At 38.2% G+C, this 144,179-nt stretch overlaps 1 protein-coding gene and 1 non-coding gene across 2 annotated transcripts; one reads left to right on the top strand and one right to left on the bottom strand.

Annotated features, from left to right (window-relative positions):
* Positions 1 to 14,769: 14,769 nt before the first annotated feature.
* On the bottom strand, positions 14,770 to 111,216 carry DKK2 (dickkopf WNT signaling pathway inhibitor 2). The gene is made up of 4 exons (XM_026499138.4): positions 110,241 to 111,216; positions 20,681 to 20,831; positions 19,345 to 19,500; positions 14,770 to 17,145 (listed from the first exon to the last, which is right to left on the bottom strand). The coding sequence occupies exons 1-4, from the start codon at positions 110,460 to 110,462 to the stop codon at positions 16,895 to 16,897; spliced, it is 780 nt and encodes a 259-aa protein (XP_026354923.1). The 5' UTR covers positions 110,463 to 111,216; the 3' UTR covers positions 14,770 to 16,894.
* LOC113255827 (U5 spliceosomal RNA) lies at positions 63,055 to 63,169 on the top strand. The gene has a single exon (XR_003316450.1). It is a non-coding gene; the product is annotated as a U5 spliceosomal RNA (small nuclear RNA).
* Positions 111,217 to 144,179: the final 32,963 nt, after the last annotated feature.

The raw sequence follows: 144,179 nt of genomic DNA on the forward strand, positions 1-144,179 counted from the left end.
GGTGGGGTTGTGCATGTTCTCTCACTCTGCCTGGGAGCCTTCAGGTGCACAATTTCTAATAAAGATGGCCGTGGCTCACTCTCTCTTCTACGCAAGGGAATAGTTCTGCTGAATAAAATCTCTCAGCTTATTCATCACCTCTCCTTGAGGACTCTGATATGAAGGCTGCACATGAAATCATTCTTTCTTTCCAAGTGATAAATTTTATGTTTCTGTATGTTCCCCAAAGACAGCATTAGGTTTTGGGAAGCACTCCTTCAAAACCCGAGTCCCCTGGAATCACAGGTCAGACTGAAAATGGGGTCCTGGCCACTACTCCTGAGGTGACCACCAGAGTTCCTTCCACTCATTCAGAGATGAGGCCTGTCAGTAGGAAGGAAAAGATGTGTCCCAATAGCCCTGAGGCTTTTTTGACACAACAAAGACTGCCAGTTGGACCAAAGTTGTCCTTCAGTTACATACTGGGAACTCGGTCTCTGGGAATATTGCCAAGACCACCAGACTCATTGAACTCACAACTTTCTACCATCACATCATCAGAATGAATTCCCATCCCTCTGGTCAATACTGGATTCTGACCAGTGTGAGTCAGGTGAAAGGTTACTAACTTAAACATTTTTTTGATTTGTTTTCTCTCCCTCCGACCCCTTCCCATCGTTCTAGTAATTAACACGTATTTATCACTTCCTAATGCACATTTGTGTATCACTGTATACTACAGGATTCCAAGCTGCTGGTTGACAAGTGTCTGCTTATCTCTATATGGTTATAATGATTTAAGTTGAAAAAATTTTAAACTATTTAAGAGAGGTTTATAGGAAAAAGTTCATAGGAAGCATTATTAAAGTTTATAAGAAAACTTTACAAATAAAAAGAAAAAGTAACTTTAAAATCTGACTCTCCTGCTGCATGTATCTAAGTAAAAATTACTGACTCCTCCTATGGGTCTTGCCTTCCTGAAAAATTAAAATCTAAATAGACACTGTGGTTTCATTGCCTTGACTAATTAGAGTCATGCCAACGGAGAATAACTGTGCAAGATGAGAGAGTAAAATCAAGTTCAAGTTCAAAATTAAATTCAATATAAGTCACCTATGCCTGCATGAGTAATGATATATCTCAAAATAGTTTTGCAGCAAAATATTTTCAAATTATTCTGCCATATCCCATAAACTACCCCCTTCTCCCTAAAAACATATCTCCCCCTTCCATAAATCCAGCATAGAAAATGTACATCTTTCACAGGCAGGGGTTTTGACAGTAATTTTCATTATTATAGTCAATAAGTACTTACTGAGAACCTATTTTGTGTTGGAAATACAGATAAAAAGCAACTTCTGTTTTCCTTTTAACTGAATCCTTTCCCCCCAATGATGCTGAACTAAACCTTGGAAGGCATAGAGAAGACACAATGGGGTAGGGGTGTACTGATGCTTCCAGATTTTAAGGTCCGAATAAATTCAGAATATCCCATTTTTAAGAGTACTCCCTATAGTAGCTGCCCAAAATACCTAAGTCAACCCACAGCAACAAAAATGTGTTAATTCACGGAAAGAAAAGTGAATATATATTTTTTTGCCTGATGTTTATGGAAGTTCACATGGGTTTTTTGGTTATTTGCTTGTTTAGATTTGTCTTACAGTTCAAGGAAAGTGTTTGAGATTTTCCAGACAGATCGGCACGTCTCCTCCAGTCTTTGACCTCTGTTTTTTGAAATAAGATTGCCTCCATATTACTCTCAGACGTGGAGCAGAATCATCTCTGTGCCAATAGAAATAGTTGCTCAGCAAAGGTCACACCCACCCGTCTAAGAGCCACTGTGATGGTATCTGGAAGGGTGCTCACTCGGGGCTGGGGAAGTCCTGACCCATCCTCCCCTTAGCCAAATCTTTGGCCTGTTCCCAGAGTGTGCTTTCTTACCTGAAGAAACAGGCCTGGTGTTTTGTAAGCAGAACACTTCACAGGAAGCTGGGATTTCTGGCTTCTATTCCTACCTACACCATCAGATGTTACATGGAGTGACCTCCATGTGAGCTTCTCTGTGATGATGTGTAGATGGTTACCCATGCTTGGGGAAGTGGTAGGATGCATGTTTAATGTTTGCTCCAAGCATCTGGCCTGAAAGGGGTTATGTGCTCTTTGAGAGAGGAAGGTTAGTACATGATGTCATTGCTTCCAACATATGCTCAGATGTTTAAAAAAAGGGGAGGGGGAGGATAACTAAAGTGATACCATTTTCTTGGAGGATGTTGTCAAGGATTGAAGGAACGGTGCACAGATAAGTAGGTGGCAGGTTGTTTTCCTTCCATAAAGCACAACTTTTGCATCATATCACTCTGACAAGTGGAATTTAAAGGATATTTCCAGCAAGGTGTGATGCACACTGGAAATGTTTGATGAAAGAACACCGGGAAGTGATTGGGGACCTGGAAATATGGACTTGATTTGAACCCTTGGATGAAAATCCTCTTTTCTGGGTTGTTTCCATGACTTGTAATATTACAGTGATGACATTTGCATTCTCCAGCCCAGGATTAGCTAGAGAGGAAGCAAGGGCTCAGTTCAGTTGCTTTAGTGAGCACATAAACCATGACATCTCCTGGAAGATAAATCTAATTATAGGATAGTAAACCCTAAGTCCATTTGCCTCTCAACATGGGTAACAGAATTATACACAATTGTGACATTTGCCTGAATATAGAAGAAATTTTTCTTCATCGTCATCTGCATCCTGGTTTTTGAGTTGAAAGAAGTCATAATTTTCAGATGGCGATGTCAGATCCGTTCCCACAACAGAGATTAGACAATACCACAAACACAGATTTATGGTTTCATGGGAGAAATCTCCTGTTTTCAAACATTTATCTTTAACAATGGGCTACTGGCAGGAAGAGAGAGCCACCAGTTGCACGCAAAAGATACGGTATTTTGTTGTCAATGATGAACAATACACAGACACAGATTTTGTTGCTTCTGTTACACCCGCTCCCACTCAGGACCCCCCATTCCTCCGCCATAGTGAATATTAGCCGTTAAATGTCAAACACAAGCGAGATAACTGATATCACTGCCCATTTGTATAAGAGCATTATCAAATATTCATCACAGTGAACAATAAAAATATGTTACTTTGTATTTCTATCAAGGTAATTTCTATATTCAAGGATTAAAGAACTTTTTAAAATCCATATTTAAGTGAGGGAAATGGAAGCAAAAGCATTACTTCACTTTCCTCCCCTGTAAAAAGGTGAGATTTGAGTAAAACATCAAAACCCCTTCTAGCTTTAAAATTATGCCATTACACGATTTTTTTTAACTTGGTAAAAGTCACAGGTTTTCCAGGAGTGTCGTCACACTGAACTTAGTAATTTCAGAATAAATTACTTTAAAAAAATTATTGCTCCCATCTCAGCCTTTTACGGTGATTCAGTGCGTTTCTGTGTGTGTGTTTCTTTAAATACGCTCCTGGTCCAAAAGGACGTGAGGGCATTTGTAACATGTGCACAGCGTAGGAAGACGGAACAAATGTCTGATAAGACGTCAGGCAAAGAGGAATAAGGGATGAAGTCAGAGTGAGGAGAGCACTAACACTTTCATGCAAGTTCCCTTGTTTCCCAGAGATGAATCTCATATTTGGACCTCTTTCCAAAAAGCCAAAATGAAATGGGAAAACGATACCAGTTGCAAGATTTTGGTTTCTCTAAAGCAGCAGTTCTCACAATGTTGCCTGAATATACTTGAGGACCCTTTAGACCCTCCAGCGATCTGCGAAGTGAAACTGTTTTCATAATGGGACAAAAACATCATTTGCTTTTCCAGTTTCCTTCTTTCCTGATCACGCGGTAGAGTTTTCCAGAGGCTGCATGACGGTGACTCGGACGCGCGATCGCTCCGAAGGTTAACGGAATGTGCGCTTGCGTATGCTTACAGAAATTTCGTCTTACTTCCTAATGTGCTGAGTATTAACGATACAGCCCACGTAAACCAGAGCACTTGGAGGGTCCTCAGTCATTTTTCCAAGTATGAAAGTATCCTGAGAACTGCTGTTGTAAAATTCTATTCGGTATTCTTTGTTTTCACTTTCCCTATATTAAAACCTGAAAATTCTCTTTCATAGAAGTTTGATTTTATTTATTCTTCTTCATTATAGACGAACAACTTTCAGGTTTTGTAGGCTGTACTATGGTCATCAGGAGAGCAGCAGATCTTGCTGTTCAAAGCTCCTTTGAGGAGCTGACAAACACTGCGAGCGCTCAGCCACACGTAACAGACACACGGCGTTTTACAAAGAATTGCATAACATTTTGAACGCCCTGAAGCGTGTCTGTTCATACCGTGGGGCTCTAAAGAGCCCTACACAGGGACAGAGAAAGAAACCAGGTTACATTGGTTTCCCATGATTGACTTTAAATTGTTTTACAATACAGTTTTAAGGTAAATTTGGGTAATAAGATAAAGAGAAGCTTAATGAATAGTGGTTCCTTTTTCTCCTCTATGTCTTGTCATCTCTGCTTTCCCCCACAGCATAAATTAAGATGAAGTATTTCTAGTTATACTCAAACTCAGTCCACACAGAAAAGAATATTGTTTCTGGTCATGTTGGTGGATGGGAAGTTTTGCAGGCTTACCTTTTCTTCCTTATATCCTAAAAATGATAACCTTCATTACATAACATACATCCGTTTCCTTCAAATATTCTGATGATCTCGAAATAGAAATGGTAAAGTCTCATAGCTTTTAAAAGCTTGGCTACATGCAGATAGGTGAACCGACATGGAGACGCTCATGAGGACCGCTTAGTTACGAATACAGCCTCTGAATTCACTAAGATGTACCTATCGAGCTCCTATAAGACAGAGCTGGGCACTGCAGGGGCTGTTTGAATACAGTATGACACTTGGCTGAGACCCAACTAATGTATAGGACATAATTCATAAACGAATAGGCAGTATATATGTGGGAGATAGTGTAACGTGATCAAGCAGAATGGTTAAAAAGAATGTTCTAAGTGCAGAAAACTTGGTGGGTACAGCGTTTACTAGTTGTATGGCTTGTCCAAATATCTTAATCTGGTCTGTTGAACTGGCATAAAGAATAGTACCTGATGCATAAGGTTATTATGAGAATTAAATTTAGTAATGCATTTAAAGTACAGAGAAAAGTGTGTGTCATATAACAAGTGCTCAGTACATGTTATTACAGAAAGTGCTGTGGGATGTGATGCAATGAAAAATGCAATATGATTTTGGAGAAGGATAGGATCACCAGGGGTCAGGAAGGTCTAAGGGAGAGTTCATGAAAGAGGTAAGACTTCAGCTGTGGGGCTACTAAGTGAAGTGGGGAGTTATAAAGTTCTTGGTGCACAATAAATTTAAAATCTAACGGAGGGGAGAGGACCAGCCGCAATACGTATAAGCACAAGTGTCAGAAACATGGAAAGAATGCTGGGGTCTCTAGAGATCTACATAGAAGTGCTAAAACACAGGCGAGTGAAAGGGATAAGAGTGGGCGTGAGTTATTAAAATGATTGGAATGGAGCTAAGTATATTGTATTACTTATGGGACCAGATTGTTCCATTCATCCCTCCCAAATTAAATTTCACTTTTCTCGCAGGAATCTTTTGTGGTTAATGGTTCCAAAGGGAGGATTTGTCTTTTATTTTATTTATTTTTGAGGAGAACACACCTTAGGCACACAGAAATACACACACATACACACCCACACCCCCAAATGAAGCATGTTTATGTGCCCTTTAAGATATTTGTGGTTTTGTCTTTTCATTGAAAGAGTTAAAAAAATAAATAAAAGCTTCCTAAGCTTTTGGAAAAGGCTCACAAATACATGTTAATGGAAACAGAGATACTTCTACAGAAAAATTTCGGGGATATTCTAAAGCAATGACTTTGCAATTGTTTGCCGATTTTTTCAAATGGTCATGATGATATATGCTGGCTTTGTTAGTGCACTTTTCCTGATTAAGAACCCCCATTACTCTAATTAAAATAACACCATCTGGTATTAATACTGCACAATAAGTCTTCTACCCCTTATTCCCAGGACTGAAGCAACATTCACAGTCTAGACCATGGCGAGGTCACGTGGTATTAGTTCACTTGCAGCTACAGTTTATGGATTTGCTGGTGGAGGCACTTGAGACGCAGTGGTGCTGGAGATTAAGAAAAAAAAATAGGTAGAGCACCCAGAAGGAAGAATAAGATACTGGAGTTGTGGGCATACATGCTAGATCCTCTCAAAGTGGAGACCTTCATGTTCGAAAGAGAAGGCGTTTTTGAAGAGATAACATTTGATGGACCTCTATGACTCAAGTTCGGGTGGGAGGTGTTTGTGAAAACTATATTAGGACAAAAGGACTGAAGGAAAGGTGACTTTGATGGAGGCAACCTTGGTGAGCTCAAGGAACAGAAAGAAAATAAAACTCATCTAAAGTGGAGTGACAGAGGGAGAGAGGAGACAGGTCAAGAAGGTAAGCAGGGTCCAGATCACGTTGATTTAGAGACTGTTCTGAGGTAACAGGAGACTGGGTATTTGTAGCAGAGGAACATGTGACATTTCTCTTTTTTCTAAATGTACAAGAAAAAAAGCCTAACCACAATAAAAAATAGATATAGATAGATGATAGATGATAGACAGATATAGCAATGGATGCTCAAATCACAAGAGAGAGGTGGGAATCAAAAAGAGTTAGAGGTTAGAGAACTCCAGCCCCACTTAGCTCTAGTCAAACACTGATGCCAGAAATGCAGGCCCAGCATTTTCCTATAGTTCATGCTGTTCTGTTTTGTTTTGTTTTTCAGGAGACTCCAGAAATCCAGATTTTCATGTAAGAACTTTCCATTTTTTCAATGTTAGTGAATAATACAAATTCTCCTAAAATTAGGATACAAGCCATCACATTAAATTTCAGTGTTCAGTAGACAACACTAAACACGTATGGAAGCCAAAGGCCTGGACTTGATAATTTGCCATCTTTATGATGTTACATCTTGACTTTCAGAGACTGTGAAGGACAATAGTGAAAAGGAAAAGCAGATTAACATTTATACCTAGGTCAGGTATCAGTCAGGGTCCTGGCAGGAAACAGATGGCAGACAGAGACAGGTTACTGGGGAGAGATCGATGACGGTGTAGGCAGTGTTCAGGAAAAGCAACAACGGGTGTTGATGCACTCAGGGCTGGGATCAATGGGAGTCAGCATTTCTAGGCCTGAAGGATTCATCCCTGAAACCTGGACAGGAGTCAGAAAAAGGCTCTCATCCCCATTATGGCTTTGGTGGAGGAATACAGCCACTACCAGACTCTGCCATATCAAGGGAAGAGCCAAGAACCCTGTATTCTCACTGTCAGATCCTCTTCAAGTGTCTTCCTTAGCCAAACCCAGCAAGGAGTTACAGATTTAGGGATCTTCCTCATGCAGTTGATATCAGTCAGTCTCCTGGGACACAAGAGGGCAAAGGAAAATCATCGGGTACCTTTTGTTTTTAACGTGATTTAAAATATATTACAACTTAATAATTATATCAATCCAATAAGCAATGAAGATCTTTCCAACTTAGGACATTTTTATGGAAACCATTTACAAACTAAAAGTTGTGGGTTTTTTTTTTTTTTAAGATGTATTTATTTATTTTTTAAAATGTATTTATTTATTTATTTTGGGAAAGTTCACATGGGGGAGGGCAGAGGGAGAGAATCTTCAAGCAGACTCTCTGTTGAGCAGGGCTGGATCTCACGACCCTCAGACCATGACCTGAGCCAAAATCAAGAGTCAGATGTTTGACTGAGCCACCCAGGCGCCCCTGTGGCTTTCTTTTTTAAACAGCGAATTATGGTCGTTATACAAAGTCTTCTCTTACCTCACTCTGATATAGTATTTATTTGTAAACTTTATAAACTGTTATATACATACAAGCTGTTCTTGTTAGCATTGTCCAAAATACTAACTGGGCAAGTTGTCCCCTGGGAAGAAATCAGTAAGGAGAAATATTTGCTGGAGAGCGATGTGTTTTTAGCCCGAACTCCAGCACTAACGACTGTGTTTTCAGGGAAATAAGGGAATTGCTTTCGGAAGTACTCAGTAAATCTTAGGGTGAAGAAAGGGTTACGAAAGCTAGACTAGCCTCAGCTCTGACGCTCATGAGCGCTGGGTCAGTAAGCCGGCCACAGGATCCCCGTGATCACGGGAGGGGCGGGTGGTTCTTCCCGACGGAGCCGGCATAAGCTAATCAATACGAGCGCCGCCTCCCGCCTCACAGGGAGTCAGGGTCTCAAATGCCGACTCCAGCCCTCTTGGCTGGAGAGGGGTTGCTCGGAAGAATGACTTGAGATGAAGTAGAGGCACCGCGAAGCCAGCACCTGGTCCATCGTAAACACTCAAGAGAGACAAGAGTTGTAAGGAATAAAGTGTCACACTTCATGGCATTCTGAAGCAACGTAAATGTGCCAATTATTATCATTACTATTGTCTATATCCTATAGGAGAGTCCCTATGAACATTCTTCTTTGCCAATGGATGATGAGATAAGAGCTGGGTTCTTGGTAGATGGCCTGAAGAATACGAGAGGGATGTTGAACTAGCATAATAGTCTGTTTGGATAGTCCCTAAGCCATCGGCTTTTCTGTGAAGCTCCCATCCCTAACAGCCAGTTTTCACCCAGTGAATCCTTCTCTTAATGCTTCTCAGCCATCAGAAAGGATGAGGTCTTACCGTTTACATCAACATGGGTGGAACTGGAGGGTATTATGCTGAGTGAAATAAGCCAATCAGAGAAAGACAATTATCATATGGTTTCACTCATATATGAAATATAAGAAACAGCGCAAAGGATCATGGAGGAAGGGAGGGAAACTGAATGGGAAGAAATCAGAGAGGGGGACAAACCATGAAAGACTTTTAACTACAGGAAATAAACTGAGGGGTGCTGGAGGGGAGGTGGGTGGGGATATGGGGTAACTGGCTGATGGGCTGAAGGAGGCATGTGATGTGATGAGCACTGGGTGTTATATGCGACGGATGAATTATTGAACACTCCGTCTGAAATTAATGATGTGCTATATGTTGGCTAATTGAATTTAAGTTAAAAAATAAAAAATAAAATGAATAAAAGCTTCCTTTGACTTATTTCAAGGCTACCAAAACAAAAGTTTCTTCAAAGAAAGTTCACATTCTCCTGCTCCCTGAACATTTTCTTGAATTGTCTCTGCCTGTCCTTTTCCCAGATGGTCAACCTCTTCAATCTATTGCCCTCCTAATACTAGCAGGTTCTTCTTGAGATTGTTCTTCCCTGTTTAATAAGAGATGCCCGTTCTCTTCCAAAGCTCTAAAACTGTTTTTGAGCAACTTCACACTCATTAAAGAAATAAATCCTAAATACTTCTAAGCTGTATTTACTGCTTTTATTTTAAGGGAAGTTTTCCTTAGCCTCCTCACATTTCTCCACAGCTAAGAATGATTTTTAAAAGTTCCAAACTGAAGCCAAATGGTGTACTGGGGAGTGTACTCTCCATAGAGAATTCAAGGTCCCTTGATACACGTAAAAATGAGTTTTGCTGTGTATTCCTCTCAGGCATTGTAACAGGTAGCATCGCTATATTTGGATCTTGGAAAGTTATAAGATGTGGATGTGTGTTAAATAGTTTGAACGTTACCGTGAAATTTCCACAGAGATTGCTTGGTTTTCCTGTTCTCTACTAAGCTTTAAGTCTGGCATGCAATCGGAGAAAGAATGAACGGGCATTGCAACAGACAAGAGCATAGTGGTAAGGAGAGGTCGGCAAGGTAGGAAAAGAAATGGAGGATAAAATGATCTCAATTTCATAGTCTGCCTGAAAAGCTTAAGTGGGACTTAGAGTATTTTATATGCATTAGCTGATCTGATGTTCTCCATCTGTTACTAGCCCCTGGAGGCTGACTGGCCATTAAACACAGAATGATGACTGGTGTAGCAGGTGCAGTGAAGTGGGAAGGTGTGGAGCAAATAAAACAAGTCCATGGCATCTATAAGAAATGTTGACCCCCAGGAAATTTTAAAAGGTTGCGCACTGTGGTATTCATGACGTATGTGTGAGAGGTATGATGGCAAGTGTATTTCTCATGAAAGTACTTCAATTACTTGCATATTGTTATTTCTTTAGAATTCCCAGGTCCTACACTATACAATTACTTAAGACTCAAAGAGAACTATGACTTGCTTTGACAAATTACCTTTTACTGCAACTCATTGGCCCAAAGTCAATGGGAGTGTTGCCTGGGCTACACCCTTTGCTTAAATAATTTTCTAACCCTACTGTTGTGAGTCAGCCATTCTCTTCCCGTAAGTTTTCCTTGACACTGTTGACATCTGTATCAAATAGAAGTTTCTTATTAGCACCTTTTAGGATTTCTGGCATTCCACATGATGCATCTCTCTCCTACATTCTAGCTTAAAACTCTCTCTGCTCAGTCTCTGTGCTCTGGCCCCTGTTTATTTTCTGTGCTGTCTTCCTGCCACTTTCTCATTCTTGTTTGTCTGCAACTGCTTTTCTTAGTGCATCCGACAAGTTCTCTATTTTTGTTGACTCAGTCTCTCCTTTATATGATTTTTTTCTCAAGCTCTCAAGATAGCTGGTGAGAAAATTGCAAAGGGCAACTTTCTAAAGAGTTTTCAACTTTCATTTCAACATGTGAAGGCAATGCTTCCTTTAGATATTAAATACAAAGGTGCTGTACAAGGAAGAGGTTTTTTTAACTTTTTCTTTCTTACCAACAATTTCTCAATGATCTTCATCCTTGGGCTAGGCTAGAGAGGCTCTGCCGTTCACACAACCTGCATCCAGTCCAACAGCAAACCCAGTTGGCTCTACCTCCAACATACCCTAAATCCAACCGTCTCTCATGACTTCCACCTTACCTCTCAAATCTAAGCCACCAGTTTTCTTGCCTGGATGCCCTCATCTCTTCTCTACACGGAAGTCTGTGTGACCTTTGAAAACCTGTTAGCTCATGCTACTCCTCTGCTCGAAAGTTCTCGCAGGCTCCATCTCTCTTTCAAAATAAAAGTACTTAGGAAAGTCAGTAAGGCTCTACACAATCTGACCCAACGCCTTCTCTGACCTCATCTTCCATCTCTCTCCCCTTACCCATCACATCCGAGACTCCCGCTCAACTTCTTCCCAATGTCAAATGTTTTCCCTTGTTCTTCTTCCTGTGCTGCTGTTTCTCCAGACATTCCCATTCCCAGCCCCTCACTTCACCCAGGTTCCTACTCATATTTTCCTCCTCTAAGAGATCTCCCCTAGCCACAGAATCTGTTTCTTTACCCTGCTTCAATTTTCTTCATAGGGTTCATCCTCTGTCTCCTAGAGTATTAATATAATTTTTATTTAATTATTTTCTGCCTCCCAGCTTTGCCCTAAAAGATAACTGGAATGTGAAAACAATGAAAGGATGAACTTTTTTGGTTTGGTTGTCTGCTTCTAGCCACTGTGCCTACAAAGCCGCCCGGCATGTAGAAGGCATTCTCGGTGAATATGTGTTGAGTGAAGGAAGGTAAGTTGAGAGTGTCTGCTGTGCCTCGGGGCACCATTTGCGAAAATAATTTTCAGGAGTGTCAATATCAGTCTTATTTCAGGAATGTGTTGATGCGCCTCTACAGCTGGAATAAGTGCACGGATGGGAAAATAAGTAATGCGTGAAGCAGTGGGAGCTGCCGTTACGCACACCCCTGAAATAGATCAACTTACAAGACACTATGGAGGCCGTGTCACCAGACCCAACGTATTCTCAAGCCCTGGTGACACTTTGAATATGTTAGGTGTGTAAAAAAGAAGCCCCAATGAGGCTAACCTAATGGCGAGTTTCTAAATTTGACCAGTTGTGCAGGAAAGCAGTAATGCCTCAAATACCACTCAGTCTCTAAAAGTAGATGGAATACACAGGTGGATTCTCCTCCCATCTGCCATTTAGTAAAACATAGTGCTGTATCTAAAACTTGGTGGGATGTCTTTCCCACGTAAGTTTAAGTACATAGGTCGTGGGTTCCAAAACTGATTTGGATTAGCTGACATTTTTAACAAAGCAAAAACAAAGAAATTCCTTTTTTTTTTCCACGTATCTTCTTTCACTCAGATTCCAAGCATGTTTGCTATGGTTTTTGACAACACCACGTCCTAGATTTGTTAACAGTGTATTGCCTGGTATATCTGTTCTAAGAGCCGGAGATTGCCTTATTTTCTAAATGTGGTGACATCTTTGACTTAGTCATATGTATCCAAAAATTAATTGGACATTATTAAAAAATTAAGTCTCCCGGAGGCGACTGGTTGGCTTAGTCAGTTGACTCTTGATTCAGGTCAACGTCTGAGGGTCCTGGAATCTAGCCTGAGGTGGGCTTGGCGCTCAGCAGGGAGTCTGTTTCTCCCTCTGCCCCTCCCCCCACTCATGCTAGCACGCTGTCTCTCTCTCTCTCTCTCCTTCTTCCTCTCAAATAAATAAAAAGTTTAAGTCTCTCATTCCAGTGAGATACTGTTCTGGCCATAGCTGCTGAAAGAGTCCCACTCTACACAAGCATCAATAAACCCCCCAGCTAAGACAGAGCAGAATACGACCCGGATGAGGAAAGAAAACTTAGGCATTAACTTGAAGATTTTGAATTTCAGTTTCTCTGGGCTCCTTATTCTAAAGAGGAAGATAACAAATATAGACTTTCGATTCTTTGGGCTTCAACTTATTTTGATTTTAACATGCAAGAGGATTTAAATTTCATGCATTAATTTCTTTAGGGACTTCTTATTGGAACAGGATTTATATTCAAAAGTCTTTGGGTTATTGGAACTTTATGATTGCAGTGCTTTTTTACTTTTTTATTATCAGATACCCAATGTGTCATTTAATCTCACTGCAGAACCACTGATAGATTGTGGTGGATAGTCTGATGGACATAACTTGAGATGCTAAGAAGAATGAGGAGTTATTTTCCAACCCTGAGTATAGTGTGGTCTTGGAGTCAATTGAATTAATGAATTATTTTCATCCATCTTGCCATCTTCTGAGGATAAAAATCTAAACTTTCCATCCCTGGTCCTGGGAGTATCCACAAAGGAGTGACTGACATTGGGGGGAAGACCTCACCAGGCGCTGCTTTAGTAGATGGCTGATCTACGGTGTTACGTTCACCATAGACAAATGGCTATGTCCAATGTGTTAAGAATATAAAGATCTGATCGGAAACCAGGGATGTACTGTATGGTGACTAACATAATATAATAAAAAATTATTAAAAAAAAAAAAAGAATATAAAGATCTGGGGAAGGATGGAGGGGAGGGGTTTATTCTTTTCCAGTTCTTAACACCAGTTGAATGTGAAGAGTATAATAATCTTTGTCTCTATCCCTCACTCACTCCTTTCATGTGCTGTGAATTATCCAATTTTGTAGAATTTCAAATGAGATTCTTGAAGGAGAAATGCATAATTCTGTTCCTTCCCCACCCTTCTTTGCCACAAATTGCCAGAAGAAAGTCTGTCAATCTGTTCTGCCCATTCATGCAGTAAATTTTACAGGGGAAGCTCCCACAGATAGAAATGATATTGTCTGGTGTTGTCTGAGAATGGAACTTTCTAGTATCTTGCTCTGGAACCTGGCTCTTTCTAGTATCCTCAGGCCTGCACTACACACCATACTCTCCCGATAACTTTATCAGCCTAGGGTAATCTGTCATTTGCTTTTCTTTCTTAACTCTTTTTCTCAAATGGCCTGAATTCGGGGCGTGGAGAAAAGTGTAATTGATTGCTTCCCCCCTCAAATCCTAGGGCTGTGATAAGACATTGTATTTCTTGGCTAAAAGGGAAGTCAAAATGATTTGTCAGTTTTCAGAGCATCTCCCTGAGCTCGGTGGAAAAGAAAAATATCACCCATTTGACTGTTATAGTCTAAAAATACACTGTAGCTAGGAAATACAAATGTTCTCAATTTGAGGAAATGGATAACTGTTTAAGAATAACTTTAAGTGACTAATTAGAATAATGTGGGAGTTATTTCAGCAATGCTTGAGGTATCTTCAACTCTGACCTCTAGCTACGGGACTGTTTCCGCTTCATTATGCTGCCATTGCTACACTTAATCCATTCCACTGTCACAGAATGTTTATCGCCCACATTTCCACCCCATTAACGTCTCCAATACAACATGGGCTTCTACAACCACTCCCAGTCTCAAAATTGGTGAGTTCTGTTTATCAAACACTCCTGACATCTCTGGGTTTAGGAAGCAAAGACTTTCCCAGGACGTGGCTTTGAGTTCACTCAGGGCCAGGTAACTCAGTCGTATCCATATAGGGATAAAGATGGTTTGTAGCTGCTTTGTGCCACTGGGGAATGATCCAATATGCTTAGCATGGTGGCATCTCTATTTGGGGAAATTTTAATCGGATAGAAGATTATAGGAAATAGGCCAGGTGGCTTCAAGTGTTTTGAAGTTTTGTGGAGAGCCCTTGTTCCAAGATGTTCCAGAACACAAAGTAAGAATAAATGGGTAGCATGCACAAGCTGGGATATTTTAGTTTAATGAAAAAATAACTTTCTAACAATTACATCTGTCCTGCCGTGAATAAGCTGCCTTTAGTAATAGTAAACTGCCTTGGATCCTCTCATGGTGATGTCATCCGAAGGATTCCTACCCCAAGTGTCAAATCAGATCGTCCATTTGAACTCTGAGAATCTGTGATTCTGTGAAAGTTTTTCTCACAAGCAAAACACAAGGAAATTTGAATTCCATTTTTGAAGGAGAAAAATTTAATATATTTTATCTTATTATACATTTTCCCTAAATTACAAAGTCAATAGCTGCAAATATATTCTGCTACAAAGCTTTCTGTAAGAAATATCTCTATAAGAAAATACATCTCATTAACATTTCCTGTAAATAAATTACTTCAAATAATAATTTTGGGATGTACATAAGGGAAATAATGCAAAAACCAGATTGTAAATGTGATTGCTACATAGGAAATGTTTGACTGAAATGTTCCATGTTCATGTTGCCAAGCTTATAGAAACCTGTTTGCACAGACTTTGGTTCTTGGATAGATTAGCTTATAATTTTTGTTTTAGCAGACATGTGGAAAAATGTAAATCTTAATCACCCTAGTAAAGCGTATGGGAAGCTGAGATTCTTAATAGACATGCAGGCTCAGGTTCAATTTCTACTGGGAAAACTTGAATTTGAAACTGCAGAAGGGGTTTAAGTAAAAGAAAATTAAGGAGTGACTTGCAGTCTATAAAAGAAAAGGTCAAAAGTAACAGCTATAAGATAACTTTTTTGCTTTATGCTCTAGACATAAATATTTAGAACTGAGTACAGTAAAAAAAAAGTAATAAAATGGTTTCAAAGAATTTGGAAACTGTGGTTTCTATAGGTTAGCAATATGTAGATTTTACAAGTTATTCCATTTCTATTTTTTACTTTCAATGGCTGCAGAAAACAGAAACGATATCTTTGGCAAGAAACAGCTGTTGCAGAGAGATTGGTACAGAACTTTCGGACGGTGCCGTCGGCAAGCTGGGAGTTTGTGGAGGACAACGGAACCTTACTGTATGCCACCTGCCTCGAGAGTCCGTTTCATGAGACCTCCTCATGTTATTTTAGGGCCTCAAAAATATAAAATAAATATTTTGAGGTCAACTAGTGACCTACACAGAACTCATCTGCACAGTAAATATTGTGATAGCAAATCCCATGGAAAACTTCCATTTAGGTTGTGCTGCCTTGGGCTTCCAATGGGAATAGTCAGTTTGTGCTTCAGACATACGATCGACATGGTGCCAAAACCTGGGCACTGGATGAAGTTTTGTCCCTTTGTGTCCCTCAGTGCAGCACAAATGCAGATCAAGTCCCTGTGCTCAGCTTTTCCTGGCTGTGCTGCTGTGTCTGTAAAGAATAAATGTGTTTGCCAATCTAATTCTGTCGAACACGGGGAATGCCCAAGCTTCAACAAGTAACAGTCTATTAGCGCTGATGCTGTATCTTGGACACCTTAAAAATTTTTTCAGTCTGTGAAATTCTGCTCTGTACTATTCACAAGGAATTGGGATAGTTTGGAAAATAAAATATATTCAAGGTAGGAATCACATACAATCAAGAAAAGGTGCAATGCCATTCTAGAATGTAAATGGACAGTTTTTGTCTTATACTGGTCCTGGGGAATTACCGTGAAAATACATTTTCAAAAAATGTAAATAAACAGTTTAAAGCAAAACAAGTTTGTTTTTTTCCTAAAGGCGTTCAGAGGAGACTTGCAATTATTTTGAACATATTTGGAAAACACTGACTGCTTTTTTTCTTGTCTACCAAGGCCTTTCATTGAGCCATAGCAGTAGTGCTGCAAACCCAAAGGTGATTCTGTGTGGCGAATTAATTATGTGCCATGCTTTCATTTCCTATGTAACAACTCATTTTATGTTAGAGCCTGTTGTATGCCAAGGGACTATTGTGTTCAAGTATAACCTTGAGTGAGAACCATGGTTTTCAGGTAATTTCTACAGGCAATCACCAATCCGAAGGAAACTGATCGTCCAGCACAACCTAAACTCTTGGGAAGTCACATGGTATTCGTCAGGAATTTTCACTGTGTGGTTTTGTCAGTAATGGCATTTTCACAAATGTGCACATTATTTACATGAACGAGCTGCATCATGGAAATGCATCGGTTGTACTACACATGTTACCTCTTTCTAATCTGCTTATTCTCTTTCCCTTTTTCTCTCTCTGTGATCTCTATATGCTTACAACATTCCTTATTTTAGCCATTCTTCTGAGCTCCAAATCGTCTTTTCCACCATGCTGTAATGCATTAAATACACAGATGCACAGTCTGCTAGTGATGGGCTTCCTCGGAGGAGATCATATTTTCTGACACACGTGGAGTCTGGCTTTGGAGGAATAGGTGGCATCTTTCCACACTTTGCACGACAGGCCCTTCGCACAGTCACACCGCTGGAAAATTTCCAGCCCGTGAGAGCCCTTCTTGCGCTGTTTGGTACAGACTTCCCCCTGATGGAGCACTGGCTTGCAGATTTTGGTCCAGAAGTGGCGAGCACAGCAAAACCCTTCGATGCAGTCTGCTGATCGCAGGCAGGGGTCTCCTTCATGCCCTGTGGAGATGGTGACCAAATGACATTACCATGACACTTTAGAAAAAAATCCTACTTTGCACACAGACGCACATACAGTACTTTTACTTGGACCGTCTTCCACGAAGTTATCACGTACGATGGAAAGTCTTGGATGCCTATCGATCGGCTCTCCCTCTAATCACGTCAGGCAATTATCGTCTCTTTTGACTATTCGCTGAGTATCAAGTCTTACGAAGAGCTAGGACTGCGCTCCATCTTGTCTTTATTTTGGCACGGTCTGCTCTTAGATATTTCTCTGATCATTTGTTCTTTTAATGAGGTGAGTGAAAAATAAGTAAATAAAGAGAATTGCTTTCAAAGTAATTAATTTGATACGTTCTTGGGAGGCGTAAATAAACTCTGACTCGAGGAGAAAGCTGAAATTCTCAGGGACTCTTAAACCCCTGCGTCAGTGTCTAGCCAGGAATACAGAAACTTAAGACCGAAGATGTTTAATGCCGAGAACGAGGCACGCAGGCGGTGGCAGGGCTAAGAAGGGCCAGAGGATGGTAAAGCAGCAGAGCAGGAAGCCGCTACCACTTTAGGCTGGAGGCCCCAGAGGAGAAGGTCATGTCAGAATCCGGGGCTGGAATTGCTAGCTGGGGCTGGAATCCCAACAGGCCCACCTGACAGGGAGCCTAGGACGTACAGTCTCTAAGGAGCTGTGATTCAGAACAGAGTAGAGAAAGGGCAGACAGCCCCAGGGTCAACCAAGAACCCATCATTAAAAACATGTGGAAGAACAAATCTGGATATTTAATTCAGAAAAAAGTGACTAAGTCAGCAAAAGAGCAAACACACATCACAGCTGGGTTGATGTGTAACCTATATAAAGAAAGGTCAATAAACTTCTCTGCATTTTTGCCAGAATGTAAATATCCAGGCTTTTTAGACCGGATGACCTGTCACTCCTCACTTCTGCTGTCACAAAAGCAGACATAAGTAGTGCCTACACGAATAGGCCACCCTGTGTTCCAGTAAAACATTATTTTGCAAAATCAGGCAGTAGGACAGGCCATAATGTGCCAATCCTGAGGTAAGGGGTGACCCGTCATCCCAGATGTAACCAGTCCCTGTGTGATACGGACATGCCCCACTAGGCATTGTCATAAGAGTGCTTCCTAGTTGCCATCAGAAAATTACACATAAAACTGTATAAAAATATGAGTAAATTTGAAACTGTACTGTGACATAGCTAGCTATTGGGTAGGGAGGGATACTCACGTAATGACAAATGCATGTGAATTTGATAGAATAGAAATAGGAGATTGGGTAAAGACATAGGTCTTCAGGGAGCATAGATAGGGGACAATTGAAGAGGAACTGTCAATCTTTTTAGTGCCATCCATGTCAACATGAATATTCCAGGTCAGACTAATAGGTCAGTCAGATATTCCATAGGATACCAGCTCTGCAGAACATGAAAATGTGGGGAAATGTTTTTGTGGTCAAGAAATATGGGGACCTACAGTGTTTAAAAAACTTAACCAGTTTTCCTCATTGCTGGGCTTCTCAGAGCCCTCAATATACCAATTATATAAAGTTCCCAAAGTGGGAGAGGCATTATTACAGCACACTTTTATTCACAGGATGTCTTAAAGAGTAACGCTCCACAGAACACGCTTGAAAGAAGCCTCCTTTAAAGATGGACGTGTTTCATGCCTTCAACATTTTACTGTTAGTAATAAAGTTCAATAATTTCATGCTTTTAAATTTTACTGTTAGTGATTAGGCTTCCCAAATATTTTGATATGGGTAAGGGGATTTTATGACCATATATAATCCTAGTAGAAACCAATTATTTTTGATAAGTTGGTCTATGAATAGCATATTGTGTGGTTGTTTAGTGAAATAAAATTTCTGTAAAGGGGAGAAAAAGATTCAAAAGCTTAGGGATTTAATCATATGACTACAAACATTTAAAGGCAGCACCGTTTAGAAAATAGCATGATTGTTCAGGGGTGCTGCAATTCTCACAATACATATTTCCTAACAATTTAAGATCTCTTAGAAATCTCCAGCATCCTCAAAATTAAGAATTAATAAATTCAGTTAAAATCTTGCCAACAAAGTATCTTCTCTGTATTTTTTCTAAAACCAATGCAATGAATTCTCAATATTTTAATTTTTCTTCTTTTAAAACAAGAAAAAGTAAGCAAAGAACTACAGACCGCCTACCTTTTATATGTGACATCTTAGTGTGCGGTCTTCCTAGATTCTGCCATCCCAGGTCGTGGTTTGAGTAGTGGCCATGGCTTCGATCTCTGTGTCGAGTGCCGTCCAGAGCTGGGATGTGGGGGGTTAAGATGCTCTCAGTGACAGGGATGCAGATGCCTGGAGATGGCAAGTAAGTGGTTAGACTTATCCGATTCTGTAAAGTGTGATTCTTGTCCAAGTATCGTGCCGATGTGAGGTGTGAGGCTATCTCCTACCTATCATCTATCATCATCTGTTTTTCCTCTATTCATTCAACCATTCATTTATTTACATAAATAATATTCAACGATATGACTTAATATTAAATAGAATTAAATAGTTTGGCCTAAGTCAGGCTTCCTTAATTTGAATCTCGTCTCTCTCAAGACCAAGTAACCATGGGCAAAAATAGGAATAAAAACATTTCATCAAGTTGTGAACACATGTGAAATGTTTAGAATAGTGACTTAGTAAGTATTAAATTAGTGTTAGCTATTCCTACTTTTAAAACGTCTGCCCAGACATCCATCTTCAGGATCCAGGTTCCTATTTTCAATCAACAATATAACCCCAGTCTACATCGTAAACATCTCTAATGGTATGAGGCCTTCTTCCGTTCACCTGTCCCAGGTACTTCTGATAAGACTCTGCCTAGGGGTTGGGAGCATGTATACGGATAGGAGCCTGATTATCTTGTTTTATATGAGTAAGTTTATGTTTCAGATCACCTTCTGTAATTATTTAATGGTTTTTTCTTGTGTTGTCAGTGATTCTTCATTTCATCATTAGTGCTGAATTGTCTGGCGATAAATTCACTGAGATTGGGTGAAGTCATGCTTATGGATAGGCTGGGGAATAGACTCCTGGGTCTCCGTTTGGAGGAACCAATCACTCCCTCACTCTGAGTGTGGTGCAGGGTGGGGCCTTTCAAAGAAGACACCCTGAATATAAGAATCGAGGCATGAAACTGGGAGAGGGACTCACCTCCGTATTCCCAAACCGCAGCAGGTGCCTTGTTTGGTCTTCTGCATGTATCACTTATGTGTTTACAGCTATGCATATACAACGCTTCGGTACGGCAAATCCTAGATTGCCATAGAACATAAAGGATAGAAATAGAGGCCGGAGCCCAGGAAAACTAGGATTTGGGAGGTAATCCACGTAATCGTGCACATAGCTAAACCACGATCCAATCCCTGCCAGTTTTGAAAGGTTCCTTGCGTTTCAGAGGTCTGGCTAAGGAGGAGGTCGTCGAATTTGCTAGACACACGTCCTACATTAACACGAAGGAGGCCCGTCACACCGAACTAGAGCTCACCATTATTGCAGCGGGTACCCGGACAGCACATGCCGTCTCTGTGGCAGCGCTTCTTTTTCCTCCGGCACACCGTGCAGGCCGATGAGCCCTGGTGGGGGCTGTGGCAATACCTCCCAACTTCACACTCCTTGTCACTGCTGCAAGGGTAGGCCTGCCAAAAAGCACACCACCACCGAACAGAAGGCCGATTAGACTGCACACGCATGAAAAGTTACCGCGGCAAATCACGATGGGCAATCAATCACAGCAGGTTTCTCGTCAAAGGAGATACACCAGTGAAATCGTGTTCTGGGCGCAGATCCTACATAGTGACGCTTCCTTCATCAAGGACCCTATAAATACCGATTGTTGATGGGGACAGAGGTAAAGTTGATGCTGTTCCTGTAGTTTTGTTGACACAACTTTGGAGATGGGATTCACATTTTGTGTGGCTCAGTAGAACTCTTAAAGGTACATTTGGGGGCTCAGAAATAGTTGTAATTGTTATACCGTCACTGATTTACCGTGTAAATGAAACAGTCAGCCTCGCTATTCGGTTTTTCATCTACTAAACTGGAGGAGACGAAGTTTAAACAAAACAACAAAGGGCTGTGCTAGAAGCTAAAACATACCTCCTGCCCAGTTAGGGAGCAAATACAGTGAGCGACTCCCCACAATTCTTGCCCGTGAGGAGCACAGCAGAGAACCACTTCCAGAACCGTTAGAGGTTCTGAGCTGTTTGGCACAAAGAAATCAAGGAGCAGCGTCCTCATTCCAAACTCAGGCGGTGAGCAGCCATGGGTTCTAAGCGGTCTAAGCGAAATGCTCAACTCCGATTACATCCTGTTCTCAGCAAACAGAGAGGCAGGCTATTTACATACAAATACGGCCCTAGGGGCTACGGCGCCTTCAATTTATACAGAAAGGACCTGATGGTCTCCATTTCTCACTGCGGGAGGCTACTTAATCAGGGCCCTAGATGATCTCCCAAAATAAAAATACATTCTCCTGTTATGTACTCCTTGCCTCTTGGAAATTTTTAGGACACTTAGAACATCCGTGTTTGCACAGAGTTGAGAAACTGAACGGCCACACCACACATTAAACTTCCTCATATTTTGAAGCATGTAGACAGGGAAATTTATTTATTAGTTGTTTTTCTTTTCTTTTTGCAGTTCTTTCCTGTTTTCAGAGTAATGCATGGGTTTTTATTTTAATTAAAAAATACAAAAGTAAGAAGAAGCTACGTGGTTGTTTTTAAGCACGCATAAATGGTCTGAATGTAAACCTATGGGTCAAGTTTCTGTGACTCTCCAGTCATTAGTGGGATTTGAGTGCTTTGCTTATGAACTGAGGTCTGGTGGCGTAGGTCTGCGTGCACGCTCTGTTTTCCCTTCTCTTTCTTTCTCCCGCTCTTACACTGTCTTCCCCCCACCCCACGCCCTCGCCCTTCTGCTACGTGTGGCTACATTCAGTGTCCCCATATTTTCTGTTTAGATCTGATCCTGTTCAGTTCGACAGAGGAAATAAATGAGGAGCCGACAATGTGAGGCTGAAAACTACATATTGTGTGGGGAAAAAACACACTTTCAGCATCATTACAATAGGAAAATCATGAATTTTGAGTAGCAAGTGCTTTTGAAGGATTGCATAGTGGCCATGTCTGATGCCTACATTATAATCGGAGCCAGATAAAGCTATAAAATGAATTTGCATATTATCGTCCCATTCTGGATCTCCATCATTAGACTTAAGACAGAATCTGAATGAGGCTACATTCAGAGTATTAGGCCATTTTTCAAGAGTCCAAGACTGATGAAAACAAAACAAATGTCACTTCCCGCCTTGCCACACTCTTTCCCCCAAGCACTTTACTCCCTTCACATTTAAACCCATTAATTTTAATTGAAATACAATTCACATGTTTCTGATTCATTTACATTTATTTCATCAAATTGTTTTGCAAGAAACATTTGATGTCTTACAAGTTTTTTTTTCTTCCTCAAAAATAGGACATGTTCTTTCAATGGAAATACTTGTTCTAGCTAAAACGTCACGTGCAATGTGCAACACAAACAACAAATCTTCAAGGGATTCTGAATATAGAATAACACTTGATTCCATTCCTTAAAAAAACGCAATAGTCTATAAGGTAAAAAACAAGCTGTTTGCTAAAAGTAGCAGTTCATTTTGCAGAAAATTGTGGAAGACACAACATTAACTTCCCATTCTCAGTTTGTGGGAAATGGCAAATGCTTGAAATGGAAACTATTTGATGTATGGGACGCCTGGGGGGCTCAGTCGGTTGAGCATCCGACTCTTGGTTTCAGCTCAGGTCATGGTCTCAGGGTCCTGGGATTGAGGCCCACTATGTGCTCCACACTCAGCGGGGAGTCTGCTTGAGATTCTCTTCCTCTCGCTCTTCCTCTGCCCCTCCCCCCACTTGCACTCTCTCTCTCTCTCCCTCTAAAATAAATAACATCTTTTTTAAAAAAAATATCTGATGCAGATGCTATTGCAAAATGTGGTATGTATAGTAGTCCTCTATTTGAATGGGGTCACCGTAAAATTCTCACCAGTTTTTCAGAGGAAATCTCAGTAGGTGCAAGAGATAACATATATTAGAGGACAGGCAGTTTCATTGTGCTATTTCTGTACTTTTATTTAAAGCCAATTTTAAATAAAAATGACACAGGCAGAAAAAATATGCAGAATTTTTTGTAATGAAAGATTATTCTTAATGCGATCTTGCACTTGAAATGCAATCCCAGAACATAACATTAAGAGCAATTCTTTGACAATTAAAATAAAATTTTAATAATTGAAATGCAAGGTTATATTATATAGCTTCTACTATGCTTAGGAAACTCCTTGCTCCAATAAACAGCCTTCAAATATGAATAAAATTTGAAAATGATAAGACAAATTGATTGCAGCAGGTTTTCAGGGAAGCAAAGAAGATGGGAGCATGCCTTCCCTTCTGAAATCAATGTCTCCCTCCCCAGATCTACTCAGCCATATAGTTTCCTTTGGCATAACCATTAGCAACAAAACACAGAACAGGAGAAAATATGGATCTGAACCATTAATATCAATTCTCATGTTTTCAGCCTACAACATTATTTTTCAATAAACAGCTTTAAATAGGACATTTTCATCTCAAGGATGCGGTCTCAGGGATGAGCTTGCTATTGTTTCTTCCCACATTTCCCCCTTTAAATGTCTGGAAATGCTATCATAGTAGGTAAGAGAGGGAGGGAGGGAGGGAGAGGGAGAGGGGAGCACATGGTTAGAGTAGTTATGAGGGTCCTGAGGAAGTGATGACTGTGGCATTAATAGGCCACTGAAGGAAATTACATAGATTAATAAAAGCACCATTCAGAAACTTTCCCATAGGAAAATCTTTATTTTCCACTTACTTTGGCCTCAAAAGGCTATTGCTGTTCCCGTCTGACGATGGTTTTATGGCAAACAAATATTGAATTTGAATCTTAGTCTAACTTTCCACTAAACAAAAACAATAATATGCTTCCCCTGCTACTTATTTGTATAAATTAATAAGAGGACTGATTTTTTTTTTACCTGCTATGGAAATTATTAATAATGAATTTGCACGGTTCGTTGTTGACTCGTCTAGGTCAAGTCTGAGGAACAGTGACATGTGGCCGCATGAGCACCCAGAAATACTTGCCTTCATGCAAAAATCATTCATGACTTCGCCTCAGTCACAATGAGGACATGGATTCATTTGAGATACCTAATAATAGCGGATGATGGGCCATGAATTAAGAATATATGAGAGCTGTCCATGATCAGGCCAAAAAAACACAGAAGTTTTGCCCAACCCCCTTTCTAGGCTAAAAATAGAGTGGTTTCTGTAAATAGCAGCACTAGTTATCATTACAACCATGACATGAACTGAAAAAAGAGTGAACACATTGGACACAGTTTGAAAATAAAGTCCATCAAAAATGAGCATTTCTTTTTAGTATAAAAGATTTTTTTACATCCATTTACTCCATGCTAATTTGGAATCATTCTTTAAAATTTTAGCAATGAAATAAAGAGAGGTTAAGTCACTTCGGCAGATAAGTTCCATGTGCTCAGTAGCAGGGAATTTGGGGATTCGGGGTGCCCTGGCTTGTAGGCCTCCCTGCAAGGTACGGTGACTAAAAGCATTAACTAGTGATGGTTTGATGCACACAGAGATTAGGGGTTTTCAGTGCTGACCTGTGTGCCGAATTTAGAGATTAGAAAAGTAAACTTGGCCACCTCTCTCTCTAGAAGCCTCCAAATACCAACAGCATGTCCTGGTGCAGCTGTTGGACAGACAGAACACTGGCGGACAGCGTGGGCAATACTGTAAACAACATTTTCTCATTTCATTTCTTGACAACAGTTTTATGTCCACTTAAACTCAATGTAATCAGAGTTACAAGTAAAAGCCCATCATGCTATTAATGATAATTAAATAATATTCTAATGAATGAAATAAAATAAAATGTTACTACATCTTATTTGAACTAATTGAGCCTTTTTTTTTTTTTCAATTATTCTCAAAACCGCAGGGAGAAAAAGACCTGCTAATTCGAGATTAAGATTCAGGGTGGGACTTATTCTTATTTTTCAGGGCTTCCCATCCCTTAAAACACGCAAATGTGACAACGACAGAATCAGACCTCTAAGAATAACGACATAGAAAAAAAGTGTTCTAGGGACTTCAGCAACACCGGCTACTGAACAAACCTTGGGCCACAACTAAAACCTTAGTGTAACTCCTGAGTTTTCAGAATAATGACATTGTTCCTGTTTAATGATGGGGAGAAAACAAAAGAAGACGGAAACATCACATAGTGTTCATGTGGGCTGGCCACCCATCCGGATTCTTGCAAGACCGTCCTAGTCTTGTTGTTGTCGTTTTAATGGGGACAATCCTTTGTCCCCTCAAGCACTGTTTGTAACAATCGGAAGTTTTCTGGAGCCAGAAAAACATCATCAGCTGGGCAGGCAGAAGACAGCCTGCAGGGGGATGACCCAGCTGTGGGAATGAAAAACATTTGGGGCGAGTGGATAGAAGGAGGTAGAGCAAAGGGTTGGGGACCAGAACGTCTGGGGTCTCAAAGAGAACATAGCAGAAGGTTGGCAATCACATTTGGGGAATTGGCGCCATCAGACTGGCTCCCCCAGGTCCTTAAAGAAAAGATTAATTTCCCTTGCCCTGAAGGTCCATATGCTAGTTCTGTTTCAATGTATATGCAAGTATGCTGTCCTTTAAGGTGGTAATTTCAAAGTCAAACCTTAAGGTTGCAACTTCAGGACGTGCAGGGACATACAACTCAAGCTGGCTGTGCAACCGGATCTTTCCCTTTGTCCACAGTTACCTCTAGGGGATAAGGGTGTATCTCTGAGGATTCCCGAATTTAAGGCCAGGAGAATTCAGCTACATTAAATTGGAGGGGAGAAGTTCAGATATCTCACGATGTTCTGGATCTGTGCCATAGGTTCATAAGGCAGCTGTTTGGGTATTCATTCAGTATCCAATAATTGTTTACTCCGCATCCATTTCTTGAACACCAGACACAACCAGTTCTGTGATCTACAGATGTTTTCCCTGCACCATCCCTAAGATAATTTTGAAATGTATATATCCTCTCACGCGTTTGACATATAAAATTTTTCAGTATAAATTTAGTTTGTTTTATGAATATGGCATATAATGTTAAGCATTTTATAAGACGAAACTCACAGTAATTTGACATGATTCAATAAAATAGCTTTTACCTACCTGATTGATCAATGCATACTGACCCTAAAATAAAGTCACAACATAGTCATGGATATTTTTCTTTGAGAAAATTAGTTTTAGAAAACGTCCAGTTAAATTTTAAAATATACAAGTCATCACAGCTATTTTAGATGTTCTGTATCCAGAATTTTCCAGCCAGCGCCAAGCTTCGCTTTTAAAGAATGACAGACAAGGATGCCCTAATCAACCATTAAGACCATCTTTGTTAAAACCAATACTCCAAATTTGACTTTAGTCTGTCATCCATAAAAAGTTTTATACTGCTGGTTAGTGCAGTATATCAAGATTTGGAATGCATGACGATTCTGCCTTTCTTTCCACATAAAATGGCAAAAGACTTACTGTAAACACAGGCACATTCCCAGGCAATTTTAAGAAAAGAAATCATGGGAGTTAAGGATATGGAAATTGATTTCCTGAGAACAATTCATGCTGTGCATACCGTGGAAAACCTTTGACTACCTTTTCCACATATCCATTTTAGGGCTGGGGTTGCTAGATATTTGGTTTTTGACACAGAAGTTCAGAGCTGAGAGAATTCTGCTAATGCTGCCTGGATCAGAGGTTAGGAAAGATGGATCTCTGCCAGTGGTCCATTAACTTCCCCAATGTGTTCAGAGAGCTTCACTGAAATCCTAAGAAACAGTAATTCTATGAAATCAAGGCAAGGTCCTCCCTAACTTGGGTTGCTCCACCCTGTTCTCTGTATCGCATTAAGCAGAAAGGAGATTCCAGGGAATTCTCTACTTTGAACACAGAACACATGCTCAACTGTAACATGTACATTGCTGCGATTGATCGTGGGCAAATGGGCAAAGCTAACCCTTTCCATACAGTCTCGGCACCTACAGAAATTGACACCTTGTAGTTTACCTGATTTTTTTTTCCTGGTTTTGACCCATTTTCCCTTTATTTGGGATAGATAGGACAAAAACACTTCTGTTCTATACTCAAAAAGCAGCATCTCGGGAGTATTTCTGCAGCAATGGTTGGAGCCCTTTACACGCCATATATAATTATAAAGCCCTTTGTAATTTGGCGATTGGTGGAATATAATTGTTCTAACCAAAACAGGAAGAAACCACACAATTTTTTCTTCCAAATCCAGGATCGAATGTCTACAATATAAAATTTTCAATGTAGCCTTTCACGTTTTCCTGACCTCATGACCTTCAGAAAGGTAACGTGGTAGAGAGGATTTTGGAATCATCCTGCAGTTTGAATTATGCCTCCACAATTAATTCATTGTTGTAAGTTACTTAGAGAGTCTCAGTTTCCTCCTTAATAAGATGGATATCATTCCTACCTTCAGCAGCTCTTCCCTACTTACCCAATCTTTAAAATCTCATGGGGTTTCTTTAAAAACTACTTACTTACAGACTCTTTCTCACAGAGACTCTAATTTTGTAGAACTGGATATGGTCCAGGAGTCTGTATGATTATAGATCATATGATCTGGAGATCATAGATAAGGTAAGATAGGGAAACACTGCTCTGTAGGACTGTGGCATAGGTTAAGGATGTCTCTTGTATACACATCATACAGAAAACATCTGGTCCATATGAGACACGGACTCAATATTACCTCTCAGATAGACGCAGGTCTAATTGGGAAATTGATTCCCTGACACATGAGTCTAAGTAAGAGATTCACTGACAACTATTTCCAGAGAGCTTCCTCCTTACTTCTACTACTTAGCCACTGTGCTTAGGGGTAGGCTTGAGAATTTCTGAAACTATATGAAAAAATAAAGTAACACATAACAAACACACCAGCGCACTTTGGGAGAAACACAGTGTAGACTCAGAGCTGTCAACGTACCCATCGTGGCTGGATTATTTCATATCCCCATGTGGTGCACACCCGTGTCTTGTTGGCAATGCATAGCTTTGGAGTTTTCTTTGCATCTTGTATCCTATGGGTCTTTACAAAACAAGTACTTTTCCTCCCCGTACCAAGTATGATAAATAGGTGACATGTGTTTTTATTATTTCCTATTTCTTGTAGAGCATCAAATTCCCTTCCCAGTGAAAAATCTCATTCAAAATTCAAATACTGATGTCCGGGTAGATATGAAAACTTAACATACTCTCAAATTGGCCGTTTATGAAAAACCTTCCTTACGATTACAGAATAGGTCAGTGTTGGTGACTATCTGAGCCCAAGTGTAAACACTTGTGAATTTTAAATGTTACATGAGTTTGAGCCATTTTTCACTTGTAATGTCATGGTTTATAAATGAGGATAAAAAAATCCAGTGAAGATATAGGTTAATGTGTATGTATATATATGTTTGTGTGTGTGTGTGTGCATAAGTTATCCAATGTATTATTTCAGGAGGTACACCCAGGAAATGTGTAGCAGAATTTACCCACGGGAAGGTAGGACAGAGTTATTGAGAATGGAGAAAAGAGGAAAATTTTTGTTTCCATGTAAAGCCCTTAAACATTTTCTAATTTGCACTAGGTACGTGAATTATCTATTAAAATTAATACAATTTTTTAAAGAACTAATCTTATGAGATTCAAGGTGAAGTTTCTAATTCTTTGCTAATTTACGCTTCATAATTTTTGGCTTAGAAGACTTAGAAGAACTTAGGTTTCCTAGAGCCAGTACTTCTTGCAAGAGTATCAAGAATCCAGACTGAAGTTGCTTAATTAAAAATTTTCTGTTTTGTTTTATTGATGTCACCTTATTAGCCGAATCAAACTATTAATACATTTAAATTATATATAAACAATCCATTGTTCCGACAACTACTTAATTGAAGTAATGTTTATTGTCTTATTCATTTGGTATAGAACATGCAAACTTTACACTGCTCCAATCTCATTTAATTCTCTTCCATCTCCTCTAGGAATTAGGGTAGAATAATAATCAAATGGCCATTTGCCACATTCTATTCAGATTTTGAGGAAACAGTTGATAGAAGCCAATAAAATCAAAAAGCTCATTCTTTTATGGCTGGTAAGATGAAAAAATCACAGCAATATATAATCCTCAATATTCGTTTGCAGTGAAAAGACTCAATTACTATTTAAGAACTATTTTAAGCCCTGTATAAATATTGCTTGAAAATATAAAATGTAATCATTCAAATTTAGAGTCATAAACAAGAAGGCAGGCAGCATTTTATCCCTCCAGGTGTGCTGGGAGGAGAAGCAAGGACTTGAGAAGAAGCGTGGACCAACGTGATTCCCCAGAGGGTTGGAGCAAGAGATTTACTTAATCATGATAGACACAAAGATTGACTTGACTAAAAACCTTTTGATTAAAAAAGTAGGATGCAGGGGCTCAGTTGGTTAAGTGTCTGCCTTCGGCTCAGGTCATGATCCCAGGGTCCTCGGATCACCCCACATCAGACCCCTTGCTCAGCTGGGAGTCTGCTTTTCCCTCTCCCTCTGCCCCTCCCCCCAACTCGTTTGCCCACTCGTGCTCTATCTCACGAATAAATGAATAAAATTAAAAAAAAAAACTATTGAAAAAGAAAGGAAAAAAAAGTAGGATGCAGAGGTTGTTCACAATTCTAACAAGAATCCTGCCTAAATAACTCATCTATTTCTGCTTCTGCCATTTGGAAGGAAATAAATAGTGTGTGTGTGAAGACTCTTGGACCCGAGTCATTAGGACCCGATACACTGCTGACATATGAGAGACTAAAGCGCAAGCTACGTGTGCCGCAGGGTGGAGGACTTCAACTCCTGAGCTTTGGATAAGCCAACTTGTCTGTTACTAGGAGAAAGGAATGGAAGCCATTTAATCTGTTATTTTGCCATCCCAGCTCTTTCCCATTTCCCAGCTTGAGTCCTTCTCTAGTTATCTCAAGCTAATATTTATATAGCCTATAAAAGAGGTTAAGAATCTGTGCCCCATGCCCAGGCTTCATTTTTATTTTTATGGAACGTTCAGTTGATGGGACAGGTCTCACACAGAAATTCCCACAAGGAGCACTCTAAATAGACTCATATCACCATTTCTGGGTTCCAAAGATCAGGGCAAACTGTGGAGAGAGTTGGAGCCAGTCTCAGAGTCTCTAACGTTAACAGAAGGGTTAAAGAAAGCATCTGGGTAGAATAGTTGCCTGACTTCCTGATGGATGAAATTACAATAGCTAAGGCTACTCATTTATTTCAGACATTTGCTAGATGATTGGGTTCAAAAGCCCCAGCTTGGAGAGTATTTTTATTTTTAGGGTCTGATAATCGCAATTATGTGACCACATGTTGTTTATTAAAATAAAATGCTTTTCCAAAAAACAATCGATATCTCAATACACACGTGGTCTTACTTACCAGCCTTCTACCCCCATGAACCAATTTAAATTCTTATTGTGTGGAAGGAGGAAGAGAAGGTCAGCACACAAGGACAAAGGAACTTATTCAAGCAAACAGCGTGGCATAAAGACAAAACTCATTGGCTTATAATCTACTTCTAATAAAAAATTCTATTTAAATGCTTTGTTACAGGGTTGGAAAGGGAGGAAATTATAAGCCAGATGACAGATTCTTTGGTTTGTGTGACCCCAGTGTTCAAATCTCAGCCTCAGAAATGTGGTGCATCTTGTGATGACATACTCAATGTGTTAGTAATCCCAGAGAAAACACATTGAAGACGTTGGTCCCCCACGCCACCCACATCCCATACATCTGCTTTGGTGTGGTGACCAGCACATTCTCCATAGTGCAAGGGAGGTCAGATGATTTGTAACTAGATGAAAAAAATGAAATCCTGTCTTCAGGCTTAAGTCACTTCCCCTCCATCCCTTGGTCCTTCTAGCCCGTGCAAAGAGTATGCTCCTCTGTATTTCTGCTGCTTCCTTTGTTGTCCCTTATTCATTACTAAGAACCCCCAGATGTACTGGCATTGGACTCTTTGTAACACCTCTGTGTCTGGCTCACATTCCACACTCTGTAGAAAATATGGGGCTTTAAAATGTGAGATGGGGAAGGGTGGGTGGGAAAGAGAAGTGGAGCGCAACTAGGAAAGGGAGGAGCACCCACCCCACACACCTGCCCCCGGGGACCGGGGTAGAGCTGTCCCACCTCGGCACAACCCCGGGGCTGCTGGCTAGTCAGAAGTCTAGGCGAACAAATGGAATAGAATTCATTAGCCAAATGGCTAATTGAGTTTTTATACAATTTTGCTAGGGTTGATATGTAATCCCTACTTTTTTCAAATTTTTTTCCCTCCCATGCAATGCTAAAATGTTTCTAGAACTAGGTTTGGAATGCTATCTGAAATGTGTCCTGTTTGTTTGTTTGAACTGAAGGAGGCAGCTGTGTCACAACAAAGATTACCAGAAAACATTTTTGTTCTTAGCATGACATATGATCTCCATCCCCCTCCCCAGCACTTGCATTACACATGCCAGTATATGGGGCTCCTTGCACATCCGTTAGCCACACCCCCTCAGGACCAGGCATTTGTACACATTTTTCTTCAGCCACATTTACTTCACCATCGGAATAAATCTAACTCACCGTTCAGAGACTATATCAAGTAACTCTACTTTGGGGAACCCTTCTGGGCTGGTTCCTCCCTTCCAGCTGATTGGGATGTCCCATTTCACCTACGCCCTGTCCATGCCTCCTGCTTATCTCTACCACGATACAGATCATGCTCTGTCACGTTCTTCCTCTGCTTTCTTCATGCTCTTTGATTACAGAAATAATCTTTCAGCTCTGTATCCCCAGTGGTCACATTGTTCCTGGAATAACAAATAGCATTCTGCATTTTGTCCAGTAATGAATTAACGAACGAGGTTTTGTTGTAAAAGAGTTTGGAAATTTGTACCGTGAACTGACAAAAATGCTCACATAAGTACCCATTGGGAGATGGTTTAAAAAAAAAAAACTTGCGGGGCGCCTGCGTGGCACAGCGGTTAAGCGTCTGCCTTCGGCTCAGGGCGTGATCCCGGTGTTATGGGATCGAGCCCCACATCAGGCTCTTCTGCTATGAGCCTGCTTCTTCCTCTCCCACTCCCCCTGCTTGTGTTTCCTCTCTCGATGGCTGTCTCTGTCTCTGTCTCTGTCGAATAAATAAATAAAATCTTAAAAAAAAAAAACTTGAAAACTAAATGGTGATTTTTTTAAATATATTTTGAAATGGATTTTTAAAAATCAGCTAAGTTCTACATAACCATTTATAACCCAGCACTATATCGCTAGGACATCATTTGTGTTTCAGAAGAAAGGAGATTGGTTGATGAGTAATTTTCCAGCCAGCAACTTGGCTTCGTGTTTCATGTGGAGCCTCAAATTCACATTTTCAAGTACGATCACCAGTTTCTTTATATCACATTCCCGTGGCTGATGATATTTTTCACATGCAAATTATCTAAAGTGAAAAGTAGGCTCTTTCATTTCTAAGTGGTATCCCTGACCTCTGCCAGAACCATCATGCTATCCTCGTGGCCCTTCACAGCAGTGACTCTGGATCTCACCTCTTTCCTAATTGTCCTCAGGCAATTGTTGAAGCCTATTGGGGGGTTAGAAACTATGACTCAGTACTTCTGGGGATCAGACGAAGCTGGTGACACTCCACCCTAAACTCTTCTAACTTTTGTTTGCCTTTAGCTCTTACTATTTTTCTCCTCGGGGGATCATGTCTGATAGGGTTCATAGTTCACTCCACCACTGTGGCACATTATTGCAAAGAAGCAAGAAGGGGAGTGAGTAGATCGTGATGGCTTCCTTTAAACATCTTGGAGGTACACGGATGGAATACTAAGGGGGTCCAGTCTCTTGATACATCTTAGTCACAGCAATATAACAACCAGTACATAATAACAAAAGCAATTTTTCCAAATGTGTGCCTCGTGGAATGCCCCACCAAAGCATTCACTGGATTTCGGACTTGTTTATGCTCCTAAACAAACCGAGCTGAACAAGGTTCTCACCAGCCATGTTAAACTAGCTAAGTCTCACGGCCATGTCAATTTTTACCAGAAAACGGGGAGAGTGCTTCTAGATTTTGAATCATATTGATTTCAAGTCACGTCTATGTTTCTTGTACGTGCGTATCCAACGCCCTTCATTATGCCCACACATCAGAATTTTGGAGATATCTGTACACTTTTCGCACCCACTTCCAACTTTAAAAACTTAAAGAAATTTACGAAGGACTTTATTCAGCCTAAGATAGGTACATATTTGATATTGGTAAAACAATGAGATGGGCCTATTGTCTGGGCAAAGAGGTAAGAAATAAGAACTCTGCTTTCTAGGTTAAATTTTCTAAGTTATACGTTTGCTACATGTTTTGAGTCCAGGCAGGGATGTCACGGTGTGTTTTAAAGAGTTGATTTGCTATATGACTCCTGCGCAGTTTAGCTTCCCAGCCTGGAGACTAGAGTGATTGGATCCCCTTGTTCTATAGAAAGAGGAAAGACACAGCCACACCTGGGCACAGCAGGTATCAGACAGGATGGATTACGGTCTGACTATAACATTTCCTGGGTTTAAATGAGATCACCAGAACTTCATTCACACAAGCAAGTCAAGTTGTTTCCACATTAACATTGGATGAAGTGATTTTTATTACAAAACCCAGCACTAGCCAGGCTCTTTCTGAGGGCAGATCAAAAGCATAAGGATCTGGTCATGTGCTGCTTTTCATCTCCCCTTCTCGAGCACAGCACTGCCTAATGCACGCTGATCAAATTCTGCCTGGGATTTTAAACAAGATGGTCTGGAAAAGCCAAGAATCAGCTCTTGAAATAAGACTGCTCATCCCATAGTAACGAGAGTTGGAGCTGTAATTTTGTACATGGGACATTGAAAACTGTTTACAACTTGCAAATGATGATTCCAAGAAACATTAGAATGCCTTTCTTATAGAGACACATCAGTAACTAACAGCAAATTTGCGAAAAAGTCCAGCTCTGCTTTCTGGGAACCTTCCAAAAAGAAATCACAGCTCTTCAAAACACAGTTTCACAGAATGAATCAGTTAAAAGAGTAATCAGTCAGTTACTGATTCTAGAATAATAATTAATATTAATATTTAACAGTAACTGTACATAGAGCTATTTGTCTTCAAAGTAGTGAGCTCCTTAAGTATTAACAAATTAGCTCTCTCTGTCACCACTGCCAACATGTGTTTGGAGAGCTCTAGGGAGAACTGTATTTAACATCCGTGTGCTCTGTTCTGGTAATATCCGCAGGGCGATCTTTCCACTTTTAGATAAACATGTTTGGCTGCACAGAGATGGGGTAATAATGCACACCCATGTCCTGCCGTCTGGCTAGTTCGCTGCCGAGTCCTCAACCAATACCCAATCAAAGGCAAAATGTGTTTCCAGGGATAGAGCAGTGTGGTTTTCATTGAGGACAGACTTTGCCGAAAATAAGACAAAAATTGTCTGGGAATTTGGGTGCATAACCTGGGTGTGGTGAGGATGAGCTTTTCACATTTCTCACTAGAGTTCAGTAACTCTCCACAGAACCTCAGCCCAGCCGTGGATCCTTAAACCCACCATCTCACCAGCCAAAAAGACTCCTCCTGCTAACAGATGCCACAGTTGTTAGAGCTACTCTACGAACTGCACATATTTTCATGAGACCCTGAAAATAACAGGCTCCTGGAAACTACAGATATTTTGCAGATGTGCTTTCCACAAAAATGAATTTCACAATTGGCCTAGGTACTTGATCGGTATGTCACTTTATAAATGAATGAAGACCATTCTTCATTACAAATCACACATTTTGATGATAATCACTTGTCCTTGATAATTTCCAAAATTGTAAGCACTCAAGAATTCTATTTATTGGATATTTCATGATTTTAAGGAAGTGTTGTTAACTTTTAGTTTTAATAATAGTATTGTGCTTATTTTTAAAAAGTTCTTTTCTCTTGGGGCTCAGTAGGTTAAGTGGCCAGCTCTTGATTTTGGCTCAGGTCACGATCATGTTGGGCTCCATGCTCAGCGGGAAGTCTGCTTGGGATTCTCTCTCTCCCTCTCCTTCTGCCCCTCCCCGACTCCTGTGCACACACGCATGAGCGTGCGTTCTCTTTCTCTCTCTAAAGTAAATAAATAAACCTTTTTTTCTTTAATGTTCTTTTCTCTTAAAGAAACAGCTGAAATATTTGTGGATAAATAATATGATATAAAGGATTTATTTTTAAATACCTTGCAGAAAGTGGGGATGAGTTGGGCAATGTGGACAAAGCAAGATTAGCCATGAGCTTAAAACAACTGAAGCTACAAGATGGGCATGTGGGGACATTCACCCATACTATTCTCTCTACCTTCGTCTACTCTTGAAATTTCCCGTAGGAAAAAACACTAAGAACTCCTCTAACATAGGCAGAACTCTAAATCTAATCCTCAAGGAGCAGCCAACTCCAGACGCATCTGAAAGCCCTTGCTTCCACACGTAGAGCACAGGCAGCAGCCCGACATTGAGGAGTCAAAATTCTCTCCTTCTCCGGATTCCGTCCTCACCTTGAAGAGGCTGAAAAGGCAACCTCTGATAAGACTGCCTCAGGCTGACAAGACTTGAGAGTGTGAATAAACTTCTGAGCTTCCCCAAACTGGATTAGTCACAATTTACTAACTGGAGGGGACTCCGCGTTCATTGTATTCATGAATTTGTGCTCCAGCCTCTGATGTTCCAATCTCTAGAGTGAAAATTACCCCAGGAGCTTACAGGAAAATACCCACTCCAGGCCACTGCCAGCCACTGGGTTGGTAGAGATGCCTAAGACATGGTTCCTGCCTGTGAGAGAAACACAGGGCAGACACAAGCCATGGCTCATGCAGTCACGCCCGGGTGGGGACGATACACTTACTCTCAGCCCATCTTCTCAGGGAGCACACAGGAACCCCATTATCTTCGAAAAGGCAGACAAGGGGAAAGAATCGATATCAGACTGAGTGGAAATTTTCTAAGTACATGGAGTTTCTTAATTTTTTGGCTTTGGTTTTGGAAGAGCTGGACGTATATGTCAGACCTGGAGGTGTAGGAGGGTATCTCCGGACACCGACTACATCAGTTGCGGCTGGTATTCCCCTCCGCCCACCCCAAATTCATCCCAGGACAGCTGCTTTGAGAAGTACTATAAAGATAAAATGGTTTCTGTAAAATGCCACATTATTTGGCAACACTTGCTAAACGTCTAATTGAAATGACAGGGCTCTCTGTTTTTCAGCAAAAATAAAAGTAGCCAAGAATAGTTACTCTCTGAATAGCCTTCCCACAAACTCCCATCTGTAGAGCACCTTCTGGTTGGCACGAAGCCTTCAGGCATATTTTCTCATCTGATTTGGGAGGTGAGTTGGGTAGGCAGTACTTAAAAAATTATGTGAAATTCACATATTATAAAGTTAACCATTTTAACATGCATAATTCAGTGCCCTTTAGTACATTCACAGTGTTGTGCAACCACTACCCCCATCTAGTTCCAAAACATTTCCATCGCTTCAAAATACACCCCTTCCACCCGAAGGCATGAAGCAGTTTGGGTAGGCGTTACTAACCTCAGCTTTATAAGGGAGGAAGTTACTCAGCTGCTGTTAAGTGACCTGCAGAGAGTAAATGCCCGATCCAGAAACAGAACCCCGACTTTCTAACGCTGCGCTCCTTCCCAGACAAGTGGTTCTCAAACCTTAGCCTACATCAGAATCACCTGGAGGACACATTAGACCACAGATTGCAGCACTCCAGCCTCAAAGTTTCCCATTCAGTGAGGTCTGGGGTGGGGGCTGAGAGTTTGCATTTCCAGTAAGCTCCCCAGGGATGCTGATATTGCTGGTCCAGAGCCCACGCTTTCAGAACGCCGTGCTACACTGCGTTGCCTAGTCTCCAATTTTCTAATTTTAGATTTTGCTAATTCAAACAGGGATGTTATATATTTAAACAAAGTAGGCTAATAGGAGGTGTCGGCTTTCTCTGCCTCACGGGCTGGATGAATGTGAAAATGAAAACCTGCAGGTGAAAGCACTCTGTCAGCTTAAAAATTGCCGTGTAGATTAGAAGCTTATTCCTTGCTGAAATCAGTCCTTTTTCTTAATTAGCTAAGCATGTTATCTTTTCCAGCATGCCTGAGAAACTATGAAAACTATAAAGTTTGTACTTCCAAAATGCTAGAACGAGAGGTATCTCCTATCGCGGGTCTGCCACACAATGCCTGGCAAAGAGTGGTCTTTCACTGTTGAATGAACTAGTTTACATAGCAAAGGTAAGAGGGCTTCCTTTAGTAGGACTTGAGGTGCTTCCAAATACAGGGCGGTATAGAACCGAAGTTCTTGACACCCGCGGACACAGCTGTGTGCATAGGTTAATTGCTGCGTGAGTCAGGTTTCAAGTCAGTGTCATAGTCTAACTGCACTGCAGGATCTTAAAGGCATCGACTGGGACACCCCCTCCTCTCCCAGACCTCTGCATGAGTTGATGCCAGTGTTTCAGCATCGACCCAAACCACTTTCTTTGCCGGCCCCTCCCCCATGTGTGTACATGTGTACAGATGACAACTTGTAATACAGCCAACATATATCCCAACATCTGCCTACCAGATCCATGCACGCTCTCCTGGTCACTTAGCTTGAGGTTGGGTGAGGAGGGGCATGGCAGGAGAGTAAACGGTAGAGCTGACAAGGTCTTGTTTCTAAAGTGCTGGGATCCTTTAATCTTCTTTCTTCCTTTGATGTCTGAGATTTCCTTCTTTACGCAGTGACACTGGGACTAAATGAAACACCAGGAAACCATTTACCAGTAAAGGGTGTGTGTTACAAACACCTGCAGAGCCCATGGTACCAGGTGACTTGAATTACCCACATATTTCTAGATCTCTGCTCCATGGGTGGGTGGCTATTTTGACTCTTTTTAACTTTGGGCAAAAAGATGACAGCTCTGGCCACACTACTACGACTTCTATTTATTTTCTGTCCATACATCAAATAACAGCACAAACAATTGGACAGACGGAGGACACCCCTTTTATAGCTCCGATGGATAATGAGCAGTTGTACACGTAGAATCTTTGTACAAATGGTTTTTTGACTCAAACAAAAGAGATAACGTATTGTGGTCCAAGTAGCTGAGGGCCCGGAGACTAAATTCTGGGTTCAAGTCCTGATCACCATCCGTTAGCACAGGGACTTTGCACATATCACTGTGCGCTTCTGGTTTGCCATCTAGAGAATGAAGGAAATCACCTAAAAAAAGAGTTTTACTTTGTCTTTTGTTTTTAATAAGCTATCTGTTGCAACTAACAAAAAATTTACCCATTTCCCAGGGGCAATTTGTCATTAATCTGCTTTTTTCTTTTTTCCCATTACAGAAATAATAGGACACCTCCTTTCATAGTTTGCACCTAGTAAAACAAACTAGATATCGAAACAGAACATTTGGTAAATGCGAGACAGCATCCTTGTTAAAACAGCCTGGCATTACCAAAAATTTCTAATCAGAGCTGATATTTACTGAGAATTTACTATGCTCCACCCTCTGTGTTAAGTGCTTTCCAAACAACGACTTGTGTGTGAGGACCCTGCACAGTGTAAACCAGGTCCTGAATGGCAAAAACTTTCACAATTTGATTGCAAATTGTCAAAAAAGTCCCAGTAGGGGACGCCTGGGTGGCTCAAGTCGTTAAGCGTCTGTCTTTGGCTCAGGGCGTGATTCCGGGGTCATGGGTCGGAGGCCCAGATCGGGCTCCCTGCTCTGCTGGGAGCCTGCTTCTTCCTCTCCCGCTCCCCCTGCTTGTGTTCCCCCTCTCTCTGCTTCTCTCTCTGTCAAATAAATAAATAAAATCTTAAAAAAAAAAAAAAAAGTCCCAGTAGATAACATATGTTTTGTGAAAATCCACGTGGGTAGGGATGACTGTGCAGATCTTCAAATAATGCTGCAAATGCCGCTCCATTTCTTCCTCACAGTGGCCTTCCCCACCTCAGTAATGGCAAGTCCGCAGTGGCAGTGGTCAGGCTGGAAACCTTGGAGCCAGCCTGCAGTCCTGTCTCTCGCTCCGAACTTCAAACGCATCAGCAAACCAGGCCACTCTATCTTCAAAGAGTTTGTAGAACGCAGCCCCTTCTCGCCATCTGCACTGCCGCACCGTGCTCGGGCCTCCCGTCCTAGCCCTCCACCCCTTAGCCCTCCACCCCAGCATTCTTACCCCACTTCCTTCCCAACACAGCAGCCCTAGTGGGCCTGTTGAAATGCAAGCTGGATCCTGTCGGGTGCTGGGAAACACTGTCCATGGGCTTTGCATCTCACTGGGAACAAGAGCCCGAGGCCATTCTGTTTGACATGAGCTTGCCCTGTGCTTCCTTCTCGCTTCTCACCCCTTCCTTGGCTCACCCTGCGGCAGCCACACTGGTCTCCTTGCTATTATTCCTGTACACCAAGCGTCCTCCAACTTGGGGCCCAGCACTAGCTCTTTTCTTTGCCTGGAAGGCTCCTCCCCAGAAACCACATAGCCCCCATCTTCCTATCCTTCAATCTTTGCTCAAATGTCATCTTATTATCGAGGCCTTCCTGACACCCCACTCCACCAGTCTCTTCCTTTACCACTTTATTTTCCCCTATTTATAGCATTTCTTCCCCGTTGACAAGCCGTAGAGTCTTCATGTTTACTTGTTTATCGCCTGTCCCCTCACTGAATATAAGCACGATGAAGGGAGGGATAGTTTTTTATTTTGTTTCGGGTATGACTGCATCTCCAGCGTCTAGGAGCACGTCCGGCATAGGATAGACGCTTACTAAATAAAGGAACGGATGTATCTTCTAAACATGGTTTTGCACATCCAGCATTAAAGAGGTCCTTTTCCTCCCTCTCACTCTCTCTTTTAGGTTCCGTAGACTCTCCGTCTTCCAGTTGTTTTCCATTCTCTTGTAAAACTTTGCCCCACCACCAGAATAAATTGTTTTCTTGAGTTTGACCAGTGAGAGTTTTGTTAAAAAGAGATCGTGTCATTTTTATTTCTTCCCACCCACTAGCAAATTTTCTTTCCCTTAAGAAAATCTCTGTAGTCTCCTCTTCCTGGCCACTGATACATTTCTTAATTCATCATTTAACCTGAAATCTGATGCTACCAACGTGCAGAAACTCATCAGTCCTGGGTATACTTACCCTCTAACACCTCAACTCCAGGCATCATTCTCTCCTCTTTCTGCAGGACCGGATCGTCCTTTATAAACAGTCATTTTCTCCTGAGCTTCTGGCACACATCATCCTGGTTCTTCACCTGGTCTTACGTGAGTCCTCTCTACTCTCCCACCTAACACAGTAATTCTCAACAGCCCTGGCCTCTGACTTTAACTTTTCTGATAGAATCTTGCACTCCAGAGCCCTACCGACGTCTACGGCTTCAGCTGTCTTGTGCAGACGGCATTCTACACGATGATGACTAAAACTTGTCCCTTGTGGCTCCAGACATTTCCATTCACCACCTGACATCTTCTGGATCTCGTCTGGCACCCTAAGTGTTGCAAACTTACATTCGCATTCACTAAAATTCAATCGGTACCATTTCTTCCTCATGCCCTTCCTGTTTCTCCTTAAACATCCTCCAAAAAGGTAAAAGGAGTAGTTCAAAATGTCTAAAAGAAAACCGGTAAAACCTGTGACTAAGGGAGTAGGAGAAGAGATGAAAGAGGGAGGGAAGGGACACGGTGTTCAGAGCATTCTTAACAATGAAGTTAAACATGTTAAACTCTAACATTTTATTTTTTAATCAAATATGGAAAAACATTAAAAAGCTCCTAATTCTGGGTGACGAAAGTGAGGGACTTAATTATTCTTTAAAATTTTTAGTGTTTTAAAATTTTCTCCAAAAATATTGGCTCTTAAAAAAAGTGACATGTCTACCATTTGGGGAAATATTTGCATTAAATGGAAAGTAATGTAGTCAAATATTTGCTTATTTTTTTCTAAATGCCATTAAACAAAAACGCAAGTGTGGAAATAGCTACATGTTTGGTGTGACGTTGAGTAAACAACAAGAAAACTAAATCTTGGATTTCAATGTGAGCTTAGCAATTCTTTAACTCAATATGAAGCTTTTATTCAGCATCTTTGACAAGTGGCCATCCAGCCTTGGCCCCAGTGAGGAAATTATGACCTCGAGGGGATGTCCATTCCATTTTGGAAACAAATTCCAAAACTCTTCTTCCCTGTATCTAGTAAAACTAATTCCCTTTCTGTTTCTGCTCAGTTTCTCTGGTTCTGCCTATTAAATCTACTCACCGCAAGTTTCACACCCTGATTAGTCCAGTGGTTTTATTTAACTTTCTGTGATTATATCTTAAACCACAAGAAAGCCTCCAATTGGCTTCGGTCGATGCCTTAATAGGCAAGGACCTATTTTTATTTTAAATATTCTGATGTTATCTAGTATGAGAGTAGGTATACCAGAAATTTTTCTAACGAAAGAAATTGGGAATTTAATGAATTTTCCAACTGAGGAGATGAAGGTGAAGACCAATCACTACGAGTCGGTTAATGCCTTCTGTTAAATAATCAGATCCTGTGCCCTTATGAATGCAGAGTAACACTGATACCAAAACTCTCTACTTGTATTAAGGTTATAATTTAAAATGGGCACGACTTCAATGTCGGTATGTACTCAGTGAGTCCGTAAAGTACAGTCTTCTCAAAAATACCAAGAGCTTCAAATCCTTCAAATATAATGATACGATATTTAATTCCATGAATAAAAATAAGAAGTTAAAAGGTATTGGTCAACCACTTCTAGGGGAAGTCTCCAGCATTTTCTGATCTTTGGATACCTTACAACGTGCTCTCAAGAGGCTTAGCTGAACTGATTATCACAGTTACCGCTTCTGCTAAGATTCGTAGAGACGCAAAAAACAGTCTGCTTCTGTTAGTCCAAATTCTCCAAAATTTAATCAGCGTCTTTCATCTTCCCAACATGTTGGTCAATTTGCTTATAAAAATAATATGCAACTTAAACTCACAATCTTCATTTTATCGAATTTTGGGGGGGGGAGGAAAACATTATCTTTTATCCATTTTCTAAAATCTCCGATATATTTCTCTCTGTCTTTTTCAAGTTGCATCTGATTTCCTGCTTTAGCTTAGCTATTTCTTGGTATTCCTCCTAGGTAACCACTTTTATTTTGTTGTATTCCCATTTGTGTTTCAACTCCTTATTCAAATTTTTCTGTAGACAACCAGCTGTTCAGCTTAAGAACACCAGATGTTAGTGTAAGATTTGAGATGCTGTTACCAGGACAACCAGCACTGAGTGCCGCCGTCGCCATCACTGTATTCACTACTCCAAGGGGGGATTGAGCTTCACCTTTCTCTATGGAAATAAAACAGCCAAAAACACATTCGTAGCACAAATTTAAAGAGGTGGCTAGAACACCCTTCTGGTGTAAACCCTGTTCATACCTTCCCACTGATTCTGCTCTATGTGAAAAGAACAGAGTAACAAGCGTTTAATAAAGAAAAACGGGAGACAAAGAAGGCTTTAACCATAACCACTTTGGAATATCAATTACGTTTTGATGATTTTCAATATTATAGGTGAGTTGCCTCACTCAGTAGAGAAGAGAAAGTTTTTAGATTTATCATCCCACCTTCCCTTTCCTCTGATGCTCAGAGGCTACTGAGATTTCCTTTCTGCTTTCACAGAAGGCAATTCCTCACATAAAAAGAGAAATCCTACATTTAAATCACAATGTAGCCCAGCAAAGAGATAAGCGAGAATTCAGTGTTCCCTGCAAGAAGGGGGATATTTGAGCCTCCTTCTGACGTTCCAGAATCACAGAATTATAGGACATAGAACTTATAATAAGGGAGCCAAACCCTATCACTTACAAGTAATGAAATCAAGTATTTTAGACTTCAAATCGGTACCAACTTTATGATTCTAGTCAATTTATCCATAAGCTCTTGACGTCCAGTTTTCTTATGGTATAAAAATCCTACTGCGCAGGATGGTGAGGAAAAGCCAAGTCACAGCTAGAGTCTAAGTCTATCTCCTGCAAATTAACCAAGCTGCAGTTTCTGCAAATACGCAATGTGTACAATAGTCCCTACTTTTCTGTTTACTACACCATTGAGGGGTCAAATGAGACAACATGTTCTTTAAAGTACATTGCACATGTTGTAAAAGTGTTAGGATTCTCAACAATTTACAAAAAACCCCTAAAATAGAGAAATCACCTCTGATGGAAAGTTGTCTCCTCTCCATATGTAGCCAAAGTCACCACTGTGCCAGCTAAAATCTCACAGACAAAAGAGTTAGGAAGTAAGCTATTATCTAAAAGTGTTAGGACTGTGCGTATGAATTTTGAAGTTTTGAATTGTTCTTTTGTTGGTTGATTCATTTTTCCTGACATAATACTATCATCATTTTCTTATATTTTCCATTTGGAATACCTAAAAGTTTATTTTTATTGTAGGAAAATAAGAGAGGAAGAAAAGACGACTACTGTAATTGCATTTAATCAAGATGAAATACATTCTCTATTACACCACTCCGTTATTTCAAATGACAGCCTAAGTCGAATTTGAGAAATGCCCATTTTTATGTGACAGAGAAAAGCAGGTCTTTGGACGTTCATGGTATACGGAAACCACCATCCGTGTTAAATAGAAGGCCATGTCTGTACAAACTGAAATGGAAACATTTCCGGACAATGTGGAGGGGTTTCCCCATTGTGGAATATGACCTCACAGGTTCATAATTAATAACACTGCTTCGCTTCAATTGGAGAGCCTTGGGAATTTGCATAGTGAGGCAACTTTGCATGTCTTCTCAAAGGAAATTTTTTTATTCATAAATCAAGTCATAATGAACAAGACATAGTGTGCTAGATTTTAATGTTAATTATCTTTTAAAATAACAGCTTACTGGAAATCTCATGGGTTTTATTTTCTCTTTTAATGTACTTATGCCCTCCCCAAAACTAAAGGCTGAGTGGCTTTTATGCCCCTCTTCCTTACTCATATTTTCCTCCTATCCTTCCAAAGTCAGAAAGGTTAAGTATCTGGGTGGCTCAGTCGGTTAAGCGTCTGCCTTTGGCTCAAGTCATGAACCCAAGATCCTGGGATCAATCCCCACATAGGCTCTGGGGCTCTCTTGCTCAGCAGGGAGCCTGCTTCTCCCTCTCCTTCTGCCTGCCACTCGCCCTGCTTGTGTGCTCTCTCTCTCTCTCTAATACATAAATACAATCTTAAAAAAAAAAAAAGGTAAAGTATCTGTATAGCTCAAACTCTTTCAAAGTAAATGTACCACGGATACATTTTAAAAATAGATTCATCGCTGGCTCCACTTACTGGGCTAGACCATGACATTTGGGGAGGATTTACAGGGTAGAGAAAGGAACCACTGCACGAGAGCTTGTGTATTGGATAATTGTTTTCCCTTCTGTGGAATCACACCCAACACAAATAACACATCATCCATGAAATTACCACAATTCATCTTTTCAGACCTAAAAATACCAAGGGAGAAGTCAGTTATTAATTTTTTTTCCCCAGTAAATGTCAACAATTATCTGGTGTACCATGGAAACCTTTGGTGAAGTTGCAGCTCAACCCAGATATGCCAAATGGTTTTTGTTTGTCAGAATCAGAAATACAGAGAGCAAATGAAAGACATTTGTTGGTGGTAAATAAACCACTGCTATTAACTACAGGATCCTGATAAAGAGAGAAATCCTACGTTTAAGTTACATCCTAGTCCAGCGAAGAGGTAAGTGGATATTGCTCCTCTGTGAAGCCCTCTCTTCCGTGTTCTCCTCTGCACCCCAGTCTCAGAAGCGGAACTCCCAAGCCCTGCTCCCAAACGCATTTCCCTTTACTGCATTGCCCCAATCTACTGCGGTTCCTTAGAAGTTTCCCTAAAGGCAAGTAAGGTGTTTAGCTCATCTCTGCATGCAGCCTCATGACACAGTTTCTGATGCATAGAAGAGAACCAGTGACTAATTATTGAATACAGGAGTTCTGAAGATAATTTAATCTAAGGAGTAAGAGAATGTAGTCCACATATATATTTTTTGTAGTCCGTATTGTTTTAAGATGATACTCTCCTAGCATTTTTAAAAGGAGCAAGAACTCTTCAAAAATTTAGCTGACCACTTCTATCAAAGTAAAAGAACTGAGAATTTATTCAGAATTGTCTGCATTGCAAAACGTTCTTGCAATTACTATGATCTAAGATAGAAATGATTGATAACATGATAATGTACGTTAAAATGTATATTAGATACATAAATTATATATAGATTGTATTACAGGGTCTTTAGAATGGATTGGCTTACTTTTATCTTTGTTGGGGGCGTTATTAACAAAATACAATCATCCCAAGCTCAAGTATGAATAGTAATCGCAATCCTTTTTTAAAGGATCAAAAACAGATGCAAATCTATGATCTATGAGAATATGCCTGGATTACACATTGCCTATAATTTACAAGTTTTGCACGTATATTCAAGAAACAAGTGTGATACTGTGACTCTTAATCTCCCATCTATAGCTCCCCCCACACCACACACATGAACTAGAAAAGATAAAGTCCTCCTATAGTGACTATATATGCTGTCGGCACTGTGAAGGAAGTCTGAATTCATGGATGCGGGCAGGGCATCATTTTTATAGGCTGTAGCTTGGTAAGATTTTAATTAACCAAAGGGGCAAAAATTATGCACTTGGCCAGGTTTATGCCACTTCTAATTTTTGGTATCCAGTTCAACCAACTGTCCTCCTGTCCAATAGATTCAGTTTTCCTCATGTTCTCACCAGTCCTCAAGTAAGACAAAATGACCAGAAAGGTTATTATTAAGAATTTAAGAGATGAAAAAAGGGGCACCTGGGTGGCTCGATGGGTTAAGCATCGCCTTCTGCTCAGGTCATGGCCCTGGGGTCGTGGGATTGAGCCCCACATTGGGCTCCTTGCTGAGCGGGGAGTCTGCTTCTTCTCCCTCTGCACCTCCCTCCCTCCCCTGCCCACTTGTTTGTGCTTTCTCTCTCTCTCTCTCTCTCTCTCTCTCAAATAAATAAAATCTCTAAAAAAAAAGATATAAAAAAGTGGCATTAAATGCAGATATCTGTTTCCATTTCCCTTCTTAATAGTTGATCATATCAAGCAGACATTATTTTGGAAAGCCAAAAATATATGACCAATTACTATATTTGACTTTCTAAAATCACAAGACATCTAAAAAAAGATTTTATTTGCCTGTGTGGGAAAATATTCCAAACATATAAAAGGGTTTTCCTGGTGGATTAGGAATGAAATATCCCGAGTCTCCACATCACAAAAATTCATTACATTAAGCTGTTTTTATGAGTGCCTGATTGCCTCACGTAAGTTTATGTTCTTGATTGATCTCATTCTTCTTTCTCAGGGACTCTAGAAAATTGGTCTTCCATGCTATTAAGAAACGATTGGCTTGCAGTCCTCAATGCAAGGAAATTACTCCTTTCCCTTTCACGTGAATCTCTTCATTTGTCTGGGAAGTCCGCTTGATTCTTTATGCCTATTTTTTTCAAATGACTCTTTAGAGGATGCAGAGATTAAGTGGGACCTAGACCGCAATTTATAAAAACTTCCCATCAGTAACTTCATTCCTAGAACAGAATGGTTGCATTTAAATGGGAATTTTAAAAATTTAATAAGGAATATGCCTAATAAAAAATAAGGTAAAAATAAAAAAAATAGCAAATCCACGGCAGTAGTAGTTTGCAAAAATGAAAGGTGTTAAAAAAGTTATGGGTGGCAGAAGTTCACTCTTCTTTATCTTATTCCTTCATTCATTCAACAATTTCTTTTGCCCCTTGCGAAACCAATTTTCCCTTCCTACCCTAGAGTGTGTAGACATTCAATTAAGCTCAGACACAATGAGCTCAAGTAATTTTTAAAATGTGATTTCTGAGTTTGTTCAACATGTCATCAGTTTCTGAAACAATTTGCTCACTGGCATGAAAACTGAACTGAGGGGGTGCAAACTTAGACAAAAGGATAAAACTAGTTATGCACAGAAAGAAGAACTTGGACGTCTAGATATCCATTTATTTTATAATAAATTTACTTTATAAACAGTGATTCATGTCTCATTAAATAAATGGCCAGCTAGCCTTAAGACACACAGCCTAAAAGTTCAAAATGTTTCATACTGACATTCATAGTTATAAGATGTGTAAACTTTCCTTCACATCAGTTATAATTTATAATTAGAAAAAATGCTTATAGCTAATTAAATTCTCTTTCCTATGCGTCTCAACAATAATGATTAATTTAAATTGTAAAGGAAGAATGAAATGGGCAGGTTTATATTTTTCCTATTTTCTTCTTCCCTATTGGTTTCTTCATTCTATTGTCATTGGTCTGCTCGACGTGAGGAAAAGGGTTTAATACTATGGTCACTGTATGTTTATTTTTCATTATAATTATGCATATTTGTGGAATCCAAGCATTTGATTTTTTCCTCTTTTTATATGAATTTTTCTCTTTTGACCAGTTAATATTTGAAGAGGTTAGTTCCATTTAAGCAATTTATTTATTTATTTATTTGTTAGAAGCTTAACTAATATTTTGATAAAGGAGAATGTTTATATTATGTACTAATTTTATATTAAGTACTAATTTTAGCTTGACACTACGTATGATCCTCATGCCATCTCACCTCCCTTTACTCCAGAAAATTAAGAGTTGGCTAAATTTCTATGTGTTCTAAAACAGTAAACCTAAACTCATTAAATCTTTCAGAAAAAAAAAAAGTATTCTGACTTTGTTGAAAAGTTGTTACATGTTGTGGGTTGTCTCTTTCACAAAATTTTTAGAGTTGAAAAATATTTTATATTTAGTTATAGTAGCTATGTTTTAACACTATGTTAGTTTTCCTTAATTTTTAATCTTATTAAAATTTCTAAGATCTTAACATTTTCATGACAAAGTGGTTCTAGAATTCCAACAAAGACAAACCACCATATAACAATAAATTTTAAAATGTTTTAACCTTGTAAAGAAATTTCAAACTCTTACGTTTGCAACCACTAACAGCTTGTACTGAAAGAAAAGAAGGAAGTCTGCTAATAGTTAACAGTCACAGACTTTCTTTGTAAGCATGGGTTTTCTCTTTCTTGTGCTTCTGACATGAACAATTTAGTTATAATAATTTATAAATTAGACAACAGTAAACCCCTTATGCAAATTTATAGATACTCAAAATACTTTATAACTTTTTCTATTGAAAAAATTTCTAACGTATTTCTGCCCTTCCATTATTTACCGTAAAGCTCAGGCAAATACAAAGAAACAAGCTATGAATTATAGTAGTCCCCCTTTATCCACAGGGAATACATTCCAAGACCCCCTGTGGATGCCTGAAGCCATGGATAGTATGGAACCCTATATATACAATGTTTTTCCTATACATACATATTTAATTTATAAATTAGCCACAGTTAGAGGTTAACAATAACTAATAATAAAATAGAACAATTATAATATGCTGCAATAAAAGTTATGTTAACGTGACCCCTCTCTCTCTCTTAAAATATCTTATCGTATTGTTCTCACATGATGAGATACAGGGAGGTGAATGATGAAGGTGTTGTGACATCGTGTGAGGCTAGTACGGACCTTCTGATGATATGTCAGAAAGAAGATCATCTGTCGCTGACTGTAGCTCACTGCTGGCAACTGAAAACACAAAAAAGCAAAACCACAGATAAAGGGAGACTACCAGACATAGCACGGTAGTTAAAGGACCATGATGGAGCTGGGTCCACCACCTAAAAAAATTGTATGACTTTGGGCAAGGTTATTTCACCTCTCTGTGCATGTGTAAAATCTTACCTCATGAAATTTTTTCTAAGAATGATGGGATGTGATATATATAAAACATTTCAGACAATGTCTGGCCCTTGATAAGTACCATAGGTGTTAGCTAGTGCAATTATTATTCTTGTCATCTGGGCAAAACTTGAGAAATTAAATCCATAGATCATTTCCAAGTCTTAGTTGGTCATCCATTATTTATTTTTTTTCTCATCAAACAATGAACTAGTTCTTAACCAGAGGTCTGTGAACTTGGTTGGGAAAATATGACATCTTTTTTTTCACTAAACTTTTACATAACCTTGAATTGTGAATGCACACAATGGATCACAGTGGTATTAGCAGTATCTGTGACTTTGTCAACAATAGTAATCACAGATACATTCATATCACATTACATCAGTTATTTCTAGATCTCAAAATACTGTTTCCACTCATCACCATTTTAAAATTATGATAGCTATTATAGGTAGAGCTAGATCTTGTTTTTCAATATATAAATGAACACATCACAAATTTGGTTAATCATATCTCAATATAAATGATGTTTCTCTTAGTTCTACTATTTTATTTAAACATTATTCTGAGAAGAGTTCCTTAAGATTCATCAGCCTGCCAAAGGAGTCTTGGACAGTGGACCTACTGATCAAGTACATGGGTGGATAGAGTGATCTTTATTTAATCTCTTCTCTCTCCAGTTCTTAGATGAACGCAGAGATATACAACAAAGTGACTAAAACGGTGAGCAACTAAACGAGGAAAAGGTAATTAAAACCTGCTTGTTTTAAAATTTAAATTACGAATATGAATCGAATTGCCAGCACAAGATAAAGATAAAACCTTGGAGACTAATAAAGCCACCTGATGGTCGTGATGGTTTGTTGTGTGTTGACGTCGGCAGGTTACTGTACCGTTTAATCAAGCACTGATCACACAGGTGTTGCTATGCAGGATTTTGTAGGTGTGCTTAACATCTACAATCAGCTGACTCTAAGGAAAGTATCCAGAATAGTGGGAGGGGGCCTTCTTCAATGAGTTAAAAGGCCTGAAGAGCAAAGTGTAAGGTTTCCCAGGGAAGAAGAAATTCTGCCTGAAGTTTGCAGTATCACCTCTGAGTTTCCAGCCTGTGGATTTCAGACATGGTTCCACAATCATGTCGGCTAATTTCTTTCAAAATGTACATAGATAAAATCTTTAAAAAAAAACAAAAACAAAATATACATAGATAAAGACATATAGATTTATGTTTCTGGTTAATACAGATTTATATGTTTATATCATCTATGTCTAGATAGATACAGGTATAGATACAGAAATATGGATATAGATCTATATGTCTATATCTATATCCATAAATATCCATCTCTCCTATTAGTTCTGTTTCTTTGGAAAACCCTGATTGATTTATCTTTATTACTACTCAACCTACTTGATTTAAAATAAAATAAAGGTAAAAGAAGAAAGCTTTTTCTCTTCCACATTTTTCTTATACTCCTTTGTCCTTTTTACTTGTTGTATAATTTTATTTATTGACATTTAAAGACCACCAAAAAAGCAGTTTTAAAGACACAAAATAGAAATATGCCTATACCATGTTTTGTTAATATCCAGATTTTATATATATATATATATATATATAGGAATAGCTAATATCAACCATTGTGTTGAAACTATGGCAACATATCTTTTTGTGAGCCTAATGAGTTATTTTTAAATTTGGCAGGAACAGGTTTCCCAAGAATGTCAAAGCCAAGAGTATGCAGGTCTTCCCAATTAAAAAACAATAAAAACTATTTGAAACATCCCACCAAAAATAATATTTAATACATGCAAGTTATTTTGCTTGCTTTTGATCTCTTCTATAATTCTTCTAATTTTTTCCAAAGAATATTAATACTACTGAGAAGTTCTTGACTGCATTTGAAGTCCAGTGAAAAATTCAGTGATACATAAGTAATTTAAGATTTAAAAATAACTTGGGAAAACGTGAAGGCTTTTAAGTACATAGTTTCAAATGAATTTAGGTTTAGATCTTTGTAATAAGATATGGATAATTAATTTAAGGTGATGTCAGGTGATTGAGGTTATGAGATAATGACCAAGTAGTCATCTAACACAATAATCTGCCAAAAAGCAGTCGCTAATATACTGACTCCAGTAAAAAGTTGCCTTTTATGACATAATATTCCTTCACTAAAGAAAAACAGCAAATGTTAACTGAACTTTGGAATCAGACGCTGAGCTTAAAGAAGCATGCAGTTCATTCATTTTCTTCATACACAGTGGAATTTATGTGGGAATATGCCTTTATGGGCCAAACTGTACGTAGCCGTACTCTCAACTGGTCACAACAGCAGCAACTGAATGCAACCTCATCGATACCCTGGGGGTTTTCTCCTTAGTAGCTAACTCTCCATCCCTTCTACATGTTCAACCATTCTAATTTTCCCAAGAATGTACGTGTGTTTTTTATTTAAATCTCATCTGTTAGGAAGTAAATTAAACGTCTTCACCATTGTTCACAAATAGTCATGTTTGAAAGAGCATATTGCAAGCCTCTGGGTTCGTTCTTTCTTTAGACAATACGCATGTTAATGAACAGCCTGCAAGTCATAATTCTCTGGAGGCTGTCTCAGAACTACCAGGCTTTCCAGCCATAGGTTTCTGGTTAATAATGGATTACAAGTAGAAGAAAGGTCACAGTAAGGAACTGTCCTCAAAGAACTATTTTCATTATTAGAGTCTGTTTGCGTAGTACAGAGTGCACAATTTTTAATTTTTTTTAATTTTAAAGGCGGACTGCTTTTTTTTTTTTTTAAGCATTACAAGCACTGATTGGGACAAAAATTGATGACAGTTAAGTGTCTTGGGGGATCTACTCATTTATACATTCATTCACTCACCCATTCAACTAATAAATATTGAGCACTTATCCTAAATCAGGCACCGTGGGAGGCGCTGGCTTCGCAAGGGTGGAAGGATACAATGTTTTCCTACGGCGCTTGCTGTTTGGCGCGGTAGCGATGGATACACACGTTACACTTGGATAAGTGCTCCGAGTGAATGCGGCACAGCGCCGCAGAAGCACCTGGTCCAGGTGAAGCGTCACAGAAAGGGTTTCCAAGGAAGTGCTATTCGAGCTGAGAGCTCCAGGATGCCTCGCCGTTGACTAGTCAAAGGGAGAGCCACTCTGAGGAAAGTTCCAGAACTGGAAATGGTTTGTGTAAAGTCCTTGTGGCCCGAGACAGCATGGCACAAAGAAGGATGAAGTGTCCCAAGGGATGAGAGCAAGATGGTGTACCAGTGAGCTGAGACTTACTCACACATTGGTTTGTGGAAGAAACAGGAAGTCACAGAATTTTGAGGAGAATGATGACACGATCCTAGGGCACACATCTGTCTTCCCTGCTGGGGGTTTTGTTAAATACCAGAAACACAGTGCCTGACACTTAATAGAGTTGACAAATAAAAGAAAGAAGGAGGGGATTGAAAGGGAAACAACAGAGAGTGAGACAGAGTAAGTGGTAGAGATTTGGAGATATCTAGGTTAAACAGAGTCCCCACCCACTGTTGTAGCTCAACTTTTTCCAGAGCTTGTCTCATTTTGGTTGCTATCATTATTTTTATAGGTGGTGTTAATAAGGCCAGGATACTTAAGTAACTTGCTTAAGGTGATACAACCAGTTCTCATGTCAGCCCTCTCTCCAGCATCTTAGTGTGTGTGTGTGTGTGTGTGTGTGTGTGTGTGTGTACGTGTGCCCATACACATATATTGTTTTCTATCTCTCCACCCTGACAGGTTTTGATTGTGATTAAGATTAAAGTAAGGTCTAAATACTGGGACCATGTTTTATATTCTTTAAATTATTGCAAATACATTTACTTTTAATTTAAGTTGGTGTGAAACACAGTGTGCCCAACAGATAGCAGAAATGCATAATGCATAAAATGGACTGCATAATGAGGTAATTGATTTTTCATTTTCCATATGGCTTTCTGGGTAGTTTGGCTTTGCATGTGTTGGCAGGTTTCCTGAGCTGTTGTCACACTTGGGATTTACAGAAAATTGAAGACCTGGCTCTAGTTGTAGTTCTCTCAGGTTAAGAAGAAAGGAGTTAATATTATTGACTCCCCCGCTGAAGAGAAGATAAAAAGACACTCCCTCAAGATATATGGTCATATTCTTCCTCCCTTTCCCACGTTGCCAATTTGGATTTCACAGAAGCGTAACTTGGTCAACTTAAAGACACTCCCAGAGTAAAACAAAACTACTCAAGAAGAAATTTTAGCATTTGACCTAAAACAAATCCCAGTTCCTTTCTGGAATTAAGTTGAGTGCTAGGTTGCTGGAGAAAAAGGCTATGCATTTTCTTTTTTAAGGAGTCAATTACCCCAAAGAAGCAGTTTCATGATCATTGCTTGGAATTGAGTCCTGGATTCCCTCACTCTGCCTCTGCTAAAACTTTTGCCTTCAGTCTGGGATCTCTGTCCTCTCTCTTGTCCCACATAGCCCAGGTCATCCTACTCCCACTTCTCCTTCTTCAGGACTATTTTCCTGGGCTTCTCATTCTCAGGACCTATTCTATCAGTAGTGCTGACACCCCCTTTTCCTTGCCTCTCCCCTCCCATGCTTCCTAGTGCTCCCCCCAGGAAATTCAGCCCCATGCTGACTCCAGAATTTAAAAAGTTTTACTCTGAAAATTAATTACATAACTTGTATCAAGTATAGTGTTTAAGTGTGTGTGTCGGGGTGGGGGTTGGGAGAGAGCTTAAAAAAAAAAGAACAAGAAATATGTTTCCCCTGTGATATATGTTCACCCTCTCTGGTGTTTTCTGGTCCTTCACGATACCACTTTCGAAAGCTTTTGACCTTTACTTTGAATGCTTGCTTCAGGTGTGAGAAATATTCTACCTCTTTCCTCCGGAGGGTAGGGAGGAAAAAACAACTTGGAATGATTCACGGTGCCGATGGAAAGGAACTGACAAAGAAAGACACAGAGTCCTCAAGAGCACAGAAACATCTCCAGAGTTCAACTTGGTCAAAAACCTCCCCCACCCTCATTCCAACCTCCCTGTCAGCTCCACTGGGGCGGGGGGGGGGACCAGACTCCAGGGACAGAAGCCCTGGGGAACTTTCTGTGTCTACTACAGAGCTGGCTGTAGAACACAGGAGGGGGATGCTCATCATCCAGTTTCAGAGATATTATGAGTTGGACAGAACTTTATAAAAGCTCCAGCCACTGTGATAATTTTCCTCAGAACACGTATCTTTGAGTTTGGGTCAAACATTAATGTGCTCTACCCAGGTGGCTCAGATTTGAATCCCAGTTCTACCACTTTTCAGATGCGTGACCTGTAACAGTTATTTTAGCCTCACTTTTCACATTTATAAAATAGGGACATTATTGCTGCCTACTTCACATGGTTATCGTGAGAATTCAATGAATCAATTAATGTAAAGAAATGAGAACATTTTCTGGCACTTTATGGAACTGCTAAGTTAAGAACGTAAATAAACAGAGATTTTGGAAGCCTTCCGACTGTGTATGTAACTGCAGGCATGCAACTGGAGGCCATTTAGAAATGAGCAACGGTTATCTATCTTTGCCATTATCGTTCTGAAGATTCCGTGAGATGATGTATGTGAAGATCTCAGCAAAACAACTCAACAGTTGCTATTATTATTATTATTATTATATTACCATCGTCATCAATATCATCAGCATGTATTACTTTTGTTATTACTGGTTTGTTAACTGCTATATGTGCACAGGGCCCAGTGTACCCATCGAATGTTGGGATTGTGGCAAAGCTGGGATTGCTGATCATTGGAAAAGCCTTTAATCAGGAGAGTGCGGTTCCAAAATTGCAAGTCAACTCCTAAGAGCTTTATAACTAGTTTGTATCTAAAGGGAGGAAACATGGCCGCAATTTACACCCGACAGCTTTTCTTAGGAAATCTTGCTGCCAAACGCAACTGACCACTTCTTTGAGAAGGCCTAAAAAAGTCAAGTTTTTAAAATGTTAACACAACTATTTAGAAGCAGAAAGAAAAAGGAATCAGATAGCTGTTGTTGTTATGCTCCAACCTTTTAGAAGACCAAATTAGGTTTTATTTTGTTTTGCTTTACAGAAGTAAACATTTGTTTGGGTGGCCATCTTAGAACCTTCTCTAGCACTGACTTTTGTCACAGTGTGCAAACATTTTCTTGCTTTGTGTCTCCTCTGAGTAAACATATTGAGAATGTGATTGTCCATATGTGCCCTGTCATGTGCATTGCATTGCGGGGTTTGCTTTGTCTGAGATATGCAAGATCCCGAGTCAGGATAAACCCCGCCACTAACTTGCTAAGTGACGTTGAGCTATTCCCTCTGGATATCCAATGTCTTTGTGTCACAGATTTTTCTCCTCCTAAAAGAAAACTATGTTACGTTATTCCTCGTGCTTTCTATATTATTAAAGCAATAGTAACTGCATGATTCAACTTATTTCAAAAATGATTATTAAAGAACTTACGTGTATACTCTGTTTAATGCTGGAGGAGGAAAAGACCAGAAGATTAATGGCACACTGATGACACAGAGCAGAGAAACTCCTGCCCCCAAGATCACCAAAACCAAAGACGTGCACACAACTACCTATAATGTAGGCCAGACCACATAAATGTGAAACGATGCTTTAAAGTCTTCTGAAAAATAATGCCTTAACTAAATAAAATCACCCTAAATCCGGAGTATGAATGATGCTGTTATTACTTATTTCTACTGTCTTCCGTCTATTTTATAGTGCTCTTTGATCCATTCTTTGCATTATTCTCGTCTGAAAGTAATATTCTTGATATGTTTAATAAGGAGACCCCTCCTTTGTTCCTGGACGCCCCGCTCCAGATCATCAAAAGCCATTGAAGACTTAATCCCTTCAGCTTGGCACTGCATCAGTCTGCAAGTCGTTTACATGCAAAGGCCTTTGGAGTAAATACTCATTAGAGGTTCTGTTGGCTCATTTGGTCACCCACATTTTGCAGTGGGTGGCCCAGTTGGTATCCTCATTATTTTATTTTCCGCCCTTGAAAAAAACCCAGCTGTAGCAACCTGAGACTGCTTTCTTTGGGACTCTAAATCCATTGTAATGGAGCGTCCGTTCATTTGTGACGCGAGTTAATAGGTACAAAGAAGTAAATGCCTCGGGCTAGTAATGCTAGAATGATTTTTTTTGCTAATATACCTTTTTCAGGGCAACCTCCTGAAATGCAATCTGATCACTTCAAGGATAATTCACTAGTAATTTCTCACACCTGAGAATTCAAAGAATCGTGTCATCTCCTTTCCTCCCTCTCTTTCTTTCCCCTCTCCTTTCTACCCCCATCTTTACATCAATGAACAAACCCGCTCACGGAAGCAAAATCTGTCAAAGTTATTTACACTTTACAGGGCAAAAGTCTTGCTTTTTCACTTATTACCTAAATAGATCTTTTCTACCTAGAGCTTCCTGATTAGTACTTGGATCAGAGAAGCAGAGTTTCTATAATGCCATCCTTCTGGATTTAGCCATGAAGGTTTTCAAGAGAAAACAAAAATCAGCTAATGTTTCTTGACTGCCTATGAAGTGCAAAGCAGATTGCTGTGAAAATACAAGTAGGGTAAACATGTCTTCTTCTCATGGAGCTTTCTTGTTATAAAGCCAATATAGGTAAGATGGTACTTTTTTCCTCATGATTATTATGAGTGTCTGCAAAATGTTTATAATAATATCTACCGGATGGGGTATTTATCAATGCATGTATTCAAATCTTAACATATATAAAGCTCTGGGGCACCTGGGTGGCTCGGTTGGCTAAGTGTCCAACTCTCGGTTTCTGCTCAGGTTATGATCTCTTGGGTCATGAGATGGGGCCCCCATTGGGCTCCACGCTCAGCAAGGAGTCTGCTTGAAGATTGTCTCCCTCTGTCCCTCCCCCCACTCGTGCTCTCTCTTGTTCCCTCTCTCCCTCAAATAAATAAATAAACCTTTTAAAATAACGTATATAAAGTTCTCAGAACAATTGCTGGCTTTTTTTATAGGTACCAATATAAGAGAAGCTATAGCATTCTTCTCAATAAATTAGCACCAATTTTCAATAAGAAAACATTTACAGTTTTTAATTTTAGAATTTATAAAAATAAGATTCTTTGGTTAATTTCCCTGTGGATGATAGGAAATGTAGTGGAGATACAGTATTGAAGCACGAGGGAGTACGACCATCCAATAGATGTTGGGCATTATATTATATATCTGCACCCATTACCTCACTTACTACTCAAAATGCCCATGCAAGGTACATACTGTTTTGTCTGAGGTGCAAACAAAACTAAAACATGGGCCAGCAAAAATTAAATAAAGAGCCAGGATCTGATGGCAAGTTCATCTGGCTCAAAAAGTCACATTTTTCTCATTCCTTGAGTTCTGATCAGACTACTTAATCTCATTTTCTTCAGAGACAGGAGGACTGTAGGAAGCATCCTGTCATCTTGTGCAAAGTCATACAGTATCTTGGATTGTAACTGCTCCTAAGATTTAACAACTGTAGGAAAAAACAGCTAGCAAGGTATCCCCCTGTGTACCATAAATAGGCCTCTCCAAGGTAAATTACATACTTGTGACTTATCCTAGGAGCCCCACGTCGCTGTTGGACAGTGTTGCTGACCAAAACCATAAGGGCTTGCGCGTGTTTAGGGTCTGCTCTGCTAAGTGTGTAACACACTCAGCGAATGCTGTGCTATTCTCAGCCTTACTACCAACTTACACTCACCGCACTTGTGCACAGATGCACTTCTGTCCTTTCTCATCCATCACAGTATCCAGACGTTTGTTTATTTGTTAAACCTTGACACTTAACCACATAAGGCTTGTATAAATGGTCAAATAGACTCATAAGGGGGAAATTCGTAAAACTGGTCACTTTAGTTTATTATAAGTCTTAAATTATTCATCCACAGACCTACACATAAAAGGTCATTTTGCTGTCTATATCATGGTTTCTGGTACACCAGTCTATATTACAGAAAGATCCTCCCATCTAGAATGCGATAAGAACTCTGAAATGGTTTTAATTACAATCGCTGTACAGCTATACGTGTTTGTTTTGTTTCAATGTGATTTGAAACTCAGCACATTCTGAGGCACTAGTACTATTAATTTCCACGGAGACTATATGGTTGTATATCTATAATATCTATGCGTCTGCATATTTACATATATAGGATATTTACTGAAAGATATATTTGTATGTACGTATATATACATGCACGCAAGCATATACCGGTCGACATGTTATCAAAAATTAAGTTTGAATGTTTAGGCTTGAAACTTTGAAACTTAAACTTTTTAATTCTTCTGCATGTGATATGCTATTGTATCATGTATAGTGTCTGCTTACACACAAGTCAAGTCAATGGAAGACATGTAATTTGACTTTTATTCAGGCTGACACTATATATCATATCAGAAGTATAACAAGTAATAATTTTGGACACAAGTAATATGTTTTCTAGTCTAGATGCTTTACTATGATTAAATAAGATAATTACATGCTAAATTCCTTGTAAATAAGTTCATAGGACATTCATTTATTCTTCAACAAACTTATTAAACAGATTCTACGTGTAAAGGCAAATAAATGTACTATGTTACTGTCACTATTTTCAGTAATGCTACTAAAAATAACTAGGTGCTCTCTACCAGGCAGTGCAGAGGCCCTTGGAAAATGCAAAGATACCTGAGAGGTAGTCCAAGCCACCATAAAGTTTATTATCTAATAATATTAAGTTAGCACTCTACCAATTTTCTTAAAAACAACAACAACAACAACAACAACAACAACAACAACAACACGCCTACATGGTTTCATTTAATCCTTATGACAACAATAGGAAATAAATGTTATTAATATCTCCCCCCCCCCCAAAGATGATAAGTGACATGAGCAAAGATTCAACACGGGTCAGGACTCCAACTCTTAAATGTGTTGCTATTATCAGAAGGTCAGCCTATATGGGAAACATAGATGGAATCAGAGTAAAGCAAGATTGTGCCCTACGGATTCATGAAGGAGAGGTCTGAATTTTTTTAAAAGTGAACTGAAGCAACAATAAAATTACTGCAATTTCCTGTTGACACGTTATGCAAACAAGTATCTTTAGCCTTTAATTGGGAAAATATTTTTCTTATAAGCCACTACATTGCATCCATTATTTAGTCTAAAATCTTAAAAAGCAATTACACAAATGGAAACACTCTTCCGTCCTATTTAAAGCCTAAATCTGAATTTTTTTGAAGCTGGTATGAGTATAGGGTCCAGGTACAAATAGGCATCTTCCCACAGCATTCAACATGTGTTACTGCACATTTATTCCCTTTGTAGTTGAATCTCCTACTTTTATACCACAATGTCAAAACTGGTACGTCATCCCTGACACAGAGGAGCTGTTTTTCTCTGGACACTGAACCCTGTTAGGGCAATTATCCCCACTGTCCTTGGCCTCCTTCATGGTCTTGAACTTTCTGAAATCCTCCCTCCACTTTAAAGTTTGAGGCAAAACCCATCTTTGTTGTTCAGTGATGCTTTTCTACACTCACTCCCAATGGAAAGGACTTTTCCCTCCTCACTGAACTATTTTTGTTTTTAACCTTTATTGTCCATTCTCTTTATATGACACTTGTTTAATATATTTTTGTGTTTTTGGTTTATTCTTATCTCTTCAGGTAAATTATAAATTCTTAGAGATGAAAACTTATGCAATTTTTTTTTTCTAAGGTTATATCAGCAACTAGGACAATTTTGGTATACTCAATAAATACTGGTCAAATCAATAAAAGATCATCAATAAATTCAACACAAACGTCATTCTAATGACACATTTTGTTAATTCTAATATTACATTCTACACAATGAATATTCAAAGATTTGGAATATTCCCATGTGTAACTGATAAAATCTTGTGAAATGGCATTTATTCTGATCTGTAATTATTTTATTTATGTACTTATTATCTCCCTCCTTCACTAGAATAAGACCCCCATGAAAGCAAAGACCTGTCTACTTTGTTCGGGGGTGGGGGGGGGGCGGAAGGACAGAGGAAGGTACAGGATCTGTTTGCATAAGTTACTGTTATCACCACTTTCGTTGACTGGAAAGTCTCCTGTGTCTGATTTCCTAGTTTCTCAGCCTCGTAATACAGCAGAACAGGAATCAACCCAGAGGAAGTGGTGCTGCTGACACTGGGTACATAGTATAACAAAGAAAGGACCAAAATATTCTACCTGTTTCCATCTCTCTTTTGCTCATTAATTAACATGACAACTATGAAAGTGCATAACTGGACCAGTAAAATGCTGATGCAGGTGTTTCGTAAATATAGAAGAAAATGTAAATTTGTGTCTTCTGTGTATATGTTGAGTATCAAACTTCAAAGCATCAAAGGTGCTGAAACCTTAGTTTACACATAGAAAAACCAGCCACGGTGAGTTCTGTAGCTTATGGAAAGCAGTAGCCAAAAAGAAAGAGAAAACGGAAGGGAGGGAGGGAGGAAGGAAAGAGGATCATTTTAGGGTAATTTTAAAAGCTCAGTAGAGAAGTGATAGTGTTTTCAATAAGTGGTACAAGAGCAATTGGATATACATGAAGAAAAAAATTATAATTTTGACCAAAATCTCACACCTTATACAAAAATTAACTCAAAATGAATCACAGATTTAAATGTAACTATAAAACTATACAACTTCTAAGGAATAAAAAAAGGCAGGAGAAATCTTTGAGATCTAGGACTAGGCAGAGTTCTTAAACTTGACACCAAAATATAATCCACAGAAAGAAAAAAAACAATCAATGGACTTCATAAACATTTTTAAAATTTTGTTCTACGAAATTCAAACAGGTGACAGAGTAGGAGAAAATATGCAAATTCCATCTGTGACAAAGGTCTAGTACAGAAAGTATATGAAGAACTCTCAAAACCCACCAGTAAAAAGACTAACAGTTCAATTAGAAAGTGGGCAAAAGACATGAACAGGCATTTCACTTAAGAAGACATACAGATGGCAAAATGCATCTGAAAAGCTGTTCAACATCATTAGTTCTTAGGAAAACGCAAATTACCACCACAGTGAGCTATCAGTACGTACTTATCAGAATGACTAAAATTTAAAAAAAAGTAGTGACAACACCAGATGTTTGTGAGGACGGAGAGAAACTGGATCACTCATACATTGGTGATGGGAATGAAAACGGCACAGTAGTTGGGAAAACAGTTTAGCATTTTCTTTAAAAATTAAAAATGCGACAATCATATGACCTAGCAATTATACTCCTGGGCTTCTATTCCAGAGAAATGAAGACTTCTGTTCATTCACAAACCTGTGCACCAGTGTTTATATATTCCTTTTTCATTATTGTGGTAAAATACACATAACATAAATTTTACCATTTTAATCGTATTTAAGTGTGCAATTCGATGACATGTAAGTATATTCACAATACTGTGCAACCATTACCACTACCCATTTTCAGAACTTTTTCATCATCCCAAATGGAAACTCCATACCCATTAGGTAATTACTTCCATTTCCCTCTCCCCTTCAGCTCCTGGTAACCTCTACTTTCCTTTCTCTATGAATATTTCATGCATATTTTAGGTACTTCATATAAGTGGAATCGTACAATAGGTGTCCTATTGTGTCTGGCTCATTTCACATAGCACAATGTGCTCAAGGTTCATCCATGGTGCAGCAAGTATCAGAATTTCAGTCCTTTTTAAGGCAGAATAATATTTCATGCTATGTATATACAACATTTTGTTTACCCATTAATATGTCGGTGCACATTTTGGTTGTTTCTACCTTTTGTGTATTGTAAATAACACCGCTATAAACATTGGTATGTAAGTATCTAAAACAGCTTTATTCTTAATGGACAAAAATGGGAAACAAACCTGCCTTTTGACAGGTCAGTGCTTAAACAAATTGGTATTCCATACAATGAAATATCACTCAGCAATAAAAAAGAAAAAAACTATTGATACACACAACCACCTGTTATGAAGTTCTAAAGAATTATGTTGAGTAAGAAAAGCCAACCCCCAAATATTATATAGTGTATGAATTCATTTATGGAACATTCTCAAAGTGACAAAATTAGGGTGGGAGAGAAATATACGTGACTATAAAAGGCAACATGATAGATAACTGCAAAATGGAAACGTTCTGTATCTTGACAAATGTCAAAACCTGGTTGTGGTACTGTACTATGCTCTTGCAAGATGTTACCACTGGGGGAACCTTGGCAAAAGTTACCCCAGATCTCTCTCTCTGTCACTACAACTGCATGTGAATCTACAACTATCGCGAAACAAAGCGTTTAACTAAAAGAAAAGAAGAGAGAAGGGGAGGGAGGGAGGAAGGGAGGGAGTGTGGAAAGGAGGTTGGGAGGAAGGAAAAAAAAAACCCTCAGATATACAAATATACATACAAATTCAACCTGAGTCTCTGATGGAGCACAGCTTAGATCCGTCAGCCAAGTCTCCCCCACATCGCCCCCAGTGGCGACTCAGAGGCACTGTGTGAATTTTAAGATCTTTCCAGAATGGACACGGTGATGACTCAGATTTCAGTTTAATACCCACAGTGAACTGCACACAGTACAATTATAAAATGACACTATTTTAAATTTTTCATCTATATTTATCACAGAATTCCCTGAAACGTTCTTGCAGGCACTGCATCATGACACCAAACACCTACCTCAGTGTAGAGGAGTTTCTCTTACTGGGGGTGGGTTATAAAAGCAGAGGCCATACTCTGTTCCTCTTCATATTGTATACATATTTTGTCTTTTACTGAAGATTTATGATGAGGGAAATAACTTCGAGTCTTATGTTAATTGTCTGAGGCCTTGCTTAGACAGTGCTAATTGTTTAGTTTTAATGAAAGACATTGTTGTGAAGTGAAAGCAGAAGTTTAAAAAAAAAAAAAATAAGGGGTGATTCCTTTTAAGTTCCTGGTGTTGTCATGCAGTCCCTAAGCAATTTTAGGCCAAATGATTCTTTCTTAATGTTCTTTAAAAAGTTACAAATTTCAATGCACACTTGCAATCTTAGTATGGCAAAGCAGTGTACCACAGAATATATTCCTCTGTAAACTATGTCAGGAAATTAAGTGTTCTAGATTTTCTGTTCGCACATAACTGGAAAGACGCATTCACACGCACACACACGCACACACCGTCAGTGATCCTATGTCAGAAGAGTCTACAGTCTCTCTAATTTGAAGCAGCTGGTGTATTCTAAATATGGAGTCCAAGCTTCTAGGATCATCAGTACCATCATTAAGAATCAGTATCATTGATTTAAATGTTCTTTATTATTCTCTCTGTTTGGGAATTTATATCACATAGCTGCTAGCTCTTTCCCTATTGTTCCCAGACTGTCATGCACAAATGTCAACAAGAATGTATTTCATTCATACTCTACAATTAAATCCTTGATCCCACAATTAGCCATAATCATGACCACATACGACTATGATTTACCATAACTAAAATAGATGCCGTGGGATTTATTGTTGGCTTGTGTTTGAAATGGCAAAGGCAGATTTTTGAATTAAATAATTGCATGCTAACTATTTGGGACATAATTACTACTTATTTTGTTTTCCATGTATCTCCATCTAGTTAGATAGCAAATTGTTACAATGTCCAGTTAGTAAAACTTAAGGGACTGCTGTGTGTGTATAAAATAACGCTCTTTGAGAGCATGACTATTCTTAACAGAGAATAATATACTGGATTAAGAACTCTTTCTTAATGACAATTTTTAAAATCATCTTTATTGACAACTTATATGTACTGTCACTGTGTGTACCAATGCCAGTGATCTCATTTGAATGGTGTAATGATTCTATCAAGAGTGTGTAAAACATTTCATTTCTTTTTATTGTTCAATACCCATGTCCCTTTCCTTGGTAACAGCACCCTGATATTATATTTAAGAACTCAGTCTCTCAGAGCACCTGGGTGGCTCAGTTGGTTAAGTGGTTGCCTTTGGTTCAGGTCATGATCCCAGGGTCCTGGGATTGAGCGCTCAGCAGGGTGTCTGCACCTCCCTCTGCCCCTCCCCCTCCCTGTGCTCTCACTCTGCCTCGCTCAAATAAATAAAGTCTTAAAAAAAAAAAAAAAAAAAGAACTCTGTCTCTCTTGCTTATTGCACCCTACCTTCTCCTGCCCTCCTTTGGCCAAGGGAAGGAATGCAGGACCCCAACCAGGCCATGCAGACTCTTCCTGGGAATTTGCATCTTGAGTAGAAAGGCCAAAGGACGAAATTTGATTAGAGCTTTCTCATTCTGGTCAAGGTACCCTAATAACACCCCACCAAGCCTTGTTTTCTAGAACCCTGGCACTCCATCAGTGCATACTCTTCTGAGGCCAAATTCATTCTTTCCTTGGATTCTTTCAGCTACTTCATATCCTTACAAAAAATTCCCTTCTAAAAAATATTTCGCATAAATTACTTAAGAGTTGGTTTCTGTTGCTTACATCTGAATAACTCTAACTGATATGACGTTACCCTCTTTTTGCAGACAAGGAAATTGAGGTGTCAAGAGACGAAGGAGCTAGTTTACAATCCTGCAACATTTAGGTAACACAGCTGAATTCCCATCTGCCCGATTTCAAGATCGGCCGTTAATCCCAGGTAACATTGCCTCTGTTTTCATCTTCAGAAGAGTTTAGATGAGAGGATATCTGGGTGGTCACACAGTCATATTAGATCAGACCAAAGAATAAAATGGATATAAGAGGAAGCATCCCTTGCTTTTGTTACATTTAATCAGATAGTATTTATTATGCATCCAAAGGATTCCTTGCACTAAGTAAGGAGTACAAAACCATGACCACTTTTGCAGTGATCCTGCAGGTTCCTGTCAGTCCCTTTTTGCTGCTTAATGTCACACAGCTGTGCACAATTCCAGACTTAATGTGGGTTCAAGTACAGTCCCTACCTGCATTAAAAAATATATTTTTATTTCACACCCATTTAGTAAGAGAGGATATGTGAAGTCCAATGCAACAACTGCTAACATGTGTGTAAACATCACTTAAAAACTCCCAAGAAGTTGTAAATTGGAGTCAATGCAGGGGCATCAAGTTATGAATGGACTGGAAATAAGAATGGGAGGCAGCACTGTGACATCTTCAACCTCAAGTCGAGGACCTTCATCTCTTTTGTGACTTGGGTACAGTTTCCATCTCTGAGCCTCTGTTTCATCCTTTCCTAGTGTCACTAAAGGGAAGCAAGACTATCTAAGTGTCCACATAGGACTCTGATTAAGGATCAAGAGCAAGAGGGGGTGAGACAACAGCTGGGGTTGGGGCTGGACTCAGCAGAATGCAGCCCACCCAAATTGGTCTGATTTACTCCATCAAACCTCTGGCTCTCCTTTCCTGCAAGTGACCTGACAAGCCAACCCTAGAAGCAATTTTTCATGGAAGTATTGTGAGCTATGGTCTTTTCTAGGGTTGTTCAAAAATGATTACCCTTGGGGCCAAGGAAGAAGTGGAATGTGGTGTGAGAGTTTAGGGAGGGAGGAAACGGAGGCAAATGACCATCTACATTGCAGGGAAAGCTTAAAAATCAGTATCTAGTAAAATCAACTCCCCTCTAAATTTTTTTTAAGATGCCTTAGAGTAAGGAATATTTCTTGCTCGATGTGTTACAATAATCCTGGGCTATAAAGTCAAGCAAATCTGGGCTTCATTTTGGCCTCCATGCTTACCAGCTGTGACCTTGAGCAAGTAACTTCTCCATGCCTTAATTTCCTTGTCTGTAAAATGAGGGCGTCTCAAAAATTCCTATCTCTCAGGATTATTTAGAGAGTTGAATTAGAGAGTCTATCCAAAAATTATTTGTCATATGATAGCTACTTAACAATATTAATACTACGTTCCAGTTGGGAAATATTTTTGAGGATTATTCCACTAGACCACATTGTAAAAATTGTCTAGGAAACATCAGAAGCTAAGTGTCACTTAGCTAATAGTGCCCACTAGATACATTCCTCCAAAATAAACCTGTTTCTTTTCTCTTTAAAAAAGAGAGTGGTAAATTAGCTCATAAAGAAAAAAATGAATTGATCACAGATTTTTTTTGGTAGTGGTGGTGGTGGTATCAGTTGGCTTCCACCAGTCAGAAGCTAATGGTATGTTGAAGCTGTGTATTTGAAAAGGGTATAAAGGGGCTATTTACAGAAGTGTGGGCAAGGTTTAGAGTAGGAAAGTCTAATGGTGGGAGCCACTATTTAGAATTTTCTAGTAACCACATTAAAAAAGTGAACAGAAACAGGTAAAATTACTCCTAATAATATATTTAGTTTAACCCAACATAGCCAAAATATTATTTTAATAGGAAATAAATATAAGGAAGTCATGAGTTAAATGTGCTTCATTTTTTTCATATCAAGTCTTTGAAATCTGGTGTGAATTTTACATCGACAGCCCGTCTCAGTTCCAATAATATCTCAAGTAAAATGAAGTCCTACCAAAATGATAAAGTTCTATTTAATGGAAAAATGTTTTACACTATTTCTATTTCTAAAATTTTAATTAGTTAATTTTAACCAAATACAATTAAAAATTCAATTCATCCGTTATACTCTAATGATAGTCACATACCATCAAACGGTCAATAGCCACATGTAGCTAGTAGCTGCCATATTGGATGGCGCAGGTTTAGAAAAACAAAGGATATGGTGCAGTAGTCTGAGGTAAGCAAGGCAAGAAACCATCATCTCTTTTAAGCCTGAAGAGGAAGCAGTGGCTACAGAAACCTGAATAGAGCATCCCCTCCATCCACCTTCGGTTGAGGTACATAGCCAACTTAGATGGCTGGGAATCAGAGGAAATGAAAGGTATAAACAGCTGGACACACACTCTTCTAGTGGTATGCTGGTAACTTGATTTTCCAAAAGTGAAAATCCTGATTTATATATCCTGATTTATAACATGTGCTCCTTTCCATGGTATAAATTCTCCTATCATGGCTGATTACAATCATTATTGACATGATGCCACTGAAAGCAGAGTTGGGGGAAAATGTGCAAAATTGCCTCTTTCCAACATACCACTGAATCTCCTCCTACCATTCAGTCCCCTGCTAGTCTCTTCTGATGGCCAAGCTCAACTGGTAACCAGAGACAAGGGTGCCCAAGGATGCCCTTCTTGCAGGTCAACTTCCTTGGGCAATGAACTAATGAAGGCTGAAAAAGAAGTGGAAAATATACTCAATGCTTAAATAAAAAAGACTCATCTACATTTTTTTCTTTTTTCTTCTGCACATATAGAAAGAAAATGACCACAAGGAAGCTGAAAATCTATGGCACAGACTTTGAAGGCAGGATGCAAACTAGGAAAGGCATCACATGATTTCTCTTTTAGATCACTAAATTTTATCCTCTGTGAGTATAGAATTTATGCAAAGGAAAAATGCCCTTCCAATATAAACTCTTGGTGGATACCACTTGGGAAAAAAAATTAATGTAGCTTTATGGATTATCAGAGAGGAAAATTCCTTTGTGAAAAGAATTTCTGCAGACAATTATTGAAATGCTACTGCTTGGGTATGAAACTTATTTATATTAATAGTAAAATCATGCAGTATATTGACAAAATTGATGTGCCACATTCACTGAACTTCAGAGTCAATTATTTCAGCCTCTGTGTTCGGAATCATCCAGGTTGGTACACCTGCATTCTCCTACAGCTGCCTTCACCCTTATACCCAGAAACCTTTCAAGCCCTTCCTTTTAGTTCCCTTCCTCTGAAATAGGAATCCAGGTCTTCATCGTGGTGCATCGGTGTCTGTCCCAGATGCATGGTCCTCTGCCTTCTCTCTTTCTTTCCAGATAACCCCACCTAGCACCACCAGGGGATTCCTACTAACATGTCACTTTTTGTGTCATCCCCACTGCTCAAGAACCTAAAGGGCTCTCTTGTGACTACTGAAGCAATTCCAAATTCTTGGCCTGGCCTGCAAAGAATCCCATAACTTGATTTTAACCTACTTTTCTAAAGTTTCATGTGAGCCCTTCCATGCAGCCAGATCAAGTTATCGCAATTTCTAGAACACAGGCTCAATTTGCCACAGTGCTTCTGTTCCATACTGACTCCGTTTGGCCTGGCCTCTAACACACACACACACACACACACACACACACACACACACCAGGGTACTACTTTTCCTCATCTGTAGTTTTTCAAATCCCATCCATCACCGAAGTTTATCACTGAGGCTCTAACTGTTCAAAGTCTTCATAATCATTTGACCACTCTCCTCAGCTCCAAACCCTGAACTCCAGTGACAGTTCATGCCCTCACTCACTTTGCCACTTGGATTCTCTCTCCAGTTGTCTCCATGGAGCTTGCATCACTCCTTTTTGTTTCTATCCTAATACTACCCCCTAAAGTGATCCCATGGTGCCAGAGAGGCGACCAGATTTTGAATCTAAGTCACTTGCTGAACCTCCCCTCAGAGGTAAGCAGCAAGTCTGAAATGACCAACAACGAAATGAAATTAAATGCTCAACAATGAAAGACCAACAACTATTACCAGTAAATGTAACAACGTTCTCTCTGCTTGAACAAATTGATCCTATTATCGGTAGTTACATGTATGATGCCAGCCTGCCCTAAATACTGGAATCACCATATTACTAGATGAAAGATTTGATTTAGGAAGTAGCAGAAACACTAAAGGTTTGGGTTGGTTAAGAGCCCAGCTGTAGTGAAGTGTCAAACTTTTCCTAAATTTATTTCAGCATTGGTAAACAACGTTTTGATTGACATGTCAAATGCAACTTTGGTCACCTGAGCCCAGTGTCTCTTCTGTGGTCTCTAGAATTGCTGGAGTAACATCCCTCCCCACCCGCTGCCTCTTCCCCACCTCCTGGCCATTAAACATTTGCCCAGGGGTTTGCTTCTGAATTCAGCTATTATGAAGATCTGGAACAGGGGTCTTCAATCTGTTCTCTATGAGATGCTAATAGGTGTTAGTGGAGATAGGAGCATATATTAGAATAAATTCTGGTTATGCTGGCTAAAACAAAGCTAAGTCTCTTTACTGCAGAACTTCTCAGAGACTTTACTAGGCTGATGTGACATGTGAATCATTAAAAAGAGAATATAGTAGGTCACACTTCACTCATATATTTGAATGGGGAAATATCTCCCCAACTACATCCTGTCCCCAGAACGTGAGAACTTACCTCATAGGGTTGTTGTGAAGAATGGAATGAGTTACTGCATGGAGAGCAATTAGAACCCTGCCTGGCGGAAGATGAAAACTCTTTGGGTTTATTGCTACCATTGCTGTCACAAACATGTCTAACTGAGACCTCACCAAGTGATCCTGTCCCTCTGAGAAAGAACCAGAATTGTATGCAGATTGAATGGGGGTCTTTCCAGGAGCTATGAAGATACAAATACTTCACAGAACCAGTACATACCTCTCCTTGGGATCCTTTGAATCTGAAACCAGTTCAAGTGCAAAGAAGGTTATTCTTTCCCATTCTTCCCAAAGCCTGGCTAACTGGGGTTCAATTAAATAGCATGGAGCAATGATTCAGAGCACAGCCTTTGGTGTCTCGTGTAAATCTTGGCTCTTTTATTGGTTACAATATACCCTCAGGCAAATTGTTTAAAGGAGCTGTGCCTATAAATCTGTAAAATTTGAAAAATAATATTCATCTCTCTAGCTTGTTGTCAGTAATTCAAGAAATTATGTATTTGAAGTACTTGGCCCATGCCTGATATATGGTAAAATGCTCAAGAAATGGAAGTTCCTAGGTATCACAGTAATAGACTCATTTCTTTAGTTTATTTAAACCATGAAATACTAGCTAACTTTACCCATGTAGTCACTGCCACGGTATCCACAAGGACCAATTTGCTTCACATCCAATAGCAATTTAGTAAATATGTCAGCCACTTGGACTGTGGACTAACTGGATTGCTGGATTAGGCCTCTGAGGCCGAAGGGGTAACTCCAGGCCCTTAGGTGCTGAATGGGGAAGCCATACAAGTTCTCAGGGACCACTGCTCTGGGCAGCCAGAACAGGCACCCTTGATTTCACAAGATCAAAAAGTAATCTCGGAAGCAACTCGGGTATTCCTTTCTTTTTTAAAACTTATCAATAATTTCTAATATCATACATAAAGGTTGAGTTCCTAGTTAAAATAAAAAGTATTCCCAAGTCCATTGCTTTGATTAGGAAGGTAGTGAATAATACTGAAGTTAGTCACAATCCAGTGGTCGGAAGCTGTGGGAAAAATAATTTTAATTTTAGATGTTTCACGCAACACTGCTAATGTTATCTATCCTGTTTGGGCAGGGAGAAAACTGGCAGGCATCGTGAGATGGGGAATTTATGTGAGTTAATGGAAATGTTGTGGCTGACCAACAAAGGAACTTCCCCAGCCAAAATCAAAACAAAGATATTAACTTGGAAGGGGGGAAAAAGCCTGCGGCATAATAATATCATGCATTGAAACCTTATCTAGTGGTTGAGGTAATTTGGTTTGAAGAACTTAAAGAGCATTTTGTGGTTTATGGAAACTGCCAGCAGACACTGTATTTAGCAGCCTCTCCACTATTAACTTCACATGCCTTCCTCTCTTCTCACCAAGTGGGGCCATTTAACTTTCTTTATCTCTGGGTTGTTCCCAACCCATCTAAGATCTCTTAAGGACAAAAGCCAAGCTTTCAGAGCTTGCAATGCAATGCCCGTGCGTTGCTATTCCCAAACACCAGAGTGGCCGCAACACATCTGAAAGTTTGCTTACATTTGCTGAAGATAATTTTTCAAAGTCCACTTCTACAATTTCAGTCCAGGATTTAGACACATCCATCCTCTTTCTTCCAGAAAGGAGTCTTTCAAAACAATCACACACACACACACACACACACACACACACACACAAACCATCCTTATTGCAAGTTCACAATTGAACTTTCTAATAATTCTCAATTAAATAACTCAAAGAGTGGGTTGTTCTGAGTGAGTCAGCTATTGCAGATAAATAATTTGAGGGTTAGAGACCAATTCTTTGCTTCTCTTTTATAATTCAGTATCATGACTTTCTTTGTGTAAATAATAAGAGAGTAACCAGGGAAAAACAAGAAGACCTTGCTAAGGAACTTACCAAAATAACGCTCTCATGGCTACCACTGGCCCCATCTGGCCCCCAGCTGCTCTCCTTTGAAGTCCTGGTGTCCTCCATGGACCGTCCTGCACCCCTGAAGCTACAGCAACTACCACAAGGGCTCTTGTTTGACCCACACATGGGTACATACAGTTCACTCTGCTCAGACAGCTTTAGGGAGACGGTAGCTCTTTCTTCCCCATTCATTTTTGCAGTAAAATATGCTTATTCTGCCACTGACAATTTCTCAAGACTGGCATATTATTTTATTAAAAATTGGTTTCATTTGTTATAAATATTATTAATATCATTAACAGTATTAGTTACATATAATCCTAGAACTACTACCTAAAATAGTAATTTCCTATAATCCAATTTGTTTCCTCTTTAACGTTTCCAGAGTTTAACATTATTAAATGTTATATTAAGATTAATTATAGTCCTAATTTCATTTTCTAGACAATATCCTTCAGAACTATTGATTTAGGAATTAAAATATATAGTATTTTTAATCCTTTTATTTTCCTTTAGCTATAAACATTATTGTAAATATGTTGATTTGAGTTTTGAAAGTCTTTTTCCTACTTACTACTTTATATAAGAAAGTATATGTTAAAATTAGACTTTATCTCAGAAATTTCACCAATGTCTTATTGTTGTCTTTTTTTTTTTTTTAATTTTCAGATTAGGTACAAATGTCAGTGGATGTTTGTTCTATTGTTTTCCCCGAAATAAAACACAGAGAAAGAATTTATTTTGCTCTTACTTACTTTTTGCTGAAGGAGTCTTTAAAAAAATAAATTCGCCAATATGAATTTTCATAAACCTACATAATGTTGTCAGGAAAACAGACCATTCTCACATGTAGAACGAGGCCACTGAGGAACAGGACTCTATGTACCTTTAAGTCCCTTTGCCGTGTGAAATTAAAAAAAAAAAATTACTGCCATACGTTTACTTAGCCACGTGACTATGTGTCCCAGACTGAATTCTGTGATACTGGGAGATCTTAAAGGAGGTTGAGGGAAGCATTATGAAGCATTAAGTGAATGCATTAAAAACCAAAAAGGTCTACTTTGCAAATCTTTCACTTGAAAGTCAAACAGAATGTATAGAGACCAAGTATACTTGTCATTCTGGATCTTCAAAGTCACGTAATCTCTTAAGTGGTGAGTGTTCAGATACAAAGCTGGCCCCATCTACAGTAATTTATAGATCAGATTTTAAAAAGAGCCTAGGCTTTGATTTATGGAAGACAGAATATGCAAATATAGGGGGAAAAGTATAAACTTAGGGATTTCTTACTTCAAGTGTTCTGATAAGGATTCCATTCTATTTCTAGGAAAGATAACGGAATGCCTCTCATAGACAGCGGATTGTAAGTTTAGTATGCTATGAAGAAAGGTTTTTGAATGAAGTTCTTTTGAGGCCAGAGTTCTAAGGTAAACTATGAAATCACGTGGGTGTTAGAGTTGACAGATCTTGGAGGCCACAACTACCTTCACACTCCAAGACATCAAAGAAAGGGCAACGTCTGGTGATTAACCTCACACACAAAATTACTGGGTCATGGGATGGAGACAGGTTTTCATAGTTCCCTCGGTGACTTGTTGTGCTAGTCTAAAAACTAGCAGGATGGGGGAAAACAGCTGCACAACATGGGCTCTCTCCTTTCTGAGGCAGGTGTGACAGCAATACAACCGGTAGGTTTGTTTCCTGCTTCTCTGAAGAGCGTCTGCTGGACACCTAGTTTAGCCTTTTCTGTAGGCCAAGTTTAACTCTGAAAAGCTCATTTTAATTTGACTAATAATAAATTATATGTGATTTTAAAAATGAGTCATTGAGTTGGGAGGAAGCGTGGAAGTTTTCACCAGCTATCATGTATTAACTATTCCCTCTAAATTGGCACACAATTACCTCTAGAAAAGACTCAGAGAGTTTTATAACATGAAATAGCCTATTATTTTTATAAAGTCACTGATTTTCAGAAATGTTTACCTAATGCAAATTGCAAGTTTGAATCTCTTCAATGCCTCCCCATCATTCTCAGTTCTTTCTTCCAGTTACGAAGAATAACTATCCCCATCATACTAGCTATAACAAGAGCTCTTTCTATCTCCTCAGCCTCTGGCACAGACACACAGTAGGCTCTCAAGAAATGTTTGTTAAATAAATGGTTGAATGAATGAATGAATGAATGAATGAAGTTATAAACAATCACCCCATGGCAATACTAAAAATATTGCTAGACATTCCTTCCAGGTTAAAAAGTTTCAATTATTTGCTCATCCTGTAAAATGGTTTTCAGGTTTTTTAACAGCTGTGGCTTTGAAGATCCAGAATGACAAATACGCTTTCTCTTTATACATTCTATTTGACTTTCAAGTGAAAGATTTCAAGTGAATACATTCAATTCCTCCTGAAATGTAGGAAATTACCAAGAGAATCAACAGGTTGTCTGGGGCCAGTCAGCTGTCTAGATGCCCCGCGAGTTATGTTTCTTAATTTCCTTAGAGTTCAATTTTTCCTTTACCATGGCAGCTGAAAATCTTCCCTGTGATTTCTTTCAAAAAAGTTATTGGAGGATGGGAACTCATTAGGTCAACAAACCAAAGCATCCTTGATAAAGGTCCAGGTAGCTTAAATACTGATTTTTCTTCTGAAAAAAATCTCCAAGACTCAGGTGTATTGAAATAAATATTCAGGTCTGCAATTACACATGTACACATAATCAGTACTCTGACACTTTTTAATAGGCATTATACTTGCCCTTCTCATTTTAAATAGTTTCTTCTTTTTCTCTTTTATGGTCTACCAAATTACATCTGACTAAATGTACCTATTTAGTGAAAATGGATTCCATTAGAGCGTAATCTTACCCAGCTATTGTTTTCTTCTGGAGGAAATAATGGAGAACATGTGCAGATGCTTAATACCAGGCTCCTGTTTCTAGAATTACAATCTTAAAGCTGTCAGGACCGTTCAAGAACATGAATGATACGGAGCTCCTTCGCCATATGAAACACCCTTTCCGTGAACATTTAAGTAGGTGAGGCAGGAGAATGCTAAACAACTGGCATAGAAAGCTTGAAATATCCAAGCGAAGGGATGCTTTCTTTTCTTCTCAGTTGTCAAGACATCCTGTTTTCCCACAAAATAAGATGAATCATATTTTCTAATCTATTTTGAATGTACTGGGTTTTTCTAGTCCATTCTGTTTCAATCTCACAATGTGGTGGCCTTCCATCTGGCCACCAAACAAGTTATTTTGCTTAAATTTCTTCTGGAAGAAGGGTACATAAAGTATATCCATATTTTTCTGTAAAATTGTTGTAATTACTTTGGGTATGCAAGGGCATAAAGATATATTTTCATCCCTTCCTTTACTTCCTTAAGGACAACCAGTCAATGTGTCTTCCAAAAGCAATCTCTGGAGTGGACGCCAATAGAACTTTATAACAAATCTTATTTAATTCAGTAGCTCTAGTCAGAAAAGAACAGTGATTTTTAAAATGATGATAATAATTTTAATAATTATGATAATTTTTACATTATTAAAATCTTAATTATGATAATAATAATAAATGGATTCTCCCATAAAAGAAACAGTTCTATAAAATATCACTAATACTTCCTAAAAGTACATGTTCGATAAATTTGTTGTCAATTTTTCTGAAGATGAGCCATATTAAGTAGCTTATAGCTAATCAGAAAAACTACCCTATATCCTCTTTAGAAAGAAAAATCAGTTTATTTGCTCAAATTACCGAAAGCATTAAATAATAGTTCATATTGAGAACCATACTAAAAAGCTTATGTTTGAGGCAATAAAATCCCAAGTAATTTTGTTGTGACATAAATTATTATAAGCATGTGGCTTTGCAACTGATAAAAATAGCTTCTTGAGTACTATGTGAAAAACTTTCAGAGGAACAACTGAAGCATTAAAAATGGGGATCACTGATTTAACCGATATACAAGTCAAGTGACTCCTTAGCGTCATCCACCTTGTTTCTTTAGGGGAAATAAAAGGCAGAGCTGGCTACAAGGGAGCATACAAACTCTGGAATCAGAAAGACCTGGATTCACACCTGCACCTCAGTGCTTAGCTCCTGTGTTCTTAGGCAAATTACTTTACTTTCCTAATGATAACACCCTATTCCTACTTTCTAGATGGGCTTCAAGAATAACCACTGAGGTATGTGAATCACCTCGCCCAAGACCTGGGTCACCACAGAGTGTAGGGTTTTAAATATGCATTAGATGTGATGCTACTTTATGAAGAAAATATTTAAATGTGGGGGGGGGCATGTGGAGGGTGGGTGTGTAGGAACATACTTAGATATCCATATATCTTTTTTAAGGGGACTCCTTTTTCTGATTCAATCTTCATTTCTTCAGTTAGAAAGGATATGGCTACATGAAAGACAAATAGCTAATTAAAATATGTAAGTTCTAATTTTTGTATTTTTTCATCTTTTTAACTTAAATATTCCATAGACAAATGTATCATGGAAATTTAAGTATAAACTGGAGTATTTTAAGTTGGTAAGATTTCAACTCTTCAAATAATTATGGTAGAAAGAATGGTGCCTGTGAACGGAAGGGGAATGTTTTGAAACCTTATCGCCATGAAAATGAATAAGCATGATGATGAAATACGTAATGTAAAAAGAAATACATAAAGGGGTGATAAGAGCATATGTAACTGGAGAAAAGGAAAGTGTGTAAAGGGGTGATAAAATAGAAATCTAAAGATCAACAGACTAAAATACTTAAAACAATGCGCAGTTTTATAAGTAATCAAAGATATATTGTTATAGATCTCATAAATTCTTACTTTTAAGAATAGTCTTCTATTTGAATGGGAAATTTGCTTTTACTATGGATTTTTCTTTGCTAGTGTTATAAATTGCAAAACCACAGTTCAATAGGTTTGGATTGATGTTAATAACTAGAGATTAAATTACAGTATTTCTGTTTAATTCGTCAACTATATAGCACTTGTTTCAATTAGAATAAAGAATTTTGTTTACAACATTGGAAAATGATTATGGGCTTTTCAATCTTTGTCAAATCTGCACCACCAGTTTTGTAGCACTGGCTACTTCACTACCTTTAGCACCTGAAACATTGCTCATAATTGGGACTTCGAAGCAAGGAGCAAAAGGGCATTTGAACCCGCATCCATTGATTGGTTATTTGGTGACAGTTCAGGATCTTCTCTTGTATTATATGCTAATCATGGTTCATTTTACCTCTTTCCTCCTTCTACATGCTAAGAGAGGGGTCCTGTATCAGATTTCCTAGACTGTGACCCCTTTGAGATGTGGTGTACCCACGGAAGCCAAAGGACAACGAGAAGACACTTCTATGGCCTATTATGTGCCAGGTGTGATGCTGGACACTTTGAATGTATTAGTTCATTAAATCCTTATGCCATGTGTATTATCTCCATTTTACAGATGAAGAAACTGAAATTTGAATTAAGTCTCTTGTCCATGGTGACACAACTAGAAGTTTAGTTCACACCATCTATAAAATCTATGTTATTCTTAGTCCCACAACTACCTGACCTGTAGTAACTGCCACTTGTTCTAAGATCCTAGACTTGAAGCTTCCTGGGAGGAAAAAATCAGGTATGACTGGTCTGTGGATTGACCTCTCCTGACTTCTCCCATATCATATAGATAGGGCTCTCTTCTCTGCTAAAAACAAAACAAACAAATAAAAAAGTAAAAATAAAAGCTTACTCTCAGCTTCGAAACACAAAGCCCCAATGTGACCAGTGGTTGTTATAACTCTCCATCCCCAACCTGGACAATGTGCAAAGGTACATACAAAACTAAGGAACGCCAAGGATTGCCAACAACTGTCAGAAGCTAGGATGAGGCAGAAAAGAGCGCCTCCTTAGAACCTTCACAGGGAACGTGGTTCTGCCAACACCTTGATTTCAGACTTCTCCCCCCGTCTATGAGTGAATATGTTTCTGTTGTTCCCAGCCACCCAGTTTGTGATACCTTGTTTCAGCAGTCCTAGGAAACTAATAGATAGATCTTTGTAATCCTAAAGGCTTTCATCTTCCAAGAATCTCCTAAATAAACAATTTAATTCTTATATGATGATATTTATACTTACAAGACTAAATTAAGGAAATTGCCTTTTGAGGCAATGAACTGAGGCTTAAATCAATTAGACTGTTGTGAGGATTAAATGATATACTTAATGATCTTAGCCCAAAATCTGGCAAGTGTTGTGTGCTCCGTAAAGAATAGTGTGTTCTCTTTCTTTTTCATTCCTCTTAACCCAGATTATTTGCAGGTTTTAAGGTCCTAGAGCGCAGAGATCATGGATTGCCACCTCTCACACCATTCGGTTCCTTGTCTTGCTTATGTGTACAAAAGAATGAACTATTTTTTTAACTTAAAGGAATGAAAAGCTACTTGTTTTCCATAAGGTTAAGGCATATAGCAATGCATAAAGACAATTTCTAGAATAATTAGGAAAAATAAACATTTCAAATTCACATCAGACAAAAATCACTGTCCTTTGGAACGGGAAAGCCTTATCATTATATTACCTTCACTGTACTACCACAGACCTCAGCTCTGGAAAACCTACTGGTCTTTGCTGACAAGAAATATGCCCATCCAATCAAAGATAAGCAGGAAGTGAAATGTTACGTGCCATGAAAATCTTACTCGGAGCTTAATTTTTTGCACTTGGTCCATAATGACTTTTCCATCTTCCTTCAAAGCAAATAAATCTTCGATTTCAAAACCATGTGTTGGAGAGAAAAAAAAAAATCTGTCCTGAATTATATCATTCTGAACTAGCTACAAGACACTGTTTCTTTGCAATGCCTGATTTCACAGTGCATAGATATGCAAACAAATTGTTCAAATCTCTTAAGTCTACATTTTTTCATTCTGGAGCTCTAAGTATCACCGTGTGGCTATACAGTTAGCAGACATACTGGTTCTCCCTGCCTTTTACTTGCTTTTTCCATAAGCAGAAGCTGGATCTAATTTCCAAATGAAAGACCTCTTCACCAAAAATTTATTTTTATGAAGGAATGGCTTTACAGTGTTTGCCATTTGGGTTCTTTTATTTGGCTTTTTTACTCTCTTCAAAATGTGAATGGAAAATGTTTATCTGCTGGAGGGCTTCACATGCTTCTGCTTTGCTGGCTCAATGATTTCTACTGCCAAAAAGAAAAAAGAAAGAAAAAGAAAAAGGAAGAGAAAACCACTAGTCATTGAACAACTGTTGAGCCAACAGCAAAGTTGCTATGCCCTAAAAATGGTATAAAAATTAAAAATCAATCTCATTCTAATACTCTAATATCTGGAGTTGACTCCCTGTTGAAATGTTTACTATAGCACAGTGATTAAAATTCCAGATCCTAGAAAAAAATAGATGTATTTGAATTCAGCTGTGCAATGTACAAATTGAGTGATCTTGGACAAATAATTGGACTTTCCTCACCTTTTGTTTCCTTTTCTGTAAAATGGGATAATGCCCATCTCTTGGCACCATTATAGGTATTAAATTAGATAACATATTAAATGCTTAGAATAGGTGAGATAAGTTATCATATTCCATAAATGATTAATAGTATATAATTCACACATCTACCACAGGATTATGGATGGATTGAAGGTAAGATCCTTCATAGCTCAAGTCCACTAAAGTCTTGTTACTTAAAGGTGGTGGCAGAGTTGGTTCCTTCCGAAGGTGCTAAGGGAGAATTTGCTCCTTGCCTCTCCCATAGTTTCCGATGGTTGTTGGCAATCTTTAGCAGTCCTTGGCTTGTAGATCTCTGCCTTCCTTTTCACAGGGCATTCTCCATGGTACCCGCTATTCTAAGGGAAACTGAAGGGAACCAGCTACTAAATGACTCAGTCTTTCTCTCCTCTATCTAGGTCAGATGAGGGATCTGCATAGGACTTGCTATAGTCCTCCACCAGACTTTCCTCTGGCTTCACTCTGCCCAGGCATCATTTGCCATCATTCCAGTCCTAACAGAAGTGCTCATGCTTCAGTCCCTCTCCCTGCCATACCCCAGGCCTCCATGTGCCCTTGGCCAACTGGAGAGGCCTTGGGATCAACCCCATCTCAGCAAGCAATCCCATCAGCCTTCACTATCATTGAGCCAAGGGCTATCCAAGGCTTGGTGACACTGCCCTAAAGTTTTGCCTTGGTGGGGTTCTGACATGGGGGAATTCAGTCTAATTCCACAGATGGTAGCTTTGCCCCTTTGACTCCTCAGCCAACCACATACACCAAATGCCTGTACCTGCAGCTTCCTTTCCTACAGAGTTGAGTTACCATAGCAACAACAAATCATTAGCAAGATACAACTAAAATATCTCAAACTGGGTCCATCATCATCACATCACCTGGGACCTTGTTTAAATAAAAAAATATTAGTCTCTACCCCAGATCTGCTGAATCAGAATCTGTATTCTAATGAGATCCCCTGGTAATTTGTATGCACATTATAATTTGAGAAGCACAGCTCTAGAAGTTGTATAAGTCTTGCATTCCAAACTGAACTATTAGATGGGGGGAAAACTCAGAGGGATGAAATTCTTAGTCCCTATTTGTTTTACTTATTTCTTTTCTTATGAGCGATGGTCAAAATTCAAGTTGATGAAGCAACACAGTTCACTATAACTTGTATTTATAATATTAAGTGTAGTGAGAGAGAGAGCAAGAATCTATAAAATAGAATTCAAGAGAGAGAACAATTTAAATTAAGCCCACCATTCCAGACCATATAATCAGAGTGAGTGAAGGATTCGGTGTGTGAATATGCTATTGAATTACTCACTCAACTCCAATGTGCACTGTAAGTGTATTGTAATATTATGGTGTCTCATTTCACTGTGATTCAAATGTTTAGAAATATACAGTTTTCATCTACTAACTATTGTACCTGGTGCTTAGGCAGATCACAGTGCTGGTGATCTATTCCAGTAGTGAAGAAAAAACAGGTGTATATGTTCGTTATTATTGATAGACCTAGCTTAGTTTTCACCATAGTGTCTTCCAATGAAATGTTCAAGGGTGATTTAGACCAAAGCCCCAATTAAGAATCTGTTAACATCTATTCTACCACTAGCCACAAGTCATCTGCAGTTGACAAAATATACTTCTAATAAAGTTTTTAATTTACCTCCTTATGTAATTCTTAAAATTCAAAAAAATTATAGAAGATGTGGTATATAAATTACTGCCTAAATATCATGCATCCTATAGTAGGCAGAATTAAGGCCCACAACTATGTCTACACCCTAATCCCTGGAATTTGTGAATACATTACTTCACATGACAAAAGGGACTTTGCAGATATTAAAGACCTTGGGATGGGAAGGTTATTCTAGAATATCTGGGCAGGTCCAACCCAATCACATAGGCCTTTACAACTGGAAGAGCATTCCAGCCTAGACTTGAAAGGACTATAAAACTTGGAGATGTTTGTAACTGAGGAGAAGGGTCAGAGAGATGCAATGTGAAAGGAAAACCTTCTATTACTGGCTTTGAAGATGGAGGAAAAGGGTTCCAGGTGCCAAGAAACGTGGGCAGTCTATAGAAACCACGAAAGTCCAGGAAATGAATTCTCCCCCAGAGCTCCAGAAAGGAACTCAGCCCTACTACACCTTAATTTTAGCCCAGGGAGACCGGTGCCGAAATTCCCAATCCGTAAGATAATTAACATGTTGATTTAAGCCACTAAGTTTGTGGTCATTTATTATGAGAGCAAGAGAAAACAAAAAATAGTACATAGAAAATTTTAAAATGTGAAACAACAACAACAGAAAAACCTAGATCTGTTGCTTCCATCTCAACGCCTTTAACACAGTTCTCCCAAACCACGTGGGACTACTTCAGTGATGCTCTGTCATCTCATCCTTTCTTCCTTATGTGGTATTGGGCGTGCACCATGCTCTTCATTTGCCTACACACCCCATGAGTCCCAGCCGCATTATTATTTTGAACTTGCAACTAAAGAGGTAGAGGGTATTTTCAAAGATTTTTTTAAGTGGGGATAAATGCAGAGCTTTTTATTTTGGTTTTATTTTCTAATGGATGCATAGCTCCTTATTAACCAAATTATACTAATGATCATACGATCATCAGTGGAGTTCCATGAAGTGTCTTCTTCCACTGATTAAGGTGCACTAGTTTCAAGAAGACGTTTTTCCATCTCATTTAAGAAACACTTTTGCTTCTAGAGCAGTGCTCCCAAAACTGGCAGCAGACTAAAGAAACTCCTTGGGGAAGACCATAGTCTCCTGTTTTAAAACAGCACAACCATACAGAAACTGGAATCACAATGCCAATGGGAGTTTAAAATAAATAGCACACTCCTGCGTAAAAAAACAGTTGTGGCTTCAAAGAGCAATTCCAACATTTAAGAAAATGCTGGAAATAAAAACTAAAGAGCTAAGAAGGTAATCAAAGAGCTACAATGTCTCTAATGAGCTAGAAGATAAACGTCGGAAATAAAAATTAAAGGGTTAGAAGGTAATGGTTTGAGGGCTCACATTAAAATGATTTAAAAAAACAAGCAGTTTTCTTCTGTTATTAATGATAATCATGTTTGAATACATAACTTTGGTGATGTGGGTAGGGTGTTACAGCATGATTCAGAAGGAGAAATTTCAACATCTCAATAATTTCAAAGCAGTTGATTTTTCAGTATACCTAAGTAAACCCCAGGCAGGAAGTCCTCCCTGGTTTCAGAGCCTCTTTCCATGCTTAACAGCACCTGGTTGTGGGAAAAAGAACACCTTCTGCAATCTCTTGGCAACCAAGAAGGTTTGTTTGTCTGGGCCGGATTTTGGGGATCTGGTTGAAATCTTTAGTGACCCCCAGATCATGTTAAGAGAGTATTTGTCAAGTATTATACTCTACATGATTCATTTGATGACTGAATTGGGTACAAGGGGTTTCCACTTTTCTTTTTACTCTCTGCTCATCCCCTCCCCCACACCCATACTGTGTACCTGCCAATTTGACCCCAGAGAGAGAAGTGAAAGGGCAGGTGACAATCTCTGCCTTGTGTCCTGCCTTTGTACAAAGCAAAGACAAATGAAAATCAAGGAAACATGTACCTGTTAAATAAGAACCTTTTGGCAAAAATATTGTTCTAAAATTTGATTGAGAAGTACAGCATTTTGAGAGTGAATTGAAATGAAATCTGAACCTTCTTCGTTGTAATTATTTTGAAGGGGAATGTGGAGGGAAATAAAAGGAGTGTTAATAGGACAAATACATCGAACATTGATAGACTGTGAAAACTTTTCAAAGGGACAGTGTTTTAAACGTTGTAAAGCGAAAAAATTCTTTAAAATAAAACTTCACTTCAAATATCAGAGCTAATGGATAAAATAAGTAGATGTACTTTCTTTTAACGACTATCATAGGAACTTTGCTTTTTTGAGGTTAATGATTTTTCCCCAGTGAAATAATCCTGAATTCATTTTTAAAATAGGAGATTTGCATTGATGTTTAAGTTTGTGCTTGAAGCTCCTGCACGGAATTCAATATACTTCTGTGTCCGTGGACTCAAGAGTAACGGGGGCTCCATTTCCTCTTTATATAGTCACAGAAAATTTAAGTTCTTTTTCAGCATGGGCTTAAGGAAGGTGGCGGTAGGGAAACAGATTGTTTTTCATATGTCTTGCCTTTCCTTGCCGATGTAGTCATTTCTTTCAGCACTCCTGAATGTGATTAGAGTGACTTCATGTGCAGCTCCATTAGTATTTTAAAATAAATATAATTTTAAATTATACCACTACAAAAAAGGAATGTTATGATAAGAAGTCAAATACCTTCATGTGGTGGTGCTACGGCTCACCACTAGAGGTGGTTTTCGAACCAATGATGCCTCTCCTTGAGCGTGCTCGTGGCGTTTACCATGATTCCAAATCAACACTTCTGTTGTCATCTTCAAGGGCAGTGGATCTCAAATTGGCTGCACATTGTAATTGATTGAAGAGGTTTAAAACCTAAGAATGTAGGGGCGCCTGGGTAGCTCAGTCGTTAAGCATCTGCCTTCAGCTCAGGGCGTGATCCCAGGGTCCTGCGATCAAACCCCGCATCCGGCTCCCTGCTCTGCTGGGAGCCTGCTTCTTCTGCTCCCACTCCCCCTGCTTGTGTTCCCTCTCTCGCTGGCTGTCTCTCTCTGTCAAATAAATAAATAAATAAAATCTTTAAAAAAATAAAAATAAAAAAATAAAACCTAAGAATGTCTGGATTTTACACCAGATTTGATTTAATTGGTCTGAAGGGGAGCCTGGGCATCTGCTGATTCTAGTGTGCAGTGAAGTTTAGGAACTGGTGTGTGAGTGGATGGAAGTCATGCCACATGCCAAGTGTAACATATAACGGCATACTTGATATTGTTAAGACTTGAGATAAACAGCAGGAGGCAATTGCATGTTATTATACAGGTTTGTTAATTCCTTGGGAAACAGCAGCTCTCAAAATGAGAAACTTCCCAAACTAGACCCTCATATCATCTCCTGATCCTTACTCTTTTTAAGACTGCACCTTTTTGATTCAACTCCAAAGCACTCCACTAGTTATGTTCCTACCTATGTTTCAGCCTCTGATAAAACAGGGTCAAAACGAAAGAAGTATTCTCTAATTAGCACCATTAAAAGCTAAGTGGGCTCCATAAAAAGCAATGTAGAATCATACTGCATATGATTGAGAGGGACTTCAAAGGATTTATAAATCAACATTCATTCATTTATTCAAGTAATATTTGCTACACACCCACTCTGTGTTTGTTATTGCACTAGACACTAGATGTACAATGGTGGAAAAGATAGGATCTTTCAGTTTGGGTGGGAATGGGCAGTGAAGGATCATACCAACCCAAAATATTCAGAATAGCGATAGTTATAGTGAGAATAAATACTGAGTGCTGTTGGAACTTAGCCACATTGTCTGTCTTGAGAAGTTCAGTAAGTCATGCGGGCTGAATAAATTATCCAAGTAAAACATGTAATAGGAAAAAGAAGAAGCACCATGTACTAGGTAAAGATAAGCGCTCCTGTGAATCATAGACTTGCAGGTCCTGTTAGAACTCTGTCTTAAAGGGAGAGGCACCATCAAATTTGTAATTTGGAAAGCTCACTCCAGCCATGAAGTGGAAAAGCAAAGGGAGAAAGTCAAAGCCCCTTTAATGTTTCATATAGACAATACCATAAACACACACACACACACAAACCGAACCTTCTCTAGACTTTAAATGATTTATTTAATGTCTAATTAGGCTTATGCTTATTTCCAAGTGTTTAGGGTTTAATAGTCTAATAAAATTATAAGTTAAATAAAAATAATAGTACAGTTGGCCCTTGAACATCATGGGGAGTGGGGTGCCAACACCTGCACCGTCACAAATCCACCTATAACTTTTGACTCCTCCCAAACTTAACTACTAATAACTACTTAACAACTAACTTAACTGTTGACCAGAAGCCTTACTGAGAACATAGTCAATTAACACATATTTTGTACATTATATGTATTATAACTGTGTTCTTATGGCAAAGTAAGCTAGAGAAAAGAGTCTGTTATTAAGGAAATCATAAGGAAGAGAAAATATATTTACAGTACTGTACTGTATTTATATAAAAAAATCCACATATACGTGGAGCCATGTCGTCCAAACCTGTTTTGTTCAAGGTTCAACTATAGTCATAACATAGAAGGATTTCCTAGACTTGATATTTTACTAAGCAGAAATGTTCAAAATACTTAGAAAGATGACCAGTAAATAGAATCGAAGCTGGAACATATAAAAGAAATGTCAATCCATTATTCTATGATCAAGAACATTTGATTATTTGTAATGTCTTTTCATAAATTGCCAACAACAGAGAATTTCTTTGCAAATTTGACAAGTGAAAAAACATATATACATCAAGTGTTATCAAAGTAGAGCCAAGTGTGTCTTCTCAGTAACCGAAACACTTTCATATACTTACATCTTTAATATGAAGGAATTATAGATTGCCTACTAAAGGATTAGTTCAAAAGGTAGGATGCCCACTGTCTTCAAGCACAGACAAAAAAATTCCCCTTAACTTCAAAACAGGGTATTAGAACACGCCCTTCCTTCACTAATGCTCATTTAGTAATGTTTTGAGGACTGAAAAGCTCAAAAACAAAATAAAAAATAGTGGAATTTAAAAGTATTGTTGCAACTGAGGAAGGCCCTGGGCTACTACTCTCCACTGGCAAGATTCAGAACCACTGAGAGTCAGGACAACATGTGGGCTTGGAAAGAGGTACCGCAGACTCTGAACTTGTTCTGTATTTATGAAATATGACTACAAATAAAAAGCTGAAAAAACCATGAAAGGGCTAGAAACGTGCAGTTGGGAGAGTAGAGGGGAGAAGATGAGTTCTTATTTTAAACATATGTACTAATTATCTCACAAAGCCAGGTAGGAGTTTGCAGCTGGAAGGGATAGAGCAAAGGAAAAATAAAATATTGTTTCAGAATAAATTTATGAAATCATGCTTCAACAAGGGAACTTGCAGCTGGGGGAGGGCAAAGGGACAGCAATATTTTTCAAGTAAGTCACTTTAATAAAATATGCAAGCCCTCACTTTGACATAGTATTGGAAGGGACATTCTTGAATCAGTATCAAAGTGGAATAAGGCATTTTGTTATGCAAAAAAACAACTGTAGGCTCCTTGGCTAACAGATATTTTTCTTTAAATGAGTACTTGCTAACCAGTTTCTAAATCTCTGTAATTCTGTGGGAATTCTTCCGGAATTACAGGGAATAAGAATTTGGCCCCAGGTGATGGTTCTTCGATTCCTCAAATTTATACTTCAAAAGGATTTATTTTCCCCTAAGGATCCCAAAGCATTTTGCCATCTGTGAAGTTTACCATCACTTTGTAGACTTAAAGGAGCCGCATTTTACACTAAAACAAAATAAAAAAAACTGTGGGCTTTTTCCTTCCATTTCAATGATTTACCTACAAGTAGGCTGTCTTCTTACAAGGACAGGAAAGGGATAACTGGATGATGTCTGTACGCACGGTGTCTGTGCTCTGAGTTAGAGTACAGCCATGATTCTTGGTTAAAGACCCATCAACCTAAAACTATAAAATGTCTAACGAGTCCCTTTAGAATTATAGGTTAACTCTTTATTAACACAGCTAAACATAAGAGTGGGTGGGCAATAAAAAATGATAAATACTTCTATTCCTAGTTTCTAACTTGAAATAATCTACTAAGTAGACATCAATGTTTTCACACAATCTTTCACTGTTATTAATTTAAGCTAAATCAAATACTTAATCTTTCACTTTTATCAATTTAAGCTAAATCCAATATTGAATTTACACATCATTTTTAGGGGAGTATAAGGGTGTTTGTCTTTTTTTCTGTATTTCCAGTTCTAGGACAATACTTAAGCCAAAGAAGGTTCTAAATAAATTTTGGTTTAGAGAGTAAATGTGGGGTTCAACCTAAGTAAGAGGCATTGAGTCTCAGAAACTAGGATGTTAAACTAAAGAGAATAGATCAAGTTGCCTTCCCAGTTCCCTGTTCAGTTCTGACACTACTGAAAGTTTTCTGTTGACTTTGCCACTAACCGCTGGAGGAGAAAGATAGAATTTGCCTAAGAAAGTTGTTCTCAAAGTTTTGAGGTTAAGGACCCTATTGGTGTCTTAAAAACTATTGCGGTCTTCAAAAAGTTTTTGTTTATGTTTGTTGTCTCTATCCGTAATGACCATATTAGAAGTTAAATTTTTTAATATTAATTCACTTACAAATAATAATAAGCTCATTATATAGTTTATGAAAAATACCATATTTTTAAAAACAGAAGAAAAGTGTAGTGAGAAGCACTGCATCATTTTACATTTTTGAAAATCTAACATCTGAGTAGGAGACAGCTGGATTCTCTTATCTGCTTCTGCAGTTAATTTCTTGTGATATGTTGTTTTGGTTGAAATAGATTCTAAAAAATCTGGCTTCTCATAGATACGTAGTTTGAAAGAAGAGGAGGATTTTAATAGCCTTTTCATATAACTGTGACCATTTTTCTTTGATTACTACACCAGAACTTGACAGATAGTAGTTTCGTAAAGGTTAGTTGCACTATGTAATCTGAAACCATGTCAATGAACCTTTCCTACTTTATCACATTAAAACCCTTTGGTCTACTTTGCATTATGATTTTTGCAACATTATCCATTGATCACTTAGAAAATGTTGGTAGTACATTTATGCAAACCTTGAAAGCTCTAATGGTATCATGGCAACAAATATCATGAGCTGTTTTTCTTAAAGTAACAGGTTCACTTTGTTCATTTCTGAGAAAGTATTCGCCAAATCCTTGTTAAGTCTGAATAACTACAGCTTATTTTTCAGTCATTCTTTCAGGTAAAGAAAAAAAATGATGTTCCAAAAAAAAAAAGAAAAAAGAAAAAAGCAGCAGTTGAACTCAACTTGCAACTCATGTATCGCAGTCATATCATGGCATGCAGCAAAAATACTTCATGCCTACTTCCTATTTCATCACACAGAATATTTAAAAGATGGCTTCTCAAGGATCAAGATGTAATAAAATGGATTAATTTTCACTGTTTCATCAAGGGCATTCTTAAGGGAAAGGGGCACATGTACGTACGTACGTATAATTTTACTATGAGCGTGCTGATACAGAATACAACAGCTACTAGAACAGTTTGGTGCTACTGCCGTGATTGATGCTAAAGCACCAGCAACTTCATTCACCATTGTTTCTGCACCATCAGTAACAAATTGTCAACATAGCGAACAAAGGAAAATAACATCTTGGTGTTACTATGAAAAAAGTTTTGATCTTTAGGCTTCTTGAAAAGGTCCTGGGACATACCCAGGAATCCATGGACCAAACTTGGAGAACCACTGGCATAAAGCAATTTTATATGTCAATAAATTAGAAAAATTAATTTAATTTCCTATTTTGTTCTTAAAGAGTTATAGCACCCTCATCATCTTTAGAACAGGAAGTTGCTAACTAGATATAACTTACCATTTAAATAACAAAAATCATTTAAACCACTCTCTCCAAGATGCAGATTCCATCAAAAACCAAACCACTGAACGATCTCATATCCTAAGCATATAGTATTGCTGAAGGGAAAGTTTACACACAGATTTTAAAGTGATTTTAACCTGTTTTACTGCAGCTTTAGAATTATAACCTACTTTACAAGCAAGGTACCCAAGGAACGAATAAGTTAGTAACACTCCCAGTAGAACCATTCAGCAGCAATTTTTTGCAAAGGTGATTAAAGTAAACATCATCCAATATTTATGTTCGTTTCAGTGCTGAAACCTTAAAAATCATTATTCTGCTCATTCATTATGAGTAATTTCGTCTCTGTTCACTATCCTCGGAAGTTACAGCAATAAGATAGAGATACATTTTGCAGAAGGGGGTGTTTATTGAAGCCGTAAGTGCTTTTCTTAAAAAAAAAAAAAAGTCTCTACATTCTGGGTTAGGTGGAAAATATCCAAAACCATGATGTTTTCAAAGATGATGAGTAAGGAGGGAGATTTCCAGGTTTACATATCAGGGGAATATTCCAGAAGGTAGAGATATGTGAAAGTGGGAAAGGGGTTCATCATTAGTTGAGAAAGAAATGCATAAAAGCTATATCTACATTCTCTAAGGTCTGAGTCTTATTCTTGGACAACTTTACTTAGTACTGTTTATCATAGTGTTGCCAACGTACGACCTCTAAAAGTTACTTTTAAAGTGACAACACTTTTCAGAGGATATGCTCAAAGATGTCTGCCCCTCTCTTGAATTTCATCTGCAGATATCCCAACCTGAATGGAAAATCTCAGTTTTCTTTTGTATTACCTTTTTTTTAAAAAAAAAATTTAAATAGTTTAAATATATTTGACACATGCAAAATATATTTAAGTATTTGTAATTTATCAAACACAACTGTGAACCTATCATCCAACCCAAGAGCTAGAACAAAGCAATAACTTGCCTCTATTTAGTATACCTTCCATATACTGATTCCCTGACTTACCCCAAAATGAACACTATCCTCAATATTATTTATATTGTTTTTTCTGTTATTATTATATATCAAAGCTTCATTCATGCTCACTTCTAGCTATAGTTCATTTATATATTTTCCTGCTTTACAATACTCTACAATATTAACCTACCATCATTTATATATTCATTCTCTTGTTGAAAAACTGGGTTGTTTCCCTTTTTTTAAAAAAAAATATTGTAAGTAATGTTGCTATGGTCCTTTTTATACATATCTTCTGGTGCACATGAAAAAAACCATTTCTCTGGGTTATATTCTTAGGAGAGGAATTGGTAGGTCATAGCATACATGAACATTCAAAATTACAAGATATTGCCAAGTAGTTGTAGTAATTACACGTGAACAATGTAATAAAGTTCCATATGTATTTTGCATATTTGGTATTATTAAGGTCTTAATTTTTGATCATCCAACATGTATGAAATGGAAAGTCAATATCTGAATTCTCTTTACTATTAATAAGATTGAGGTCTATTCAAATATTTCTTGGCCATTTTATTACTCTTCTGTCAATTGCCTGTTCATGTGTTTTTCCTATTTTTATTGGATTGTTTACCTCCCTTTTCTTTTCTTTTTATTTAATTTCCAATATAGTTTACCTCCCTTTTAATTCTTTGTTGATTTGTAGGGATCTGTTGAATAGTCCAGACACCAATCCTTACTCATAAAAGATCTGTGCTGGCTGTATATGCTCAGACATCTTCTAGCCAGTGGCCTGTTTTCTACTTTCTTTATGGTGTCATTGGATAGACCAGTGTTCTTACTTCTAATACAGTCAAATTTATCTTTTTTTTTCCTTTTGGTTAGTGACTTGCTTTAAAAAATCTCTTCTTACTTAAAAGATATTTACTGTATTTTCTTCTAAAAATTTTGTGTATTTTTTCTTTTTATTTATAAACATTAACCCACTTGGAATTGATTTTTGTATTAAGTAAGATAGTATTAGACTATCAGATTTTTCCCATATACTCAATTTTTCCAGCATTAGTTTTTATATAGTCCCTCCTTCTCTTAATGATTAATGTTCCAATCTATATCTACGCTCTAGTGTCTGTTTCATTTGCTAATCTGTCAATAACACAATGTTAATTTTGTATTTTTCATCTCTCTTGAGACACAGATACTAAGTCCTGTAAATGGGATTACAGAAAACCTAAATTTTAGACGAAAAGAAGAAACTTTTAGTTAACTGAAATGAAACATAATTTAAAAAAATGTAATTTTCCTCAAATGTCTGTGTACCAATATGACAGATAAATCATATATACAACAGAATAAAGACGAAAAAGAAGAAATATTTAATATTTATGATAAAAATTGGGACTATGATAAGTGGTGTGATAACAATATCATAACACCTCTTCTGTGATATCATTTCCCCTTTCCCTACACAATAAATAAGCTTTGTCCTCCCAGAGAGTCAAATTAAAGTGATTTGAAAGTCTGAGTTTGGGAAGCTAAGTCACATCTCAATATAAGACTGTTAGAGAACATCATGGCCAATCTAAGAAATCATTCTCCTTGTGTGTTTAGTGTCCACTGCTATCATAACGCATATCATAACATAGAGAAAAACTAAACAAACAAACAAACAAAAACATTTGGAAGGTGTCAAGGAAACATAGCTGATATATGGGTTTTGGTGTTATCCAGTCACTAAAAAAATGATTGAAGAATCCAATTTTACTGAAAAAGAACAGGATTTACAAAGTTTTTTTTTTTTTTTTTTTTTTTTTTTTATAGAGTATGGCTAATGAACACCACTTGAGTAATTTTTCCTGTCCTGGCAAAGGCAGACTTGATGATTGAATTGGTTTCCAAATATTTTTAAAGTTCTGAATTTGTACAGATAAAACACCTCCTAGAATATAAACTAAATATGTTTCTCCCATTTTTATGATGGTTTTTTCCTTGGAAGGTCTGCTCTGCCCTAAGTATATCTTATTCAGCCGAACTGAAATTCGTAAGTAATTTTTCTGTGAGCTACTATGAACTCATACCTTTGTTGAGTTGATCTATGTTTTGATCATATCTTTGTTTTGATGTATGGATATATTTTGAAGATACAGCTAGAGGAGCTTTCCTGATGTGTGAGGGAAAGAGATAAGTTACAGAGGAATCCAAGGCCTTTGGTTGAGCAATTAGAAAAATGGATTTACCATTAACTGAGATGAGGAATCCATGGGTGCAACAGATTAGGAAGAGGGAAAAGATGGGATTTGACATGGTCAGTATGAAATATCTGTTAGTGGAAATGTTAGCTCGGCATTTGGTTATATTATTCTGAAGCTCAAGAGAGGTTTTGCTTAGAGATACAAATATGGGAGTCGTTGGCATATATTGGTATTTAATGCCATAAAATCATTAAATCATGAAGGGAATGACTGTAGATGGCAAGGATTAAACATCATACCGAGACCAGACCAGTTCCCTTGTTGAAGAAATAATAAAATTAGTTTGTCATGATTTCTTCTAAGTAACCTGCGTCATTTCTTGGGTATATCTATTTCCCTAAGTACTGAATTTCATAATCTGCTTTGCAACGCAGTCTGGAATCAATATCAAACGAGTCATTCTTATAGAATAAATCTTTACTTATTGGAAATCAGAATATCTCTTCCATATTATATTATCCCTTTTAGATCAATGGGAATGGTTGAATTATCTTAACACAGTGGAGTAAAATCACTTCCGGGTAATAAATTTTAGTTCCCCCTTGAGCTGAGTAATTATGTCTGCTTATCTAAAGGTAGGGCCAATCCATTTTGTAGGGCATATTTGACTGAAGATGAATATTTTTTCATAAACAAGACATAATAATTTTCAAAATTGTTTTGTGAAAGAGAGGAAACAAGAACACAATCTAAAGCTCAAAAATGTGATACCATCTACTTCCCTCATTACTTCCCTAAATGCTTTTCCTACCTAGCCATATTCATTATAAGCAGTTGTTAGGGGCAGCTGTTACTAAGATGGAAAGAAATGGGAAAGTTCTTAAATACTGCTTTCTTTAAAAAACAAACAAACAAACAAACTTCAAAACATCTGGGCTCTGCACTGGCAAATATTTTTGGTGAGACCAAAATAATCATGTAAGAGATTATGCAGAAGGAACATCAACTAAATTTCTTTTTTGTTGCCTACAGTTTTGAAATCGCCTTTTACTTTCACAGTAGTTTTCGTCAAATGCTATGAAAAGTTTAATGAATGTGTCCAGTTTTTCTCATTTTTAAACCCTGAAGATTACTTAACATTGGAATGTGGTTGCCTGATATTTGCCAATGATCAGGAAAGCCACCCATCTGATGTGGAATGTTTAGCTTTGTTTGTTTATTACAACAGCATCCCCCCTCCAAGGGACTTTCCCACCCTTCTGAGAAGTACCCAAAATTCGAAGAGGTGAGGGAGGAGACATGAATGACAAAACACAATAGAAAAGAGGAAATCAAAACCAAAACGTTGGCTCAAACTCTTAGAACAAACCCTACACCCTGGGTCTCAGCTAAATATGAGTTAGAGGGTTATGTTATCACCTTAGTCAGAGCTGTTATTGTTAGGCCAGTATATCTGTTGTCACTAGAAAACAGCATAGCCAAGTCATACCTCCCCATGGAGGAAAGCGTGGTGTCAGAATTTCAAGAAGGTCCAAATCAGGACACCTGTGTGCCAGATCGGCCCAGCTGCACATGCGGGCTGGCCAGTGCTGCAGGACGCCATCTGCTCAACACATGGAATGCCAGTTCCTCTGCTGAAGATGGGTTTGAAGGATGGGATTCTTTAAAGAAGAAGCTCACAGCTCCACTGTGACATCCTTAGCCTTTCTCACATTTTAAAATAAACAATTTTAGGAAGAGGGGATTAAAGGCTTATGTCTGAGAGATGACAAGTAGGGTATATGGCTAGCTCCAGAAGAATTGCCTCAGAAGTTCTCTTTCAGATCGGCATTTGGCTTTTCATTCTGGTGACTGATGAAGTATGACTGTAACTCTCAGAAAATTCCAGGTGCTAAGCATGTGCACATTCCAAAAATGCTCTATGTTCTTGTCCCTGGGTTTGCAAAAATCAGACCAACAAGGGAATATCTCTCTTCCCTAGTGTTTCTGAAACATAATGAGACATTTGGCCCACACCTTGGCTTCCTGATTATTCATGAAAATCTGGTCAGAGAAAACATGGTGGACAATCCAGAATCTATTTAACAATTAGTATTAATTGACTTTGTTTCCCCCTTCCAATAAAACTAACATTTGAAAGAGTATAAATTAACATTTCTTTGCAATTTGGGGGACTGAATTTCCCACAAACTATTTATATTAAATATTTGTTTAGCAATCCATTACCATTCACCAACCATTAGTAATGATCAGATATTGTAAATGTTTATTTTTTCCTTTCATAGATATTTATAATCTACTCCTCTTAAAGATTATGGCAATTTTGGTTTATTATTCAGAGATGAGAAGATAAGTATTTTGATAATGTTTCTAGAGTTTATAGGCACAGTTCTATAAAGTTGTTAAACTCCTAAAACAAAACAAAATAAAATCTCAATATGGAAAAAATAAACTCATTCACTATGTTTTAAGATTGTTAGGAAAATGGAAAGAAAACTTTGATTTTATAAAATAGTTATAAATAAATAATATAGCAACGAATAAAGTTACAGTATCATCTTGAAAATGCAAGATTTCACAAAACCCATTTGACAGATTCCAATTTAACCAAGATCAGAGTATTCACCTTAATTTTCAGGCACAGGAACCAACAACTCATAATCTTAATTAAACCAATAATGTAAATTGATTTGAGTTATTGTTTGCAATTCAGATTTAATGTCACTGATCATTTTTCTTTCTCGGTTCATTGTAAGGCCTGTTTCAGTAAAAGATGCTAATCTGTTTCTGTATAATTAAAAAATATTTTGTACAAGAAATGAAGCGCATAAAAAATAATCAGACACATTTGCGAAACTAATTGCATATGGAGCTGTGCCAGTTTCCAGCCTCAGTGATTGCTTTATGCGTCTCCATTTCTTCTTTAATTCTCCTACCCTGTTCCTCAGTAACTGCCAGTCTAGTCTCTGTATCTACAAGCTTGGTTTTGTTTGTTTGTATGTTTGCTGGTTTCTTTCTTTTTTAGATTCCACATATAAGAGACATCATACAGTATTTGTCTTCCTCTGTCTGACTTATTTCACTTAGCATAACGCCCTTGAGGTCTAGCCATGTTGTCACAAATGACAAGATTTCATTCTTTTTACGGCTGAATAACATTCCATTATATCCAAATACTCTACTTATAGCTGAATAATATTCCATTATATATGGAATTTTATATAGTTTCCATTTCCACAAACAATTTCTTTTTCCATTCGTCCATCAGTGGACACTGAGGTTGTTTCCATATTTGGCTATTGTAAATAATGCTGCAGTAAACATCGGGCGCATATCTTTTTGAGTTTGTGTTTTTGTTTTCTTTAGATAAATACCAGAAGTGAAATTGCTGGATCACATGATAGTTCAATTTTTAATTTTTTGAGGAAACTCCACACTGTTTTCCATAATGGCTGCATCAATTTACATTCCCACCAAGAGTGCACAAGCGTTCCCTTTTCTCCAATCCTCGTGTACACTTGTTATTTCTTGCCTTTTTTAAATAATAACTATCCAAACAAGTGTAAAGTGATATCTCCCTGTGGTTTAGATTTGCATTTCCCTGATGATTAATGACGTTAAGCATCTTTCATGTACTTTTTGGCCATGTGTACAATGGCCTGACAACCTGATAGCCGTCTAAATCTCATTCATTTAAAAAAAAAGTAAGTGGTCTCCCTACTAACTCAGCACAGCAAAACTGTTCTACATTGAACGTGTAATCAAGTAACTCTGAATTTGAAGCTCAACCATCACAGGACCATGGGCACCATATGTTGAGCTTGCTCATATTGTAACTGTTCATTTTTCCAGCATCTTCTTGTCTTTCACAAACATGAACTGAGTGCTCTGCACGTGACAGAAGCTCATAAGGCATCGAGAAGATTAAGTGAAATTATATAAAGTTCTTGGCATGAAGTAGGTTCTCAACAAATGTCAGTTGCCCTGTGTTCTAGGAGCACGGTATCGTGTATTGCTCAGCTATCTGGCCTCACTAATGCCAGTTGGAGGATATTGCTAGGAGTACATTGGAGAAGGACAGTGATACAACACTTAATATCAGACTGCATTATCCATGGGTAAGCAATGATTATGATGGAAAGGTCAGCCGATTCTTCCTGCTTGATTTTGTGAGTCACAGTAGCTCTGAGTCATGTTCTTTCTTTTCATGCATTTCAGCTGCAGATCACCTCTCTTTCAAATCCTTATACTAAATCCCCTGATGATGGTTGCAATGGGCTCATCATTAAGCCTGAGAGTCTTCAATCTGATAGCATGCATTCAAAATTAATAGTTTGTTCATTGCGTTGGTCACCCTGCCTTGATTCCCTAAGATATTTTAAATGGCCCTTGAAAATTCAGAACATATTGGTCCCAACTATCAGAACATTCTCTCCAGTTAGTCTCTGACTCTCCCAGAAGTGGAGTTAAAAAAAACAACGACAAAATTATTGGTGAGGTTGGGCTACATTCTTCTTCATTGACGTTTACTAAGAACCAGAATTATATTTTTTGGTCTAACTTAATTTTTTTTTTAAGTGTCAAGCCATCAAATACAGTTGCTCTTTTGTGTTGAAAGCTTGTATTTTCACCCACTCCAATCCAATTTGTAATCAATCCCTGGGATGTCAGTGGCATAACACCTGAGCACCAGTCACTTGTGCTTTTAACAATAAGAACCAACGGCGACTAAAATTCAGTTACAATGTGTTGCAGCTGCTGTGGCCAGGACCTCTCTGGAAATGCAATTTCGAGAAGACTTTTCTTGTTAAAAAGAAAATTTTCCCTCTGAAAAGTGTTGGGAAGATAGCAGTAGGGCAAGTAGGCAAGCAAAGAAGTTTACAAGGATTTCCAAAGAACATTTTGGAAGCATTGTATTAATTTGAATAGTTGCAGAAACATTTTCACTGAGTTAAGCAGTTTAGCTTTTTCTCTGAAATTTTAATAGAATGTTTGCATTAAAAAATAACTTTTGACAGAACCTTTTGTTTTTCTGACTTCACTGTACACATTTTAACTAAGTAGCATATAAAGTAATGTATATCACCAGACGGACTCTAGGGGATTGCCCTGGGTTCAATTTGTTCCTGCCTCTTCCTTCAGGAGAAGAGTGGGTTTTGGGTGGGGACATGCTGCTGGCTTGCACTCATTACATGCTCCCTGAACACCATGACCCTCTGAGAAGCAGTAACCATAGTACATAAATTCTGACAGGTTCCTCTAATGGAGAAGACCCAATTACAAGATAATATTACATATATATATTTTTAAAATTTTAAACCCAATTGATGGTTTTCCACCTTAAAGCAGTCAACATTAAAGGGTTTCCAATTGAAACCACAATACCGATTCCATGACTCAGAATGTCTTTTGGAACTTTTTGGAATTGCTTTCAGAAGCTACACCACATTTCTTTGACATCCTTACCTTCTGTGGGGTTTCTGGTTTATGGAAACAACATAAAGCCATTCAGAGCCAAGTATTTTAAATGTGGTATGTTAATCAATATGTATAACATTGTTTGTGGTCATAAAGTTATAACCTAAAATAAATATGTAAACTATTTCTGAAGTTAGTTCCAAAAGAAAGTCTAAGGGACAATATCAAAAGAATGAGTTCTCTAAAGTGACTAATTTGGAAAAATAATCTTTTAGTGTGGTTGTTTAAAAAAAATCTATGACATCATTTTAAACTTGTATTTTTATCAAATTTCTCTGATGTATTTTAGCACACATTCCATCACTCTTCCCTACCTGCGGTAAGATCTTGTCTACTTGACTGAACACACCCCTCTGTAATTCCATTTTTAGGTCACCAGACTCCTACCCTCCTACTAGTGCAACTTTGTTATTTCTTGCCATTCTTCTAATTCCTCCTAAGTCTGCCTCTTCCCACGAATGTTTCTTTAGTGCTTTATAAATGATAAAATTAGGATCAGACCTCCTCAGGGAATAGTGAGGCATTGCCAAAGAAAAAAATAAAAATTTAATTCCTTCTAAAATATTTGGAAAAGAAAAAGCAGACACCACCTCTTTCCATTATCACCATAATGTCCAGCATGACCAGACTTTTTTCTTCACTGTTTATAGAGATGGTCTTACCTTCCAGGTCAGCTTGACTGTCCATCAAAGGAGTCAGAGTGTAATCTGTGAAGAATGACTAAAATAATTTGATTACATTTTCTCTTAATAAGGAAGGTATCTTAAATAGAAATTGATATCCAGGTTTGTTTTATTCATGCTTCACTTAAAACAGAAAGCACAATGTTCCCTTTCTTAACCTAATTAAAGTTAAGATACTGAGATAACTAAACAATGCAATACAAGTGTTCATTCTCAAAAGTCTTTATAAAAAGGAAAACACGGCAGGTTGTCCAACTTTAACATTGTATTGGAAATACTGGAATGAACTGGACCCACTTCTGGGTACCTCTTTCCATCTTAAAATTCCAACTGGATTCCACAAAAAGACTGCATTTGTTTTTATGGCTACGAATTCCAAGGACCCAGCACGGCATGTATGTCAAACAAATGTTTGTTACTATGATTATAGCATCTAATACATCCAAGGGGTACGGAATTAGCAAGTTGACTGATCTGAAGAATTTAGACACATCTGAATTCTGAAATGTACCAATAAAAATTTTCTAGCTGGTTTCTCTGGCTTCCAATTTATATGAGGCAGCAGCATGGCACAGTGATGGGGTAGACAGACTCAAGAAAGACTGCTTGGTTATAAATCCCAGCTCTTCCACTCAACAATTGTGTGGCCCAGGGACAAAGTAAAGAGAAACAAAATAATTGATGACATTGTATGTCATGTCAAGAAGTTTGGACTTCAGGCTCTAGCAATGGACATGAGATGGAGAATAGCCTGATCAGATTTTTACTTTAAAAAGCTCACTTTAGAAGTAGTATAGAGGATGGTTTAGAGAAGTACAGAACTATTACAATACTGTAACAGCCCATCAGGAAATGATTATGGTCTGAGTCAAAACAATGACAATTGGATGACAATAAAGCAGCAAAAGATCAATATTAAGGAAGAAGCAGAATCCTATAAATTAGAGAATAGTTGCTTTGGAGCAGGGATAGAAAGCAGGAAGCCTAGACTATTTTTAGCTTAGACAAATGGTTGGGTGAGATTCCAGCACTCGTAACATGAATGATCAGAGTCATTACATTGTTCACTAGAAAATGCCTCCTTAGCAATACAATATGTTCCCAACAGCTCTGAAAATACTCATTTTCCTGTTTGAAGAATTTTGACAAAATGTATTTCCTCTGTCACAGTCCGTGTGATTTCACATCCATACAACTTGACTATGATTGGCTATTTCCCCGAACTTTACCCATTCTGAACCCCCTAACCTATAATGTGTCCAAAATATGACCCTCAAGTTTAGTTTCAGAGCTTTAAAAATATACTTCTATTATTAAGACCCTTATCATGCCTTTCCAAGATAGAACATATAAATAGTAACAAAACTCCAAGATGATAGGGAAAAAAAAGGCATAGAGCTCTCCTTGAATATCATGGACAGAATATTCTAACAGCAAGCAAGACGGCAGTTTGTAGCACGCAAGAATAAAACAAAAACAAAAACTAAGTTTTAATCAGAAAGGTGAAAGTATTACCACTGGCACTGAAATTTTTGAATAAATCCAAGAAAACAAAAACAAATAGGGGGGAAAAAAGAACACAAAACCCAACAACAACAACAAAAAAAACCTTCCACTTTCAACCTCCTACTTATTAAAAAAAGGCAATCTATCAAGATAATCTAAATTTATGATTCCAGAATCATAAAATCCAATTAGATTAACTCATTCTTGAGTTGATTCTAATTCACAATTGTCCTTCATAAATTCAGAGTGGGAGGGTCTTAATTTTGTTTTTCATAAAATATCTAATGATATTAAATAAGCAATATTATATATTTTGCAAGTAAAATACAATACTATTATTATGAACTCACATTTTACTGATGAGATAACTAAGGTTTAAAGGTGTCAGATGATTTCTTCAAGGGCAAGCATATAAAAAGATAGGCTAACCAAGTCTTCTGAATCTATATCCCATGCTCTTTGAGGTTCACCCTCTGTCCCACGTACAAACTGTAACCATCTTCAACTACGTTTTCTCAGAAATAAAGTAGGATGGGGCACATGGCATACACCCAAAAAGCACAATACGAATGTAGGATAACAGGTTCTGAGTAAACGTGTCTGAAACATCCAAGTACCACATGTAGCATAGTTATTGGTCACCTATTCCTAGAAGTGGAGAGTCAGAGCGTAAGCACATCTCAGGTGAAGAGGCACACCACAAGGAGGCCAGAGGCTGGCCCGCAGTTGCAGAAGAGAAAGCGGGAGAGGTCTGAGACAATGCATGCTTCTGTCCATGAAGACCTACCTGCTCTGCTTTCCACCTCCCCTCACTGGGGCTGGTCCTAAGGTACTGCTGACCTCCAAGCACAGTACCCTGAGTCCCGTGCATCAGAAGTATCACATGAGGCAGAGGTTTTCAAACCACAGGTTTTGATCAATCAGTTCAATGAGTCATGATCAGCATTTTAAAGAGACAGAGAGAGAGAGAAAGAATAGAACAAGAGACTAGCATAGAACAGAACAAAAGGAAAGGACTAAAATCTTGAAAATGTCTCACTGCATTACCCATCATAAGAATATTTATTTTCAAAGTTTTTTTTTTTCAGGTGTGTAGGGGTGTGTGTGTGTGTGTGTGTGTGTGTGCTGGGTCACAACATAAAGTATATCTCTTTCCGTGCATTGCTGTCAGAAAAGTTTTAAAGCCATTGGCTTCTATCCTAGATGATGCTTGGACAAAGGTCAAGCAATCTGTGTTCCCAGAACCCACCCTGACTCTCTTCCTGTCTTCTGTGCACTCCTGCTATTCCTGTGCAGACTCTCTCCAGCCAGGGTGCTTGCTAATCATGTCATTAAGTATCAGGACTGAAAAAATGAGCGAGGACGATACATGCAAAGCCACTCCCCTTCATTAATTGTGTTTAAATCCTACTGACACAGTTGTCATCATGACATTGTATTCTTTGATAATACATTTTGACATACACAATTCAGAGCTGAAAAAGAGCTCGCTATGTAATTTATCTCCCACCAGCTTTGAATCAACTGAATTTAATTCTTCTGTAGAGCTTTGCCATTATGGACTTAACAGAAAGCATTGCTTTTGATTATTTGGAAGACTTGTGTTAGAAGTCAAATAATCCAATTCCAGGAGAAATTCTTTTGTCACAGGCACTGACTGTACTACATTGGGCAGATCAGGAAACATCTCCTCATACATTAAATGAGTTAAACCAGGTGATTTCTACTGCATCTGCCAGCTTCAGCTGTCCCCACTTTAGTATATTGTACAAGGTCTTGAAACCTGTAGATGATAAAAGGTTCTCTTGGTTCTTTCTATAAAGTTCTCTGTCTTGAATAACAATGAATAAATACATTTGAAGAATTCTCTTACACAGTTATGAAAGCACTGTTAAAAGTCTGTCAGGTTGAAAGTAAATGTTAAAATTAACTATTAACTAAAAATTTACAATTATTTCTAAAATAGCAAATAGCAAAAAATTACTCTGTGGTAAGTAGTTCAAGCTATAAAAATAAGCATTAGACATTGTTTAAAATGTATATGCACACGTTATGATATGTTTTATAAGCAAAAATTATAGACTTATGCACATTCTGATCAGACATGAGTTGTTTTAACAACAGGTCTATCATAGAGAAAAAAAGTGGAGGCTATTTAAATCCCAAGCATTCAAATATGTAGGGTTCATGGGAATCCACACAGCTTTCTTTCATCACCAGGGAGTGATTATCAGACCACAGCATGAGAAGAATTTGGGCAATGAGACTTGATTCTTGTGGCCTTCATTAGACTAACCTAAGGTACTTTTTACCAGGTTTTATTGATAGCATGAGACATCATAAAGACTTGGTTGCCTAACTCATGACAATTCGAAGTTAGACATAAAATGTGTATTTTTGATATGGAGATTTGTTTGTTTGTTTCTGGAAAGACTTCCCAAACTGTTGAGCAGGTAAAGGGGCTCGGGAGTTCAATCAAACTAAGAGTAGATTTCTGCCTATGTGACAGATAGTTCCAAAGAAGGAAATCATAGCAGCAAAGAAGAGAGAGTAGCACAGAAAAAGAAGAGGACTAAGGAAGGGACTTGAGGAAATGCCCACGTTTATGGACATAACGTTGTAGAGGGATCAGCGAAAGAGAAAGAAAGAAAGAAAGAAGGAAGGAAGGAAGGAAGGAAGGAAGGAAGGAAAGAAAGAAAGAAAGAAAGAAAGAAAGAAAGAAAGAAAGAAAGAAAGAGAGAAAGAGAAAGAAAGAAAGAAAGAAAGAAAAGAAAGAAAGAAAGAAAAGAAAAGGAAAGAAAAGAAAAGAAAAGAGAAAAAGAGAGAGAGAAAGAAAAGAAAAAGGGAAAGAAAAGAAAGAAAGGGAGAGGAAGGAAGGAAGGAAGGAAGGAAGGAAGGAAGGAAGGAAAAGAAAGAAAGAGGAATAACCCAGAAAGAAACATGGAAATATGCAGCAACAGAAGTAAGGGGATAAATTAAGTATAAAGGAAAGACTACAGAGTACAGACGATGATTTTTGGAAAGAAGACCTAGGATTTCAAGAGATAAATTAACCCAATGCCTGTTGAGCCAAGTTTCAAAGGGTGAAGATGAAGTGAAGCTACAAGGAGCAAGGGCAGACTGAGAGCGGTCATTTCAGCCAGTTTTAAGTGACAACCCCCATCCATCCTTCCATTTGAATGCAGTCTTTTAGCTCATGATCAGATAGAAACACTTACTGGCAAACAGCTTGTTTCCAATATGTTAAAAGAAATTTATCACATACTTCAATGAGATGACTTTCACTCTTCATTTAACATTGTTAAAATATTTCCAAATTACCCGAATCATGAAAGAAATAACTCAAATAAAACAAAGAAAGTGAAGGAAATGGAATGGGAATAATGAGCTCCAAATTTCTGAGTCCTCCTAGCAGGACAGCTGACACTCAAAGAGGGTTGTAAACCTTCCAAATTCTCAGCAGCTCTCTGGGCCCCAGGCTGTGCAGAAAGTGTCAAGAAACTTGCCTTTGCAGAGGCTATCTTACTTTGGAGAATATCAAATTAATGCTGTTGGCAGCAGACGCTAACATGTTGTTCAATTATTTTGGTTCCTGTGGTTAAATAACTAATATTGCCATGGCGGTTAGGACTTTCACTCACTGCGATTATATTTTAATGTCTGCTGTACCCTGGCTTCTGTGTAATTTCACCAGTTACTCCATTATATGCTGTTTTGCTTACATTGTACAGGATAGCCCTGACTCACCACCCCGATGTTCACATCCGATACAAGAAACGTGATAACATATTTGCGTGTGTATTTATTTTGTCTTCTCTTGTTTTACAGTTCCTGGCCTTGGCGTAACTGAGTTCATCGCTTCCCTCACGTACAACACAGGCATTTATTTAGTTACCCCTGCCCAATTTGGGGGGAGGGAGACCGAACAGCCACTTTCTATTTTGTGCGTGAGCACTTGGCCTTACCTATTTCTGTAATGGTAGTAGGAACAATGACATTAGCACCGTAAATAAGTGTCCTTTCCTCTCCCTCTGGCTCAGTAACCGAAGTATTATTACTCTTACGGTTGCTATTGTTATCGTATCTTATTTTACATATTTAAAAAAAGAACCAGAGATTGAAGTGCCTTTTTCAAAGACAGGAAGCTGGTTAGTAGCAAGTCAGACGTTAGAACCTGTTCAGAAACTATAGCTCGGTGGTGCTGCTACAGATCGTCTGATTCTCTGAACGGCAGCTGGAAGGAGTCAAAAGTAAGGAAGAAGTGAAAGCAACAGTAGGCTCTCACCCTAGATAATTTTTCCCTATCTGAGCAGAGTATGAGTGATGCCAGCCAAAGCAACTCACAGTCCTTGTAGAGAAGTCACTGAGAAGGCCTCTGCCTGCTGTCAGTGGGCACCTGGTGGCACTCAGGCGCAGGGAGATGGATACTGGGGAGTGTGCTCTGCCTTTCTCCTTTTAATGCTGTGTGACTTAGACAAACTGCATAACCTCTCTGTGTCTCAGGAAAATTATTGTTTTATCATTTATAAAATATTTCATCATTTCTAAAAATAAGGATAATAATAGGACTTGCCCTTTGAAGGGCTGTTAAGAGGCTCAAAAGAGTTAATTAAAATGAAACATCTGGAGCAATTCATGGCACAGAATAAATAATAAACGGGACCTCAAACTATAATTTAATGTGTGCTGTAAGTACTTGTAAGCTAGTTAAGTAAATAATATGTCTGAAGATCACCCACTTCCTTCAGTTCCTAGAAAAAAGAACATTCTTATTTGGAATGATAAAGCATAATATGGAGAACAAACATCTTTTAGGAAATGTTTGGATAGATCCAACATTTTAAGAAATCAGTCCTCCTAATTGTGATGTTTTGACTTGTCTTACCACTTACTGTACTTATTCACTCATTGATTTTATATATTTGTTTGTTTTAGACAGGGTAGGCTAGTTAAAATTTGTATGACTATGAAGTATGTAACTATTCTGTATACCAAATTATAACACATAAGTGACATCAATTAAATTGGCATTGTAATATATTTAAAAGGATATCTATCTGGTGCACATTTGTCCCTTTTATTTGTGGAGGAGAGAGAAGTGACGGGTTTTTAAAAGTTTACTACTTTTGTGTTTTTCTGATTTCATTTCTACATTTATTATTTGGAGCACATAGATAAATCTAAACTACTATTAAGATCCCACAAATATACTCTGTTATATAGATTCAGTGGATGTAGAATCAGTATTGAAATGATAATTCTGTTTTTTAGTGCCTACATGAGCTAATTACTTGAGTTAAAATGCAGCATTTTAGATCTGATATTGAAATCCCTCCGCCTTAAAGTTTTCTCTGATTCAGTTTACAAGGATTTATGGGATGAGCTCTCCCTAAGGACCCTTGATTAGATGTTGGTATCATTCATGGCCTCCCATCATTGGTTTGAACCCAAAGAAGTGGGCAGTGATCCAAAGTTGCTAGCATGACAGACTTGTTGGGAAACCACTACTTAAAATATTTGGGTGGTGACTTTTCTTCCTGTGGACAGATGTTCCTATCAAAAAAATCTCCCATATTTTATATCAGTTGACCTCTTCGTTTGGGAGAATGATTTATATTTGTCCTGAAAAAAAAAAAAAACAATTAGAGAAAAATATGTTGCTGTTCTCTAGATCCTGGCAAAAGTGTACGGAGGAGGAAGAGAAAATTAACCTCTGCTTACTTTACATGGTAATACCAAATTTTCATTATTCATTCCATATTTTACCTTTCTATGTTATCTTAAAGAAATCCTATACAATGCAAAAATCTATCCATTAACTATTTTTAATTTGTTTCCTTTTGGGTTCTGCCTCAAATTAGAAAAAAAAAATGACCAGTAAGAGTCACGGGCAGACACAGATATTGCATAAATCTTTTCAATTATCAGATAAATACCTAGGAGCAGCTTTATCTCCTTTATGGATGAGTAAAAGTAACTAGAGGTCTAATGAAGTAAAATGACTTTAAAGATCTATCAGGATCACAGATACAAGAAGATCATAGTTCATTTTGATGTGACATCACTACCAAAGAAGAAACAGCCAGAAAAGAGTGAGTCTACAATGTACATACGTTGAGTATTATAAAAGACCTCTATAATTTAACAGGTTATTTTAATATCCATTCAAAATGATTGTGCAGGGAAAAGAAGAGGAAGCGGCAAACTCTCCTAGAACAGAATATATCAGTTGCCTTTCTATTACATTGCTTTCTCTACTTTAAAAACTGTAAGATTTGAAACACCCTGGGAGGAGTTTGCATTAGAGGGGAGTACTAAAGAAGACTCTGGTAGGGTCAAAGTCACAGCTGGAGTGAGTTTAAGTAAACTTGTCCCTTGCTCTCTCTCCTCTAGAACAAAAATAAAATGACGGATGGATGCTCATAGTTAGATTATCGTTAAAATACTTTTCTTGCTATTCACGAGGTCACCTTCCACTTGTATCAACTATCAATTTCTCTATCATTCACAGTGAAGGAAGAGAAACCTTACTGTGGATTGTTTCAAAATCTTTCTACTTCGGAAACTTTAAATTTTGAAAATGTTTTGCATTCCCTATTACACTTAGCGTCAGTTGATGTCCAGAGGAAATCGCAGATATTTACTCTCTAGCGGGAGAAAGTTGGGCTGGGGTTAAAAAAAAAAAAAGTCATGGATAATTTCAAAAAGTAAAGCGATCACCTATAGAAAATAGACTATCTAGTGTATATATAGTTGATTTTTGTGAGCACTTTCATGAGTGCTTATGCATACAAGTGGCACTTTTATTAAAGAAAATGCAATACACAAATATTAGTGCTCTCTAACCGACTCCCTCAAGCTTCTGTTTCAATGCGTTTCAAGCAATTTTCTTTCACAGCACAAATTCATCCAAACCTGTCCAAACGTCCAAGGTATATGAGAAATTTGTGGAATCTAAATTTGTGTTAAACCAGTTTTCAGCTTCTTTTCAGAGACACATGCCAGGAAGCTTATTTACCTTTAAAACATAATTATTTTCCACTGTTCTACTCATAACTTTTAAAAATATTTTTAAATCATATAGCATTGCATTCAAATTAATCTGCTTGTCTCAAAAAGACAAAGCAAGGAGTAAAGAAGACTAAAAGAAGTAATTACAAGCACAAATCCAAAAGGTTTTCCATTTACAAAAAAATAAAATAAAAGTGAACTGCAAAGATAAATTGAGTTTTTAAATTGCTTGTTTCTTAATTTGTTCTTAAGGGTGGCCCGTAAAAGTTGATTACCTCAAACTCCAGAGGTGATGCCGAGCAACAGTGTACTTAGTCAGAATATATGTATCCACATGATAGTGAAGATTTTGCTTAAAATTACTTTTAATTTAGAACGTTTGCAATAATCTCTTTAGAAACTGAAGTATACTGACATGTATATACATTACTAACAGTCCACAACTTAATTTACCCCATACACACACACACACACACACACACACACACACACACATATACACACACACACTATCTTTTAAAACGGGTAAGCAATCGATGAAAAAAGAAAGGCAAATTAAAACATATGTGTGAATAATGCAGCAAAATCATTTTTGCTCCTTCTGTATCAATCACCTGAGTACTGCCATGTTCAATTTTCTATGTCTTTTTCCATCATAACTTATAACTGTCTTTGAAAGCAAACCTAAAAATGAGAACTGTAACACCTCTGGAGAACAGCGCGTTCTCTTTCTGGGCTCTCTAAATCTTTCCTGAAATTCAAAAGCATCTTTTCCAGGAGTGATTTACAAATAATCCATCTTGCCACCAGAACAAATAGAATTCTTATACGTAAGAATGTTTACTTCATATGAAAACAGACTACATTGAATCAAGAAAATATTGGGGCCCATTTTGTCTCATTTTCACTTTTGTAAAAGATTAATGAATTATTAAATTCCTTCAAAAATTTATTCTGCAATCACAAAAAAAATTTTATTTTAATTTTCTACTCTGAAAGTCAGTCAGAAAAAATAGACAATTATTCAATTTTCACTTAAGGAAAAGAAGACCAAAGACTAAGTTTCTAAAGTGCCTACTTGAATTTGCATCCTACGGCTTCCTGTTCCTGTATCCTGTATCTCTGAAACACAAACATTTTAGCATCAGCAATCAAGGATGGGGGACGGGGAGAAAAATCAAATGATCAGGCCTCAGGATGACACTACGTAATTAGCTAGTTTGATCAGCGGGCACTTTATTTCTAATCTTCTCAATCAATCATATTTTTCTATTCTGATGGATAAAAATCCAGCTCAGCTACAATTCAACTCTAGATTTTTTTTTCTCCAAAATGGACGTGGCATCTTCCTGTTTGAATAGTCTTTCTAACTTCCATTCCATTATTGAAAACGAGAGTCCTAAGATTTTCAGAAACCACATAACCAGTAGAACAAAGAAGGTAAGAGATACATAAATATTCAAAGAATTCCTCTTTCAACTTCAAAGAAGATAGATTTTTCTATTTGTTTCTTCATAATAGTAAACATTATAGTTCACCCGCTAAGCAAGTGAGAAGCCAGAAAATAACAAAAGATAAGCCCCCTATTATCCACCTATCTTATTTCGATTCAACTCATTGTTTTATGTTACCACTATCTCTCAAAAATTATGATTTTCTCACAAACCCAACATCAAATCTGAAGGATATGGTATTACAGTTAAGTAAATATAATGAAATGCATTCCACGGAACCACTAGGTTATGGAGAGTATATAAGAAGTTCAACTCAAAAGAAAGAAAGAAAGAAAGAAAGAAATGAAAGGAAGAAGAGAAAGAAAGAAAGAAAGAGCAAAAGAAGGAGAGAGAGAAGGAAAGAGAGAAAAGGAAGAGAAATTAAATAAAATAAAATAAATAAATAAATAAATAAATAAATAAATAAATAAAATTTTCCATTTGAAGACACACAAATAGAGTTGCAACCTCTAAGGAGCAGATATTTGGAGAGAGAGCAAAATAGACATATCAAAACCTAAGGCATAAGCTAGATTCCGGGCGGCAACCCTCAGTTTAGTCCATATAACTCCATGGCTAAAGACAGTTCTGACATAACTGATAATTTGATTCAGGAACATCGAGCACTGGGGCCCAGTGGTGACAGCAACAGAAATTCTTCCACAGAAACTCACAGAATGTACATGGATTAGAATGGAAAGAAACCTCAAAAGATCATTGGGTCCATCCCTCTGTCCTTGGCTGAACTAAATAAACATCTAGCTCTCTTCAACTGATAAGGTGGAATTTGAAGTCAGTAGCATTAGAGAAAAGTCTTAGGATTTGGATTGACAACATCCTTTCTTTCTAATCTTTGCCTATCTCATGATGGCTTTCTGAGAGAACGTTACGTCCATTGCTATGGAAAGTGTCAGGGTGTTTCGGAGGGAAGAGTAAAAGGGAATGAGAGTGGTCACATAAATGTGGAGGTATGTGCACACGTGTGAGCACACGCAAGCCATATGCATCGATGGAGTATGTATGCATGTAGTATGTATGCGTATATTTCTTTCCCTTGAGACCTTAAAAAAAATCCTGTGATTGTAGACTTTGTATTCCTTTGAAAAGATAGCCGAAATGATTGCCATTTCAAAGCCTAGGAAGCATTCTGGACCTGCAAAACTAGCAAAATTGTCCCCGTGAGAGGGCAGTAGGGGGCCAAGCGCGGGCCAACTTTTCCCTCGCTCTCCATCCAGGATTGGCCCTTGCTCTCACCCTTCACCAAGCCGCCTGCACTAGGGGCAAGGGCAGTGGAGGTCACCGAGAGCTCGCACAGGGGCTGCACCAAGCTCCTGGGATGAAACAAGAAAACCCGGGATCCGTGGGGCAATGAGCCACCTTCACGAGTTGACAGTTGTGCTGAGAGGTGCGCGCGCTGTTTGGCAAACTAGCTTTCAGTTTTGGCTTCCTACCAAAGGAGCAGAAAGGGGGAGCTGTCGTGGTTCCCTGTGCCCACAAGCCCCCCCCCCCCCCCCGCCTTGGCCATTGCTCGCCCCGCCACAGCGGGTGCCAAGTGTGCACACTCCTTTTACCGTGTATGTTTGTATAACTTTGCAAGCGATTGTCAATCCGTCTGTGTGACAGAGAGACGCCCTCTTGCAAAAATGCCTCCGGTGTCCACCTTGCTTTATCGCAGGCACCAGGGTCGCCCGCGCTACGGTGCTGTCACTGTCGCTTCATCATATTGCTCCCTCCGGATGATTTATTTCTCAGAAGCGAGAAATGTCGCGTCTAAAACTATTGAAGTTTTCTGTGACCTCACTTCTTTGAAGGAAGAAAGTGGTTGGGAGGGAAACAGAACCTGAAACTAAGTAAATTCCCCCTCCAGACTGTGAAATGTAACGGTTAAGAGACCAGGATCTGGACTTAACATTAGCTTGTGTGCCTTGGGCAAATCGCTTAATCACTCCGTAACTCAATTTCTTCGTTGGCAGAACGGGGAAAAGTAACAGCGCCTAGCTCATAGGGTTGTGAGGATTAAATACATGTGAGCGCTTAGAACGGTGCCTGACACAAAATCGTTGCTCTGTGTTAGCGATTAACATTACCATCAGCACTGCCGTGGTAAATACGGAAAAGGACCAGTCCCCACCAGTACACCCTGGATCTTGTACCTGCCCACGTCCCCAGGCAGAGGTGGGAGGAACCCTAACCCGCCCGCTGCACGCCCTCCAGCACCGGCAACCACCAGCCGCCCCCACCCACGAAGATCTGCTTCTGGCAACCCCTCCCCAGCTGTGGGGCGCGCCACACCTGGGGGCGCACTTGAAAGGTTGAGGGGTGCAAAGGCAAACTACGCGCTCAAGAGCGCTGGTGCCTCCGCTCTTGGCCGTAGAGCGTATTTGGAGTGTTTTCCTACCTGCCCCAGGTTTTTGCCCTTCTTACTGCCGCCGAAAGCCAGTCCTTGGTATGTGCCCGCTGATCGATTGGCGGCCTGGGCAGGCGTCTCCCCGCCCAGAGAGGACTTGATGGAGTTGAGTTTGGCCCGCGAGCTGCCGAGCTGTGAGCTCTCCACCATCAGCACCGCGGCCAGTAGGAGCAGACAGCGGGACGAGTCCTTGCCCCGCATCAACGCGGCCATTTCCCGGCGAGGGGTCCCCGGGGAGGCGCAAAGCCCGGAGGGGTGCGGGTGCAAGGGGAAGGAGGACCCCAACACCGCGCCCCTCACTCGGGGTGCGGGGGCTCGAAGGCTCTGTTCCCCCAACCCCACTTGGCTTCGGGGGCCCAGCACCGTGTGAATTCAGTCTCACGCCTCAGACCCGGAGCGAGAGCGACCCAAGCAAGACCCGCTTCTCCACCAGGGCAGGAAGTTCTGCAGGAACTGGAAGCAATCAAAGGCGAGACGCCTTCTCGCCAAGGAGGCGTGACCCGAGGTGCAAGAAGACCCAGCCCCGCAGACCGCACCGCTTCGGCTGCTCCTTGCCCCGCACCACCGTGTTCCCGCCGGACGTCCGCGGCGCGCTTCTCTTAATTGGCTCTGGACGGCCACGCCAGTTCCTTCTCCTTCGGCCTCAGTTGCTTTTCTCTTTTCCTTCTTCACCCTTTATGTCTCAGCCTTTGCAGGGCACAATGATAGCGGGCGCTCTAAGGGGATCAGGAACGCCCCAGATCGGACCCTCGAGGTGAGGAGAGCCGGGGTCTCCCACGCGCGCGGGCGCAGTCTCGGCGAGGGGTCGCTCCCGGGGTCACACCCGGCAGCCTACCGCTGCCAGAGACGCAGCAGTGCCCTGGGAGCGGCCGTGCGCGCCGCGCGGTCTCGCTCTCTCCGTTTGCTCTCTCACCGCCGCCCCCTTTGCTTTTTATAGCTTCCCACTGTGGGGGTTTGTTTTTTCCCTCCGCCCCCAATTCAAGAGTGACAAAGAGTGAAAACGTTTCTCTCACCCCCCCCCCCACGTTCCCGCCCCACCCCTCTCCTTCCCCCTGCGGCTCCCCCTCCTGCCTCTCCCTCTTGTCCCCCTCCCACACCCCTCTGCTCTCCACAACAATTGAGAAAATGGGATTCAGTCCCAGGGGAACGTGAGGCCTCCGAATTCCGGACAACAGCTCCAGAGGCTGGAAAGACCTTTGGAAACAGACGGAGGGCAAAAGTGGAAGTGGAGAGGGGCAGGTTGCCACCGCCCTTGGGGACCGCCAGCACCCTTCTTTAGGTTTCCCAGCGCATCTCCAGCGCCTGACTCCTAGAGGAGCGCTAGAAGGGCCCTACAGAAGACTGAGAGAAGTGAGCATCTGGCCGTTAATGCTGCGGTCTGTGCACGCTCAAGGGCCCCAGTGGGGTTTTGGTCTGTGCCTCCCAGGGCGTGTGTGAGGCTGCGCTAGGTTGTGCCAGGGGGTGCCCAACTGACGTGGACGGGGGCTTTGGAACTGGAGAGAAGAGCACCAGGAAAGAGGAAAGAGGTATCCTATTCGCTCGCCCGGGAGATGTTTGGGATTTTCTAGTCTCCGCCTTTTGTACCCCGCAACCCCACGACCCCAGCACACACGCAGCGGACGTTTATGTCTCTGCGGGTTGGGAGAAATGGGGTCCCTTGAGTAGGCTCCGAGGGTTTCAGTCTCACAGCTCTAGCGGGCATCTTTACCGTGCCAGGCAGCTGCCCCTTTGCGAAGAGGAAATCCCAAACAGGAATGAACGGAGGCAAGGAAGCCTTTGAGGTCCTGCCTTCCTCAGCTCCCTGCCGCCTAGCCTCTGGGAATTCCCAGGGAAGCCTTTCCTACCAGCCCCCAGGCTCCCCAGGTCGGGTTTGCGTCTGAGACGGTCGAAGGAGGTGCGGAGAGGGGCGCGGACGCGCGGCGCTTGGGGGCGCCAGTGGCAGCGGCCCGGCGGGCGCGGAAGTGTGGGCAGGAGACGGGCCGTCCCGGGCAAGCGCTGGGCTCGGGTTTGGAGCGGTTTGGCCGTTAAGCGCGCATGTTTCTCATGCAATGCGAAGGCTTGTTCGGGAATTGCTGCATTTGTCCTTCTCAGGCTCTAACGCCTGCACGCAGAGAAATCGAGGCAGTGCCACAAGTTGGCAGCTAACAACTAGAGAACGAAGCTGATGGCCCGAGCTGCACAACAGATCTGATCTTCCGACCCGGGTTCCTCAGTTTTCATACCTGATGCAGATGCACACCGGCGTGTACAGGAGTATACATTCAACATGTCGCTAAGTGAGAACGAGAGTGCCTCTTCTTTTCCCCCAAAAACGGCCGAGTTCTAAAGTGTGAATTTAAGGCTGGGTTCTCCCAGATAGCACCAGCTTTGCGTATTTCCTGCCCTGATCTGTGAATCTGCCTGGCCTGGAATGCTTCAGTTTCAAATCTTTTTTTTTTTTTTTTTTTTAACACCACAAGCAAAGGGGCATTAAAACTTAAGGAAACTTCCAGCATCTTTTCTCATCTTTGGATTCCCTTTGTGCTTTCTTAGGGTAGAGATCTGCACATTCAACTTTTTCCCCCACTTTTTAAAAATATGCCTAGGAATGGATTTGTAAAGACGAAGCATTTCAGGCACTAATGGAGAGCAAGGAAACTCTTAATAAGTACTTGCCATTCACTGGTTACACCTTAAGGAGGGTATATCTTTTGCCTTCTTTGTGATATGCCAGTCAGAAAACATTAGAGAAAAGGAGAAAATTAAGTTAGGAGACTACTGGTTTGGAATTTTTCAAATTTGCATTTTAGAGCAAAAGGAAAATTCAAAAGAGAGCCAAATATGTAGGCAAGAAACCACCCTAAGCCATCTGAAGGTTGTGAATATCCACCAACAGCTAAAGAAGCAACAAATGAACCAAGAGAAAATTTGAAGATACTTTGCCTATTTCCATCAGTTCTCTCTTTCCTTACTTCCAACCAAAGATCCCATATAGTCATAAACCTAGCTCCTGTCAGTGCTCTGCTGAAAAGAAAAATGATGTCAAGCTTAGCTTTTTTACTCTCACGAAACCCCTCGGCTCTGGGTATCATGACAGAGATTATCTTAGAGGCTTACACAACACCTACAAGCTCCAAAAGCAAATTTTAACAAATCAAAGTTGAAAATCAAAGTTCACTTTTGTGTGCACATTTTCCCACATACATAAAACTAAATCACACTATGGAATCAAATGCTACAACATACACAATTATACCCTAAAAGGAGGTAAAAACTAATTGCATTCATGATCCAAATGTTCTCTGTAAAATTAACAGAAACAGACACACATAACCCACATGTAGATATGCATACACAAAATCAACTAACTGCAAATAAATATAATTCTTTGGATTACTGTCATAACCACACATGTGTTTTCTTGTGTGTTTTTATAAGTATGAAGATACAAACTTCATATTCTACTTGGAAAAACATATTTTTATGCATTTTGCAAAAACATCATTAGGGAGTAAACATATAAAACCAACACTGTTCAGAAGTAAAGATAGGGTTTTCTTATTCAGAAGAAAGTACCTCTATGAACACTTTTTCCTTTGGCCATATTTTCCCTCTTTGCTCCTCTAGTCATCTTGGTTCCGTCAAAAAAACCACAACCGTCTCAGCAGCTGTTTCCGGATCCTGGTTTCCTTCCGACTACTTAGCCTCAAGGTGAGCTTAGTGCGTACGCATCGTTGCCTTATTCTTGTTTTCTATCCCATTATCCCTCTCCCTGCATAAGTCTGTTTAGCAGTTGTTCATCCATTCACTGCATATGTATTAAGTTTAGGGTCTTGAAGATACAAAGGTGCACAAGTCAGGGCCTTGGCTATGGAAAGGCTTGCAGTCCACTGTCAAGGCTTTGCCTCACTGAAATCTGCCTCTCGCCCCTGTCTCGGGAGCCTTCCTCTGTTATCATCTGCTACTGAATTCTGCCAGTCTCAGTCTCTCACAGGGTATCTGGAACTTCTGACCTAGACTGAATTCATGTGACTGTGGAAATAAAAGAAATTAGAGATGTCCCCCAGAGTTTTTCCTTTTCTTATAAGTCGCATATACACTTCTAGAGTGTACAAGAAGACAATACTCCTACATCTGTGGTTGAACCCAAAGAAATGACACTAGTTGTGGTCATTTTAGGTTAGTAAGAACAGAAGTATGGTATTATGGCAAATTTGGGAAGGGAGAGCATATCTTAGTAGCCCCTTTAGAACCCCGAATCATCTTGTCCACACAGGATGGATATGATAGACCTTCTTCTTTTTCTTCTTCTTGGATGTTAAAAGATTTGGAAAATATGGTTATGGGGGTTTCCTCTCTCCATAGTAAACAAGGCTACCTGTTCTCTATTCTAGTAGCACTCAATACTTTCGGATCTTATCACATGAGAATTTCATGTTTCTCATTTTGCCTATAAAATAATAGTACCATGTGTTGCTGTCAGTTACATTTTAAATAACCTTCAGTAAATGTAAGTTAGCACTAATATTATGAACATTTTTTGTGTTTCTTGATAGGACTAATTTCCATACCAGAAATGAAAACTTGCATCTCCTATTTGATCCCTGCCATATTTTCAGCTACTAATTCTTTTCTACCTTGATTTCATGGACTACAAGACCAGCTAATGAGCAAAGGCCTCATCACTCACAGTCGAGGGGCTAGCTATACTTGACACAAACACGCACAAGTGAGATGGTTTAGGGGATTTCACAGTGAATCAAGCGGAAACATAATTCCTTAGCTAATGGCTTGGTTTTTGATCCTTGACATATGAATCATCTTCTCAATAGTTTATGTGCCACTCAAGTAAGAGAAAATTATTGAACAGATCCCTCCCTTAGCACCTGAACCCAACTAATAAAAAGTGTGCAAATATTATAGTCAAAAACTCAAGTGGATAAAACGCTACTGATTCTTGTGCATGCGAGACACCTTTGGTGAAATGGAAATTAGAAATATTCTCCAAATGTTGAACACCAAGCCTTTCCCTTTGCAATGCACAATTTCTGCTGGTTCTATACACTGTGGATCCTTCCTGGTGGTCCACTTACTCCCACTGCTGAACTCTGGCGGGCTGTTTCAAGATTCATCTTTGGAAACTACTACATTTGGCTGTGAAAAGGAAACATGTTTAATTCTTAAGAGAGGTTCATTGTAAGAAATCTCATCTTGGTGAGCAAGAAAACAAACAACTCCTCAACTCTGGACCAGGGGCTTCCAAACTCTGCTCCTCAGGTCTCCAGGGTTCTAGAGAAGCTAAGGCTGCTGTATGTTTTATAGAAAGGGCTCCAGAAACATGACTTCTTAAATGAATGCTTTTGTTATTGTTTTTATTTGGGGGAGAGATGTAATGGTTGATTGGTTGGTTTTAATCAACTGTTAACTGCTAAGATCTGGAAGCCACAGTGAGTTAGGCAAACTGTTCTGCGAGCCCTCAACCTGCCAACAACAAGATGGATTGATTTCTACCCTGTTATTATTATAGATTATTTCCAAAACAAACATTAGTCAAATGGGGAAACTATTAAAAATCTGGCAATTTATCTAGTCAGAAACGATTTGGTCACTTGAAGTAGAGAGCATTAAAAACTGGAAGGGCAGGGTAGCTAACCCAGTCATGGTACAGTGTGTTTGTTCCTGTCAGTGATCTGAACCTATGACTAATGACCATGGAAAAACTTCGACTAGAAAATAAGTTGTGGCATAGATTGAAAAATAATGTGAGAACTATTTGCAAAAAATAAGAAAATAGGTTCCCAAGTGGCAATTTGAAATCTGTGTTTGAAGCATAACTAGGGCTTGGTAACAGGGAATGTAAATTGTGTTTAGCTTATTTTTTTTAGATCATTTTGTGATAGATCCTACCTTTTGATACTATAGGAATAGGCTACAATGCTCAAAGCAATTTGAGGTATGAAAAGTGAAGATATTAAACTACAGTCAGCTTAAGGAATTTTATAGGTATCTGGCTTGGAATATATAGCGGTAGTAAATACAATAATATAAGCAAAATATATCAAATGCTTACTATGTGCCAGCTTGTTAAGTACTCTACATGCATTGCATGTACTATCTCTTACTTGGGTCCCTTGGTTCATGCGTTTAAAACAACATCCAATATTAAAATAATACTGAGCAAAGAGTAACTGGCAGCACAACAGGTTCTCATTTTAGATATAAAGCCCAGTTATGGCAACAATGTGGAGCACACCTAAAAAAGGAGAAAATGTCATCATTGCAACAGAACTTAACACCTATTCCTCTGCAGGAGCTGAGCTTGGTACTTGGCTACAAATAACATCAAAAATAGAAGCAGATGAGTACTACATATATTGCAGATTGTCCAAGGCAGTAAAGCCTCTTGGAAACTGAGTCATTCTTTAGCAGAGAACGAGAAAAGGCTGTCTGCTCTAAAGATAGTGTCTTATTTTGCTCTTAGTCTGCTGCTGTAACAAAATACCACAGACTGGGTGGCTTACACCAAATATATATATATATATATGTATATTTTCTCATCGCTTTGGAGGCGAGAAGTCCAAGATCAAGATGTTGGTAGGTTTGGTTTCTTCTCAGGCCACTCTTCTTGGCTTGCAGATAGCCACCATTGCCCTGTGTTCTCACATGGCTGTCCCTTTCTGTATTTGGCCAAATTTTCTCTTCTTAAAAGGACACAAGTCATATTGGATTAGGGCCTACCCTACAGACCTCATTTTAACCTCATGACCTTTTTAAAGACCTTATCTCCAAAAGCAATTACATTCTGAGGGACTGGGGGTTAGGGTTTCAACATATGCATTTGTGGGGGAAACATAATTCAGCCCACAACAGATGGATTTATAGACATAGTGCATATTAAAACCTTTGGACATTTGGGGAAGGAGTAACATTTCTGGAACTCTACCAGAGTTCCTAAACTTAATGTGGAAGATGTGTCATATGTCCACTTAAAGATGTTATTTAAATTTGTCCTATTACATTTTGCCTCTGGCCCGTGTTAATGATATTAACTTCCTTACTGTCCTTCTGTGTGTGAATTATGGCTGAACATGAACCCAGCTGCCTGAGTTTGAATATGATTGTCAAGATTCCACTGGGGCCCTGAAAAAGAAAGCAAGGAATACAAGCTATTTGCCAGGAAGATAAGGTCATTTTTACATTTAAAAACAGCACTTTGTTAATGAAAGATGGAAACAATAAAATACAGGAGTATATGATACAAAAATGAAATCATTGTGGATCAAAGAAAAAGGAAGCGGCAATCAAAAATAGAGTGATCTAGCAATCAGCAAGTTGTTCTGTTACTAACTCAATTTGTCCATTTATTTAATTTGATTTGTTCCATTTACTCAGTAAATTAATAGCCAGTTGGAATCACAGTACCTTTAATTAATTCAAGGCAGTGCTAACTATGTGGAAGCAGAGGGAATATCTAATTTCATTGAAACTGCTCATGAAATCATATTTTAATATAGTGCACTTTGACCACTTAGTTTTTAAATTATCAAGAAATCTGAGAATAAGCTCAGATTTAGTTTAGTTTTTGTTGTTCTTTCTGAAATCCATAAAATGCTATTTTTGTTGTCAGTGTCAAGAATATATGCGCCGATTTGTATATATATAAGATCAAACAAGATCGAGAACATAACTGTTTCCGTGTTCTAAAATTGGGTTAGCTTTGTTTTCCAATGCCAATGTTGTATTTTTATTAATAAGAAAATGAAATTCTCAAGTCTCTTATCAATTGACCTTTTAGATATCAAAATGTATTCTATAAATATGATCTTAGTATATAATAGAGTTATTCATATTTTGAAAACTATCCTTTTGTTCTACAATATTGAATATATTTCTTTCCTCCACTTAACACTGGAGCTTGTGCTGGGGCCCTTTCTAACATGAAAAGGCAAGATAAAATTCTAACCTCCTGAGTACTACTTTCAAATTCACAAAATAATCTGATTTTTTTCCTCCACATGTTTGCATAATTCCAGGAGGTGATTCATTTAAAAAGTCCACAGTTGTAAGTTCTGATCAAAAGTTATGCTTATTAAAATCCACAGCTTTTCATTCTTTTTAGTCAAGTGTGGATACAGTCTAAGACTGTTAATTATAAGTTAATTTGTACACTATCTACCACTCATTTGTAAAGCACTTTCTGAACATAGTAGACATGATCATCTGCTTTTCTTTTTCAATGGCCATTTAATATGAAAATGCCTCTAAGCAAACCACTCTAAGTAATGCCTCTAAGTAAATCCATACATATGGGGGATGCAAATTGCAACCCATCATGATATTATTCTCTGACAAGAGAAGAATTCCTGTCAACTGTTAGAAATGGACTTAAAAAAATCAATGATCTTACACAGTTATTATCAGTCTACAAAGACTAGGAGAGGTCCAAATTCATGCAGCAAAGGGCAGTAATGCACATTTATCAATAGTAAGAAAGATGAAGAATTAGAGATCATTATAAAGTAACTTTTCTGGAGGAAAGTGTTTAAAGACCTTTCCTATACCAGTGTTAATTGAAAGGAGAGACCTGATGAAAGAATTCATCTATTCTTCCCATGAAGATGTTGTAATACTTCAGGATCCTAGATTTAAAAGGAAAGAAAGAAAGAAAGAAAGAAAGAAAGAAAGAAAGAAAGAAAGAAAGAAAGAAAGAAAGAAAAATTTCCCTTACCCAACTTACAAGGAGCCATCTTTCTTTGTCAAGGTCGGTGCAGAGGTTGCCCACGTGGCACCAAAGTCTATTGGTAAAAACTTCTTCCAAACGACTCAGAAACAAAAACAGATAAATAATGTTGCAAGTGGTCTAATGAATATGCAGAATGCATTGGAAATGAACCACACAATTTAATCTTACTACCACTTTATTTTCAAACTGTCTCTGGCTACTTGAAAAAAAAATGCAACAAAACCCAAAGACCTCAGTTCTTACCCTTCCTTCAGCTTCTGTGACTGCCCACCACCATAACCAATATTTGCATCTTTTTTTCCTGGCTCTTTAAAATGCTATTTCAACAAGCTGCCTCCCTCCTCATTCACTCTGTCCTGACTTTGTCCCACGTTTTACTGCTTGCAGTACACATCAAATAAAGCAGCCGCCCGCACAAGGTGTTAGTATTATTCAGAAAGCCTATAGGTAAAAATTTGAAGGTAGAGTCTGGGAATACATGATGGCATAGTTTTCAAACTCCTGCTATACAAAACCAGAAAAAAAAAAACACACTTAGGATAACAAAACCAAAACCAAACAAACACACACAACTACCACCACCATCACCACCACCACAACAAACCCCACAGATGACGTCTAGAGTAAAACCAGGCAATAAGGTGAGTGAGCAAAATCACCAGTGGTTATAAGGCCCACATAGTATCAATTTCTGTGAAAAATGAAGTTGAGGAAAGAAATGGGGTTCTAAAAACAGGGAACCCCGAAGCCTCTATCACGTCTTCATTGGAAAGAACACAGCCAATCCGAGAACAATAGATGTAACCAGGAGGGAATGAGTACTGCAGGCTCTCGATCAAAGAAACAAAGTTCCTCAATGAAGAAAAACTTAGGGAAACAGAATCCAAATTGAGCAGGCCAGGAACAAGTGGGACAAAAAGAAAAAGTCTAGGTTAAAATGAGCAAAGGGATGAAGTACATGTCAACAAGATGAGGGCATTTTTTAAATTGCTTTATAAATACAATAGAAGGGGAGTACTAGAGCAACGTACCTGGAAAAGTTATTCTGGCCCAAACCTCTCTTGAACAGCAAAGAAAAACTTACTTGATGTAAAAATGGGCAATGAAAAAAGACTGTGGCCCAGTCCTATGTAAATTTAACATGGGAAAAAAAAGAGAATAAGGACGAGAATAGCATCACTACAAGCAAGCCAAAAAACAATTTCCAATAAACACATAAAACAGTAACCTAATCTTCTAAAACATGTTAAAGGAAATTTAAAAAATTGAGTCTATGAAAGAATATCATATATCAGAATTAGGAAAACTCTAATATATCTTTCAAGAAAGAAAGATCTGGAAAAAAAGATGTAACAAGAAAAATTATTTCAGAAATGACACTGAATTGGAAAGAACAAAAGAGAAACACATAATGCTTTTGGAGAAATATCAAATGAAAAAGAGGGACATTCAATAAATCAAAAGAAATAAGGAAAGGGATAAAAAGAGTTCAAGAAAAATGATAAATACAGAAGATAGGAAAAGAAGATCCAACAAGCTTATAACAGCTTTCCCCAAATAAAAAGCCCAAGCAGTGGAAAAAACCCAAAACAACAAACCCACTATATAAAATAATTTAAGAAAATGTTTTAAAATAAAATGAACAAAAAAATTTGAAAATACATGTCGTAAATTACACAGGAGAAAGTCAACCCAGAATGGACAGCACAATAACATGTTCTAAACTACTGAACTTGAAAAACATATCCTTTGGCAGTAGGAAAAGGTTCATGTCAATTTCAACAGTGATGTTTTATTTTAGGATTCAATTAGGTAAAATATTTAAGATAGTCAAAGAAAGAAACGTGAACCAAGGATGTTGAATCCAGCTAAATTAACCTTCATGTACAAAGGTTCCAGACAAAATATTTTGTGAATCCAAAGAGTCAGAGAATATTATTACATAAGCCCTCCCTTAGAAATTTACCAGAAGTTATTTAGACAACTCCAATGATTAGGGAGACATTGAAATAAGGAGTGGTACTAAATATGCAATTACTTATGAAATTCAGACTATGTGATGGTCTTCAGAGAGAGAAAGTATTATATAATGGCCATATGCAGTAACAAGTCATGGAAGTGAGAGGTGGGAGGAGAGAAAGAGATAATAGACAAATCTCCTTGTGAAAACTGACATAAAGAAATTTTAAAATGAAAGTTTAGGAAATCCATTAATATGCTCTATCAGTATAATAGAACTAAGGAGAAAAATAATATGATCCTCTTCATTGATGCAAGAAAAGCATTTGGCAACACTCAGTCAACACCGTTTATATATATATGTGTATTTTATATATATGTATATATACAATCATATATATAATGTGAAACTACATATTTTTACAATGTATTATATAATTTACATTATATTTATATAAATCTCCATATATATCATAAAAGCACCTTTACTTAATAGAGAATCAATCACTCGATGCTTTAATGAGAGTTAGAAATAAGACAGCAATGACTAAAATCTCCAGTTACTGAGCACTGTGTCATTGGTGATAGTCATTCAGTTGAGCAACAGAAATCAATTATAGCCATAAGAATTAAAAAAGTTAAACTATTTCTATTTGCAGATAATGCAAGTATATATCTGGAAAATCTCTGAAACAAAATTTACTACAGAAGCAGTTTTTAATCTTAATATCCAATAATCACTAGTCCTTATAATTAACAAAAAATCATTTGGAAGTTGTAATGGAAGAGAAGACCCCTTGTCAATTGCCAAAACAAATAATACAATTCTTAGGTATGAACATAACCTGAAATGTACAAAATCGAAGTGAAAACAACCAAAATTACTTCTAAAAGATTTTAAAAAGTAGACTGAATTAAATGAAAAGTTAAGACAATATTCTTAGAACAGAAGACTCGACATTATGTCAGTTATACCTGAATTAATTAATAAATTTAATATAATCTCCATAAAAATCTGTCACTTTTTCTTCCTCTGAAATTGGGAAAGTTGATTTAAAAATGCATTAGGTTGAGTCAAAAATCTTTTGGGAGAGTAAACTAGAATGGTCAGGAAAACTCTGTAAAAAAGGAGTAGTAGCTGGAGACATGGAGATAAACATACCATAAATTAAAGCCTCTAAAATAGGCATTAATTGTTATTGGTACATAAACAGACATACAGACCAATGTGATACAATAGAAATTCAGCAGTATACTCAATTGCATAAGGACATTTAGTATATGATAAAAGCAGCATCCCAAATCTGTGGGCTAAAAAATTGACTTTTTCACGGTTAAACAGATAGTCATCTGAAAAAAGGTAAAACTGGATCTATTCTTCACACTCTAACAGATAAATTTCAATTGGATCAAAAATGTAATTGTAAAAATAAATAAAACAATACCAGAGGTTAAAAAATGTAGAGATGAACTCCTCCATAAACTGACTTTTCCATAACCAGGGAAATACTCTTCTGATTTAAAATAAAGATGTAATAAAAGGAAAGACTGGAAAATTTGATTTCATAAAGATGATTTTTTATGGCAAAAATCACTATAAACAAAGCCAGAAGATTAATGATAAACAGGAAAAAAAATTTACATCTCACATCAGAGGCAAATGGTGAATATCTCTAATGTATAAAGAATTTCTAAAAATGGAAAAGAAAAAGTACAATAACTCTACAAAGAAAACAGCCTAGAGATAAGAGGAGAGAGTTGAGAGAAAAAATTAAATGGCTCTTAAAAATGTGGAAAAATGCTCATACATAATAAAAGAAATCCGAATTATAACTATGCCAATATATTATTTCTTATCTCTAAGATGGCAAAAATCCAAATGTCTGACTGTCAGAAAACAAGCACCATCCTACAGTGTTGATGGGAATACAAAATGGCATTATCCCGTATGGAGGGAAATCTGGCAGTCCAGCAAAATTACATGTGCATGTTACCTTTGACTCAGTGAGTAATTCCACTTTTGGGAATCTATTTCAAAGATATGCTAGCAAAAATAAGAAAGGACATAGACACAGGGGTATTTATTATGGCACTATTTATAATATCAAGGGTCTAGAAAGAATCTAAATGTCCATAAGCAGGGCCTTGGTTGAACAAACTCAGGACATATCCACAATGGAGTTCTATATTTCTATAAAAAGGAATCAAAATATATTTTTATATTACTATGGTGTGATCTCCAAGATATACCATCAAGTCAAAAAAAGCAAGATGGAAAACTGTGTACTATCATTTATCTAAGAAAGGGCAGGACGCAAATACAAATCTGCAACTCTAAGTTTTTGCTTAAAATTTTTTAAAAATAAAGACAAATCACCACAAAAACAAAATAGAGAATAGGAATAGGGTGGAGGGGACCATGAACATAAACTAGTCTTATTTCATAAAGTTCACTATGTAACCATATAAATATCTTACATAACTGTGAAATAATTATTCATTATTTAATTATGTTCAATAACCAGAGTCTTAGTCTTAAGGTTGCTATCATTATCCTGAGACTGTGCTGTGGATTCTAGAGGACTGTAATGACTTTTTCATGGTGGGGGACCAGCCTTTTTGATATTGGAGGAAGGAGAAACAGATGTAAGATCCATGAGGTTAAGTGTAAATAAACTCTAGACACTGGAATTTAAATTTGCAGTATCACTATTAACTTCCTACTAAAGGATCCAGGGCTCTCTACAGAAAAGACTAATTGCAGTTCTGAAATAGGAAATATACAAAATCAGCCTTATCAGCCTGAAAAATCAGGTAATAAGGAACTTATAAAATATTGGGATGTCCTTAGGATTTAGGATCCTGAAAGAGTCTCCACTGGACAAATATGCATCAATAAGGAAATTAATCGCAATATACTGAAACTCATAAAGTAGATTTAGACTCATCAACTCATAACAATATTTTTAAAAATTATTGGTTACCTCTGGATGATGCAAAGTAACCAGGTTATTATTTTGAAAAATGATAAAAGAGAAAAAATAATCATTTATTCTGTCTCTTCTATTCTTACTATACCTCAGGATAACCAAATAAATTGTCAAGAAATTATCTTCATTTGGGAGTTAATATTTGAAACATAAATGATAGAATATTACCATTTGGCAATTCCTAAGGAATTACAGAATCTAGGCAATCATCATCAATGTTTGATAACATTACAAAAATTGAGACAACCAAACACGTGTGCTGCTTGATGGAAGTACATACTACCTCTTCTTAAGCTATCTGGCCAAAAAATTGAGCCTGAATCTGATCAAGCCTTCAGATCAAAGTAAGGATTTTCAGAAAAACAGGAAATGAAGGAACATGTTAAAAAGCACCAACGAGATGAAATCAGTAAAATCCTTAATCATGTGCAAAACTCTACAGAATAAATGACTCAGTTTTTATAAACAGTGGCAAGGACAACAAAATGCAAGTAAAGAAAGGTGATGGCGGAAGAAACCCATTAAGTTAAAAGACAATGAAGACACATTAAACACTTGTAATGCATGGATCATGTATGAATCTTATTCAAGCAAGCAAATTGAAAAATTTATATGACAAATATTTGATAAATTTCAAAGCTATTGTTAATTTTTAAGGTGTGATCATGGTTCCTGTGAATGAGGTTTTTTTTTAGAGAATTCTTATCTTTCAAGCATATATACTGGATTATGTAAAAGATGAGCTGGATTTATGTCTGGGGTTTGCTACAAAATAATCTGGGGGATGGGTGAGTGTGTTAGGGTGTAAGTTAAATCTGACTGGTCACAAGTTGGTAATTATTAAAGCTGGGTGCTGTGTATATGTGGGTTTATTATACCCTTCTCATTTTTTTAGCTTTGAAAATGTCTATAAATAAAAGTGACAACAACAGCAATAACAATAACAACAATTTTAAGGCAAAACCTCCAATTATACAAACAGGTGGCCTTTGAAGCTAAGTGTCTTCATGAGTACTGATTATAGCATATTATATTCCTCTAAAGTCTTCAAGAGAGTTGAAAACACTAAAACATTGGGTCTGTAAGTGTCCTAAAGGTCTCTTGAGGAATTAACCTTTTTGAAACTCTTCTGCAATAAGTTGGCTTCAGTGCCACTATCCATATATATTTCTTACTAGGAGATAGACCTAGAATAAACATGTTTTGACTTTTTTCAGGTGGCATTTGATTTAAAAAATTCTACCCTTTTGTTTCAATAATAACGCTTTAGACAATATGTCCTGACTTATTTTGGGGGGGAAATAGTCAGTGTACTTTTATTGGCTCAGATCCTAAGGCAGTACATTTTATAGTGTGAAACAGATAATGGTAATGCAGGTCCAGAAATTGGAGAAAAATAAAAGAGGATGTCCCAGAAATAGTTATATATGAAGATCATTTCTATACAAATGACCAAAGTAATGCTATTGGTATTAGAGTTGGTTTTACGATTGAATTGAATTTTTTAAGAGGAAGTTTATGTATAAGTGGAAACTTACTCAGTTGGATGCCCAGATCCCCACCTCTTATCTCAGAGGCCTCTTTTCTCTGAGAATTGCCTCTCATTCACAGCTTTCTTAGCTGCAGGGCAAGGTCTCCAGTGGTCATGTTGTTAAAACACCATCTGTCTCCCAGACTACAGTAGATGGATTTGGTGTCACATCTGACCCAATAAGGCCATGGAGCCCCTTCCTTCCCTGTAAACTTGGAATTGGCACTAGAAATAACAGTCTAAGTCTACCTGTGTTCTTGATATAAGATGCACACTGAGAATCTGTGTCTTCTGTCTTGTGGATAGGAGGGAAAGAAAGTCAGTCCTTAGTGAGACGGATTGATGCAGATGAGCAGAAAGAGATGGAGATGAATGATGGAGAGAGGAGACTTATTAGATGATGTTAGGAATGGTTGGATGGATGGATGGATGATTGGCAAGTAGATATAAAGAGAGGTATAGATGGAGCAATAGCGATAAACGAATAGTTATAACATGCAAATATCTCCAAGTTACACAGTTAAGTGAGAAAAGCATAAAAATGTAGTATAACCATGTAGTGAACCACATATGTACAAAAATTGAATATTTAAATAAAACTCAAACTCCTAATGCTGACTTACCATGGGCAGTGAAATAGGAGTGAGTAAAGGAAAAGGGTTGGTGAATGGTAGATTTTTTTATTATATGTATTCCAATAATACCTCATTTTTGTACAGCTTATTTGTATTTTTGTTTCATTTATGTAAATGTAAACATATTCAAGTATTACATGAGCAAGTCGAAGAACTAAGTTTAAAAATATTAATATCTAGGAAACACTGAACAAGAACTCAATGCCTAAAGGGGAAGTAATCTGACTTTAAATTAATTAGTAAAATTCAATCAATTAAAAAAATTCTATCAATTCTCAACTTTACCACTAAAAAAGACAAGTAATAGCATAAGACCCATTTTCAGAATGTAATATGTTATTTCCTTTCATAGACTGCTTTCTTGTGTTTACTTAAGATGACACTAAATGAATTGCTATTCTCTAAGCATTCACATTCCCTGGAAGAAAGAAGCCATAAATTGTTTCACTTAGTGGCAGAGGCAGGACTGGGAATAAATACTCAGGACAGAAAAACCTAAAATATATTATTGTTATCAAGAGTAGGGACTCTGATTTTCCGTTTTTGTAATTTTTTTCCCAAAATACCTTAGCTCCATCCACAGGGTTTGATGTTGACAAATGTTTATGAAATAAACGATCATATATATAATTACAATTGCCATTTGGCGAGCACACGTAGTAAACACCACACTTAATAAATTTTATCAGCTACTAAGTTACTTCACAATGATGCAATCAAACCTTTCCATTTATTGAAGATTCAGATCAATAACTGGTTCACAGTTGCCCAGCCCATCAGCGGAAAGTCCCAAACTGAGCTCCCATCTTTGGATTTCACTTGAGCATTGTTTCCAACAAATTCCACTTGAGTAAGCTCTGCACGTTTTCCTTCTTGGACGCTAGAGGGAGATTGTTTGCAGTTATCCACTTTCAGGCATATTTTTTAGCATGGCTATGTCCTTTTTATCATCATTCAGTCTGTGGCTACCTACGGTCACATATGACAGCTTCATATCCTAAGGTCCTATCAAGAAAACGTATTTGTAAAAACACTCTTCTGATATATGTGGCAGTCACCAATTTAGAAAATAGTTCACATATATTTATAAAATGAGATTCTAAATTGAAATAAATTTAGATTTATTATTGAAAATAGATAAAAATAACATCTAACCAAAGTAGACCACAGCTCATACCTTGTTAATTTAATCATACTTACAAAACAAAATACGTTTCTAAAAAAACAGAATAGCTTTTAGAGCTTTTCTTTTAGAACCTCAGAGGATATAACCAATTTGTACTAAAGCATTTTGGTTGAAAATATGTAATATCCTCCGTGTTCTCGTTTCTCCTACTCTCATCCTTGTTCATTCATCCCAATACACCCATGTCATTGCTGTCGCTCAATCCTCAAGACACATTCTCATCTGGGAACTTCTCACTGGCTGGTGGCTGTGCCTACAGCTCCCTGCCAACAACCGCGTGTCTCATTCCCTCACTGGTTTCAAGTCTTTGCCCAAATGTCATCTTCCCAGTCAAGTCTACTCTACTTAAAATTGCACCACATAGCCCTCCTTGTCTCTGTTAACTTACTCTGTATTTTATTTTTCCTGTAGCCTTTACAACATTCTATTATTCTATGTATTGTACTTATATATCATGTGGATTATTGTGTCCTCTACTCACAGGTAAGTTCAGTGAGGGTGAGGATTACAGTCTATTTTGTAGATCAGTGTATCCCAAAGACCTAGGTCAATGGCTGCACTTAGAAGGTATTAAATGTCAAAAGACTTAATTAAATCCTCATCAATTCAATTTAATAAAACATTGTTTCATGCTTGAATTTAATAATATTTTTTATGATTGCAGTATCTGTTAGTGAAGTGAGCTTTTCCTACCCAGAAAAACCTACAAAGATAATAATATTAACTCTCTTTGACACAGAGTCTTACTCCCAAACACTGATGGATAGCTATCATATCTTACCTTCCCTGTGGTTTGCAACTCAAAATACCTTTATTTTTTTTCAACACTCATGAATAAGAAATTCTTTTGTCATTTTTTCTCTTCTCTTCCATCCATTATAATTTATCTGTGTTTTGCCATTGGAGTTGCAGAAGTATAAAAGGTGGCTTAGAGCCGGAAAAACCATAAGCAAAATTGTGAAGTTAGACCAAGTAAATCTTTGATGCTGTGCCAACAAAAATCATCTAATATTCTATCTCCCTTTGACATTGCCCCTCAGAAAACTGTTTTATCACTAGCCATCAACTAATCCCTGCTAGAGCACCAACTCTGAGTAGCTTAAGGTACTACTGCTCTAAGGGGTATTTGTGTTTAAATAAAACTGGAAAACTCCAAGACCCCGGGATCAAAAAAAAAAATACATTTCTGTGTTAGGTAGTGGGAGGGAATATTTGGAATAAAGAGGAAATCACCAGGCACTCTGAAGCATATCACATAAAAGGTCTCAGGTCTTAAGACTATGCCTAGAGGAATGACTTTTGAATTGGTGAATCCTATTTGAAAGATAATGATCATCAGTGCCTAAGAACTTACAGGTCAAAGGAACATAATCAACAACAACAAAGCTATAATAACTGAAGTGGGCAGGTGAAGTCAGAATAAAGACAGAAATGGATGAAGTGTTGGGTAGATTTAGGGGATATCTTTGCTTATGCCTCCCAGCACCATCTGTCCTCCTTTTAGTAAAAGCATCTTGGTTATCCTTTGGGAAACTACCCTCTCCCATTGCCCCATTCTTTCTTCCTGTGACCTCATTGGCGGACATGGGACCCAGCCTAGTAACTCAGCACTCTATCCCTGGTCACGGAAGTTGCTTCTTAGCTGTATGGTGAGACATTTGCTAGAAACATTAAAAATGAGAAATTCTTCTGCCAAGATTTCTTAACTGGCAGGATGTAAGATAGGGGAATACCTACAGGAGAAAGAAAGCTCTACAGGGGAAAGTGAAGTCAAGAGACAAGAGAGAAAGATGACTACTTATTATCTGAGCCAGACCTGAAGGCTAGATTAGAGAATCCTATTTATGAGAGCCAATAAATTTCCCTTTTTGTCTAAGCCATTTCAAGGTTGGGGTTTTTTCACTTACAATCAGAAGATTCCCAATACATAAAAATACACATACTGAATTTAGAATAAATAAAAACACAATATGGAAAAAAATCCCCATCTAGAGTAAAATAAGCATACTTTCCATTAAGTTCAAATTTCACACATGCCAGAGTTCGGGTTTGATTCGGGACAAGAAGATGTTTGAGAATTTATTAGAGAACATCTGACATGACCATCTTGCATGATAGATATCATGTAGAGAAAAAGTGCTTACGGTTTTCTGGTGTGGAAATACACCTAAAGATTGAAAGGTTCTCTTTCACTAGCATGGTCAGACATGCATATATTTTATTATTCACATACTTTGGATCTGGTAATTTTATATGAAATGGAACTATAAGAGAATCTCTTTTACTCTTTTGACTTATAATACCCCTCAGGTATTATTAAATTTATAAATACCTTTTTTTTTCAAGATTTCATTTGTTTATTTGACAGAGAGAGAGACAGCCAGCAAGAGAAGGAACACAAGCAGAGGGAGTGGGAGAGGAAGAAGCAGGCTCCCAGTGGAGCAGGGAGCCCGAATGGGGCTCGATCTGAGAACCCTGGGATCACACCCGGAGCTGAAGGCAGACGCTTAATGACTGAGCCACCCAGGCGCCCCTATAAATACCTTTTGATATAAAATAGCTCTCCGGATTATTAGGTTGCAATTAACAAAAATTTACTCAAGCTTGCACAGAAAATTTGAAGCAGGTAGTGGAAGAAATTTGATAGTAAGAATCCAACAGGAAGTCTCCCCAGCATTTGAGGGTAAGCAACAAAGCCACTTTAGCTTGCTCACTCCACCCAGACCCCAGAGCTGAGAACCAGACCACTCCCTCTGCTTTTCATGGGGTTGTCTCCTATTCTTGCCTAGCTTAGAGCTTCTGCTTCATTTTGCTGCTTCTTTCTGAAAACCACCTTTCTTTGGTGACTTGTAGCTGTCTTCTCTCCGTAACTGGATGTGGCTTTTTTTTAGAAACAACTTCCATTCACATCTCTCTATGATCTTGGGACTCAGTTTTTCTTAGCCAGATGATTCATTCAGTTTGATCATTCCAAATTCCAAATTCCTGGTGAAAAGAATCTGTTTGGATCCCTTCGGGGGCAAGGTCACTGGTATAAAGGAGCTACCTAGGTTCACGATCCCCTACAGTGGAAGCTTTGAGTGGGAACTGGTACTTTTCAGAAAGGATGTGAGCAAGGAGGAAATGATCAGTTTTTTTCTGGCAAAAAGTAATATAAAAACTACTCTGATGACCACAGGAGTATTTACGCATTCTTTCTTACTGGAGAAACAGGATAAAATCATAAGAGATGGCATTAAGAAATAAATCATAATGATTTGAATCATAATTTCATACTTCAAGAGTATTACTGAATGATCTGCGTTCCATACAGAGGACTTTGGTTTGTATTAAGAGTAAACTAAAATATCTGAGAAGACTGATTACACATGTTTGAAATTACACAGCCCATTATGTCTTACAACAGTATTACCTGTTTAGCATTCATCGGTATGTGGTATAAGTATATGCAGAACTAGATAAAGATTTTAGAAACAAACCAGAGATTACATTCACTCTGATAATTGTTTAGAGATGTTGGTTTTACTGGAAAGCTCGGGGCAGGGGGAAAAGGGAAAAAGGGAAATGGAAAAACATCAACGACTGACCTATAAGATCAATAGAAAAATTTGAAATTGTTTCTGATGTTACAATGGACATAATTTCTCAAGACATCATAAAATAATTTAAAACATATTCCTATTACTATAGATAATATTTATCTAAAGCAAAGAAATTATAACCATACAAAATTGAACATGTCTGATTTAGTTTGAGGAAATCTTTATGACCTAATATACAAAGCAATTTTGGAGGAAACTAAAGCAAAAAATTCAAGCTCTCCAAGATCTGATATTTTTTCTGAAGTGTGACATATTGAAATAATCTCTACTAAAATAAGTACTGATGAGGCAATTGAGTAAACGATATAAGATCAGAAGATGAAAGAGGCAAATGACGTACTGAGGAATCAATCATATAAACCATGTAAACTCGGCGGCGCAATACTTGTAACTGGTTAGAGGTCCTATGCTACTCGGTATGTTAAACTTATAAAGGTGTTTATAACAACATTTTATTAATTAAAAAAACTGGCAATTCGATTTGAACAAAAAAGGATTCTTCTTATGCTTAAAGATAGATAAAACTTTGAGAAATAGATTAAAGTAGTTTCAAATTTTTTCATTCCTTTAAGCATATACCATGCTGTCTTTGGTTTGCATGATCTCTTTAGTGGTCCAAAGATCAATGTTTTCAGGGGCGCCTGGGTGGCTGAGTCGTTAGGCCTCTGCCTTCGGCTCAGGGCATGATCCCGGTCTTCTGGGATCGAGCCCCACGTTGGGCTCTTCGGCTGGGAGCCTGCTTTTTCCTCTCCCACTCCCCCTGCTTGTGTTCCCTCTCTAGCTGGCTGTTTCTCTCTGTCAAATAAATAAATAAATAAAATCTTAAAAAAAAAAAAGATCAATGTTTTCAGAGGCCACACTGAGAGACAGGAACTGATTCATCCCTCTACCGACAAGTCAGAAAATTAAGAAACCTCTGAAGTAAACTCTTATCAACCTATCATTCCAGACTAAGGTGAGTATTTAAGTAATCACTGTAGGAAACAACCCACGATCTGTTTAAATGACAACAATTCAATTTCTGGGGAAGAGGACATCTTTTTCCTATGGAACACCATGTATCTTTTATAGGATTAAAAAATGTTAGAAGTTATTCTTATCTAATTAATAAAATGCAAAATTGCAAAAAAAATAAGGTAGATTTTTCAAAGATTTATAATAGTGGTCACTTCAGCAAGATAAAGCATTTCAAATGACTGAGTAATAGCTTTTGGTGGGCCAAGAAATGCTTCTAAAAGAGATGACATTTGAAGGGCGGCTTAAGGAATGAATAGTAATAGTGAACTGGAGGAAGATGACAGGCCACAGAAACAAAAGAGAGCTTGAGCTGCAAACATACAGGAGCTTAACAAATAAACAGCAAGGATTGCTGACTCCTGGGGACAAATGAGAGGTGGCTGTAAAAGCAACAATCCCAGGGAAACAGTCTCTCAGGACTGGGCAAGAGAGCCCCACTGACCTCTTTCCCAGTTTCAGCTACATCTAGTTATTTCCCTCTAAAAGTTGAATCTCCTTGAACATGGACAATGCATAGAATATCACCCATTCTTGCTCAAATGCATTCTTCATCAAATAGTAAAAGCACTTCTTATGTTCAGAGTATGTGCTCACATGACTGGCTCTTCTGCTGAAACCATGCCTTCCCAGGGCATGGGTGTGTCTCTACCCAGTAGGTATCCTTAGCTCCTAACACCATGCAGAACACTGAAGGCAGTAAATTAAAAAAAAACAAAAACAAAAAAAACCCCCAAAAAACTACCATTTATAGTAGGACCTGCACTGAAAATTAATAAAAATGCGGCACCAAAACATAGCTACTATATAATTTTCCTGGTTAATAAGGAGAGAACAAAAACACATTGATCACTCATGGTTTAAAATGTCTTCCTGATTTATTTGCCTAAAAATAACAGGATCTTGGTCCGTATATCAGGAGCACTTGGCTACTAACTAGGTATGTGACCCTGGACAAGTAACTTAACCTTATCCTCAAAATGACAATTAACATTAATATCCCCTTAATCTCTATAATATAACAGGGTGCAGAGATCATTTTACTTTAAGTATAATTTTAAGCATTTAAAAAATATTTTATCTCACATGTTTGCTATGATTCAGGATATAATTTAGTTCTGGATAGGGAAATTAATTTCTGTCCTTTTGCGCAAACTGCATGTAGAAAATTACTTGACTGTTACTATTAATATGTGGTCATATTATTAATCTTTTTGATATTATATATAAATATATATATACATTTGATGTATTCATCTTACTTTATTTTCTTTCTTGAGTATAGGAAAAACTTAATATTCTAATGCAGTTACATTCGGGAGTTTGTAAAGTAAAAAATTAAAATATAAAAGTTGAAAAGAAGAAGAGATAAACAGAATTCAGTTATTAATTTATATATTCTCACCTTAATCTTTTCAAAAAAACTTAAGGTGGTTAAACAAAACATGGTACTTAATATTCCAAAGAACAGCCTTTCTGTATTTGTTAAATTTATAGAGGAACAACCAAGAGAAAATAAATCTTTTAAATATCAGGCTAGTTCCTCGGGGGCAATTAAATCCGGGATATTTATAGATGGAGAGGCACTATATAGTCGGATAGAATGTGTCATTACAGGAAAAGTAAATAACTGAAACACACTCGACAGGAAAACATTCATCAGAAAAGGCAGAACAGGCAGGAAACTTTTCACCAACAGCTTAACACTGCACGTAAAACAGAAGTAATTCATTGCCAAGAGTTTAACGATTAAAAAACATAACAACACTAACTTCTAAAAGTAGAAAATGTGAGCATTCTACAAAGAAAACTTTTTCAAAATCATGGCTTAGCCGAATACTTATCATTGATCACTTACTGTGGACATGGGCAGGTAGACTTCTTTTCAAAACGTGTTGACCAAAAATAATAGTAATGATTCAAGAAGTCAACAATTCAGTCCCATAAGTAATTGCCACATATAAATCAAACAGCAGCTCAGAATACAAAAGTGTTTACAGCATAGCTTTACCTCCAAGTAGTGACAGTCTCAGAAGAGAGGCAGGTGTGCAAAGAAAGAAGTTACAGTACGGTATGGCCAACTGGAAGAGTGACAAATGCACGGGGTGTAGAGATGGCACAGAAAAATCATAATTAAGAGTAATTACTTCTACAGGGACTTGGGGGTGGGATGGTGTAGAAGAAGGCTTCCCAGAAGAGGAGAGTTCTAAGATGAGTAGTTCGACCGGAAGTAGTTCCCCTACTTCCCTCTCTATATTTCTGAAAAGATCATGCTTGTTTGGAAAAATGAAAAAGGATCATCACAGCGGGGTTTGATTTTAGACCTTGGCAAGAACTAAAGGGGGAGTATGAGGGGCCAGAAATCATGGTAATTAGAGGAGGAGGGCCAGCACTTGAACAGTCATAACAACCAAAGAGGAAGACTTTTACATCAATTTTAAATTGAATTTACAATCATTATGAAGCATTATTTTCCTCCTTATCTTCCAAAAGGATCTAAGGCTGCCAAATACAATCAAACAAATTTATCCTGCACATTTGTTTCTAGTAGAGTGAAAATTGTTTATATAAGCTGTCTCACTCTCGATAGATGGTCAGGAGCATGACTGGAATGCTTTTAAATATTCAAAATTCATTTTCAGAATCAAAGACTTATCACATGCTCTCCTACTGTGTGCCTAAGACAGCCTTGGAGGATAAGATAAAGGAAGTTGACTAATTATTTCCCAACCTAATTAAACTTATAACCACACTAGAAAAACATGTTATATGATCACGGAACAAATTCAAGGTAAGATCTTTTTACAGGTAATCAGTATAATCATAGGAAGAAAAGTAGACATAGTACCATTGAAATAACTGAAAATAAGGGAAAAATCATTTTTGGATAGTACTGTTATGACAATAACCCAGAGAATATAGATGCAGGTCTTTATATCTCGGCTTTAAAGCTATCATTTATGGAGTGTCTATTATGTGCCAGGCACTTCATTCGGGGCTGCATATACGTTTTTTTCATTCAGTCTTTATCACACCCCTGCAAGTAGCTGATACGATATCCAATTTACAGGTGAGGGTGCAATTTGAACCTCAGACTGACTTACCTGTCTTCAGAAGCTTCGCAAAAGCACAGGATTAAATTCATGAGGCTGGAGGAAAGAAAAAGTGGGGGAACTTTCCATGTAGATTAAATAGTCTAAAGCAAGATGACGAAGGAATCTGAAGTATAAATTCTGCCCTTTTGAGACCTAGGAAGAGAGCGAGCACTCACTGGCCACTACAGTCAGGTCACTCCATGCCCTGCTCCCTTCCCCACTGTGTTTGACTTTCGGAATTTTCAGAGTCCATGTAAGACTAAAGTCAGACACCAGTCCTTTGCCTAAGGAAGCCCCAGGATCCAGACACAGGGTATATAAGCTGTGGGTATGGGTCATATGCAAAGAGCTCAATATCCATTACGGTGGGGAGCCTTCGAGTTTCACCTACACAAGTATAAATATTTGGCCTGTTCGACCTGAAGGAATAAAGCATTCCATGAATAATGGAAATATTTCTCTTCCTGCTATTTTTAAGGATCTCAAGGAGATCCATAAAACAGCTTGCTTTCCCTCAAGAAGAGAGGAAAGACACATTTATTTTGACAGACTATCTCTTCTCCAAATACCTGCTATAAATTAGTAACTGTTTCCCTAACACAACTCCAAATTCCCCAAACCAGAGAGGACAGTTTTATTTCTTTCCCTCATGTACATTCGTTGTCTGCAGCAAACCCCCAGAGCGGTGGTGTTAAAGCGTGCCTTCTGTGACCACATTGTGTTTCAACGAACCTCTTTAAATTGTTGCTCAAACTCCCTAATCTCATAGACTAGAACTGCAACTTGTTGGTTTGAAGTTATTACATTCTTAATCTTATAGGAAGGTGAATATGTTTGCACAAGAGAATCTCACCATAGACAATACATTCATTATTAAAACGTTGAGTGTTTGTCATTTTATATGTTTGCATTCTCTTCTAACAAGGATTCTTTCATGAAACACTTTATGAAATGATAACTCATTATATATAATATGCCCGTGCCCTCCTCCCATCAATATCCATGCTTTGCCATTTAAATTTTTACTTAGATTGTTTTCAATGAACATAAATTCTAAGTGTTGGAGCAGGTTTGGAAGGCTGGCAGGACCAGTTCCAAATCCCACGGTTTTTGTAACAGTTACATTTCCTGTCTTGTAAATTCTTGCGGATGACTGTGCTGTGCAGCCACGGCACTTGGAATTCCACCACAGAACTTATTTAGGAGTAAGAAACCTGACAAATATCATTTGCGCCACCTCCCACTCTCCACCTCATTGTACGCTCAGAGTTCTCCAATATTTTTTAAGCTTGTATGTTTCCAGTCTAACATTTTCATTAATTCAACTGAGGCCATTTCAGAATGGCTCCCAAGAAACTTAACAAATTGGAAATACAGTTACCCTCAAAATGATCTTGATAGTTTGAATGAATGAGGCAGTCAATCTCAGAAACTTGGTATGTTAGTTTGGTCTGTCGGATGGCTTAACCAACAAACACTTACTTGTCATGATTCTGGAGGATGAATGCTGGTGATCAGAGTGCCAGTGTGGTCAAGTTCTTGGTGAAGGTCCCCTTCTTGGTTATGTCCTCACATGGCCTTTCGTTGGTGTGTGCAACTAAAGAGAAAGAGATTCCATGTCTCTTCCTCCTTTTATAAAGGCACTAATCCTCATGAAGTCCCCACCCTCCTAAGCTAATTAGCTCCCAAAGACCCCACCTCCAAAAACCATCGCATTGAGGATTACGGTTTCATCATATAAACTGTGGGGACACACAAACATTCAGCTCATAGCACTTAGCAAATAGGCTTTTTACATTTTTATTTTCTGGAAGTGGAGGGGACATGTAGTGACTACAGATGGAAGTGGCACCAGTAATATCTGGTCCCGTTTTCCCTGTCTGTAGGTTCTATCCAGGAAGAGCTCTGGGCACTCCTCCTAAGAATAATTGTGACTTTTGACTTATGTGATTTTAATTCCACTTCTTAGCTCTTTGCTCTTGCAAAGATGAGTGGGGGAGCAGGGCTTCCTCATGAGTTGTCATCCTAACTGTATGACTCTAGAACGTCAGCTGCAGCTGCCCTCATTGGTGACCAGGGCTCAGATACTTCACAGAACCTCTTCCTAACATGACCACCATGCATTCCCACTAATTCCAACCGAAGAAAGTGTGCTCTTCATGGTTCCACCTCCTGACTTGGTTATGATAGAAGTAGGGGCTTACCCTTCATTGCTTATTACTTCTAAGATCAGTTCAGAGAAACAGGAACTATATTATTATGGATTAGATGACTCTGGTAAGGAAGGCAGTATTTACTGTACTTCGCTGAGTCTCCCCTGAGAGAAGTGGGCAGTAGAGCAGCCTGTCAAGCTGCCACCCCACAGGACAGACCTAGAGTGGCAGCTGCCTCATGTAAACCTTACATATTTATTTTACTGGTATTATTTTTGAGACATTTGCCATAGAGAGATACTTATACTTTTTTTTTCAGCCTCCAAGATAAAAAGTAATAAAGGTATTAAAAAGTGTCCTCTACAAGGTCCATTGTCAGAAATGATAGCATGGAACTTAAAACCTTTTGAGAAGGGCTCTACCACAACTAGGAAGTACTAAAGAGTTTTTTTTTTATTAATTCATTATGAAAATAATTCATATCACTTTTTATCAAGACCTCTTTATCACTTCTAATTTAAATGTTTAATTACATTGAAATTACACTTAAAAATTCAAAGTAATACATAAAAAAGTAAATTTATCAAACAACATGGATATATAATATTTTTAAATATCCTAATTTTGCTAAGTAAATCATTTAGTTTTGAAGCTTCTTCCATTTTCCTGTATTGCTAATAGACAGAAGATCCATAGTATTATAATTGCTCTATTATTAGTTTATTCTTTCGACAAACACATACTTCATACCTACTGTATACCAAACTGTTCTTGACCCCTTCATATGGAACAGTTTGCTCCTTGGTTACTTACAGTGGATATCCTGGCAAGAAATACTCTGATTTACAGGCTTATCAAATATATATATATGTGTGTGTGTGTGTGTGTGTGTATGTGTGTGTGTGTATGTATGCATGCATATATATGTGCATATATGTATACACACACGTATATGTATGTATATATGTATCGGTGTATATTATGTACATATATGTATATATGTGTATGTATCTATACATACACGTGTATATGTACATATGTATGCATACCCATATATACACACACAAATATATATAGAAACGGAAATCATATACAGCTACTGTATCTGGTTTTAATATTAATAGCAACAATCATAAAGAACTTCTATAATTTACTGAGCACCTACTGCATTCCAAGAATGCCTTTAAAGACTTTAGGGGATCAAACATATTCTCACATTTAAATATGAGAGAATCAAGTCAAAGAAAGATTAACCAACCTGTCCAAGTTTCACCTATTGAGCACAAAATTATAAGACGGCCACAAACAGTGCACCCAAAGTCATTTGCTGTACATTTCCACTACAAAATCACATAACCACATTCTTTTATCATAAAAGAATTCTGGAGGGGCAAGGAAATTGAGTCATCATATTCGGATTTGAAATAACTAAAATTCTTAGTTTCTCTGCTGGTTACAGAGAGTTTAAAGCTGAGGCTAATGTCAAAACTCATGCAGTAAACTGTGAAATTTGATTGCCTAAACAGAAGGGTGGAGGAATCTTCTAACATCAAAATTCCTAGTGACGGCAACAGCATTTGCTCATTTAATTATTTTTTTAAAAGATTTTATTTATTTATTTGACAGAGATAGAGACAGCCAGCGAGAGAGGGAACACAAGCAGGGGGAGTGGGAGAGGAAGAAGCAGGCTCCCAGCGGAGGAGCCTGATGTGGGGCTCAATCCCATAATGCTGGGATCACGCCCTGAGCTGAAGGCAGATGCCTAACCGCTGTGCCACCCAGGCGCCCCTGCTCATTTAATTATTCAAAAATAACTGAACAGTCACTTTGTGCCAGAAATACAACAGCGAGCAAGAAGACATGGTCTTAGACTCTGTTGAAGTTCTGGTTCAGTTAGTAAAGAACTGAATAAGCAAATTTTTAAATCTGCAATTTAGATAACCATCATGGGAAACTTCAGGATTCCTTAGGGAGGGAAGAGAAATTTCAGGAAATGTTAAGAGGAAGTAATAATCAAAAAGATTGGAATGTCAGAAGAGCTCTCCTTAATAAAGTAATATTGAAGTTGGAATAAGGTGGATTGCATCAAATCAGGTTTAAAAAAAAAAAAAGAAATGCTGGAGTGGTGGAAGGACATTTCAAGCAAAGGGGACCACAGGCACAGGGTGAGCAGGACTTACTCTATTAGTGTGATGCAGAGAAGAGCTGGGTAGCTGGAGGAACAAAGTAAGAGAGGTGGAGTGTGGTGGGAGTGTGGAAGAAGATGTGGGCAGAAGCCAGATCATGCAGGCCACCTCATGGACTCAGCACTTTATTCTAAGAACAAAGGGATACCATCGAAAGGATTTACTTACAGGAGCAACTGGTACAAAATTAACTTGAAAAGTCCAGTCTGGCCACATTGTGCAGAATGCTTTGAAAGAGGAAGGAAACTAGTATGGAAATTAGAATAGTCCAAGAGAACCATAAAGGACCGAAGGAGGCTAAAGGGAATAAAATGACCACTACTGGACAAAAGCTAGGATGAATTTAAGGGTAGGGATGAGCTGGTCCACAAGAGGTGGGATGCCATAACCCTAAGCCCAGCAGATGAAAGTAACAAAATTTGTTTTTATAAATAAACTTATCAAAAAGAGATAAGAATTAGAGGGAGATAATACCCAAGGAATTCAACAATTTTGGTAAAATAGACATTGAGATTATCAATTAAGGATAAGACGGGACAAGGTTAATAAGAGATCTCAGGAGAGTGATAATACTTAAAATAGTTACCAATTTAAACAAAAATAATAGCTAATGATTATTGGGCACTAGAGATTGTTTCAAGTGCTGTTTTGTCTTTTTTTTTTTTTTTAATTCAGAGCAGCTCTATAATTCAGAAAATTTTACCAGTTCTACTTTGGGAATGAGGGAATTTAGAGACCAGAAAACTAATTAACTTTCCTAAAGTTCCACGGTTCATACTTGGTAGCATCAAGATCCAAATCCAGGCAGTCTGGTGCTGGAGTCTGCATGCTGAACTACTGTACATGGGCAGCACAACTGATCAACCATGGTGACACCACCAAGAGTCCACATCATAAGTGTGTGGCAGGGCATTTCTGCCATGACAGTGCCAACACAGTCACCCTTTGTTGCTCTCTATTTTTCTACCCAGGATCTCTCTTACTGTTTTCCTATGAAAGATTCTCAAAAGTAATACAGTGTATTTTATTTTGTTTACCATTTAAATTTGTGATTTAAAATTACATATATATATATATATATATATATTCTTCTGTCTCTGTCTTTAAATTTTTTAATTCAGAGCAGCTCTATTTAAATTTGTGATTTAAAATTACATATATATATATATATATATATATATATATATATATATATATATATTCCTCTGTCTCTGTCTTTATTGCTCTCTGTCTTCTGGGAAAAAAAAAGTAAGATGCTAATTCAGAGAAGATTTTATGCATGACTTATTTGTACTTCCCACCAAGTTCCTTGCAGTGTGTATGTAACAGTTATATGGTTTACAATCACAAACTCATACATGCAAAAACAGCTTTTTTAAATTGACCTCTGACTATGAATTTAACTCCTACACCCCCATGTTCAGTGAAGGTGGGAAACTCAAGTCTTGTTCAAATCAAAGTAAACTCAATCCTTGCTAGATAGTTCTCATAGAAAGAAGGGGGTGGTTTTAATACAGACAAGGAACAAGGCAGAGGATCATAGGGGAAGAGAGGAAAAAATGAAACAAGATGAAACCAGAGAGGGAGACAAACCATAAGAGACTCCTCATCTTAGGAAACAAACTGAGGGGTGCTGGAGGGGAGGAGGGGGGGGATGGGGTAACTGGGTCATAGACATTAAGGAGGGTATGTGTTGTAATGAGCACTGGGTGTTATATAAGACTGGTGAATCACAGACCTGTACCCCTGAAACAAATAATACATTTTATGTTAACTAATTGAATTAAATTTTTTTTAAAAAAGTTCTACTGAGTGGGGCTGCTAAATTTGAGGTGATTTGTATTTTGTTCTTCACAATAGTGAGTGATAGAGAACTGTAAGAACAACGTATGGTGACAGGTGGTAGCCGCACTTGTGGCGAGCACAGCATAGCGCATAGACTTGTGGAATCCCTATGTTGTACACCTGAAATTAATGTAACATTGTGGGTCAACTACACTTAAATAAAAAAATAAACTGATCAATAAATTTAAAAATAATAATAATACGGACAATATGAGGAACTCACAAACTGTCTAAAAGTTGAAAAATTAAGTCACGTGATTGTTCTCTTCTAAACAACCTGAAATCCCCCTACCAAGACTTGAATCCCAGGAAATGACTGACAACAAACTCATCAAAATACATTAGTGAATGAATGTTCTAGCCCCTGTGCCTAAACAGTGCCTAGAAGACACAGGTCATTCAACATATATTTGTCATATTCGTAAGTGGATGAATAAATAAAATAATTTTAAAGACAAGAGCTGATTAGTTTCTTGAGTAAAATATGCACTCACTGTCAAAATAGGTATTCTTGAGAGTGGATTTGTATGGCCTGCTGTCATTTAAATCATAATAAAATACCACCCACTTCACTATAAATGATGATTGGATACAAGTAAAAACACAGAAATGTAAAACAACAATGAAAATATGCAAGGCTGGCTCAGTCGGTGCAGCGTGAGACTCTTGATCTCAGGGTTGTGGGTTCGAGCCCCATGTTGGGTGCAGAGATAACTTAAAAACAAAATCTTTTAAAAAAACATGCAAAGTATTCAGTGGTTGTCAACAAAGCTGTTTCTGATTGCTACCCTAGTTTTTGCAGCATGCACCTGTAGGAGTATACAATACCCTCCTCTCCTGTCTCACAGGCTAAATTTTTTTTTTAAATAAAGGCTGTTCAATATCTTTAGCTTTGCATTGTTTTTAATCAAGACAATCAATGGAAAGTGGTATGTTTTACTTTTTTGAATATACGTAGTTCAAGAATCTCTCCACATTAAATACTATATTCCTTCTTGTGGTCACTATTATAACAGAGATGTAGTTCTACCGAGATCTTTTGTTAAAGGTAATAAAATTTAAAAATGATATTGTATTTTAAATATCCCATCTCCCATTTGGAAGTATCTATACTGATAGGCAGTTCCTTTCTTCCTTTCGATGAAATTGGAGTGGAGAGTCATTGTAGTACATTATCTCCACAGTTTCCTCTTTTTATTATCTTTTTAATTTTTGCTAAAGAAAAATAACTTTGTTCTTTTTATTTTCTTTTGGAAACAATTCCAAAAAGATTGCGAAGGATTGCCTTATTTTGGTGTTGTATCCAATAGAATTTTCTGCTTATCTGTAGAGACATAAAATATTTCAACTAATTTTTTTATCCTCTTTATACAAAACAACAGTGTATAATCTTCAGACTGCTATGAACAGGAAAGCATGTGTCATTGATACAAAACTTCACATTCCATTTCTTCCCCTTTTCCAGCTAATCAATTAGTAGAAGGTCACCAATTAACCATCCGATTTAACATTTTGGATGTAGTCAAATAAAACTGGTAACGAAGGAGAAAGAGAAAATGTCATTGTAGGATGTGGTTTACAAGAGATGTTTTGACCGAAGTGTTTGTAAGATAGCACAAGCATTAGTCGAGTGCAATCAATTAAGCATGGTGTTCATTACCTCTTTCTTCAGATCCAATTGTGTTTAAATCTTTGAATTGCATGCAATGGAGAGGGAGAAAGTTGATAGAATAGGAGTTAGATGATTAAATTGCATAACCATTTCAATGGATTCACCCAAACATCCTCTCTCAATGAGTCCTGAATGATATTTTAAATATATATTGTTCTAGGGCAGGTGATGAGAGAAATCATCATATATTCTTTCTCCAAGCTCCAAAAGCTGTTTAGTAAAGATCCTGTCTCCTTGATGGACCTCAAACTTCCCTGACAGTTGAATATACCCTGTAACAGAGTATCTGTAGAGCAAAAATGTACATAACATGCTTTCTTCAAGCCCACATGTAACAAATAAAGATATCAAATGAACTGACATTTCTGCATTACAGTTTAAAATAACATCCTGTGTGACTTCTATATGCTGTGTTGTTAGCTCAACTTCAGATTTTCTAAACACTGGCTTTGCTTTCAAAGAATAATGTTCCAGTTCCTGTACTGAGTGTGTGGAGACTGGTTCGAAAGCTGGGGGGAAAGTTAAGAATGTGTGGGTTTTGGCTTCAGAATTAGCCATGCTTTAGTGATCTCCTGCATTAAACTGTTTCTTATTAATAGATCACGCAGCTACCCACCATTTACCCTCCCCTCTTCCCCACACACATATCTGACACATTCTCATAATCAATAGCAAATGTTCATTCTGCAAGTTTCACTTTTTTTTTTTTTTCTTAAGCCCACCCGGACTTTCATTGTGATACAATGAAACCATCAACTATCAAAATTTAGTGTTTGGAGTAAGGCATATAAAGTAAGTTAGTGTATCCGGAAAGTATAGTTGATACTTTTGAAACAATGTAACATTTATTGGGTTTATTCTTCTCTCCAAAGACAATGAAGATTTATCCTGAACAAATAGAAGAGAAATATATACCAAAACCCCCCACGTTACTATCTATTTTAACATGGAAGGAGGTCTCAGCACTAAGTCATGCATTTTTAGCAATAATTTAAATGAGATCACAGATACGAAGACAATAAAATTTGCATTTTATTATATTGCATTTGACACTGTAAACTTTTCTCAGATACTAATTTAGTTTCATTTCAAACATGTTCTAGACAACAAAACAGTAGAAGAGCAAAAGGCCACTCCAAGACAGATCTTTCCTTCCTTCCTTCCTTCCTTCCTTCCTTCCTTCCTTCCTTCCTTCCTTCCTTCCTTCCTTCCTTCCATTTTAAAGACAGAAAAATCCTTCCCAGAACCCTCAGCAACTGAGTTCACTTCATTCTCACTAGCCAGAACTGCATCAGATGGCCAATTTCAGCATCCAGGGAGGCTGGGGAACGGGTATTTAG

The sequence above is a fragment of the Ursus arctos genome, unplaced genomic scaffold, assembly GCF_023065955.2.
Source record: "Ursus arctos isolate Adak ecotype North America unplaced genomic scaffold, UrsArc2.0 scaffold_11, whole genome shotgun sequence".
NCBI lineage: Eukaryota > Metazoa > Chordata > Mammalia > Carnivora > Ursidae > Ursus > Ursus arctos.

Coding starts and splice junctions, on each gene's coding strand:
- DKK2 (XM_026499138.4), bottom strand. CDS start 110,462: ATGGCCGCGTTGATGCGGGGCAAGGACTCGTCCCGCTGTCTGCTCCTA. Junction 20,832..110,240: donor AGGGCAAAAACCTGGGGCAG/GTAGGAAAACAC, acceptor GCTTTTTGGCAG/GCCTACCCTTGCAGCAGTGA. Junction 17,146..19,344: donor TAAGATGTCACATATAAAAG/GTAGGCGGTCTG, acceptor CCATCTCCACAG/GGCATGAAGGAGACCCCTGC.